General features: G+C 35.3%; 15 protein-coding genes and 2 non-coding genes across 24 annotated transcripts; 6 read left to right on the top strand and 11 right to left on the bottom strand.

Moving 5' to 3' along the window:
• Positions 1–7,322: 7,322 nt before the first annotated feature.
• LOC132161906 (alpha/beta-Hydrolases superfamily protein) lies at positions 7,323–11,429 on the bottom strand. The gene is made up of 2 exons (XM_059572127.2): positions 10,720–11,429; positions 7,323–7,807 (listed from the first exon to the last, which is right to left on the bottom strand). Exons 1-2 carry the CDS (start codon positions 11,406–11,408, stop codon positions 7,492–7,494), a joined length of 1,005 nt encoding a protein of 334 aa, XP_059428110.2. The 5' UTR covers positions 11,409–11,429; the 3' UTR covers positions 7,323–7,491.
• Positions 11,430–19,131: 7,702 nt separating this feature from the next.
• LOC132191826 (FAD-linked oxidases family protein) lies at positions 19,132–29,599 on the bottom strand. Of its 3 annotated transcripts, none has more exons than XM_059606936.2 (18): positions 29,202–29,594; positions 28,972–29,077; positions 28,796–28,896; positions 27,938–27,986; positions 27,518–27,610; positions 26,919–27,033; positions 25,610–25,670; positions 23,915–23,951; positions 23,781–23,842; positions 23,503–23,599; positions 22,526–22,600; positions 22,348–22,456; positions 21,785–21,894; positions 20,607–20,669; positions 20,416–20,495; positions 20,149–20,279; positions 19,826–19,869; positions 19,132–19,455 (listed from the first exon to the last, which is right to left on the bottom strand). In XM_059606936.2, the coding sequence occupies exons 1-18, from the start codon at positions 29,456–29,458 to the stop codon at positions 19,336–19,338; spliced, it is 1,710 nt and encodes a 569-aa protein (XP_059462919.2). In that variant the 5' UTR covers positions 29,459–29,594; the 3' UTR covers positions 19,132–19,335. The 3 variants fall into 3 exon arrangements, with proteins under 3 accessions (XP_059462919.2, XP_059462920.2, XP_059462921.2); XM_059606937.2 differs by having other exon boundaries at positions 28,972–29,074; XM_059606938.2 differs by lacking the exons at positions 19,132–19,455; positions 19,826–19,869 and having other exon boundaries at positions 20,191–20,279; positions 20,378–20,495; positions 29,202–29,599.
• Positions 29,600–32,256: 2,657 nt separating this feature from the next.
• LOC132161755 (protein POLYCHOME) lies at positions 32,257–35,166 on the top strand. The gene is made up of 3 exons (XM_059571939.2): positions 32,257–32,345; positions 32,552–32,954; positions 34,457–35,166. Exons 2-3 carry the CDS (start codon positions 32,565–32,567, stop codon positions 34,835–34,837), a joined length of 771 nt encoding a protein of 256 aa, XP_059427922.2. The 5' UTR covers positions 32,257–32,345; positions 32,552–32,564; the 3' UTR covers positions 34,838–35,166.
• An 87-nt stretch (positions 35,167–35,253) lies between these two features.
• LOC132192142 (SPX (SYG1/Pho81/XPR1) domain-containing protein / zinc finger (C3HC4-type RING finger) protein-like protein) lies at positions 35,254–39,272 on the bottom strand. 2 transcript variants are annotated; one of them, XM_059607385.2, is made up of 6 exons: positions 38,836–39,272; positions 36,693–36,937; positions 36,335–36,583; positions 36,108–36,245; positions 35,657–35,715; positions 35,254–35,580 (listed from the first exon to the last, which is right to left on the bottom strand). In XM_059607385.2, the coding sequence occupies exons 1-6, from the start codon at positions 39,005–39,007 to the stop codon at positions 35,472–35,474; spliced, it is 972 nt and encodes a 323-aa protein (XP_059463368.2). In that variant the 5' UTR covers positions 39,008–39,272; the 3' UTR covers positions 35,254–35,471. The 2 variants fall into 2 exon arrangements, with proteins under 2 accessions (XP_059463368.2, XP_059463369.2); XM_059607386.2 differs by having other exon boundaries at positions 35,254–35,574.
• A 9,652-nt stretch (positions 39,273–48,924) lies between these two features.
• On the top strand, positions 48,925–52,884 carry LOC132191258 (Sterile alpha motif (SAM) domain-containing protein). The gene is made up of 2 exons (XM_059606200.2): positions 48,925–49,189; positions 51,761–52,884. The coding sequence occupies exon 2, from the start codon at positions 51,788–51,790 to the stop codon at positions 52,550–52,552; it is 765 nt and encodes a 254-aa protein (XP_059462183.2). The 5' UTR covers positions 48,925–49,189; positions 51,761–51,787; the 3' UTR covers positions 52,553–52,884.
• Positions 52,885–54,537: 1,653 nt separating this feature from the next.
• ANT1 (aromatic and neutral transporter 1) lies at positions 54,538–57,334 on the top strand. The gene is made up of 3 exons (XM_059606199.2): positions 54,538–54,806; positions 55,153–55,797; positions 56,572–57,334. The coding sequence occupies exons 1-3, from the start codon at positions 54,585–54,587 to the stop codon at positions 56,974–56,976; spliced, it is 1,272 nt and encodes a 423-aa protein (XP_059462182.2). The 5' UTR covers positions 54,538–54,584; the 3' UTR covers positions 56,977–57,334.
• A 4,327-nt stretch (positions 57,335–61,661) lies between these two features.
• Positions 61,662–68,913, top strand: AMP1 (Peptidase M28 family protein). 2 transcript variants are annotated; one of them, XM_059571938.2, is made up of 10 exons: positions 61,662–62,714; positions 63,832–64,074; positions 64,478–64,630; positions 64,763–64,831; positions 66,242–66,329; positions 66,870–66,953; positions 67,063–67,151; positions 68,038–68,151; positions 68,307–68,441; positions 68,569–68,913. In XM_059571938.2, exons 1-10 carry the CDS (start codon positions 61,788–61,790, stop codon positions 68,749–68,751), a joined length of 2,085 nt encoding a protein of 694 aa, XP_059427921.2. In that variant the 5' UTR covers positions 61,662–61,787; the 3' UTR covers positions 68,752–68,913. The 2 variants fall into 2 exon arrangements, with proteins under 2 accessions (XP_059427921.2, XP_059427920.2); XM_059571937.2 differs by having other exon boundaries at positions 68,035–68,151.
• A 507-nt stretch (positions 68,914–69,420) lies between these two features.
• TRNAR-CCU (transfer RNA arginine (anticodon CCU)) lies at positions 69,421–69,493 on the bottom strand. The gene has a single exon. It is a non-coding gene; the product is annotated as a tRNA-Arg (tRNA).
• Positions 69,494–69,606: 113 nt separating this feature from the next.
• On the top strand, positions 69,607–73,215 carry LOC132161867 (uncharacterized). Of its 2 annotated transcripts, none has more exons than XM_059572075.2 (8): positions 69,607–69,727; positions 69,864–70,067; positions 70,202–70,349; positions 70,483–70,553; positions 70,742–70,792; positions 70,880–70,992; positions 72,565–72,670; positions 72,849–73,215. In XM_059572075.2, exons 1-8 carry the CDS (start codon positions 69,616–69,618, stop codon positions 72,941–72,943), a joined length of 900 nt encoding a protein of 299 aa, XP_059428058.1. In that variant the 5' UTR covers positions 69,607–69,615; the 3' UTR covers positions 72,944–73,215. The 2 variants fall into 2 exon arrangements, with proteins under 2 accessions (XP_059428058.1, XP_059428056.1); XM_059572073.2 differs by having other exon boundaries at positions 70,199–70,349.
• An 836-nt stretch (positions 73,216–74,051) lies between these two features.
• LOC132162115 (ubiquitin C-terminal hydrolase 12) lies at positions 74,052–87,659 on the bottom strand. Of its 2 annotated transcripts, none has more exons than XM_059572371.2 (32): positions 87,484–87,659; positions 87,161–87,224; positions 86,793–86,943; positions 86,534–86,691; positions 85,426–85,691; positions 85,116–85,334; positions 84,931–85,039; positions 84,722–84,837; positions 84,099–84,197; positions 83,653–83,762; positions 82,458–82,532; positions 82,152–82,230; positions 81,908–82,054; positions 81,725–81,805; positions 81,491–81,610; positions 81,030–81,152; positions 80,046–80,123; positions 79,793–79,881; positions 79,597–79,705; positions 79,410–79,478; positions 79,225–79,335; positions 76,938–76,993; positions 76,683–76,860; positions 76,487–76,588; positions 76,309–76,380; positions 76,034–76,099; positions 75,686–75,751; positions 75,397–75,483; positions 75,130–75,246; positions 74,902–74,976; positions 74,674–74,760; positions 74,052–74,529 (listed from the first exon to the last, which is right to left on the bottom strand). In XM_059572371.2, exons 1-32 carry the CDS (start codon positions 87,511–87,513, stop codon positions 74,488–74,490), a joined length of 3,351 nt encoding a protein of 1,116 aa, XP_059428354.1. In that variant the 5' UTR covers positions 87,514–87,659; the 3' UTR covers positions 74,052–74,487. The 2 variants fall into 2 exon arrangements, with proteins under 2 accessions (XP_059428354.1, XP_059428355.1); XM_059572372.2 differs by having other exon boundaries at positions 86,793–86,940.
• Positions 87,660–91,593: 3,934 nt separating this feature from the next.
• Positions 91,594–93,798, top strand: LOC132161798 (uncharacterized). Its single transcript, XM_059571992.2, has 4 exons — positions 91,594–91,904; positions 92,744–92,850; positions 92,983–93,101; positions 93,570–93,798. The coding sequence occupies exons 1-4, from the start codon at positions 91,622–91,624 to the stop codon at positions 93,661–93,663; spliced, it is 603 nt and encodes a 200-aa protein (XP_059427975.2). The 5' UTR covers positions 91,594–91,621; the 3' UTR covers positions 93,664–93,798.
• On the bottom strand, positions 92,439–92,512 carry TRNAN-GUU (transfer RNA asparagine (anticodon GUU)). The gene has a single exon. It is a non-coding gene; the product is annotated as a tRNA-Asn (tRNA).
• A 531-nt stretch (positions 93,799–94,329) lies between the features above and the next one.
• RBL15 (RHOMBOID-like protein 15) lies at positions 94,330–102,819 on the bottom strand. Its single transcript, XM_059606444.2, has 13 exons — positions 102,727–102,819; positions 101,332–101,497; positions 100,078–100,381; positions 99,749–99,781; positions 99,568–99,659; positions 99,386–99,459; positions 96,891–96,985; positions 96,745–96,814; positions 95,963–96,144; positions 95,332–95,377; positions 95,184–95,246; positions 94,863–94,937; positions 94,330–94,764 (listed from the first exon to the last, which is right to left on the bottom strand). Exons 1-13 carry the CDS (start codon positions 102,748–102,750, stop codon positions 94,759–94,761), a joined length of 1,230 nt encoding a protein of 409 aa, XP_059462427.2. The 5' UTR covers positions 102,751–102,819; the 3' UTR covers positions 94,330–94,758.
• Positions 102,820–110,994: 8,175 nt separating this feature from the next.
• On the bottom strand, positions 110,995–114,446 carry LOC132191429 (nucleic acid binding / methyltransferase). Of its 2 annotated transcripts, none has more exons than XM_059606443.2 (5): positions 114,376–114,446; positions 112,915–113,379; positions 112,629–112,787; positions 111,608–111,689; positions 110,995–111,474 (listed from the first exon to the last, which is right to left on the bottom strand). In XM_059606443.2, exons 2-5 carry the CDS (start codon positions 113,251–113,253, stop codon positions 111,323–111,325), a joined length of 732 nt encoding a protein of 243 aa, XP_059462426.2. In that variant the 5' UTR covers positions 113,254–113,379; positions 114,376–114,446; the 3' UTR covers positions 110,995–111,322. The 2 variants fall into 2 exon arrangements, with proteins under 2 accessions (XP_059462426.2, XP_059462425.2); XM_059606442.2 differs by having other exon boundaries at positions 112,915–113,284; positions 114,376–114,444.
• Positions 114,447–115,583: 1,137 nt separating this feature from the next.
• LOC132191902 (pentatricopeptide repeat-containing protein At2g20710, mitochondrial) lies at positions 115,584–118,582 on the bottom strand. Its single transcript, XM_059607029.2, has 2 exons — positions 118,204–118,582; positions 115,584–117,400 (listed from the first exon to the last, which is right to left on the bottom strand). The coding sequence occupies exons 1-2, from the start codon at positions 118,519–118,521 to the stop codon at positions 116,108–116,110; spliced, it is 1,611 nt and encodes a 536-aa protein (XP_059463012.1). The 5' UTR covers positions 118,522–118,582; the 3' UTR covers positions 115,584–116,107.
• A 3,696-nt stretch (positions 118,583–122,278) lies between these two features.
• On the bottom strand, positions 122,279–129,452 carry LOC132191809 (UBP1-associated protein 2A). The gene is made up of 2 exons (XM_059606913.2): positions 127,811–129,452; positions 122,279–122,651 (listed from the first exon to the last, which is right to left on the bottom strand). Exon 1 carries the CDS (start codon positions 129,341–129,343, stop codon positions 127,826–127,828), a length of 1,518 nt encoding a protein of 505 aa, XP_059462896.2. The 5' UTR covers positions 129,344–129,452; the 3' UTR covers positions 122,279–122,651; positions 127,811–127,825.
• Positions 129,453–130,698: 1,246 nt separating this feature from the next.
• Positions 130,699–133,180, bottom strand: RPS5A (ribosomal protein 5A). Its single transcript, XM_059607012.2, has 4 exons — positions 133,014–133,180; positions 131,597–131,868; positions 131,090–131,293; positions 130,699–130,943 (listed from the first exon to the last, which is right to left on the bottom strand). Exons 1-4 carry the CDS (start codon positions 133,095–133,097, stop codon positions 130,889–130,891), a joined length of 615 nt encoding a protein of 204 aa, XP_059462995.1. The 5' UTR covers positions 133,098–133,180; the 3' UTR covers positions 130,699–130,888.
• Positions 133,181–133,639: the final 459 nt, after the last annotated feature.

Here is a 133,639-nt window from a genome sequence, read left to right as displayed (position 1 = left end):
TTTGAAGTAGCTCTATCAAGTTTAAAGTGTGCTAAAGCCCTATCTCTTCTCATCTTGACAGTTTACTTCTATTATATCTGATATTACTTTTAATCTCTCTTCCTTTCAATGTTGGAATACTTTGAAAGTTTCTACATGTGCTAATTATCGTGCACACTTGTTAGCTAAATGGGTCGCTAATCATATTGTGTTTTGTAGCATTTCCACATGATTTCTCATTATCTCTTTCATTCGGATCAAGAATAGGAAATATCCGTCCTGTAACCTCGTTTCCCCTTTCAATTAAAACAAAAAACAAAAAAACAACTACCAAAGTGTCTAAAATGCAACTTTTTTTTTTTATTTTTTTTTATTACCCTTTATTCTCTTAAAAACTTAAATAAAAAAAGTTAATAAAATAAAAAACTAACAATTTTTTTTTAAATAAATTTTTTTTTTTTTAGTTTTTTAATTTAATATTTTTTTTTTATTAATAGTGACATGTGTCGCTATTTTATTGGCGTTGACATAACATCTAACATAATTTGTCAAATGTTTTAATGAAATTTGACTCCGGTGATTAAATTATTTTTTTGGCATATTTCAAGGGCTCTGAATTCACATTCATATGACCTGCAATGATTTGTAATTTAGGCTAACTACAAAATTTAATTTTGTATTTATCCCTTTTTTTAATAATTTTTTTTCAAAATTTATTCAAATTAGAGTTGGAAACAAACTAAAAAGCCTTCATAATTCGGTGAAACCATACAATTGTCTCTTATTTATACTAATACACAGGACTACCAATGCAACCCCTAGAAAGAATACTATTTACACGGGACTACTAGAACAACACGTAGAAAGAATACAAGAATACAACCAGTGAAAAATTTGGTCAGAATTTGGCGAACTCACTGGCGATCATGGAGGAGGAATGGAATTGTTGTGTGACGCCCAAGGACAAAGAGTTTCGGATTCCTCCTATAACTGCTACACCAGCAGCACCTCTGAGAATACAGGCGGAGGGGTTAACTAGAGACTCTCAGAGTATGGAAATCTCCCCATTGGCATTGAAAATAGATCCGGAAGAAGAAGAGGATTGCTGCGTGACGCCCAAGGGTAAGGAGTTTCAGATTCCTAAACCCACGACCCCACGGGCGCCCACCATATACCATATGGTCATCTCCCCTTTGGTGCAGAAAACAGAGGAAGAAGAAGAAGATTGCTGCATGACACCCCAAGGTAAGGAGTTTCAGATTCCTAAACCCACTACCCCAGGAGCGCCGAGGATTAATCGGATCATTCAGGAGCTTCAGATTTCTAAACCAACTACCCAGGGGCGATGATGGTAAATCAGTCACTTTACATGGTTCTTGTGCACGGATTAACTTTTGAAGGGAACATCGTGCTAATTTTTATTATTGACCTTAACTTTAAGGAAATTGCTTTATTATTGTTATTATTATTATTATTATTAATTTTTAAACAATGTTTCTTCTCTATTCATATAAATTTCTTCTAAATTTAATCTATACTTTAACTCTTTGAATGTCACCGTTCTAATTAGTTTATGGGACAAATTCCTCATCGCTATCCATGACGATTCTTCTAAAACAAAAACTTCACTTTATAAAAACCGTGAGGCACTCTCACTAAAGTGCATATCCATGTGTATATCAAACAAATTTAAAAAAAAAAAATAATAATAATAATAATAATAATAATTTGAATCTTGCGATTTGTACAAAATTATGAAACCCCTTGAATTCATTGAATTCTGGGGTAATATTTTGTGGGCCGAGGACTTGTTTCAAAACCCGTATTTGGGCCTAATGTAATGTTCTCTGCTGTCTAAATTTTTAGCTAAATTCTGTTAACGGCCCAATATGGTTGACCCAACATACATGGTACTGTTGGGTCTGGTTCAACCCGCCTGGGCTTTAGCTCAGAGTCTCCCTGGTTCAAAAGACCCAACCCAAGTTCGCACAAATATCATTTTTCTCTTCCCAATCTCTTTTCTCTAACCTTGCAGTCCTAATAAACCGTTTGCATGCATAATATATCAATCTAACAGAATTTGTCAAATGTTTTAAAGAAATTTATTTTAAAGGATTAATTTTTTAAAATTTTTATTTTTATTTTTATTTTTTTGCATATCTTAGGGCCTTTAAAATGATTTGTAATTTAGGCTAACTACAGAATCTGATTTTGTATTTATCCTTTATATATATATATATATACCACATGAGCGGTTTTTAATTTAGGCGAACTACAATGACTTATTTTTTATTTATTCCAATTTTTTTTCGGTATTTTCTGTTTTTTTTTTATTAATATTTTATTTTAGTTTTTAAGAGAATAAGGGTAATAAGTTCAAATTAGAGTCAGAAACAAACTACAAAGTCTTAATAATTCTGTGAACCCATACAATTGTCCCTTATTTATACTAATACACAAGACTACTAAAACAACACGTAGAAAGAATTCTATTGTAACTAAACTTAGACTATATATATATATATATATATATATATATATATATATAAAAGATAAAGACTAAATAAAGATAAATAATAAGACTTTGACTTCAAATAGAACTAATAGTTTGGATTTCTCCTAAAAGAAAGATAAATAATAGGACTGGTCCTATGTGGAGCTTTATCGGTAATTTGGATTCAATCAATTGTGTTTGTAATTGAATGGCCAGCAACATGCCGGCCATATCATCATTAATTAAAAATCCTAACACCACTCTAATGCCGTTGGTCACATCTGTTATTTTCCTTAATCTCACGCGCAGGGGCAATCATTCTTTGCCACCTTAAAACAATATTCCTTCTCTATTCGTAGGTTGTTTTAACAAAACAATATTAATGAGAATTTTTTTTTTCTAAATTTGATCTATGCTTTAACTCTTTGAATGCCACCGTTCTAATTAGTTTCGGGGGCAAAATCCTTTTTGTTATCAATGACAATTTTTCTGTATCAATTACCGTTACCACTAAGGCGGTAGTTGAGTTGGTAAAGCAGCAGAAGATAAGGCTCAATTCCCCCCTCCTTTCTTCTTAGTGGTCATTGATTCGAACCCGCTTACGGTAGTAGTCCGCGAACTATATGCTACTAAGAAAGGGCTTTACCAACTTGCACTTTTATGGGGCTGTGGTGATAGACTCGCCTTCACAAGCAGTAGTTATGGTTCAAACCGAACATTCCACAGCGGGTAGAAACCCCAAAAGTCACGCTCAATGAGAAAAATTACACTGGATAATATTTCCAGAAAACTCAAATTTAGCTTCAAAACAATAACAACCAATCAATTACATAGCTCCCCCTCACGTCTAGAAGCAAAATAAAACTTAAGATAACCCTTGTTTGCCTTTTGACGTAATTATGATTTATTATGAATTTAGCTGCAAGATGTGGACAATAGTCCCATTTTCTTTTATGATTTTCAAAGATGATTAGAATAAAGCCCATTCAAAATATAGGCTAGCTTTTTCTTGTTAGCAATTGAATTGAATTATTAATTAGTTTCTGCCGCCACCCAAGCTTCTAGAATTTTGGACATGCTTTCCCACTATGGACCGATTAGGTAAAAATTCTAAAAGTAGTTATTTGACTCTTTTTTTACTCTAAAACGGGCCAATAGGAGGTAAAAAGCCCATTTTAACTTTAAAAGCACTACTTTTCAATGTAATTTCAAATATGCTCTAAATATTTTTGTCAATGGAAATCTTATAACGCTGGTATAATTGAGATGACGTGACAATAAAAATTAACATTTCGATTTGCAAACGTATGACAAGCAATGAAACATGGACATGTTTTGGCCATGATAAGAGAAAAGAGATTGAAGAAACCACGTTTCTATGCATACGTGAGAAGATATATATTTTTTTAGAACAAATCCGAAAAATGATAGCCTCGTGGATCATGATGAATTACAAGTATAATAATATGTTTTTTTAATTTTTTTTTTTTAATTACAAGTCATCTCAACTCAGTGGATAATGGCTTTTGATCATATCATTATTGTTTAATTAAGAGCGAGGGATAAGGATTAGATCATTCAATTTTATACACAAAAATGAAGATAAACAGAAAATCAAGTCAGCCGATTTTGGACCCACCAAATCTCCTTAAAAAGCTGCTCATAAAATGACCTTTATACCTCTAACACTTTTATAAAATTTCCAATTAAACATTTTTCAAAAATATAAAAATTCTGAAACCTCCTGTATAACTGTTCTTGTGAGTTTTAAGAGTTTTGTGGAGAAGGAGAGGTGATTTTTGGAAGTTTTTGGCTTCAAGGAGGTAACCTTGTAAGCCTTACTTTTTCCTTAGTCATTATGCTCTTTACATAGCTTAGTTAATAGTTTTAAGCTTCTAGTTGTGTCTTTAACCTTATTTAAGTTGGTTTAGCATTTCTCATTTATTTTTTGGTGTATTTTTTTTCATAGCTTCCGTTAAGGGTTAATGCCAAAAACTGACGAATGGAGTAGATTGTATCAAATTAAAAGTTCAAGGGGTAAAATTGAGAATTTTTAAAGTTTAGAGAAATCTTTTTTCAAAAAACGTAAAAGTTTAGAAGCCTTCGTAAAGTTTCTCAAAAAAAAAAAAAGAAAAAGAAAGAAAGAAAGAAAGAAAGTTGGATATCTGTATTATGGTAAGCATGAGAGTGATGGTTTTTGGATGAGCATACAAGAACCTGGGTGACATGTCGTCCAGGTGACATGCATGTCCATTGATAGTGGCAGTCCATGTGGGCATGCAGTACTTTTTGCTGTGGAGATTATATCATGAATGAAGCATATCATGATCATATATATATATATATCCTCTCTCACGGTACAATGAGCTCACAATTCACTACAAATTGTAATAATGAGCTCTCATGGCTATCCCCACGCACATCAAGTATATGAAATAATCCAAATTAATTACAATCTGATTATTATGTGTTGACTTGAATCATTATTATTGGAGTGACTTTCCATCTGAATATGTTGCACTGTCCTCTCAATTATCTCCTCAAGGATTGAATGGTCCTCAAGATCTTCTCATCCCTGCTTGATTTAACTTAAGAAGTGTAAATATCTATATACATATAATCTTCATTATCTGGAAGTTGAATTTTGTTTAATTATGAAGATCGAGTGGTAGAGAATGGCATGTTTGGGTGTTTGAAAGAAAGCCTTTAGCTAGCCATCATGAGGTACAAACCTGTTGAATTTTATAACAAAATGATCAACAGATGAAGGTGGAGAAAGCGAAATATAGAAATTATGCCTTTTGGAGATGTTAGTTGATCGTACACCGAGCTGTATGAATCATCAACGCCCGAAAGATATATAAGAAACAATGAAAGGTTAAAGTGACATACCGCTGGTCCAGCGAGGGGTCACTCTGATGCTTAAGTCAATAATGAACTTTGATTGAAAAAAAAAAGTAAGCAAAGAAAGCATGAGTGTTTAGCAAGAATAAAGTGAGCGTATCTCTCAACGATCTATGCCCTTTCTTTCATAGTGTTTCCCACGCATAGTTGTTTGAAGGGGAGGTCCGGGGCTAACACAATTTGATTATGCAGCCCCACTCCCTTAATTAGCTCATGCTTCAATTCCGTCATTCCCTAGTTGTAACAAAATGCTAGCGACCTAAGCGGCAGGGACTGGGATACTATAGAAGCAGCTCCTCTTGATTCCCCATGCACATATTCATTCATATGATAGGCTTGGTTCGACTAATTCAATCAATATAGTATGGCCGACCTTAATACCTTCAAGCTTGGTCGGCCTGATTCAGATGACGTATGGCCGGCTAGTGTGTCTCATTGCAATGAGCCTAGCATACAGTCACATCAAAGGTAAGCCGGTTGAATAACACATAAAGCCTACTTCAAGGGGGGTTTATTATATGGTACACCACTTTTCATTTAAATACTTGGAGCATTCACAATGGACTGCTCAAATAAAAATTAAATTTGAGGCAAAATATTTACTTTATTAAATTTAGAGAGCTACTTTTAAAGAACCAAACATCAAACTCTCTATATATTTCTCTACTTTAGTTAAATATCATTTCTTATTAGTTTTAAACCAATAGGATAGATGAGACTAAAAAATGAAAGGAGTAACTTTACTGAAGACCCCTGAACTTCCACCCGATTTGACAAAGCCCCCCAAACTTCAAAATCTTTCAATTTAGTTCCCTGAACTTTCAATTGTTCTCAATTTGAACCTCTTCGTCAAATTTAGGGTTTAGAAATACCAAAAAAGACCAAAATATCCTTGATTTGTTTTTTTAATAAAAAAAGTTTTGGAATTAAGGGTAAAGTTGGAATTTTATAAAAAAAGTCAGGATTATAAACATCATGTGATGTTTAAAATCTTATGGAGGGGTCCAAATTGATTGCAATTGAAAGTTCAAATGACTAAATTGAGAGATTTTTAAGTTTGAGGGGTTTTGTCAAATTGAATGAAAGTTTATGAGTGTTCAGTGAAATTACTCCAAAATAAAAACAAAAAAGTATATGACTTTTGCTTTTTGGCTCTGGAATGTAGGGAGTGAATTTGACAATAGTTTTTTTTTTTTTTTTTTTTAAATTCAAATATGGGAAAGCGGGTTATAGGGGAATTTGACAATAGTTAAATTTAAAGTAATATAAGAAGTTTGTTAAATAAGTCTTTTCAAGAGTTTTGTTAAATTTTGTTAAATTCACAAGCCATTCACAAAAGGACAGAAATTTCTTCTAAACCAGTTTGAAGGAAATTTCCTTCAATCTACTCTAATAAGTGACAAGTGTCATCTCTTATATGTTTTCTTTAATATTTTAATAGTCATTTATTGTTATTCCACTAATATAGGAATAGCAATAAATCCATTTCTAATTTCTTTTCTTTCTTTTTTTTTTTTTTTTTTTTTGTTCTTTTTTTCTTTTTTGGGTGGAAAACAGTGAGGGGGAAAATCCATTTCTAAATTGCATGTCATCAATCTTGCCTTAAAAGTGAAAGCAATTGATATTATTTATTTAACCTCTCAAAACAAAAATAAGAGGGAAGACACATGCACTTTATAAGTGTAGCTTCATATATATGCTTATATTAATTTTGTGGCACCATGTGATTTAAGCATATATATGCTTATATTAATTTTATAAGTGTAGCTTCATATATATGATTTAAGCCAACACCTTCATCACTGAGCTAGCCTAGCCCTGCAAACATGTGTATATATATAGAAACAAAAATTTTATAATCTCACCAGAATTTCGCCTGCAACAACCAATACTTTCATTTACTTGTTATACATGCAATCACTCTAAACAAAGAAAATGACAAAAAAAAAAAAAACTAGGGTTTATTTCAAACGGAACCGATCGAGGACGCTAATTAATAAAAACGACGCTAATGACTGTTTGTTTTTTTAGTAGTGTTCCCATTCACGAACACTTTTATTTACACCCACAATCTCATCACTAAATACATAATAATACTTATAATTAAGATTAATCTAAATCTCCCAGCTAGAATTTTCGAGCATGAAGTGTTTGATAAGCTGGATGACTTCATCTGCATCTTCTGAGAAGGGATGGTTTGTAAAGAAACCATGTTGCTTTCCCTCAAACTCCACGTACTCAATTTTCTTCCCTACTTCTTTCAACCTCTTCGCATACTCCTCCGCTCTATCTTTCAGCAATTCATTTCCCCCCACGATGACTAGGATCGGGGCTAGACCCACCTTTTCAAGGCTCGAGCTGCCTGGTCCCACCGGGTTCACCAATGGGTGGTCTCTATTTTGCCCTGCTGGCATTGACAGCCTCCAGAACCTGTTAACAACAATAATTTTTATAATAATAATAATAAGAAGAAGAAGATACACATGCATACTAAGCATGATACATCATACACAGCGCATTAGCTGATTTATTACCTACCATATCTAGTAAAGGTAGATTTCATTTGACTAGGCCTTGTACACCTTTTTAATTATTTTACAAGCGTGATTAGAATTGAATCCTCAAACAGTTTTTTATATTATATGATGAGCTCATTAAGGATCTCTTACAATTACATAGAATCCTGCAATTCACATTGAACGATAAGTTTATTACATCGAACAGTTTGAAAAATACTATTTATTATCCCGACAACAACAAAAAATGTCAATATCCAAAGGTTTCTTCTTCACTCTTAAAGAAACGTAAATAGTTTTTGACTACAACATAAAAAACAAGAGCTAAGAAAAATATACTTATATATTCTTCATTAGTAATACGTCACCTTTTTAATAGACAGTGTTTTTCAAGCTGTTGGATACACGACCTGCACCTTGGATTATCTTTCACTACTTTATGGATCATTCAAATTACAAGAGCAAATTAAGATAAAAATATCATACGAACTATTCAAGCCTCCAAGCAAGAGGATCTTTCTACGGTCAAATAGTATTGTGATTTGTGATGGCAGAGAAAAGCAATTGAATGATTCATCAAAATAAAAAAAATAAATAAATAAAAAAAGAAAAGAAAAAAAGAAACCAATAGAATACCGAAAACATAAAGTTTCGGACAACAACACCTCTTCACATATGATTTTTTAGAGATTCGCTGATTTGACATGCTTTGATACCACTGCCAAGTGGGTGTAAAAATAACTTCCACTAGCAACATGCCACGTGCTCCAATTTTCTCTCATACGCTTGACATGTGTTGTTTATTTCGGCCTGTGAAACTATAATTATGGTTTTGAATTTCCTCACGTTCTTAAAGGCATATTTAATCGTTTCTAGATATTATTGCGACAAGACACCTTCAATGTAGCAGATTGATTCTCTTCATTTTGTTTGAAATATACATAATTAATTTCATGATAATTTTTTTACATATTTAATCATGTACTTTTATAAATTTAATCATGTACATAATACCATATTAATTTAAAATTTCGACCAAAAACTAATTCTTCTCTATTTTACTTAAAATAGAAATAAAAATAAAAAAATCTGTCCAACTTGAAATTCTTAAAAAATCTCCTCTTTTTTTTTTTTAGGGAGGCCAGTCACTGATCAAGAAGGTGATTAATTAGACCACCCAACTATCTCCTTGAAGGTGGGGGATCGTTGGCCACTCCCTCGAGGGATGGCCGACCACCTTAAGATCAAGAAGGTGGTTGGACCACCCAACTACCTCCTTGAAGGTGGGGGATCGTCAGCCACTCCCTCAAGGGATGGCCGACCACCTTAAGATTATCCTTTATTATTATTACTAATTATTATTATTTTTGTAGAGGTTGACATGACTCAATTTAAAATGTTGAATTTAGAAAGAATGGTCCAGATCGAGGAATATTATGCAATTTGGTGTAAAGGATATATTAAGGTCAAACATATATACCTTTTCAAACAAAATATAAAATAAAATAAAATAAAAAGAGTTACTTAATTAACCTAGCTAGTTGCCTTATTATATACGTGTCCTCTGCCGACCACCATCTGTGGAAAATTTCGTTACACCTCTACCAATTACTCATATACTCTTATCCTATTCTACGCATTTTTTGGGCAGCCACGATATTTTCAAAAACTTCTCATTAAAAACCATCCCACTTGCGCCACGTGCCTCGTCAATTTCCAAATTCGGATGATTGCTCTCAGAGACCTTAAATCATATCATTTATTTCCTTAACTATATATATATATGTTGTAATAATTTCATTTATATATTTGAAAAAAGAAAAAGTAGTTCTACAATTAATCTACATGATTTACCGAAGCAAGTTAATTAATAGTTCATTAACTAATTAATTTTATAAGGCTAGTGGAAAAAATATGTTTTTTTTTTTGTTTTTTTTTTTATAATAATAATAATAATAATAATAATAAAGAAAGCATAAAAAGAGAGATAGAAGAAAACAAGAAACACCCGACAGTTGTAAAAAGGTGGTCTTAAATTGGAGGTCAATTTCGATGAATAAGAGCAGGAAAGAAGAGAACAAAATCACTAAAATGTCGTGGCTCGTGGATCGTGGATCGTGATTAGTGATACTCAAAGGTATTTCCATGATAGCTATGACGTTCCAACTTGCTTCGCCTTTTAAATGTACGGACCACTCTACATCATTTCATCATATATTCATATTTATATATAAAATATTAATATATATATTTATGTGCGTGTGTGAAAATATTATTGATTCCTTTCAATTCTCACCAAAGAAAAGTGGCCCATCAACCTATAAAGCTTTTTGTGTAAAAGCGGTTAGTCGGTTAGAAATTTCTTTTTCATCTTCTTTTTGTTTTTACTACTTTTTCCTTCAACCAATCAGCTCTATATACTATTGCATTTGACCTATGAAACCTTCATTTCTTTTTTTCTTTTTTTTCTTTCTCTTTCTCTTTCCCTACTCTTGGGAGCAACAGCAATCACAAGTTGCTATTGTTCATCAAACATGTTACTCCTTTCACAGCATATTCGTATCTAGAAGAGTGGTTCCAAGACTAATATATATATATATATATATATATATATATATATGTATATATATATTATGCTTTTACCAAAACTGTACGTTGCAAGAAAATATAATAAAAACATAATTTTTCATCCAAGAATTAAAGCACATTAATTCTCATTGAATAAGGAAGTAGGCCGTTTTACGATTATAATACAACTAAAATGATATGAGAGTGAAAAATAGTTTTTAAGTGTAAAAAAGAAATTAATTGAATTTGTATAATTACCTGTCAAGTATCTCCAAGCTCAAGAATTCCTCACTCGGACCCTCCTCTGACTTGGTCCTGATCTCTCCACCAAAAAACGGCGCCAACAGCACATAACCTCGTACGCGAACCGGATCTACCTCGGTCGAACCGGTACCGAATCGGACAGCCAAATGGTGTGCAATGTTCCCTCCAGACGAGTCCCCGGCTACAAAAACCCTTCCAAAGTCAACCGCGCCACCACTCAGCCATGCATCGCGGCCGCCGCCGCCACTCTCGCTCAAAGCCTGCCTCTGCAGCCACCTCAACGCACTCATAGCGTCATCCATGGCGGCCGGAAGCCGGTGCTCAGGCGCCAGCCGGTAGTCCGGAGAGATGACAACCGCGCCGAGCCCGGACGCCAGCCGAACGCAGCAGTTGTGAGAGTTGGGCCATTGGCAGGAGCCAAAGCAAAAGCCCCCGCCATGTATGTAGACGATGATTGGGAGCTTATAATCACAAGTGCCAGAAATGGATTTTGCTGACGTGGGTTTGTACATGCGCAGACGGAGGTTGAGTTTCTCGTCGAAAACACAGTCTTTGAAGAGGACGGAGTTGTCGTGGACGACAGGGGTGTTGAAGTTGATGTCTTTGAGGCGGAAAACGGTGCCGTCGCTGTACAGCTGGAGGAAACCCATGCAGTCCTCCACAATCTCCGAGAGAGAACCCATTGTTATACGTTAAGTTTTTTGTTGGTTGGGGGTATGGAGGGAATGCCGAATGCGAGCGAGGGATGGATATAAGTAGGGGAAAAGGGAGGTGGGTTACGGTAGAAAAAATGTGGAAAGTTGGGGGTGATTGTGTAAATTCGCTAGGTCATTATTTGACTGTGGTGGCATATGCGTGCATGGCCATTGGTTTATCTTATTATATTGAATATGGACCATAGATGGGAGTGGTGGCTAGGGTAATGTTTGTTTTGGAGGGTTGAAAATGGCTTAGGTGAGGGCTCGATCTTGAGGGTTACAAAAATATTAACCTACCTGTAATTATATACTTCACATGTATAAAACTATAAAATTATTATGAAAAAAAATGTGTGGGTGTGAAGGGTCAACCTAGTTAATTTACACCAAGTTGGGTAATAAAATGGGTATAAAGTGTTTGTATGTCTATGTCATACCATTTAGAATTTGATAGATATTATGAGGTTGTAATTGAGTCGAGCCGAGTCAAGTCGAGTATTGAATGTTTAAGTTTAATCTGTTTAATTTTTTTTTTTTAAACACGAACTGAGCTCTAGTTTATCAACGAGTTATATAATTTGTTCAAGTGCTGATTATTTATTTTTCAAATGAGTTTAAGCTTGTTCACGAGCTACTCAATTAATTTATTCATTCTTTTCTTTTCTTTTTTTTTGAAGGAAAATCATTCTTATCTCATTAATAGAGGAATCAAGAGTATTAAAACTTTTACAATCATAGAACATAACATTCTGAAAGATCATTATAGGTTAGCGGATGTTTGGCGTCTTTGATGTATAATCTTTTAGTTACGAATTTATTCATTCCATATATAAAGTAAATGCTTTTTTATTTTTATTTTTTTGGTAGATTCATATTAATTATTATTATTTGAGTTTTAATTAGATTAATTAACTCGAATCTTAAATAATATAATCTCAAGTTTTTATGTTCATCCTATAGTATGTATATACAGGGCTGGCCCAATGGTTTCTAGGGCCTTAAGCAAAACTTTTAAATAGAGCTTTATTTTTTAAAATATTTAAATATTAATTAAATAATATTTATTTTAATATTATTGTTATTATATTTTTATTTAAAAATCATTATTCTGCCAAAATACTCTATCTAAATCTTTTGAATAAATTAGTCACTTTCTATTATGCTTCTCCCCATTTGATAATTTCCGTATATAATATGTACTAAAAAAATGCTTAGAGTTCTCATCTTTAGAAAAATCTATATTACTATCTTATTAGACCCCTGTTCTACTAATAAATCTCTTAATTTTGCATCAATATTTTTCTATTGGCCTGGGTCATAAATATTTGTAATAATAGAGTTTTTTATTTTTTATTTTTTTCCTATTCAAATTAGGAAAGGGATAGAGTTAGATACTATTCAAATATTTGTACCAATAGACTTAGATATATCAATAATATTTTCATTATCTTCTAATTCTTTTTTATGAATCTCTTGTTCATTTACAAGTTTTTCACCTAAATTATCCTCTATATTTTGTTTATGGCTAATAACAAATTTATTTAGAGCTTCTCTTTGAGATTCAATCAGATTTTCTACTTCTTCTTTTTTTTTTTTTTCTTTTTTTTAGTTTTTCATATCCAGATGCATATTTTTTAGTAGAAATATTTGATTAAAAATATTAAAAAATTAAATAAACACGATTTATATATATATATAATAGAACAATAAAACTGAGTTGTGGTTTTATTGTTCTATTTTTTACTGTACAGCCAAGGAAGCGTGTTGTGGGCCTTGTGAGTTGTGGTCGTTGTGCAACGAAGGCATGCTGAGGGCTTCAATATTATAAAAAAAATAAAAAAATAAAAAAAAAAATTATTTTTTAAAGCATGTTGAGGGCCTTAAGAAAGCATGTTGAGTGCCTTATTATTATAAACAAATAACATATATATTTTTTAAAACATGTTGAGGGCCTTGTGGCCGTTCTGCATAAAGCATGCTAGGACCTCCATATTATAAAAAAATAATAATAATAATGTTATTTTTTTTAAAGCACGTTGAAGGCCTCAAGAAAGTATGTTGAGGGCCTTAATATTATAAACAAGAAATTTTTTTTTTAGGCATGTTGAGGGTTTAAATTTTTATGCAATTTTTTTTTTTCTAAGGCCAATTTGGGGCTTATGAAATAGGGGCTCTAAGCGCCGGCTTAACTCGCCTAGCTGTTGAGCCGGCCCTTTGTATATACATTCATTACACACACATATATACATACATTAAACGTACTCATATACACACAAATATGTACATATATCTATATCAAAACTCATAATTACATTATGAAGAGAATCCATTTTTATCCTTTTAAATACTTAACATGTTCTCCTTACAAAGTTAAAAATAATATTATAAAAATAATAAAAATAAAGTTATACGAGCTTATATATGTGAGTTGAGTTGAGTTTATACAAGATCAACTCATTTAATAAACGAGCCTAAATTTTTGTTCAAACTCTATTCATTTAATAAATGAATTGATATCGAACCAAGCCCAAACTTATTCACAAGCAAGGGCTTTTTCTTTGGAAAGTATGAAAGAGTAGTTCAACTTAAAGAAATGCAAAGTCTTTTTGTTTTTGATAAGTTTTATTATTCACACTAGAAATGGAGAGGTGGTGCTCTCAAAAGAAATTGATCGATGGATCGGAGTTGTTTATGAATAAGAGGCGACCTACTTCTGATTGTCAAGTACTTCAATGGTGGCTATCAAGAAACTAAGTGAATGAAACATTCAACTTAATAATAAGGAATTAACAATAATTGATGAAGAAGTTGCATTCATGTCGACTCAGCAAATTTATTTTCTATTTTTACATTTTTTTTTTTTTAACTACTTCATGCTCCTATTTTAGGAAACTCATTTTCACTGTTCCATTTAAATATTCATTTTCAAAAGATTTTGTTTTTCTTTTTGTCTTTTTAATGAGAGAAGAGAGAATGTTAGAGACTTATAATGCTTTTTAGCAACTCATCAATGTTTCAACATTTTGTTGAGCCGAATGTACTTCATTTTTAATCCCATCTTACTATCTTAGCTGGCTCTGATACCACTTGACGTAGGACAAAAGAAGAACAATAAAAAAAATAGATCAAAATCAACAAAAAATAAACTAAAACCACATTGATTAGAGTCTCGCTGGTCAACAATGAAGTTTTGATAGAGTCTCACCACCAAGAAGAAGTAAGCAATTATGCCTTCAAGAAAACATCTTTTTCATAAACCATAATCTGTTTTTCTAGTGATACAAAAGAACGCTTAAATAGACTTGAGAAATCGTAACCCCAAATTGACTGACTTTTGGGCTAAGCCCATTATTAAAAAAAAAAAAAACTAATTTAATAGACTTTGGGCCAAGTCTATTAAAATAACTCTTTTTTTTTTTTTGACATGTATTACAATAACTCTTAAAATATAGACAAAACACCAATTTAAATACGAATAACCTAATTAATAAGACCCAAATAAAATTAAAAGACTTGGTTATTTTTTGGCTAGCGGGATGAAAATGCTTGCAGTAAGAATACAAAATAGCTTTTTCTAGGAGGCAAACGAACCCTAAGGTTTAACAATAGTTTAAGCTTAATTTAAACGATATGCTAGAGGACAAAGGGTTGGCTGCTATAATATGTATTTTCTTTTTTTCTAATTAATAAAAAAAAAATGTTATAAAGCTTGATTTATAGGTGAGTCACTGCCACGTACTGCTCCTCCACTTTTGACCCATTGCCTCCACGTTCCCCAAACCTTGTAATTTGTAATTGACAGCTTATTTTTTTACTCACTTGTTTCTTTTTCGGTGGGGCCCTCCTGATTGGAAATTATAAATCGGCGGAAGTGACCACATAACCTGCTTAATTATAATTAAGCAAAGAATTAAAATAAATAAACATGGGAGGATACCGTGTGAAGTGTGATGGAAGGCATAGGAATCTCTCCATCTTTCAACCCACGAAGAGGAGATCATTTATTTTACTATTAACCTCTCAATTTATTGTATATTACAGTGTATGTATGTATGTGATGTTATTAGGGTCGGCAACTTTTGACAGAACCGACGAATTTTTTTTTTTTTTTTTTTGAAAAATGATAGAGCCAATTGCTCTAAAATAACAAAATGTAAAATATATGTAGGAGTCTCTTCAATCTAAACTCTATCTATTGAATTTTTCGACGCCTCTTTAGCAAGATTATGCACTGTCTGGTTTGATTCTCTGTTTACATGTCCTATAGGCCAACTCCTCATTGATCGTAGCAGAAGATGAGTATCCTCTACAACATGTCCATATCGGTGCAAATTAGGCTGCTTATCCTTTAGTGCTTTGACCACGTTCAACGAATCACCTTCCACCAGTATATAATGAAATCCCAGATCACGGTAGAGTTCCACCGCTGCTAGAGCAACCATTGCCTCCGCAATAGTTGGCTCACTGACTACATGAACTGTTTTCCCTTGACAGAACCGACGAATTCAATACAAATTCAATACGAAATTAAAAGATTAGGGTTGAGAAGTTTGATCTGTTTAATTAAATCTATCGAATTAGCTAGAGTTGACTTATATAGTTCTATACTCATGGTTCGACACGATCCGAATTCAACACGCGACATAAATAGCAGGCAATTTTTGACATAACTCTCGAACCCAATATAAAATTAAAAGGTTAGGGTTAAAGGGTTTAACTCGTTTAATTAAATGAGTTAGATTATAGTTGACATGTATAGTCTTCTACACGATTCAAATCCGACACGCAAATATGAATTGTCACCCCTAAATATTATGTTATTTAAAAAATTTAAATACAGTGACTATATATATATATATATATATATATATATAATGTGATAATATATATATTCTATAAAATTTAATCTCAAACAATAAAAGATCTTATCAATGTACAATGGAATAGTGGTAATTGGTGCAACGTTGAATCATTGATGGAGTTGATTATTGGGGCAATGCTTTTAGGAGCAGTGGCAGCTGTTAATGAAATAGATTCGAGTCAAGCCAATTATGTTGACCTGAGACAAGCTTGATACCAATTTTTGTTTTTCTTAGGATAATTAGTTATTGCTAATCCCACACTGGCAGGGGTGGGGATTAGATTGAGAATGATAATGATAGCCAGTATAGATAATTGTTACAAGTGAAGCTCACTTCTTATGGGCACAGTTTTTGTTTGGGTTTGTGATTTCAAAACGTGCAACTTATTTAAGTCTTTTGTAAAATTATAATTTGGCTTTTAAAATTATAATTTAGCCTTTTAAAATCTCACATTTTTAAAAACGCACATCTTTACCTGTGATTTGCAGCACAAATTTTTCTACATTTTCAAATCAAATTTTTTTTAAAAACGCACTCTCAGATGATGCATTTTCTGTGATTTGGTATAAGATGGTCTATTTATGGTTCAGATTGGATTTTACATATTACAAAATCCTATTCCATGCAGGAATTAGACCATATTAATTATTTTCAAGATCAGTAATGCTACTCTTTACACACCGGTGTATTTGTTTTTTAAAATTAAATGGCTAACCTGAAAGAGAAATGATTGGTGTTAATAATTTGTTCATATTTATCTCATATTCTCCTACAAATTCAATAGATCAACCATTGAATTTTTTATGTCCATATATCATTGACTAATTATGTGAGGTCCACATAAGTTCACAAATCAAATGGTTAATTTGTAAGATGAGATAAGAAAAATATTGACATCAATCATTTTTCAACTTGAAAAGTTGTTTAAAACTTGTCATATCAGACAATTTGTCTGAATGGGCCGCACAATATTGAGTAATGCGATATACTGCTTATAGCATTACATGTGCTGTTATTTCAATCTTCAAAATCATCAACCAAGCACCAAGGACTAAAAAAGCTACCTAGGATTAAAGTGAATGAACCCAATACAAGGTGATTGCTTGGCTCAAAGCAACATGCCAAAGTTTGTCGAAACATGAAGCAAAAGAACATTGCCCAACTCCTAGCTAGGTTGTACTGGTGTTGGGGGTGGTTATGGTGATGGTTTTCGACCGGCCAAACTCCAACCCAAGAGTGTTTGAAAAGTCTTTCCCATAAAAACAATCCTCTGTGGCCCCAACTCCACATGTGGTGTGTTTTACATATAGTTTGTCTCTTATGATAATGCCCACTATTTACATTAATGGAACCTGCTGCATGCTGCCTAGTATTACATAATCTCTTTATCCACCTTCTTTTAGTCAGGGAAAGAAATGATGCCTTTGAGCATTGGTTCTAAGTGAAGAGAGGGAGCTAGCCATGAAACTAGCTAGGCCAACCCTAACAAAAGTATAAGCATGCATGATGCATGTACGGTTGATTGTCACGGTGGCCCACGTTATCAACATTAACTCAACGGTAGTTCTTTTATTTTTTATAGGCGGCTTCACTCATCTATTAATATTCAATGACTTAATACTATGTACCAAAACATTTTAATGCAGTTTATAAGTCGTTCTTTAAGTGATCCGACCACAAAGTTGTCACCCATTTGATCCTATATACGTACTCAATGTGGTAGCTCGTTCTGATACTCAAATGGATGAACTGTGTAGAAAAAACTACCCAGAATTCATTTGAACAAAAATAGACAAAACATATAATCTTGGCCATTCAGTGTCTAGCATAAATAATTGAAAGCACTGGAAGCGTGGTGGATCCATAATCAATGAACCTACAACTTGTCAATATTAGAAGATAATAGTATTTTCATACTTATCCCCTTAGCACTCTTTGGTTAAATATTGTAATTAAAAGTTGTAAGAAGTTTGTCATACTTAACCTTGTCAGAAGAAGGTGCTTAATAGCTTTTATATATATATATATATATATATATTACACCTGAGCCATATGGGAAATTTAGAGAGTCCGTTTAGGTTTGCAATTTCAAAAAATGAGATTAAAAATAGCGATTTGAAAACATGATTTTTAAAAACGCAATTAAAGTGTTTGGCAAAATTGCAGTTTAACTTTTAAAATCGCAGTTTAGCGTTTAAAATTGTACATTTTTAAAAAAGCACCTTATTATCTACAATTTGTGAAAAAGCATATTCTTTATGTTTTCAAATTCATTATTGTTCGTCAAACAATCTTGAAGATCTCAGCTTTCTTTTTTTAAAAAAAAAAACAAAACAAAACACTTTTTTAAAAGTTTCTTGGGTTCTATGGGGTTCTATATTGTCCCACCCTTGTTTTGTCTTCTTCCACCATTGACTTCAATTCTATTTCCTGCTAATGCATAAGAAATATACGACGAATATCATGGCGGCTACTTTCAATGCATGATTTCCGCTCAATCCACGCCAATTCCGGCTGTAGGCCCAAAATGCCATTGGTGTAAAATATTACAGCCATTACGTGGCAACAGAAGCCGACAACACCGGTCCCGACGGTCCCACCGGCCAGAACTGGGACGAGACTCAGAGTAGGACCTTGCCGGTTCAGGCCGAGCAAAGCATTCCGCTGGCCGGAGCCGGAATGTGACGTGGAGTAGACCTTTTCCATTTTCCATTTTTAGTTCATTGTTAAAACAAAATTCTACATCTCCACCTGCTTATTTTATTAATTAATGCACTGAAAAAAGGCAAGAACTGCACAAAATTTAATATCTCAAGGAATAAAATCAGTAAGCAAAACCAGCAAACAGAAATAAGAGGATTCAAAATGGCAAGAAAACCATTTTATTTCATATTCTCATCTCTACATATCCAGCAGAAAGGAATTATACCTTGAAACTTTTTCCCCCAGAAATACAGAAGGGTAAATCGAGAGGAGGGTGCAAAATTACAAGTACAGAGAGTGAAGTGGCAATTATTTTGTCAATGCCAAACAGATGAGGCCTGATGCTCTTAGAAACAAACATGGGGAGGAATGAGCTTTCCTGGATTCATAATATTGTTGGGATCTAATGCAGCTTTGATTCTTTTCATGGTCCTCAGAGCCTCCATTCCCAGTTCTTTCTCAAGATACTGATAAATGTAAAAGAGAACCCGATCAGAACAGTAACTAAGTTGTCTGTCAGATAACATTGAAATTTGGAGAACATACCAATTGTGCTAGATACAAAAGATATGAATGAGCATGATACCCAAGTTGTTTCCCAATGCATTTGAGAAGTTGCAGATGGGTATTTCTATTAAATGTCGGACATAAATTTCCTCCGAATTGGGTTGAATAAATTTTCTTCAAACCAGTATATAAAACTGTCATGTGTTTCTTGAACATGTGAGAAATACATGTTTTTTTAATAGGAACACATGACAGTTTTATAGACTAGGTTGTTTTAAGGAAATTTTTGTCCTCCAATGTCTTATAAGTCTAGAGATTATATTGAGATACCTTCATTTTCCCTGTACCAACACCATGTTCACCAGTACATGTTCCTGTTTAGTTGTCACAGAAACCAATTGTTAGCACCATAACTTGCTTTCAGATTGCAGTGTTATTTCATGAATAACTTTTCGGATACTGGGAAGGCAGCAGATTAACTGACTCAAGATAATGTCAAACTTCTCATTACCACAAACATGCAGAAATACTAGATGAACTTATGAACAGATAAGCACTATAATATTATCAACCACCATTGATAAAGAGCGCGCAAACTAAATTCATATTACAAGCAACCATGATCATTCATTGTCCAGAAGAAGAGTACATACCGTCCATTGACAATGCAGTATAGACCATAAATTGGTTAAGTCTCTCGGCTTCCAGCCGATGTTCTTCTATGTTAGGATCAAACAGAATACATGTGTGGAAATTTCCATCACCAGCATGAGCAATAACTGTGCTGTTAATAGGAACAATAACAAGAGGCATGGGCATTGTGAGCATCAGTTCATTTGACCATCCATACTGATAAAGGAACATAAAATGCTTCAACCTAACCTTTATGTTAGAAAAATAGTCATTCTGATCAGACATACCAGACAAGTGGCGATGCATTGAGCTCTTGTTTGGACCTTGATATTAATTCTGCAAGGCGCGAGAGAGGAACGCATACATCCTGCAAAAATCAAAGGTCATGGGATTAAAACTAACAAAAAAAGAAAGGATGTTCTTAAGACTACTAGGAAGCAAATGCAATTGTAAATAAAATCCTTTGATGTCAACTGACCGAAATCATTGCCTCACAATTAGGCACCATTGCAAAGCAAGCCCAGAGTGCCTCCTTTCTTATCTTCATGTAAATAAACATGGAATTAGAAATATAGAGAATGGCAATGAGGAATATTTGGATGGAGCCTCTTATAAGAGACCTCATTAAAAAAATAAATAAAAAGGATCTATACTGGGGTAGAAGCAGCTGAAGTTATGTCATAGGTGCTTGGTCCTACATAATTGGAAACTACTGGGGTCACTTCGATATAGATCAGTGCAAACATTCGCGGATGAAAGAATAATAAGGAATAGGGACTGCAAATTAAGTAAAAAACCAATACCTACTTATCCAAGAAGACCATATAGGCCAGTTAGGGTTTTAATCTTACAAGGGTTGGTTAATGGTTATGGAAATCAACCAGATCTCTGGTATGTTTTGGGCTGAGACTTCAGGTGCAATGGTGCAAATGAAGAACCATATTCTGCATATGTATACATACCCTTTGTGCATGTTAATCTATGTGTGCCACATGCACTAACAAGTTCATTTGAATGTAGATCTGTCTATTAAAAGAGTCGCATCTCCATGCATGTATGTCCTTTCAAACATACCAAACAACAGTACCATTCCAAGGGGATAAAGAGTATAACGTCCAGTTACGTATCTTATATATTATGCCTTTACTTGGTAAGTAATTCTAGTTTTCAAGAGTTTCTTCAATTGAGTCCAGTTACACGTGTACAGCTCGTGGATGCCATACAATTATAATTATATACTTATTGCCAAGGTCTTATTCTCTTTTACAAAAAGATCAGGTAGGACTATCATTATTTAATACAGTAAAATGGTTGGGATACAGGGCCCAGCACATGCTGAGTCTAAAATCCGCATAGAGACATACCAAGTAATTAACATCATACATAAAAAATTATAGGACAATAAATTAAACGGACATAGCTGTGCGGTGAGACACAGAGTTCATGTACGGAATTGAAATAAAACAGCCACAAGGTCCATTTGAAGTTAGAAAAAAAAAAAAAAAAAAAAAGCCCAAAGTTATAGTGTCTCCAATTTTGATAAATAATTAGTCACAAAAGTGAGATTTTGAAGTAAAAGGGTTGTTTATACGTTAACATGAAGGAATAGTAATAACAAAAGGGCCAATCATTGAACATCAATTAAGTAACCACTACCTTCCAAAGCTCCTTTTTATCATCAGGATCTTCTGCGAAAACAAAATCTGAGCCATTGTGCTCTGCAACAATCTTCTGAACAATTTGTGTTTGCTCACGTGTATATGCCTCTAAAAGACAGTAATCAAGAAATAAATTAGGAATCACAAAAGGTGAAGAAGAAGACAGCTTAGGAGTAGCTTCCTACAGGAAATGGTGATGTATTTATTCAGAAATATGAAAAAGCAATGAGAATTTTGCTCAGGTAAGGGGAAGAGGGCAGGGGGAGGATGCTTTAAAGTCCGAGCCGTTATGACCATACTATTTGTTCACTTACATGTGATTGTTAACATAAACTAAGTACATCCTATTTAGCATAATTTTTCAAGTTCTAAAGTGAAATAAACATCAGCAATTATTAAATCAGTTGGTTTTTGGTTTTCTGATATTAAGGTAAGTGCAGATGCACTATAGGTAAGTACAGTAGCTTAATGATAAAAGTTTCCTTCAACTTAAACTTACTTTTAGCCAAAATAAATATGAACAGAAAATATCACTTAAGATAAAACGAGGATCCTGTTTACCTGTGCCTATAAATTCAAACATTAAAGTAGGACTTTCAGGCAAATTTTTTCCATTAGCTATATTGATAGCCCTCACTTGAACCTCATCCAATAGCTCTACCCTTGACACCTAACAAGTAAGACAAGAATATCCGTGAAGAAATTGAAATGGCGAACAAAATTTGCAGCTAAATCCCACCTGTATACCAGACAGCATTGTGGCTATAGCAACATCTGCTGCATCCTTAACTGAAGGGAAATTACACATTGCAACCTGCAAAATTGTTAATCAACAAAATACATATAAGCAGAGGATATGAATATGACCCCAACTGACAACTAATATAGATAGCAAGATTAATTAATTAGACAGAATACTTTTATTGTGCAAGAAAGAAAAAAAATGTCACGTAGAAGTGGCTCAAAGAAAGGTTCCAATGTCACTAAAAACAAAGCTTTTCAATATTACATGGAACAAAATATTATAATTTAGACTTGAAATGACAACAATGATTAACCTCAAGCACTTAATACTAAAAACCATATAAAAAAATTATCTCTATTGGGTCACTTGTTTATAGCCATTTAGAACACTTCCATAACAGTGATGCTTGCAACAGCTAGCGAGCCAGCATATGACAACACCACCAGCAAATATATCGATGCCCATCTTGCAATAACAAATCTTAGAAGCATCATAAGCAAGAACCACGATGTTTTACAGAGGGAAAAAGCAAGACATAAACCTCTGTCTTGATGATATGTTAAGAGTATGAATTTGATTACTTATACATTCTATGCAATATGAGGTAGTTCAAAATATCATTAAATGCAATTTCTTGTATTTTTAGTGTATCTTTTTATAATGTTATTTCTCATCTTTCAGCTTATTTGATGGAAATCAGAAACATGAGAGGATGGAAATTAAGCTTACAACACACAAGTCAAGAAGTCTCCACACAAGCCATATCTTTATACACGGAAAGGACCAGAAATGAGTAAAAAGATCATTCAAATGAGAAATAAGATTCAAATATATCTCTCATCATGGCTGCATAACAAAATAATTATATAATTAGATTTAAGATACAATTACCGATAGACAACCACATAACTCAGCAAAGTAGAAATAATTTTGAAAAGAAACTCCTGCAAACAAAGAAAGAATCAAGGTACCACTGAATACTGAGGAATTTTCTGAAGTCGAAGAGTAACTTCTGTTATTACACCCAGCGTTCCTTCACTTCCAATCACCAGGCGAGTCAGGTCATATCTAAGATATACAAATTTTATAAGGTTAACAGCATGCCTTGCTAAGGGTTTGCATTTTTGTCCACCAACTTTCTCATTTGTTTTTTAATATAACTTCTCGAAAAGAAAAAAGAAAAAGAACAAAAAATGCTAAGTGAATATAAAAATATCAAGAATAGGTTAACAAAGACAATAGAACAAACCCTGCAGCACTCTTTCGAGCACGAGATGCTGTCTTAACAATATCTCCATTGGCAAGAACTACCTGAAAGACAAACAACGTAAGTAATACAGCATTTGGAAACTGAATTAGACATCAAAAGGGTTATTAACAAACCTTGAGATTAATGACATTATCACGCATGGTTCCATACCTACATGCTAAAAACAGAATCATTAAATCCAATATTAAATCAGACAACTGAAATTATTTCTAGAACAGAACTTTATGAGTTTTAGACAAAAATTTATGTACAAAGAGAATCATCTTGTCTTCCAAAATAAATTTTAAGAGTAATGCTATCCTACAATGCTGATGTGACAGTCCAAACCAACCTTTGGATTTTTTTTTTTTAACAAGGGTTAATCCAAGAGTTGGTTGGGACTGCCACATCGGCATTGTAAAATAAAAATGTGGTATATAACATTACTCAAATTTTAATACTAAAATCCAAATATACAATGACAAAAGCTAAGACGGGCCAAAAAAAAAGAGTCTAGTTGTGAAATGGTCATGGACATGGTCGCTAATTTCATTGATCCTATAGCTGTTAATTCGTAAGAAGCAACAGAAGCAGATGAAGGTTTACCAGGTGGACAATTATGATGGCCACTCCTGACCGGCTAAAAGACAAAGAACACATTATTCTTTTCAAGAGCCCATAAGCATTTCATGATGCTTTGATCATAGACCACTACATGAAAGTCACCTACACTTTTGGGACTAGAAATCTACCATTGTCAAAACACGAGGACCCATAGAGAGGAAGGGATCCATTATCCAAAATTAGCATTAGCATTGGACAAAGTGCAACAACTCAAGACTTGCATCAAACAGTTATGGAACTGGTTAAAAGCAAGTTAGATGGCAAGCATCCCACGTGATAATCTATTAAGAATAAGTATGCAAATTCTTTACAATCAGCCTTACTCTAGTATTTGCGTATAGATCAATTATATATCAACTCCCCCCAAATCGTATTTTACTCTTACATCTTCACATATTTCAATACTTTCCTCAAAGTACAGCTGTACAGGAAAAGCTTAAGCGTGTCAACCTGCAGCAAAAGAATACTTGCTAGAGCGGCTGAGTCTGCTCTTAGTTGCTTGCATGAACTTCTACCCCTAAATGATAATTCTGTTCATTAAAAAGACCATTCAGTTTTGGATAACATTTGAAAACAGTCTACATAACCTCGAATTTATAGGGTCAGATCTATGAGCTTAACAATGATACTGAATCCTAAACACTTCTAGCAAGAAAAGAAACACAATCGTAAACCTAATGTGTCGTTATTTATATAGCTGAAGGGGATAGAATGAGCACCTCCAATTCGATCTATCATAGACAAATAAATTGGTCAATTGCCGAACGTTTAAATCTCTTCTCTTTTTTTTGCCGGGGAGAAGGGGGGGGGTGTGCATGCCCTTTTTCTTATCACAAAATAAAGGGTGGAGCCTTTCACCCTCTGTTATTAATGTGAATGAAGTAGATTCTCTTTATTCATTAAGCTCTAGTTCAATCCACAAAGATGATATATAAAAGAAAGTCTTCACTAATGTGCAGAGGGAGAGACTAAGGTGCAAAGCCTAGTAGATGTGCTTAAAGGAATATTTGCAGTATTTTAGTACTTAAACCCCCATATTCAATGGGAGTACTAAGATTGAGAAAACTAACACGAGTAATTTAGGACAAAAATGTTACACCATATTAATCAAATCTTTGAGCTTTTACTTCTGGGAAGCAAACTTGCATGTATTAACATTGTCAGTAAAAAATGAAAACTTAAAGCTAATACAGCAGAGGAACTACCTCACAGCTAAAGAACCCGAACAACGTGTAGCACACATACCCCCAATGGTCGCACCAGGCCCTGCTTGTCAAAAAGATTTTAAGAACATGAAAACCCAAATAGCAAAAACGACTTATTAACTACACCAGATGCATATATTGGAAATAAGATATCAGAACATAATTGTGAATTACTCAAACTCTCACCCTAACGTGGCCATAAATGATGTGGAAAAACTAAAAGCAGATTACATTCACAAAATTGGTTGTTTTAGCTCTTGATGCATACAATTTTTACCTTTTAAGCAGAAAGCTAAGCACCTCACTAAATTCATTATCCTAAGTAACATCTCTGTTATAGAAGAGCTTTTGGAGGGTGCCACACTATCAAAGAAGACTTGATCGTGCAGTTAAGTGTCATATTAGTTTACTAGACTATTAATATCTCTTTTTAGTTTGTATTAGGCTAATAGTATCACGGCATGAAATACTACGAATCTGCCACTTGCCTCCTTGGTTCGGCCTTAATTTCAGATTTATAATAACACAATTCTTGTCATACGTCAAATATCTTTGTTATTACTCTACAAAGATTCAAAGATAAGTCCTAACACAGCCAAGGTCCAAGGAATTCAGATATCACTTTGACTTCTATAGAGAAACACAGAGGAGGAAAGATATTAGCACATAAAGATTGCATGAAAATTTTCTATCACTCTCTCAGTCCCAAAATAAGTATCTAATTAACTTCTTAACATGTCCTTCATTCCAAATTAGAGCAGGACACAACTTGCAATGAGAATCTTGTTTACTTTTTTCAAAAGGATGAGGGTAGTTCAGGAAAATGTCAAAGTAAATGTTTTTACTTTTGGAAAGTAGACAGTTATTTTGGGACACCTAAAAAGTAAACAGGAAACTTAAATTGGGATGGAGAGAATACGTACTAAAGATACTATAGCATTTTTTGCCATGTCAAACACAGGTTTCTCTACTTATGCCATAAATCATTTCAGGTAGTAATGCCAATGTAGACCATTTCCATAGGATGTCAAGTGGGACAACACCAAAGTTGTATATAAATTAACGCAAGCCAACTAAATATAATTTCCTAAAAGAATGCTTTATATGGCTTGCAATACATTGCAGCCTCTGACAGCATGTTTGCATTTCACAGCACATATCAAAATGCACAGTTCCAGGGCATATGCATTTGACATTTTCTAACTTTCTCTTGATATGAAACATTTCAAACAGCATCTCAACTATAAGAGAGAAACAAAATTAATACACCCCAGATATTTCCGATTGAAAACAAGGATAATAAACTAACCAGGATCGAGGGGAAAGAATAGACCATGAGGCTCCAGGTATTCATTAAGCTCCATCCATCCAATCCCAGGCTCAACAACCACATCCATGTCCACAATATGTAATGCTTTAACAGTCTATAATTTCAACAAATGATGCAATATAAGCATGACAAACAATAACAACAATACCAAACAAACTTCTTGTTTTGTAACTAGAGAGAATAGATAAAATATGAGAGAATGACGAATTCAGATTCCAGAGACTGATATCAAGGGAAGAGAAAACATGCTCCAGACTTCAGAGACTGACATTCAAAAGCTCATTACGAAGTGCAGTGTTTGCTCTATCTAAGTTTGTCTTCTATAGGTGACACATAAAGAAAGCAAGCACCTGCATGCTTGCAACAAAAGTAGGAAGGACCAAAGAAGATGGTTGCAACTTCTATTTAGCCTGATGTGCCTAATCTTATTTCAAACATAAGAATGCATACGTCTTGCGCAAGCAAATTTGTAAGCCAAAAAATAACAGTTATTTATCTACAGATATAAGAAATGGCAAGAGAGGCTTTAATTTTTAAACCAAATCTAACTCTTAAGATACAAATTGATCAATACATACTTTCATCATCGACATGTCAATACAAACACCTCCATTTGGAGACAAGGTGTGACCCTCAATTGATGTAGCTCCACCATATGGTACAATTGGGACCTGCTTGTGGATTAAAAGCAAACAGACTTCAGTACTTTCTTGGAAAGGCTATATTATTTTTCATGCACTAGTGATAGTGAGCAAATAAAGCAGATCATCAATTGTGTTGATCTTTTTAGTAGTTAGTTTTCAATTCTCACAGTTTGTGAGAAACATTACAGACTTATTATCATTCGATCCACATGGCTGAAACTTTAATGGCCATTGAGGACTATCCAATTCAAAGGATATACAAACATCTCAAAGAAAAAGCCACAGTATTAATAAAAAGAAATGCATAAGGGTAGGGGCATCATTATTGATTCACAGAAGAGCAGAAACTCAGACCTTATGCTTGTCACATGATTTGACTATCTTGGAAACTTCTTCCTCAGACCTGCAAATTATGAATCAGGGAACATTCTGATGAGAAAACTATCAAGTATAACACATAGTTCATAGTGCATTCAAAGACCAGGCAAGTAGAATTTTTAACTATCTCTAAAAAAACCGCTCATGTTTCCTCATGTCTCAAATACATAACATGCAACCACTTGTGACAAATCTTATCACCTTGCTTTATTAAAATATCACACATGGGAAACTCTTAAAACTTAAGTAAACGTTCATAACACACACATACGCAATTAGGTACATGATTAACTTTCATCTGATCCAACCTATAGTTCTTAATCCTTATAATTACCACAAGCATCATCATGATATGGGCTTCACCATCCAACCAATATCCCATTGCTACCATACAAGCGCATCAACCCTGCACTACATGACGGCTACAATTGCTACCTCTCGCTATTACCATAATCATCGCCCAGTCCCCCACCCAAAGAAACCACAAACAAGGAAAAAAAAAAAAAAAACACTAGCACCATTCTTCTTGACGGCATTAAACTTAGCTACCATACAAGCATAATCACAAACCTTGACATTGCCTGCTAGAGCTTCTAAACAAATACACAGACAGATAGATCATATTTTTTAGAACTCTCCAATGTACTGCTAATAACTATAATTGACTTGATAAAATGAAATCGTGATTTTAATTTGTTTGAAATCAACATCCTTGAATTATTAGGAATAAGAAATACACATGAAGATAAGGAACAACGACGCCATCAAAAATCTTATCCTCAAAGATTAGCATTGCAAATGACCATCTAATCTCAAGTTCCATAAAAGTCTCACCTTGGGAAAACAACCACATCAGGGATATTGACTGCTTTGTGAAAGCTGTTTTGTGGTTTTCCATGTACATACCTCTCATCATAATCCATAGTAATGTTATCCTGCACGACTAATAGTATCATTACGGACCCACGTACAATTCAGCAATCAAATATAAAGAAAGAGCGATAGAATACTTGACAGATAGCCTTCAGTTCATCAATAAGCTCTTTTGGGAGCTCCTTGTGCGAGCCTTTTACCACAAACTCGGTGCTACCTTTGCCCCCAAAGCTGACACCTCTACTACCCAAAAGAACAAAAGATAATTAAACCCATTTATCAACCCATGCATGTGTTCTTCCAATCAACCAATATTCTCAACAAGAATCATTTCTTAACTCAAAACCAAAGAAGAAGAAAAACCCACCTAGCGTTGATATCAGAAGCGTCGCAAAATGAAGGGCTCGGTTGGGATTGAAGGGCAAGTGCTCCAGCTGAGACTGCCAGGGCCGCAGGAAGCAGGGACAGAAATGGGTTTCTGAGTATTGAGCTATGGGAGTGGAAGGCATGGGTGGTGGGTACTTTTGAAGTTTGAAGATTGTGGAAACGTGAGCTTCGGAGATTGGAGTAAAAGAAGCCCTTTGAGGAGGAACGTAGACGAGAAAACCAGGACGAGAAAGCCATATTGTTTTTGCCCAAGTTTTTTTTTCTCTCCTGAATAATCAATTATAGTGACCAAACAAGTCCTCTCTTCAGCAACCAGATTATGCATTAAAGAAAATGACTTTTCAAGCAGGCAAAAAAGTGAAAAGCTTCTGCTCCATCTTCTGTTTTTGGGCTGGGGCTATGTGATTGGAACCACCTTAATTTTAGTATTTTTAAAATAAAAAAAAAAAAATCATGGGTGGTGGCAATGACAGTGACAGAACGCTAGGGGCTGTTCATAGTGCTAACTGTGGCCTTTCGTTGATTTGATCGCCAATCAAGTCATCCCACGCTGATTTGGATGGATAATTGCTCCCTCTCGATCGTCTTTTTATCATAAAATCGATTAAAATTCTATTTTAAAAAAATAATAGATTTTTAAATTACATAATTTTAAGTATTAAAACCACTATAAAATGTTACCTATTAAAAATATAATATATTTCAGTTGATAATTAAGTATATTTTTATTACGTTTTTATTTTTTATGTTGTAAAAAAAATTTGACTCCAAAATTGAATCACGAATAGGTGGGCGGTTAGAAATCATCACACATATGCTATATATATATATATATATATATATATATATATATGTCGACATGAGTTACGGGTAAATTTTCTATCTCTAACCTCGGATGGAAAATAAAAAAATAGTTTGTCTTAGAAAACGTCGTTTTGAGATTTAATCCCAAAACTACGTCGTTTTGAAATTTAATCCCAAAACGACATCATTTTGAGATTTAATCTCAAAACGACGTCATTTTGTCTAGAAAAATAGTAGGAAACAAAATCCTAATGTCCAATATAGTTTGAGGGAGTTATGTGTAATTTTTCCAAAAAAAATATATTGCCATTTTTCCTATGGTTATAAGTTATTAATAGTAGTGCCACGTGTACAATATTTAATTAAGTATTTATTAAAGAAGGGTGTCACAATCCCCACGCAACAAATGGGGGTGGCTGGTGGTTGTGCGACCACCCCCTCTCACAACAGACCCTCTTCCTTTTTTTCTCCTTTTTGTTTTAATCATCATTGTTAATGGGGGCATTTTAATGATGTCTCATTTTACACATGTTACAATATTATTAAATATGACTTTGAATCTCGCCATATAATTTAACCAAAGTGTCATGAAACGAGCAATTTGATAATAGGTTGAAGCTTGGATTGATTTTAAACCCTAAGGAAGTGATCTTTAAACTCCAAGAACTAGAACAATATCTTTCCCATGTTTTTAAGGATGCTATTTCCACATTCTTATCTTGACCAAATAAATAATAACATGTACCATCATTGTGAAATGGAGATAATAAGTTTCAAACTTGACACTAAAAGCACAAGTAAAAAGGAAAAATTGAAAGAAAATGATTTTGATTTTTGAAATGGATATATATGGATTTCAAACCTCGTAATAAAACGACAAACAAAAAAAAATGTTAAAAAAAGGACTAAATTCCATCATCACGAAAGAAGATGTTGGACCGAATATGAACCGGTACCCTTAATGAATGAACGCGGTACTTTAGTGGGTTTCGCTTCTAAGCCTCTTTCTCCTATTCAGCTTTGTTAGTGTCATTTCTCATTTCTTTCTACTTCTCCCGTGTTATGTAGAACAAAGAAAACAACATTAAAATAAATAAATAAGCATTTTTTGTGAATTAAACAATATGAGCATGTAGCAAACGGGGAAAGAGCTCAGCATGCTACATGTGATATACCAGTAGAATCATTAATTTAGACAATGCAAGTCTTTGAAAATATGGATGTGAAGATAGGACTTATTGGGTTATAAATAATCAAAGCAAAAGAATTACTTATTGGGTTATAAATAATATGCATTATGCTGTCTTTGGATTTTATGAAAAAAGAAGCCTATATGTAAAAGTGAAGAAGAAGTTTTATGAAAAAAGAAAAAAGAAAAGCATTTTCATAAAAGTGAAGAAGAAGCGTGACACTTTCAAACCGTTCGATGTAAAAAACAACATGAATTTGATCATTTTAAAATCTACTATTTAAAAAAAAAAAATTGTAGAAAATAATGATAAAAAAAAAACCTTTTACTTGTACTTTTCTCCTTTTGAACAAATGGGTTATTTATATAAATCTTTTCGTATCGAGTTATTAGAGGACTCACAATGCAGAGACATAGACATGTACTTTTATCTAAAATAATTAATTGAATTTGTAAAAAGTTTCTACATTGAATTAGCAAAAAAAAAAAGTTACATGTAGCATTATTCAGGAAAGCCATTTTATTTTCTCCTACTATTTCTCTTCCACGTCTCTCTTTTCCCAAAATGTTCACTTACTATTTATCTCTTCACATTTCTTTTTTTCAAAAAGTTGAAAAATAGGATCTTTAGGAAAACTACAATCCTTATAAAAAATAAAAAATAAAATAAAATTTAAATGATATAGATAAAATAAAATAAAAGATAATCTAATGTACATATGATGTCTTTTAAAACTCATTAGTTAAAGTAGATAAAATAAATTTTGATTAGCCATTTTATATAAAAATATTCATAAACGACTGTGAATGCTTTTTTACTGGGTGTGACAAAAAGGTAAAATCCCGTTTAATTCTCATTTGAGGGGTAATGTTGCCATTTTGATTTAGAACGACTTCCTATCCCGCTCTTGGATCAAATTCGATATTTGAAGCAGCCAAAGATGATCGGACACGTGTCCAAAAATTTTCACCCCATCGACTGGTTTTCTATAATACCGCTCATTTATCATTTTGAAAAATTTGCCAATTTCGACACTCTCAATCGAAGAACCTCTAGCTCCTCTTCCTCTTTTTTATACCTTCAAGAAGAAACCCAAACCCCTCAGAAAACCCTAGCATAGAAATCTCAAGGTAAATGCATTGTCTTTCTCAGATCGATTCGTACTGGTAACCACGAGCTTGGGCCGCCGCTTGAATCTCGTTTTCATTTGCTTGCCGGAATCTAATTTTTCGGGAAATCTCATTTTCCTGGGAAATACGCGTTTCTAATTTTCTTTCTTTGCACGTTTTGATCTAATTCATACTTTGTTTGTGTGTTTTTCTTTTTGGTGTTTCAGTTGAAGTGTGACAATGCCGGAGTCCAGGGACAGGCGGTCGAGGCCGGTGGACTATGCGGCCGTGTTCGTTCGCCGGAGAGCGGCTGGTGCCGGATTTATTCTAGAGGACCAGGAAACGGGTCCGAATTTGTTCGACACCCCGGTCAGGCGGGTGACGACTGCTACGACTCCGTCGACACGTGGGCAAACAGCGTTGGGTACCACACGAGGTGGTGGGTTCAGAAGAGGCGGATTCGGAACACCAAGAAGTGTGAGTAGACGGGTTCTGTCCGGGTCTCCGGCCACGGGTCGGGAGAACACTCCAAGTACCTCGCGGGGATCGGTTCGGAACAGGCCCAGGAGCAGTGTGTTACCTTCTTGGTACCCGAGAGTTCCTCTTCAAGAAATCACTTGGGTTATGCGGGTAATTATGCTGCTTTTTCTTCAGCCTTTTGATACTCTGCTATTTGTTTTTGGTTAGATCTTGATTGAATTATTTGGTTAAATCAGATACTTTTGTAGATTTTCATGGGTTAATCGTTGTTTTGCGGTATAAGAATCTTCCTGCTTTTGATAGATGAAGTAGGGATATTAGATGGGTTTTTTATGACGAATCTTGCGTAGTTGAGATGAATAGTAAGGGCATTTAATGTGCCTTCAATTTTTTCTTTTTATGTCTTGGGTGATATAAATTTTGAGGAACAGGTGTAAGTACAGTTACTTTCAGTTCGAAAATTATCACTGTTCTTAAATTGTTACTCTAATTTATTATTTCCAATTTGGTTGTGCTGCTGTTTTGGGCTATGATTCAAGAAAATAATGGTGGAGTTAAGTTTTGTTGAATTTAGTTCTTGAATCAGCAGTTTTGTTAGTTTCTCTGTTCGGTACAAAAACAAATTCTTGTTCTCATATGGATAATTAGGTGACATTGCGTTTCTTATTCTTCTTATCCCTCTCTCTCTCTTTCTCTCTCTCTCTCTCTTGATTTATTTGTTATTGATGCGGTTGTGACAAATCCGATTCCAATGCTTCTGCTCTTGATAATTGAGTGATTCTTTTGAGAGTTTGTATTATGCGTGTATCTGTAACAAAATATTAGTGTGTTAGTGTTCTTTATTAATGAAAATTTGGTATATGGTTAATTATATTTGTGATTTTATATAATCTAGATGGTTATATTTGCTACTGAATGTTTTACTCTTGTGTCTTCTTTGTTACGTTTGAATGTTTAACAATCTATTTTATATAATCTAGATGGTTATATTATGAAACTTCGGGATCAAATTGGGGGATTATTTCTCCATCAAGGTCATTCTTCGCATATATGCTTGAGTTTGTCCTTCAATCATAATTCATGATGAGTTGAATGTTCATGCCAATTGATGTTAATTTATATTTCCCTAAGAAATTAGGTTGGAAATTTTTTTTTGTCAACAGTGTTGATCAAGCTCCCTTCGTGCTCTGATATTCTTTATCATTGTGTTAATAGAATTGGCAATATTTATCTCATCTTTTATCTATGACTTGCCAGTGTATTTATTTAATAATTTTGAATTTTTGGCCAATACTTCACAATACTGCCACTCCTTTTCCCTTTGATCGTGGGTGATATGTATCCTCTAAACCAAATTTGAGAGCCACCCAATACGCTTAATCGTTGTGTTTGATTTGTCTGACCTTCAGATGCTCCACTTAGAGCATCTAAATCAAATGGCTACTACAAAGCCTTTGCTACTGCCTGTAGGCCAAGTATCAAGGAAACTTCACTATTCTCAACTTTTTGAAGAAACAAGATTGGTCTTTTTGTATTTAATCTCAATTGGGATACATTTCCCTTTTGATAATTACATTTTTGCATTTGGTAGTTGTTTGGAGGTGTTTTCTAGGTAACTGATAAACTTGATTCTGGATATACTCTATTCTTAGGCAATTGAAAGGAGAAGAGCTCGGTTGGGAGATGTCGAAGGCCTAGAAATCGAGAGTCCTGTTCCTGAGGGCCAAAGGATTCTTGACCCTTCTGCACTAGTGTCAGGTGCTCAACTCGAGCACGATCTCTCTTTGATCTCTCCAAGGTCAGCTGTCAAGCCTCGAACACCTGCTGTCGGTAAGGTTCCAAAGATCTTGCTTGAAGTAGCTAATCAAAATGCTGGAGGAACAGAGTTTCTCACACCACAGAAGAAACTCTTGAATTCAATTGACATAGTTGAGAAAGAGGTGATGAAGGAATTGCAGAAACTGAAGAGAACCCCTAGTGCAAAGAAGGTGGAGAGAGAGAAAAGAGTTCGTACTTTGATGTCAATTCGTTGATTCTGTTCAACTTCACAGTGATTAGAACCATGACAGATCAGAGCACCCAGAAATCGAAAGACAGAAGGGACGAGATTGATCATCACTTGATGATATTTGGACGGTGAGATTGATCATCATTTGATGATATTCCGGGACTCTTGAAGTAGATGTAGATATATCTCATGTTTTCTCTACTTGAATTCGTTTATAACACATCTAGCCAATTGTCATTCTTTGATAGTCATGTGTGGGGCTAGTAGCTATCGTATGAATCTGATGTACATAATGACAACATCTCACTTTCAATTACACTACTTCAAAAGGCCTTTTGCTAATATACCATTACTTTTCGAGGATTGTAAGGAAGCATTAGGTTCTGTTTAATAGTTTTTATTGCATTCTACTAAAATTATACGAAGAAAACTATTTTCATATAAAAATTTTATTGCATGCAACTCTTAATAATAACAACAAAATTACATTTCCAGCAGCCATTGCACTGTTTTCATCATACCATATATTTTAATAGTTAGTCATTTGGTAATAGTAAGAGACATTCAAGTAATTCTGACCAAAGATACACGAAGGCACCACCAAATCCAATCCAGTTGTTTAATACCATATTTTCAAATTTTATCAGAACTAAACCACATTACAAATACCCAAGGGCATATATAGTCTGTGAATCCCAAAACTCCTTAGTTTGCTTCAACGTCTCAGCACGTTCTGCAATTAACCTCTCCTTCCAATTGTCACTGCACCTGCAAGAAGTTTCAGGGGTCAGTAATGGTGAATTTTCCTGGTTCGAAGAAACGAGGTTTTATAATAACTCTTCACCTTCTTTTCATGAGAAGATGCAATTCTACCATGCGCACTGCTTTTGTATATACTCCAGCCTGTAACAGGAAAGATAAAAAAGTTTGGATCAAGTAAATAACATAAAATTTCATTCTTTCAAAATCTAGATAATGTGCTTATAACAATAACCCCAAGAGGTCAACGGTTAAATAATTTCGGGTTAATAAGAATCTTTGGTTTTGATCAAGAGGGCAAGAGAAATTCAAAAGTTTATTACTGCCAACAGAAACCCTCTCAAAAAGTTTGCTAAAGAAGATAAACTCTGGAAAGATTATAAAATATGGTATTTTATCAAATACATCCCAGTAGAAGGGAACATCATAATACATGTTTTATTGCCGAATATGAACCTCTATTTGTATTTTGTTTCCTAATTAAAACTTTCAAATTTAATACTTTACTGAATTTGTCACAGAAAATGAATACAAACCTCTCTGCAAATTGGGCACTTTGATTCCGGAGTTGCAGCTTTAAGGCCTTGGAAATTCAACACAGAAGCAGCTGAGCAAGCACATGACTTGCAAAAAAGATGACCGCAACTCAAAGCATATGGATTAAAGACACCATCCTGTGAGAGCATTATTAAATACACATAAGAGAACAAATACAAAATGCAAAATTTCTTCCTTAGGAATGCAACTGAAAGTAAGATCTTACCAAGCAAATGGCACAAGTCAGATCATATTCTAGCTTTATAGAATGCGGAAGCATCAATGTCATTACAGGCTGGGTTGCATCAAAATCACAAGAAAACTGACCAGAAAACTCATTAAGCTTTCCATCATTTGATCCATTAAAATTCAAATAGAAAGCACCCAATTCTATAAGCCAAGGTGATTGCAAAAGCTCAATGTGTTCAGCCTGCAACTTCGACTTAAAATTCCTCCCATTTGCAGAGCAATGAACCTAAAATAGAAGATGCAAAACACCAAAAATCACTGCTTGATAATAATTGATATAGAGGAATATTAACCAAATTAGCAAGGATAGTGAGCAGCTATAGTCTTGTGCATACCTTATCATATTTCTTAAGGATTTTTCTGATTGCAATTGCATTCATTGTGACATATTCAACCAACATTTGTCCTTCTAGTACCATGGCTTGTTGATCATTCTTGAAGAAATGACGCAAGTGCAATAAATATCTCTGCATTCCAGTAGCAACATGAAGATGAAGGAGATGCCTAACTCTTGAACTAAAGCAACCAGCTATTTCTGAAGCTTCCTTTGTCAACTCAGAAAAGAACTTTTGATCACACACTGCAGAATGCACAAAGCTTCATAAGAGGGACTACAAACTACTAAATAAGCAAATCATGAGTTTAGAGTATGTTAAAGAAGCAAAATCAATCACTGTACGACAAAAACGGTTGTGTGGCAAACATCGAACTTTAAAATCTTTTAGCAACTAAAACCTAACAAAACACGCATCGATGAAGCCTTATGCTTGAATGCCACCTGAATAGGTACGGAATAATTGTACATCTTCTCAAAAGGGACCAAAAACCATTCCTCTTCCTTTGCCTTTCAGATGCAGAAATTAACAACTCAGATGAAGATGCACATTTACAACCTAACAATGAATACATTAGTCGATTGAAAAAAGAGACAAACAACCTGGATATATACCATAACAATATTAACAAACTTTCAAGTACCTCTAAATGTTCTATTAGAGCATTTCCAGCAGTGTAGTTAAAAATGAGATATTAGCTATATTTAGCTATTTTTACCATTTTTATTTTGCTCTAACAGAATAGTTTCATATTAGCTATTATACCTTAACCGCTACAGTGAATAACTTCATATTGTTATTCACTGTAGCACACTAGATTGTTGAATATAATATTATTTCTACATTATTTTCTCTCTCTTCTCTCTCTCCCTCAACATTTCTCTCTCTTCTCTCTTCTCTCTTCTCTCCCTGCCTCAACGTTTCTCTCTCTTCTCTCTTTTGTTCATGAATTTATGATACAAATTCAAGTCTTTTGAATCACTAAAAACTACCCAAAAAAAAATTGAATAGCAAAGCGAAAGTGAAAGAGAGAGAGAGCTAATTGCAAAGATGGCCAGGGGGTTTGGGTTAAGAGGAAATAGCTAGTCATGGGATGTTTGGGTTTGGGTTGAGAGGGAAGAGGCAGAGCGAGAGTGAGAGAGAGAGAACTAATAACAGAGCTGGCCATGGGGGGTTTGGGTTGAGAGGGAATAGCTGGTCATGGGAGGTTTGGGTTTGGGTTGAGAGGGAAGAGTGAGAGAGAGAGAGAAAAGTGAAAAAATAAATAAATAAATAACGATTAAAAAATAATATTTACAAAAATAGAGAATGAAACAAAGAATCTGTTGGAATTAGTATTAAAAAATGAGTAGATAAAATAAAAAATTGTGCTTTTTGATTAGGTAGAATACCTCTTACTGCTAGAGATACTCTTACATGAGCCATAAAATCTCGAGATTTCAGACCATTAGATTAGATGTGTAGTGTGTGTGCGCCCCCATTAAGAGGGTGAAAAATCAGGAAATATCATCTAGGATACACCTTCAAAATCCTAAGAAGGGTCCCAAACTCCAATAAAGGTATGACACAAAAAAAACCTTGAAATTCTATTGAGGTTTTTTCAGAGCAAATTGCCTAACTTTATCTCAACTCAATTACCTAGCCATAAAATCTCAAGATTGCAGGCCATTAGATAGTTGTTACATGGCTGTGTACCCATTAAGAGGGTGAAATACCATCTAAGATACGCCCTCAAAATCCTAAGAAGGGTCCTAAACTCCAATGAAGCCTGAAGGTATGACATAAAAAAACCATGAAATTCTATTGGGGTTTATTCAGAGCAAATTATTCGACTTAACCACCGGTCCACCGGAGATTTCCCCGCCGCCCGCCGGCACTACGCCGGCGTGACACCGGTGGTCTATTCATTGTTTGCAGGCGTCCCACATTCAGTCTCACCGTCAAAAATCCACATCAACAAAATTGAAAGTTTTTGCTGTCGTTTGCTTTACTAATCAGCACTTTATCATTGTCATTTCCCAACATTTTTCATCAATCAACAACCCCATAAATCGAACAAGGTCAATATCTAGAGGATAAATTATAATCAATATTAATAACTCCCCAAGAAACAAAAAACTTAAAAAAAATAAAATAACCTTACATGAGCAAGATTCACATTGACATTCAGAATTCCAAGAATCACCGACGGCTTTGCAACTCCGACAGTTCTTTAGGACTTTCTTGAGGCGCTTATACTCGACATGGGAACATTTCTCCAAGAACCGCTCCTGGTCTCCGTGCAGGTACTCCGCAAAAGACTCCCCGAATTTCATTTTCTCCTCACAACCTTAAATTCACCTTCCCAACCCCTTTAAAATACCTTTAGCTCACTTTTTTCCGTTTGGTTGATGAGAAAATTTTTGCCTTCCTCAGTTTTCTCAACAGAATTTGCCGTTGCAATTGTGAATATTGCTGCCAATCAAAGAGAGAAACGGTACACGCGGTTTCAGGGCTTTTTTGTAGGCAACTCAGGCAAGATTGTAACTTGCAAGCGCGTAACCAGGGAGTGTATGAAGTTTTGAACCATTTACCATCCGCGATTTCCTCCACAATTTATTTATTTATTTTTTTTTTTTTAAGCTGGGAGGATAAATATGACCGCTCAGAATAAAATATATTAAAATTTAATATATCGTGCCACGTAATTAAATCGTTCAAAATTTTAAAATAAATATGAAATAAAATTATAAATCACTTAAAAAACATGATTTTAACGAATATGACATGGATGTGAAGAGTAATGTTATTATTTATGTTCCTAAATGGTAGTTCAATCGGTTGGAATCACGTCTAATGAAGCCGATGTCATTAGGTCAAATCTCCTTCCTCCTTTTGTGCGGACATATCAAAAAAGTCGTTGATCTCAACTTTACATATTTAATTTCTTATTTGCCTTATCCCTAGTAGTCGTATTTTCTTTTTATTTTTGGTTCCTATAAAATTTTCTAATGATGATAAACTTATGTTGGTCATAATAAAAGAGAAATGATACGGGTACTAGTTTGTCTGATTTTGATGAATAGCACACCATGAGGAACTCTAGCATTTTTCATAATAAAAATGGGAGTCGGCAATGGAAGAGAGAAAAACGTTTTTTTAATTTTTAATTTTTTTAAATTTTATTTTGTGAATTAATAATATGATAAATTTTGGACATTTCATTTAAAATAAAAGCTCCAAATTAATTAGAAAGGTGGGTCGGTGGTGGTGGTGACCATTATTTGCACTCATGATCATCTTGAATCTTAATTGATGCTTCCAAACTAAGTACGACTTTTGTAGAGTAGGTATACAACTTGAATTGTATACTCACTTCCAAACGTCATGTAGCATGCCTGCTTACGTAAGAAAGGAGCAACATGTGTTCTTAAATGGCATGTCGTTTTAGCATATATAAAGACAGCATGTGATTTAACTGTGCCTCATTGGTACAACATGCCATTTTTAATTTTTATTATTGGATGTGTTGCTTGCTAAGAAAAATATCCTAATGCTTACTTGTGCATCAAGACCGGCTTATCTGGTGACCTTGCTTAAAATCGTTGTCACGATTGATTTATCATGTGACACAGAGTAATGTAATAAGGAAGATTATAGTCATTCTTGAGTCATTTAAGTGTGATGTACTTTTTAAAATTATTATTGATTTTAATATAATTATTATTGAATTTTAAATCATATCATTAAACTAATTCGCCTTTTAAGATAGATGAAAACGAAAAAATTGCTCTGCTGTTAACACTCAACCGGATGGATCATCTTCATCCATCGAGAAAAGTCCATTTTCATGCATAGAAAGTTATGATCATGATCGTGATGACGTGTTGCACGTGAGGTCCAAGGTCTTGGTGATCCTCCTAGATAGCTTGCGTAATAATTAAGCTTATTCAACTACTTCACAAACCTATAGTCAAATTGTATTTTCCGTAAGTCTATTCCTTGCGTAGTGGATTGCTACTGGAGGCTATAGTATAAGCTTTTTCTTTTTTTTTTTTTTTAATTGAAGGGAGAGAAAATGACTATAAGGGAGGGTCATTCTCATTATTGATCCGGATGAAAGAGAGAGTGTGGGAACTTAAGGGAATGCTATTGAACATAAGGTGAGTAGCGACTCATTTAGATCTTCAGAAAAGATTTCTCCCGTTCGGGTGGAAATCCGGTGGAGAATAAGAGTATTTAGAATGCAGAAAAACCAGGAGAAAACTAAACGAAGATTTCACCTGAAAAATAGAATAATGAATCTGCATTCTCATGGGACTCTATTTATAGAGTCCCAATATAACTCTTGGTCAAGAGTGGTCAAGAGTTACCACTCTTGACCTGCTACTTCCACAGGAAGTAATTTTACTTTCCTGTAAAATCTACATGATCTGATGTGGTGATGACCACACTAATAATAGTGTGATCATCCTTTATACCATCATCTCCCACTTGATCATACTATTATAATTAGTAATGAAACCTTAGTTGTACATGTTTATTTTTAGTATCACAAAAAACATGTCAACTCCTTATCTGCCATATAATCTAGGCAATTAACATTAATTATCCATAGTTAAGAATACAGTTCATACTCAATACTATAATTAATGATTTTTATTTTTTTTTATTACATAATAACCATATGTAAATTGAATTGAAAATTTTTATTCAATTTCTTATCTCCAAGGTTACCTTATTTGAGATAAATAGTTATACTATCAGTATACTTAAAAAAAAAAAATGCATACCATCATTCATTTAGGCGTCCCTAAATCCTTCTGATCATGCTATTTTTACCATGTAGCCTTTTCATAAATTTTCCTTAATCTCATTTTTGCTACATGCTCTCTAAATTTATCTAGAGTTAACTATTTGGTCATAGGATCAGCTACCATCTCTGTTGAGGGAATAAATTCTACTTTCACTTCACCTCTCTCCACTATATCTTGAATATAGTGATAACTTATGTCAATGTGTTTGCCTTTGGAACTTTGAGTTCCACTTTTTATTAAAGAGATAGCAGACCTATTATCACAAAATACATTGACAGGCCCATCTTGCATTCCAAGATTTAAACTTTTAATGAAACGTTTAATCCAAACAGCATTGCTTACCGCTGTGCTGCATGATATATATTCAGCTTCCATTGTGGATTTTGCAACACAATTTTGTTTCTTACTTAACCAAGAAACAGTTGTTCCCCCAAATAAGAATATATAACCGCTTGTAGATTTTCTGTCATCTACATCTCCTGCAAAATCTGCATCAGTGTATCCTGCAATGCTAAGATCTTCTAATTCAAAACATAAACCCATGTTTTTCGTTCCTTGCATATACCTAAATATTCTTTTAACTGCTTGTCAATGCTCTTTTCCAAGATTGGATTGATATCTACTAACCAATCCTACAACATGACAAATATCAGGTCTTGTGCTTGTCATAGCATACATAAGACTGTCCACAACTTGAGCATAGGGGACAATTTTCATTTCAAGAATTTCTGTTTGGTCTCGAGGACACATTGTTTTGCTCAAATGTTGATCTTTTGAAACAGGTGTATTTAGAGGTTTACATTTATCCATATTAAACCTTCTAAGTACCTTTTCTATATATTTCTCTTGATCTAAGTATAATAATTTCGAGGTCCTATTCCTTGAAATATTTATTCCCAAGACATAAGTTGTTTCACCCATGTCTTTCATTTCAAACTTAGATGCTAAGAAATTCTTTGTATTTTGAATTATTTTCGAGCAATTTCCAGTTAATAATATGTCATCTACATATAGTGATAATATAGTCAACTTATCATTGTCATAATGTATGTAAACACAATGATCTAATGGACTTACCTCGAAACCGATTTCCATGATGGCCTTATGAAATTTTAAGTACCATTGTCTTGAAGATTGCTTTAGCCCGTACAGTGACCTCTTCAATTTATAAACTTTTTTCATGTCCATTCACATTGAATCCTTCAGGTTGAACCCTATAGATGTCTTCTTTTAATTCTCTGTTAAGAAATGTTGTTTTTACATCTAATTGGTGCAATTCTAAATCCATTTTAGCTACTATGGACATGATTATTCTTACTGACGTAAATTTTGCTACGGGCGAATAAGTATCAACAAAGTCCACACCTGGTTGTTGAGTGAATCCTTTGGCTACCAACCTAGCCTTGTATTTATCAAGACTTCCATCTGCTTTGAATTTCTTCTTCAGTACCCATTTACATCCAATAGCTTTTCTTTCCTGTGGCATATTCGTGAGTTCCCAGACGTCATTTTTGTTGATGGAGTCTAGTTCATCATTCATTGCATCTATCCATTTGTCTGCATCATCACCTTTCACAGCTTCTTTGTAATTGGAAGGATCATCTTGAAGATTTATGTCATCTATACTTAGTATATAATGATCTTTAAGTATGACTCGTCTTTGTCTTTTAACTCTCCCACTGTTTTTCATGATTAGGGATATTGAGATCCAATCTCCTTTTACTCCCACTGTCCTGGAGATTTTTAATGTCTTCATGTGCAGATTCTTCATCTTCTGATAGACTGATATCTTTCATAGGAGTGATATGATTTGAATTTTCTTGTGTAGATTGTTCATCTTCTAACAGTTTGATATCTTCTATAGGATTTATTTGATCTGAATTTTCAAGAAAAACAACATCTCTGCTTTCTATTAATCCTTTTTCAGAATGGTAGAATCAATATCCACTACCATTCTCAACATATCCAATGAACTTGCATTCCCATGTTTTATCTTTTAATTTATCCCTTAAAGGTTTTGGGATAAGTACATGGGCTTTGCATCCCCATACTTTTATATTTTCTAGGGGAAAATACAGTTTACCTCCCTGAAGTTTCAGGGGTTTTTCAATTTTAACCCTAAAGTTCAAAAATTGGCAATTTACCCCCCTGAAGTTTCAAAAATTGGTAATTTGAACCCTCCGTTTAATTTTTTTCGTCTAAATAGACGGAAATCTATGAAATTACATCATTACCCTCAGGCTTTTTTAAAAAAATTTCCTCAATTTAACGGAAATTAGTAACGAAAAGTTTAAATTGCTAATTTTTGAAACTTCAGGGGGGTAAATTGCCAATTTTTGAACTTTGGGGTTAAAATTGAAAAACCTCTGAAAATTCAGGGGGGTAAACTGCATTTTCCCCTATTTTATAAGTTGGGTTTCAGACCTGTCCAGATTTCATAAGGGGTTAAAGGTTTAGATTTTGTCTTAACCCTGTTAAGTATATAAGCTGCTATGAATAGGCTTCTCCCCAAAAATGGATAGACAAGTCAGCGAATGCCATCATTGACCTTGTCATTTCCATTAAAGTTCTATTTCTTCTTTCTGCAATACCATTTTGTTGAGGCTTATATGGCATTGTGTACAAATGTTTTATACCATTCTCTTTGCAAAAAGTATCCATAGCTTCATATTCTCCCCCCTATCATTATTCAAGGTTTTGATAGATCTTCCTAATTGTTTTCCTATCTCTAATTTGAATCCTTTGAATTTATCAATAGCTTCAAATTTATTTTTGATAAGGTAGATATATCCATACCTTGAATAATCATCGATGAAGGTAATAAAGTATTACATTCCTCTATGTGTCTTAGTTTTGAATGGTCCACAAATATCTGAGTGAATTACTTCTAATAATTCTGATGATTTTCAGTGTTTAGAAAAAGACTTGTTAGTCATTTTTCCTTTAATACATGATTCGCATATATTAAAATCTCCATAATTAATATGAGGTAGTAATCCACTTTTGCTCCTTCTTATCAATTTATTTATGTTAATATGGCCTAATCTTAAATGCCATAGATAAGAACTACTTTCAGACACTTGTGAATAATGTAAAATGGAAACTTTATTATCAACTTTAATGGAATACATATTGTCAACTCTTGTACCCTTTACAGATGTGTTTCCTTTCCTAATATAGACATTCCCAGATTTAAATTTTATCCCGTATCCCTTGTTATCTAATATAGGAACTGATATTAGATTTCTCCGGATACTAGGAACATACAAAACATCATGTAAGACAATAACTGAACCTTTGATAGATATCTTACACTTTCCTTCTCCTAATACGTCACTATAGGTGTTGTTGCCCATGTAAACTTTGTGCTCTCCAACAGCTTTCTCTTTGAAGTCAACAAAAAATTCCCTCTTGTTTGTGATGTGTCTGGTTGCTGCTGAATCTATCCACCATGAGCTAGAAGTTGATTCTGCCATCAATGCTTTAGTGATTGTCATTGCAATCTCCTTCTGTGGTTTAACACCGTGGAGTTTTGGACAATTCTTTTTAAAGTGTCCAACTTTTCCACATTTGAAACATGCTCCTTTAGCTTTGATTTTACTGTTTGGCTTACTTTTCCATTTTCTTTTGAATTTTAGTGGTTTGATTCTGAATGTAGGAGGAGTTTGAATAGTCTGATTTGAGTTTTGAGCCATCATCAAATTGCTAGATGTTCCTTCTCGCCTTCTTCTCTTCATTCTCTCTTCTTCGAGTACTAGTATCACTGGTAAAGAAATCATGGAGACTTCTTTTCCACTAAGTGTTAAAGAAGTTACCACATGTTCCCATGATAAAGGAAGGCCGTTAAGTATGGTGGTGACCTGCATTTTGTCTGATACAGGATGACCAGCATTTGCAAGCTCTTTTTCCAGTAATTCCATTTGGTTAACAAATTCGCCTACACAGTCATTGTCACTCATACGTGTACGGTTGTATTTGTCTAATAGCAACTGTACATGTGTATCAGATCTTGGGCCGTACTTTGCTTCCAGTGCTTCCATCATTTCTTTAGCAGACTCATGACTTTTGAATAGAGGAATGATATTATCTTTCATGTTGTGGAGAAGCGTTGCTCTCGCCATTAAGTCGGCTTCTATCCATTTTTCATGCTTCTGTTTGGCTTCGCTGTCATTTAGGTCAGCTGGATCGGGCTTCACAGATGTAAGAGTATACTGTGTTTTGTCATGTGTGAGTACATAAGTTATGTGCCGTTTCCACATTCTAAAATTCATTCCATTAATACTCTCCAGTCTAGAGGAATCAATGCTACTTTTAATAGCCATTGTTAGAAAGTAGATTTAACAACACAATAATAATAATAATAATAATATTTATTATTTTTCAGTACAATTTTTACAATTGTCTAAATAACTATACTAATTATTACAAGCTAAATAATTTGTTTGTGATTCTAATTATTATTACAAACTAGTATTGTTTGTAAAGATAAAAATAAGAACAATAAATAATAACAACTTCAGCTTAATAATCTTCAGGATGAGTCAGACACGCCTTATATTTGTTCAGATGTCCCCTATAATATTCAAGAGATGGATTTGGTGGACTGACCCGTTCACCTGTCCTTGGAGGAGTGTAGCGGTGCATGCCAGTAGGCCACGGGTCCCTTGGGTTCTGCTCAATGGTCCTAACAATCCGTAAAGGATGTGAACCCCTTAGGCGCCTATCAGATGAGATCTCCTCTGTAGCCAAATCTGGAACAGTGAATGCAACCTCCTTGTGTTGACTTGGAGCCAACCAGCAAGGTCGGATAAAACTTCGATGGCTTTGATTAGAAGTCTCACCTTTTTCCCAATTATTTCTAGGATTATTATGCTGAAAATTATTAAAATTATTGTAAATAGAACCTGTAGAATTGTAGCCCTTCGAATCAGTTTTCCAATGGTTTTTGAATGGACGAAATTGGGGCCGAAACGAGCCAGAACGATCGAAATTGCCGAAATTCCCCTGAACCGGACGGGTCTACTGAAACTGGGTTGCCTGAACCAGGTCTGATGAACCAGGTCTACTGAAACTGGATTGCCTGAACCGTAGGTTGAAACGCGGGTTAAATCCCAGGTCGGATTTTGGATATGGGCGGACAGGCGGGTTGGACTTCAGTGGGTCGGATTGTGATGGAACGGGTCGAGATTCAGCGGGTTGAGCATCAGTGTTCACGGGTTTCTGGTTTTTCTTGATCTGGGCTTGGGCTTGCAACACGGACTTTTGGGCCGTGTATTTCCACTTTGGGCTGGAGCGAAACGGTTGGCGAACAGGTCGAGTGCAGTCTTTTGGGCGTGCTCCAGAAGACGTGGAGCGGGTCGGTCGACCAAATCCGGTTCTGAAACGGCGACGTTCCTATTTTCTGGAACGGGGTCGTCTTGATAACAGGCGCTGAAAGGCGCCTGTTTGAGGAGACGCGAAACAGCGTCGTTCTGGTTATCCAGAACGGCGTCGTTTGAAAAGAAACTGAAAGGGGTTACCTGAAGGTGCTGGACGACGTTGTTTGATGCAGGGGCTTCCTCAGTTTGTGAAACGGCGTCGTCTGAGGTTGGGGAATTTACAGTTTTCCTCAACCCGTCGTCTTCTTCCTCCAGATATCCTCCCTTTTTCGAATTTTCTTCCTCTGCTTGGTGATTTGAGTTTTTGGCTTTCGGATTTTCTTCTAGGTCTTCTTCTGGATCTTCTTCTTCCCACGAAGCAGGATATGTGAAGAAATCGTCAGATGAAGACACACATGAGTTTTCTTCTTTTTTCTCACAGTTTCCTGAAGCAAAATTCGCAGATGGAGAGGCATTATCAGAAACTTCAGGAGTAATTTTTTGGGGAAAATTTTTCTCAGAATCATGTAAAGGAAGACTGAGAAATTTTTTCCAATATTTTTGTTCTAAAAAATACGTTCTCCTTAAAACACCAATATTACCTGTATAATGTAATCCACCGACTGTGATTATAAGGGGTTTTTCCTCTGGCTTTTGCAATGATTGATGCAAATTGTAGAAAGCCACAGAAGAGGCTAAACCAATGACTTGTCTGTGAATTGTTTGATAAATGTCAGACAAAAGTTGTTGAGGATCTTCAATTGTTTCTTCTGGTTCTTCAATCTTCTCTTGTTCTTCCATATTACTGTGCTCTGATACCACTGTAGGATTCTTAAATATAGGATCTTTGTAAATTCTTCAGAAAAGATTTCTCCCGTTAGGGTGGAAATCCGGTGGAGAATAAGAGTGTTTAGAATGTAGAAAAACCAGAAGAAAACTAAACAAAGATTTCAAGTGAAAAATAGAATAATGAATCTACATTCTCATGGGACTCTATTTATAGAGTCCCAATACAACTCTTGGTCAAGAGTTACCACTCTTGACCTGCTACCTCCACAGGAAGTAATTTTACTTTCCTGTAAAATCTACATGATCTGATGTGGTGATGACCATACTAATAATAGTGTGATCATCCTTTATACCATCAATATGCACAAAAATTGGCGCATTTAAACACTTTCGAAGCATTCCAGCTTCGAAAGGAAGAAAAATCAACATTAATGTTAGAAATTACAGAATCAAAATTCGAAGAGACAAAAAAAAAGAAAAAAAAAAAAAGTTGATTCACTACAAAAATCACCATAAGCGCATCCCCTTCAAGGAAGAAAACATCCATGCCAGTAGATCAAGGCAATCGAATTGCAAGATTGCAAGAAGAGTAGATGTGGCTTCTCCCAAAAAGACATAAGATGAATGAAGCTTCAAGGTGGCTGCAGCAAAAATATCCCCAGAGTCACTAGGCTGCTATTGTGACTGCAAAGTTACTTTTTATGGCAACATCAAAATTTCCCTTGATGCTGCCCGCACGAGGGGAAAGCCATAAGGAGGGGAGAGAGGCATTATGCCCGGGCGAGAGATGGAAGCCCAGAGTAGAATGCAGCTATTGAGGCTGTGTTTGACAATCCGTTTTGGGGCAACAACGTTGGTTGTGCACTGTTCAGTTACTTTGAAATTATCTGCCAAAAGCTGCAGGAATTAAGACAGTGAACAGGAGACTTGCTTTAAATAATGCGCCCATTTCCAGCCTGATTTTGTTGTTTCAAAAATGCCTCTGCAACAAACAGAAATATCACTATGTTTGCTGTTCCAAAAAGCAAGAAGAAGTATCACTATGTTTGGGTAGCCTCATGAATTAATTTGTTCCTTAAAACTTTTTTTTTGTTTTTTTTGGCCCTTACGCGGGATAAGATATGCTAAGAATACAAAAAACTGACATACGGGCGATTCGATTCCTGCCGCCAAAACAACCACAATTCCTATACCAAAAATGAAATACGAGAATAGCTGTACGGAAATAATGTATCCGCGAACTGGAATAGCAATACCCACCAAGATGAGCAACCAAACAGCACTCTTCTTCCATCAAATAACCCAACGCACGACTATCACAAAACAGTGACAGACTTAGCGCCAACGGCTGCTTCCCACGGCTGCACACCGCCACTTCCAGCTTTCGCCGCTGCCGGAGAGAACGCCGTCAGTCATCGACTGCCGTTCCCGCACTCAGCCCAGCGACGCTGCTCCGACGTTGCAGCCCCGCGCAGAGTGTTACCCACCGTGACAGCAATCTCAAACACCCACGCACAGCGGAAATCAACCCAGCCTTTGCAAGACTTCTGCACAGGTAAACCACTCTCGAACGATGGCTTACTGCACCGTAGAAAAACACCTCAGAAAATAACTGCTCTGATAGCAGATGATTGGAACCCAAGGGTTTCTATCGATTAAAAATCATCAAATACAGAAACCGCTTCGAGCGGATCAAACCTTCAATGACCACTTCGCAGGGGTCAGGTCTACTTAAATTGCTTATAGCAATTGCTTGAAATTATTCTCTTTGATGGATGCAAAACAAGCCTAACGTGGGAACAAAATCCAAAGAAACGAAATAAGCAAGCATAGTTAGCAGTCAAGCAAAATAAAGATAAATTAGGAAAGAAATATGGGGATTATTTGAGCATCCTATCAGTGAATGAATCTTTTGATCCCAACCAGCCATTCTCTTGTGTATTGTTGTGTCCAAATGTTAATCAAATAGTGAAGTTTAGGCACATACAAACAGACCCTGATTTTTAAAGAAAAAGATCTGGAAAAGAGTGTGACAAGGTTTAATTTTCTCCCATGTAGTTAGTTCAGCTTTTTAGAATTAGGCTACTCAACTAATTTGATGCAATTTAGAGAATGCGTCTATATGTTTGTAGAGTTAGTGGTTAGTTGAGGGGTTGGTTAGGTTGAAATGGCAACGATTGCATATATCTGTACTTCTTCAAATTTTAGAACCCTTGAAAATTGGCAACATAAAACCTATTGTTGGACTCAGAAATGGCAATTGATTTATTGAATAAAAGGGTTTTACAGGTTAAATATCTCAGAGCGAGATAGAGGAATGTCAAGATGTATAATGGCGCGTTATGGTTTGTGATCTTAATTATTTTTGGAGGCGCAGTCTCTGATGAACAAGTTGGATAGGCAATATTGACAGTTAGACACAAACTATTGTGGCCTCCATTGTTGTATCAACCATGCAGCATATATATGCGATAAGATTTAATTCAAATTAATCCTGAAGAGTCATGCATAGATGACCTTGTATACTGAGAAATGAGCTTGCTCATATGGTTTTAATCTTCGTGAACCTTTGAAGGGAAAAGGGCATGCACTTGTAAATAGGAAGATACATGAGGAGACATATAAGTGTTTGAAAATTATTGATCTTTAGTGGAGCCTTTGTAGCTGTTCTTAGTGCAAAACCTCGCTTATAAAAACTTCATACCAATTCTGTCATTCGTAGGTACTCACTTGTATTTGCCTCTTCTCAGAGTTAAACTTCACCTTATCTGCCTTATGATTAAGCAAGCAGATGGAGTGGACCGCTCAATCTGTTCTGCAAGTGGTCTTGTAAAAGATTTTGTTTCCTTCATGCTCCACACTATTTTGCACACGTGCTAATTGTTTTGTTTTGCTCAAAGTAATTCTTGTTTGGTCCATTTGTTGCTATATCGGAGTTGTATGTATTCTACTTTTAGGTAGTGTCTTTGTTATTGGTATCAATGTGTTAATTTGTTGATCACAAAAAAAAAATCATTATGTTAAATTTGTGTTGGCATAGTTTGAGCAAAGTTTCAGACGTGCTCTGAACGAAATAATCTATGCAACACCTCGAGTTTATTATTGAAACAAAATATAGCGCCTGAACGCCCATGAATAGTTTTATGAAAATTTGAAAACCAATATTTTTCAAGTTTAAAGACTAATTATTCATGTATTGTTATGACTTTGACTAACATTAGGTTATGTGAGGCCCAATCTAACCACCTTAGGTCAACACCCTAAGTTTCTAAAAATCTCTTTCATCTTAGAACACTTTAAGTTAATGCGACATTAGCATGTAACAGTGTATTCAGAGAATGTGTTATGACTCTTCTTTCAAAAACAGCACGACTCTTCATACAGACTTAGACCTATTTTTTGGTTTTATGGAATATTCTAACACAATATGATTTAATAATCTCTTTCTGTAGCAATTTATGATAAAACACTATTAACCACTTACTATAGACATAGATCGAACTAAAGACAGAAGCCATAATAGAAAATGACTCTAGCTCAATACATAGAACTCACTGTAAATAAATAAAAATGGCACAACCTATACTTTTTATTTTGAAAGCTTTTTGTCTCATTGTACTTGTCTACCACAACACTGAAAGTAACCTGTGAATGTATACAGAATAAATTAAAATAAATAACAAGTACTCTCCCCTTTTTGTCACAAATTGAAAAAAAGGTATTGTGATAACAGTAAAAGAGACATCTATAAAAGCAAAACAGGCAGGAAACAAGGAAATGAAATTTAAAGAACGAACATTTTAGCTTGTAAAAAGGCAGTAAATTGGGGATTTTCAGTGTACCAAGCCCTATTCTTTACTTTTCACCAAATTGAATAGTTTCAACAACCCCCCCCCCCCCCCCCCCCCTCCCCTCTCTTGTTCAGTGTACCAAGCTAGGGTTTTAACTAGTGTCAGTATATATGTGTTGTAACCCTATTCTTTACTTTTCACCAAATTGAAAAGTTTCAACAATCCTCCCCCCAAACATACACACACACAAAAATCAAGTCAAGTGATTTCTTAAACTATCACTCACATTCTTCTGATCCAACAAATATATTGAATATTCTGAGTCTATTGCGTAGGGTATATAACTAGCAGATTTTCTACTGATGGTGAAAACAAAGCAAAGACTTGTGGGAATCCCTACAAACAAGAATATCACGCCAAGTGGCCACATGGACCTACTGGGAGATGATAGTTGGGTGATCGTGAAAAAGCAGAGGATCACCATTTTGGTGCCTCCTCTACCTGCTGCCAAAAAGTTGACAACTCAAAACCCGGGACCAGATCAGATACAAGCCACAACCAAAAAAACAGCGACTAACCAAATACAACTCCCAATTGATATATGTTCCAGAATGCCTCCAATTGAGGAACAAGAGAACTCGATGTCATTGGCCCCTAAACAGGGTATTCGATTTGCGGGAAAAGCTCCTGCTCAAGACATGCCAACATTAGCCAAGCCACGAAGGATAGATTTAAGAACAGAAGCAGGAAAGCCGGATCAAGTTGGCACCTCAAAAATTTATGAAAGATTTGGGGTATCTGACGCCTCAAATGTGATCAAGCGGCCTAGACTATTAGACTGCCCCAGTATCATCCTCGACGGGGGAATGTTTCTAAATCAAAGGCTCAGGGCATCAAATCTTGAGAGGAAGCTTCAAAAAGCTGGTGGATTAAGCAGGTGGTTAGCATCACTTGGACTTGGTCAGTTTGTGAGGATTTTTCAAAGGAAGAGTGTTAATAAGTTTCAGCTGGTGAATTTAACAATGAAGAAGCTCAAGGATATGGGTGCAAATGCAGTGGGGCCTAGGAGGAAACTGATACATGCTATAAACTGTGTTTGCCAGCCCCATGGTCTGGAGGCCATCTGAATGTTCCTGGGATCTTTGCAGCATTTGGAAAATTTGGGGGACGGGGGGTGGGGGGGAAGAAAGTCACTGTACAAATGCTACCGCCTAGTGCTGTTAGATATATTATGACAACTAGTTTAGGGGAGAATTAGAAAGCACAGTTTGCTGGTTGTTTCTTTTGTTCTCATCTTTTCTATCCTTTTTTTTATTTTTTATTTTTTACTTTCACAAATTTCAAATCAATTTGTATAAGATGAACTGAGAAGGTTCAGCTGTAGATAGAGCAGAATGGAGGATTGGTGTCGTCTTTTAGCTAACACATTTCACTTGGTATAAATTTTTCTTCATTTTAATTTTTTTTTTTTAAAAAAAATAGATATTTATTTTTTCAAAGCATGTGCATCTTCCAAACGTGTCAAGGAAATGCTTCCTGAAATCAGTCCCTAAAAGATTTTTATGTGCATGTGATATCATCTAATAAAACACAAGATGAGACAATCTCGATCATCATAGAACCATAAAACGAGGCTATGACAATCTCCTCGTTGTGGTGGCTTGATGCTTCCCCCACCTATCGTGAGATCTGCAAATTTTGGCCACGTGTTTTGAGATCCAATTCAAGAGCTTTATATGAATAAATCTTGAGAAGAATCCAAACCATATCAGAACGAGCATTGCTATCAGACACTACAAAATTTATAATATTCTTTTTATAAATTTACTTAACACTTACATAATTTTTGTCACCTAAGATGTCACATCAATTTGTAAAAAATTTGGTAACATGCATTTTATTCCGATTCTAAGTATTTCATATAGAGTAAGTGTGATATTAATTATATAGAGTAATGATAATCATAACACCACAGTCACTCATGCTGGTGTATTTTATAATATTATTTTTTTAATATTAATGTTCAAATTTTTTTTAATAATATAATAATATAATAATACACTAGTGTAAGTGACTATTCACTCACGTTGGTGTTATGATTATCACTACTCAATTATATATATAAAAATTTATGAACATCATCTTATTGCAAGCCAATTATTTAAATGTGAGTTTTACCTTAGACATCTATCATATCTTTAACAGTTTCTGCTAAAAAATATCATTTGTGAAGTCTAAAAAAAAATGTCATTTATGACTAGGGATTAAGTTCCAATACTCTAGATATTATACTGGTGCAATAACCTTACTTGGGGGTAGGCCTGGGTGTCGGTAGGAAAATTTTTGTTTTGCTAAAATGTCGGTAAAGTCGGAAATTTCACCGACTTATTCTACCAAATTTTTCTCCCGACACCGAATGGCGATCAGTAAAGTTGGTCGATAAAGTCGGCATGTGTAAAAATTAAAAATTTTCTACGAAGTCGGTTCGGTTAAAAAAATTTATTTCGCCTACTGAACCGAATTTGTCAAAAAATAAAATAAAATTGTTTAGCCTACCACCCATTGGTTATGCAGTGTCGATAAAAGTCGGTTGGCTATCTGTAAATTTGCCCAGGCCTACTTGGGGGGGTTTATTTTAAATGAACAGCCCAAATTACAATAAAGCATAAGAAAGAAAAAAAGAAAAAAAATCAACTTCCATTCAAAATTATTACCAAACAACCTTTATTTACTATTTCTTCACAAAAAATTCAAAATTTATTTTTATTTTATATCACACCAATAATTTCTTATTACTGTTCAAAAAAAAGAAAAAATTCATAACAAATTTTTTTACCAAACAACCCTATTACACTTACCCCAGTAATTATTAGCTGTCAACAACATAGATTTGAGCCTCTTTACCTACCTTAAATAGAGAGTCAAACATGGAAAATGACAACTTCGAAGTACGTGGCTTGACAGGAACATATATTTTAAACACAACCCCCACTCGGTGGATCCAAATGCCAACAAAAACACATGTTGAATCCTATATTATGATCAAATGATCAATATAAATATATATATTATGATGGGTGGGATGATTCCATTTAAATGACACCTCCTCCTTTGAAGGGCGTCTGATTCTAATCTGTCACGTCGGCTAGTGGTTGAACAATGGAGCAACAACAAAGAAAAGCTGTTTCGGTTCCTTTGCTTGAATCTTCTAGTTCGACGGGAACAGCTTCCTCGGCTCAAACACTAGGAAATATTATAGTTTCCGTTGTTGGGACCGGCGTTTTGGGGCTCCCTTTCGCCTTCAGAGTTGCCGGTTGGCTTGCCGGGTTGCTTGGCGTTTTCATTGCTGCTGTCTCCAGCTACTACTGCATGCTTCTCCTTGTCAGTTCTTTCTTCAACTTTTTCTTTCTTTCTTTTCTCTTACTTCCCATATGCAGATTTGGTCTAGATCGAATTGAGATTTATGCCCTTTTTGTATAGTTTTTTGCTAAGTACTTTTGTACCCATATATAGAATTGTATCTTTGATGAGTTCAGGGAAGGAATTTATTCTCACCCCTCTAAAATTATTTCTTTGAAATTTAGTCTTTGGTTGTTTATTGAACATGTTTATCATGAACAAAATAGAATTGCTTGCCAGTATATGTTGATTTTCCCTTTATTACTTTTTTGCACTTTTGGGAACTTTTCCTCATCCGAAGGTTATATTTACTTTTCTGGGTTTACAGATTCAATGCAGGCAAAAGTTGGCATCAGAAGAAGAATCAGTGGAAGTGAAAACCTATGCCGACTTGGGTTATAAATGCTTGGGAAGAACAGGTGGTTATCTATCAGAATTCCTCATTTTGATTTCCCAATGTGGAGGTTCAGTGGCATATCTAGTGTTCGTTGCACAAAACCTTTCCTCAATATTCAAAGGCCATGGCCTCACCATGGCGTCTTACATATTTTTATTGGTGCCAATTGAAATTGGCTTGTCATGGATAGGCAGTCTATCAGCTCTAGCACCTTTTAGCATCTTTGCCAATATTTGTAATGTGTTAGCAATGGCAATTGTGGTGAAGGGGGATGTACAGCAAGTGGTAGGAAGTGAATTTTCGTTTAGAGATCGGACGGCAATCACATCCTTAGGAGCATTACCATTTGCAGGAGGGATGGCGGTCTTCGGGTTTGAGGGGTTTGGGATGACATTGGCCTTGGAAGCCTCAATGAAGGACAAATGCACATTCCCTAAGCTGCTGGCAAAGGCTTTCACTGGGATAACCCTTGTGTATTTTTTGTTTGGATTTTTTGGTTACATGGCCTACGGCGAACAGACTAAAGATATTATCACTCTTAATCTGCCCCATAATTGGTGGACTATAGCAGTTCAGGTAATGTGTGATCCACTCTCTTGTTCTTTGTAAATATTAAGGGCATGTTTGGGATTGCGTTTGAAGAGTCTAAAAGTGCGTTTAACACTAAAAAATAGCAAGGAAAAAAGTAATCGTTTGGTTAAAAAATTAAAAGCCTTTTTAAGAGTCTAAAAAACCTAAAAATGACCAAAACGTAATTTTGGCAAAAGCTTAAAAATGAAGCTTTTGCCAAAAATCGTTTTTTCACTTAAAAATTGTATTTCTCAAACGCAATCCAAAATATGCTCTAAGTACTCAATTGTGTGCTTTTATATGTCTTGACACATTATATATGTATCATTCTTTTGCCCTTGCTCATGGTACAGAGTGCTCTGTCCTTCTCCGTATCCTGGGTTTCTTGAATGCCAAGCAGTATATTTTGCTATTGTCTCATTATTGTTATTTGATTGCTGTGACGGAGAATCTTGGCATTTGCATATCATTGCTATATGCAGTAGTATATAATGTTGTTATAATTATATAAAACTTATTGGATACATGTGTCGATCATGTGCAAGATAAGAAAACTTGTTATTATACACAAACAAGTTTATTTCTATGCATGTGCTCATCAAACTTTGTTTTATCAAAACTAATTACTTTTCATCTCCTAGCATGATTTTGGGTATGTAATTATTGTCTTTGAATATATATATGGCTGTAATCCCATGTTTGGAAACATGAGACAGTTAAAGAAATGATGAAATGGTGATCTATGGTATTCTTCAATAATTTTGTGATGTCTTTCAACAGATTGGCCTGTGCTTGGGAATAATCTTCACATTCCCAGTCATGGTACATCCAATTAACGAGATTGTGGAAGCAAATTTAGAAAAGGGGAAATGGATTCAGAAGCTCCTCCGCAGAAGTGATTATTCAACAACAAGAATAGGGAAGTTTGCAATGTATATGAGCCGTGCAATTTTGGTGGTCAGCTTGGTGGTCTTGGCCTCGTGCGTGCCAGGGTTCGGTATGTTCGCCTCGCTCGTGGGAAGTACTGTATGTGCACTGATCTCATATGTTTTGCCAGCCTCATTTCACCTAATATTATTTGGTTCTTCTCTGCATTTCTGGCAAAAAGCCTTGGATTTTTGCATCTTGTCATGTGGGCTGCTTTTCGCCGTTTATGGTACTTATAACAGTATAGTAGGAATTTGAAGGGCATTGGACCCAAATCATGCTCCAGTGGAGAGGCCTGCTTATGAGACAGAGACACATGGATAATGTACAAAGGAAACTGTCTTCAAAACAATTTTGTCTTTCTTTTTGATCTGGGTTTGAAGTAGAAATACTGTCAATACATTCTCTTCTCCTTTATTAGTGCTGTTTCTTGAAAAGATAGACTTTAGAGGGATCAGTTTCAATCAATTCCCCCCTTCTGATGTTTTACTCATAAGAGAAGAGAAGCTCCTTTCTTTCCCTTATCATTTTTTTGTAGCCATTCTTTTTGAAATTAGATACGTGTTTTATCATCTGGCTGTTAAGTTGACAATTAAGATAGGGTTTTGGTTATGAAGTCAGGCTGAGAGTGCCAAACCCATCACCTCAATGATGTGAACCAGCTTGTTGAAGTTACACTCCCCTTCAAAGATTTTGGCTGTCATAATCATAATAAGCTTGTTAATGACATAGCTGCCACATTTTAACATTGTTTGTACCACAATTATTATCACCAGCATGCATGTTAGGTCACACCTAAAACATCGAATCAAACGAGCCTAACCCTAATCTTCATTTGTCTTCATATAGGCTAGTTGACCTTACACATTATCCTTGTCTTTTTTTTTTTTTGATAAATGTTCGTGTACATTATGGAATAATGATAGAGATTACATTTTTATCTTACAATTATTTCATAATGTTGGTGTGTTAGTTTCAACCAACTTTTGAATTTATTTATTTATTTTTAAAAATGTTCGATACTATAATTCTATTTAATAATGCTGATGTGACACTCCAAAAAAAGTTGAATGGTTGAATTGGAGTGTCACATCAACATTGTTGGATAATTGTAAGATAAAAATATAATATTTAGCATTACTTTTTTTCTTTTCTTTTTTAAACAAAGTCTGATCCAAGTATTGGTTGGAACTGCTATATCAGCATCGATTGATAAAAATGTAGTTTTTAGCATTACTTTTACTCTTATGATAAATGTATGAGTAACCCTTAAATCAGTTTCAATTAACCCTTAAATCAGTTCTTATTTGGCTGGAACTATCACGCCGGCATTATAAGATTGTTGTAGGATAAAAATATAGTATATAAAGCTAGATGTCAATTACCTCTGATAGGAGGGTTGGCATTATGAGATTGTTGTAGGATAAAAATATAGTATATAAAACTAGATGTCAATTACCTCGGATAGTAGGTTGGACCACCAGTGGCTATAGCATGGGCAGAGGTTGGTAGCAGCCAAGTGGAGAGAATTTAGGCAATCACAGAACAATCTTAAGATATCCAGATGGAGAATTGAGATTGGACATTGAAAATCTCTTGGGACCATGGCTGTCTTCCTAACAGTATCCTCTGTAAAAGCATCTCAAATGATTGCATTATTTGATGGGCAAATGCATCTTTTTTGGAGTGAGAGAGAGACATGGATGCTTGAAAGGCTAATGCCCTCCCCACTCACCCTGGCATGGTACACCCACTGATCCCACTCTTCTGCTTTTGGGCCTTTAGCTTTGGCTTAAGATTACAAAGTGCAAGTGAAAGTGAAAGGGGAAAGGGGACATCTATTCTCATTTTTTTTTCACAAAAAAACAGGGTGAATAAAGATCCAGAAAAAGGCAAAGGTTTTCATGTCTCTTTCAGTCTTTCTTGGACAAAACCTTGACAATTCCTTTTGTGTGGATTTGTGGCCACTAGATGTTTTATTCATAGTATCTGTTAAAGATATGTCCCTCAAAACAAAGATAGTATCATGTGGGGAGGGGCAGCACTTGCTGGTAAAGATGTTAATGCCTTCTTTGTTTTTTTATTTGGATTATCAGTTTCAAATAGTATCATCTATTGAAGCATATTTTATTTGTTTCAATACAACTGTGTTTAGATTCTCTCTGTCTCTTGAGTAAATAGTGCTATCTATTATTAATACCCCTTTTGAAAGTGAATGAATCAGCTTAAAAAATGCTTTTAGTACATAAAAAAAAAGAAAAAAAAAAAAAGGTTCAAAACTGTGTTTTTGGAAAAACTTGAAAATGATTTTTTTTTTTTTTTTAGATAAAAATTCTGATTTGCAAAGCATTTGGGACAAAACGTCTTGTTGAGTTGATGTTACTTTTTTACTTAGATCAATCAAATTTGCTATAGTTTCGGTCCATTTCCTCAAGTCCACTCCTTTGCCAAACATAGCTTATAGAGACCGATACATCGTTTACTAAAGCATGAATGAGGATCAAGCATGATTTTGACAAGGAGCAAGCCTAAATTTTAGGCCCAAATAACTATATTTAACTATTTTAAGGGAAAAATTCAAAATTAAGGGGCCATGAGCCTTGCCGCGTGAGGGATTTGGCGCTGTAGTCTTTTTAACGGTTTATATTTAATTAAACTGGACTTTTAAAAAACAAAACATGTTGTAGTTTTTTTATGACATCTAAGACAATATATGTTTAATCCGTCCATCTAATTATATATATGTTTTTGTGTTCCAAATCTTTTATACGTGGCTATAAAGGTGAATAACTTTTTGAGATGTAACAAATCCATTGTTTTAATATTTTATAATTTAATTTTTTTTTTCTTTTCTCTTCAAAATGCTTAATCCCTAAACTTAATTATAATCAAGTTCAAGAGCATTAAATCCATAACCCTTATTAGTTGGCAGATTGATTTTTTTTTTTTTTTTGACATGTTCACACAAGAGAAGGGAGAAAGAAAATTCGAACTAATGACCTTCGCTTTATTAGACGTAGTTCACAGCTAATTGAGCTACTCATTGAGAGCATAAATATTAAAATATTTTGAATGTCATAATCGAAATTGAATTACGAAATGACGAAAATGACATTCTTAAACCCCAAACGTGACATGAAAAGTTTGCACGTGGAGGATTGTGAGATTTTTGCAGCAGTGGCGCTCCAAATGTTTGTCAGCCACCCTATCCCTCAAATCACATCAAATAAGTATGAAGCCAAAACCGCCTTCATATAAAAAATCATCCTCCTCTCTCCTTAGAACACAAAGGACCCACCACCTTAATATTTTAGCTTCTTTTGACCAAATCCCATGTTGTTTTTGATTCTCTTTTGGCTATAACACTGCTTTGGAACGTGAGTCCATCATGTTACTAACAGTTGATTGTGTGTCAAGATAATAATTAAAAAAGTATCCGTAAAATAAAGTACAGGAGCGATCGAATCGCCTGCCAAAAAATAGCTACGATGTTTATATTTCTTTTTATCTAGTGTCCACTACTTCTTATAGCCGAATACAGCGTGCGCGCTCTTATTAGAGTCTTTCTTGTTTTTGCATTCTTTAGGTCTCATGACTTTTGTAAATGACCTTCTCATATTAAGATCACTACGTTATTGGCTTGCTAAGAGGAGGGGATCGGGTAAGGTGTTTTGTCGCTGTACTCGAGTCAACTGGTCAACATTATATAAAGGAAAAAAGTGATATTTTAAAACATTATGTATATGTCATTGATGAAACGTATACATTTGTAATGTATATATGAAAGTTCAATTTTTTGTACTAATCATGTTGGCACGATATAATGACCGTTAATTGATAAATAAATATGGTAAGGTGTCATTGTACAAATTGGATTAAAAAAATACGGTTAACAAAGCACACGACATATGTTTAGACTATGTGAAAATAGCATATTTTAAAGACAAATGTCAGCTTAATAAATTGAATTAAAAAAAAAAAAAATTATCCAATTCAATTTTAGAAACACTACGTTTTAGCATTTATAGTTATAAAAGGCAGGTGACAAGCTATTATGGCAAATAAATAAGTAGTTAACTTAACATTAATAGTATATAAGAGAATTAACATTTAGTTCATCAAATACTCTTAATTTTAGCTAAGAAATAAGAAATTCACATTTCTCCATTTTAGTTACCAACTTTTTCATAGCACTCATATTATGCTTTTCATTTTAATTATTCACTTTTACTATTTTATTTGGTGATTGAGTACTGTAGTAGTCTCCGCTTGATGATGCGTGATTTACAGTCGATTGAATTACCTATTGAAGACGTAAATAATATTGGAATTATTTTGATTAATTGGATAAGAATGCTAAGTATATAAGTTATGGGGGTAAAGTTAAAAATCTTGTAAAAACTGAATGCGACCCATTCGAGATGTGTTTTGAAGTATATTTTTGTTTTTTATTTGAAAAAGTATTTTGACGTGATATATATATATATATATATAAATTATTTGTAAAAATATATACTGAAAAATAAAAGATGAGAGAGAGAGAGCCGTACTTGTAAATGTATTTGGGTTGAGAACCAAAAATAAAATACAAAAGAACAAAAGCAAAAAAACAAAAAACAATAACTTTTAACGAACATTGGCATCACCGTATCTGTTTATTATATTTGATTTGCGAGACACAGACTGAGACAACGCCGGATGCGATCCACTTCTAAATTTCTAATAAAGGGTTGCAATCAGTATATATTTTTGTATGCGGGAAGTGTGTGGGGCCCCATCCACTCCAAAAGGGTTTTCGGGTCATTTTCGCGTGATTCCCAAAGCCACGTCACAAACACACTACACGCACACAGCATGCCTTCCATTTCTCTGTCTCTTCTTTCATATGTATATATATATATCACGCCAAGTTCACACTCCCCACCATTGTACACTGGAAAAAAAAAAAAACAAATTGAATTGGAAAATACCGGCAACGGGCAACCTGCTCTTAAGCCTTTTTTCTTTTTTTCAGGCATTCAGCTGCGTATAGTACTCTTCCAGACCTAACCTCTGTTGCGTTTCTAGAAATGGCGGAAGCCTTCTCGAAGGCGACAACAATCTTCACGTCGAAACCACCGCCGATGTTGTCCTTTGTACTCCTCCTTGTCCTCTGCATTCTGGGATTCTATACTCTGCATTACCCGCGCCCGGCGGAATCGCTCTCCAATCCGGAGACCGCTCTCCGCTACCGTCAGATCTTCCTCTCATCCGCAACCAATCACACCCTCGCTTCCTACCTGCGGGCGCTCACTCTGCACCCTCACCTCGCCGGGACAAAAGCCTCACTTGACACCGCGAACTACGTGCTATCCAACTTCAAGGAAATGGGACTCGAGACCCGTACGGCGGAGTACACAGCGCTACTGTCCTATCCTGTGCAGTCCTCGCTCTCCGCGCATTTTAGCGACGGCAAGGTCGTTGACCTCCCGTTGGCCGAGCTCACCGAGTCCGCCAACGTGGTGAGGCCCTACCACGCGTACTCGCCGTCCGGGTCAGCGCACGCCAAGGCGGTGTTCGTGAACCACGGCACGGACGAGGACTATTTTGCGCTGCGGAAGTTGGGGGTGAACGTTAGCGGGTGCGTGGTGATAGCGAGAAAGGGCGGTTTGCCGAGAGGGGTTGTGGTCCGAAAGGCCGAGGCGCACGGGGCCTTGGCTGTGCTATTGTACGCTGAGGGGGACAAGTTTAGGAAGGGCTTCGAGAGAGGGACGGTGATGAGTGGAGTGGGGGACCCGCTGAGCCCCGGGTGGGCTGGGGTCGACGGTGGAGAGCGCTTGGACTCGGAGGACAGTGAGGTTTTGAAGAGATTCCCCAGAATTCCGTCTATGCCTTTGTCGGCCGAGGCCGCAGAGACCATCTTGGGCTCGCTCGGAGGCGCTCAGTCTCCGCCTGAGTGGTCGACCGGGGTCGGTGGCGTCGGGCCGGGCCCAACGATGCTGAACTTCACTTACCAGGTTGGTGCTATATGTATATATACGTGCTTGCTTAGTGTGTTTGATGCAAATTGAAGTCAAATTTGTTTTTGGAAAGTGTTGTGTGCTGGAATAGAACAGAGGTTGACTTTGGTGCTTGCGTTCTATTGTTGTTTGTTTTGTTAGAAGAGACTGGTAGGTTGAGTAAAGTTTGGTCAAATTTTGGATGTGGGCTTCGTGGGTATGGATGAATTGTGACGTGGTTTTATTTCGTTGTGGATTTGGTACTTTTGACAGTGGATAGAAAGTTTTCTGTACATGTTTGGGAAAGTAGGCCTTTTTGGTTGTCTTTATTTATTGAGCTAAGGTTTTTGTCAAATGTGAATGGTAGGTGGCTGAGTTGGTTTCAATTGAAAATTTTTGGTAAGTTTTCTGGTTTGGCTTATGATTACCGATTACAGACAAGTTTGAACTCACCCTCCAAAAAAAAATTGTCATACATGAATTATTCATTGAAGGCCATTATAATAAAGTGTTTTCTTATGATCAAAATAATATCTCCTGTGTTGGATATATAACTATTTTTTCTTGGGATAAAATTTGAAAATCCTGCATAATTTTGTTGCATAACTGTCCTTGTCCTTGTACTTATTGTAGTTCTTAAAACACTGTAGCAAGTTTCTTTATTAAGTTTACCAGGACAATTTTTTCGTTGTCAATCAAATAATTACTTATTGAGAAAAGGTTTTCCAAAATATAGATAGGCTGAAACTTCCCTAGCTTGGATTTGTCTTGTGAATACAAAATTGTGCTCATACTCATTGATGGATCTGTGGTGTTGATTCCTGCTTTATCACTGTCTCGCCAATTTGAAGCAACAAAGCCTAAAACCTTTTGAAAGCCATGTTTTGAAATAGTATTTGGTTCCGTTAGACAGAAGTTCGTCCTTAGTTTTGTGCTTATGAGCTTAGCTTTTTTCTGTGTCTTGTGTACTTATGTTCGATTCTTATCCTTGCGTTCACTTTTTTCTCTACAAAAGAGATTTACTTTGTGTACTATATTTTTTTGGCCTATTGCTTTCTCAATTCTTTTCTTTTCCCCTTACCAACTTCCTCAATTTTTTAATCTGTTTTTTTGTTTTTTGTCTCACATTTTATAGGGGGAGAAAAGGGTAGTGACTATTCATAATGTTTTTGCTGTCATAAGGGGGTTGGAAGAGCCTGACCGCTATGTGCTGCTTGGCAATCATAGAGATGCATGGACGTATGGTGCTGTTGACCCTAATAGTGGAACTGCTGCCCTGCTTGACATTGCTCGGCGATATGCTCTTTTAATGCGCTTGCGGTGGAAGCCTCGTAGGACAATATTTCTCTGCAGTTGGGATGCGGAAGAATTTGGGATGGTAGGTAATGTTCCTTTTTTCATTGGTCATTAATGTGTACCCCAGTTGGGGAGAAAAGGAGCATCTATCTCCAAGTTATTTGAATTTTTGTTTTCAAAAGGGATGAACATAATTGTGTCCATGACAAGAGATACTTTAACTGTGTATGATTTATCAAGAATAGGTCACCTGTAGTTCATTACTGTCTGCCCTGAAGAATCCTTATTTAGTCATTAAAAATTATATTCGTCCAGAGTTGTGGTTGTTTTTTTAAGAGTTTTGTCCAACACATTGAAGAGAGTGTCAATTTCCTCCTACATCGTACAGTTTTGGGAAGTCATCAAATAAAAACATGTTTGTCTTATTGACTTTTTTGTTCAGTGGACTTTCTAAATTTAGTTTACCTATTTGTTTGTTATTTCAGATAGGATCCACTGAGTGGGTTGAACAAAACCTCGTGAATCTTGGCTCAAAAGCTGTTGCCTACCTTAATGTAGATTGTGCGGTTCAAGGTCCAGGTTTCTTTGTTGGTGCAACTCCTCAGCTGGACAATCTCATTCTCGAAGTCACAAAGAAGGTGAAGTGTAAAAGATGGAAAAGAAAAAAAAAAAAAAATTCAATCATCACCTTGTTGGATATGACTTGGACTTAACATTCACTATTTGAATAATGTGACTTAACTCTCAACTAATATTCCAACTGATCTCAGGTAAAGGATCCTGATTCAGAGCCTGCAACAGTGTATGAGAAGTGGGTTGCTTCAAATGCAGGCATCAACGTAAGTTTTAGCTAATGTTTAACTTTTCAATATGGCATTTGAAACGTGTCTAGGGTCCCAAGGGGCAATCTTGAGTCATTTTTATCATCATTTTGTCAATGGTTTCTTTGTGCTGTAATGGTTCCCTCCCTGTGTGTGTGTGGTGGATGTAGGGCTTTAAATCTTATGGAATTGAATTGTTTTTATCAAAATAAAAATAGTGGCATATTTTTAGATGTGGTTCAGAAACCCTCTTGACCGATAGAGCTGTAATAAGTTTTGATACTAGACAATGTGGTCTAATGGACTGGGCTGATCTTAGACTTTTGAAACCTCACATTGGTTTAACTAAGATGAAGCCTACTTCTTTGCCTTGCCTTCATTTTCATTTGTCTGAGCTCCTAAGTTGTGTTTCTGGTTTGTTTCTTAGAGATTTTGCCTAGCTCAAGCTTGTTCATGTGTCCATATGAACCTATTCATTAGTGTAATCTTAGATAGGTAGATGTCCATGGTTGTATACTTATGCCCAGATTTCTATGGTTTTATATTTGTGGCTACAAATCATAAAGTACCATAGGCAATAGAAACACTTACATATCTCAAATTATTCTTAGTGGTTCTGAGCTATACATAAGCCCTTCTTCGATGGTATATTTTCTAGAATGCACATAGCAACAGAACTGGCTTATTTCAGTATATTTTCTAGGATTCCATGTACAGATACAACTGACTCATTGAGCATGCCTGATGCTGCTCATACTATGTTTGATCTGTTCCAGGCGTCTGGCTTCAGAACTTCAGCTTGAGTTTGGCATCTTAGGCTTCTAAATAAAGCTTAAATGAGCTTGGTAAATTGCCTAGCTCAGGTGGTTCTCACATTTCTTGTTAGACTACTGCTCCTACAACGTAGACAAGATTGAGTTGATCTGCCCAAGTGTTATCTGTGACTCCCTAGACATGGTAGATGGTCTCCTGGACTAAGTCGTAGTTATTTATGAAGATGCCTCTAGCATAATCTACTTCTTGTGTGCGTATAGCTTGGCTCGAATGACTCCACTAGACGGTTCTACTAGAGTTTGTGTAAGCAACCTCTGAATTTACTAAAAGTTGTTGGAGTTGAACTTTTGATGTAAAGATCTTGAAGAATGACCGAGAAGTGAGCAACTGGGACCAGAGAATATTCTATGCATTTATGGCCTTAAATTTCCCTGCCTCCTCTTTTGTACTATTATATGCTACCAACTTATGGTGCTGTAGTATGTCTTAGAGTAAAAGTGACCAAGGCACCATTGATTGGTTTCTTGAAACTTGTTTCTTGTTTTGGATGCAAAAAATGGAAATTGAATTGGTTCTCTTGTTTCATGCTTTCACTTTTGGTGATGTGAAACTTATGTTGGTCTTTTAACTGTAATTGTCTTGGCTGGACTGTAGATCCAAAGACTTGGTGGAGTAGACTCCGATTTTGCTCCATTCGTTCAACATGCAGGGGTTCCTTCAGTTGATATATACTATGGCAGAGGTAAATCTCATACATGTACATCACATGTTTTTAGGTGAAACAAATTGGACGTTTTACAAAATTTGCATTTCAAATTGTCTAGTTAGTATTGTGTAAGGAGCACTCGTGTATGAAACTGTGAAATTCACATTTCTCTTCTTTTCTTTTTCCTCTTTGACCCTTAAGAAAAGGTCAATTCAATAATTTCCGAAGTGTCCTTGGTTTAATGCTTTCTTATAATTGTTGATCATCCTTGAGAGTTTATGAATGTCAAATCAATTTCTTACTCCTAGTTGTACTAAGCGCTATGATGGAGGTTCTACCTGTGTTCTCTGTGGGAATCAGAACTGCATTTTTATCAACTTCCATAGGCTGTTTAAACAATAACTTCACTAACTTCAGATAATGAATTCTTTCCTTTTCTGTAATTTGGTTATCCATATTGGGTTATAATGTTAAGACAATGCTAGTGATATTCTGAACCTTGTCAATAGTCTTTTTAGCAACTTAATTTGGATGCGCAACAGTTTGGTAGAGTAATGAATCTTCATTCTTATTCAGATTTTCCTGTCTATCACACTGCTTTTGACTCCTATAGCTGGATGACAAATTATGGAGATCCGTTATTTCGGCGGCATGTGGCTGGTAAGCTTTCTTTTTTCCTTAGCTTTATCCTTAAATGTATTTGCACCAACAATGTGTCAATAACATATTGTCTTCCAGATAATGTAATTTCTGTTTTGTGTTGTCTCAGTTGCCGGAATTTGGGGACTTCTAGCCCTTCACCTGGCTGATGATTCAATTATACCATTCAATTACCTCTCTTATGCTGAACAGTTGCAGGTGCTTATATAATCTTCTTTTGTTTATGTTTCAAATTCTTCTCTGTTTGTGCATGTCCGGTGCGTGGTTTGGGAAAATTGCCTAATTAATTTTCTAGTTGGAATTACTTGTCACCAAAAAAAAAAAAACCGACGAGAATCAAAAGATGTGGTTAGGATTAAGGCCATGCTGTTCTGTGTTGTCATTACCAATTTAGTTGAGGTCAAATTGTAAATCTTAATTTTGGGCTCAAATGACTGCAACCTGGCCATTTTATTTTTATCTTAATTTAATCACATAGCTTCAAGGTTAATTGTTCAATTTTGGGTGTCAAACCAACAACACCTCTCAGACAGTTCCCTTCTCTTCAACATAAGAAGCACATACATCCGTACACTTGTATGTAAGTTCAAATAACATCATAATGAGACACACAAGGGAACAATGGGCACATAACCCCAATATATGTATCTGCTGTTTTAAACTTATCAAAAAAAAGGAAATAATATCTGCTGCTTAATTTTGTGTTACTGTAGCATAGCTGGGTATCACATTTAATGCCGAACAATTAACATGACAAGTGTCGAGCTCAGTGAAACATTGGCCAATAGAATATGATAACCATTGAACAAGAGCAATTATAACATTTTTCTATTCTAGTCCTTGCTTTTCATTCAGAAAATTAATAATTCCCTGATCTAAAAGCCTATGAACTTTGAAGGATGGTGTAATAGGCGTTGATGCTGCATCACCATTACTAACAAAGCAACAAAGCGTTTTCAGTTAAAAATAAAACAAAACAAAAAAAATCTTCCTCAGGAGTTAAAATTGTCCAAACCTTTAAATATGTCTTTTTCTTTCTGTACGGACTAAATATTGAAATTGTATTTTTCCCCTTATGCAGCAGGCGTATAAAGATGCCTTGAGCAAAGTGTTGCAAGGGGGTGTATCCCTATATCCTCTAACAACATCAATTCAAGAACTTGCCTCTGCAGCTAAAGAAGCCGAGGCTGAAGCAAAGGTAAAATCAATAACGTTTGTTCGACATTCATATGTTGTGAACATAAATTAATTTCCTATGTAAATCTCCTTACTTTATCATTTGATTTTTTTTATTTTTTCCCTTCTTTTACTCTTGTATTTATTTAAATTAGTATTTCTTGTTTTGAAAAGCAGATACTGAGACAGCAAGAAACTACAGGTGATTCTGTAGTGTTGAAAAAGCGAGCACTGAATGATCGGCTGATGCTTGCTGAAAGGGGGTTCTTGGATGCTGATGGGCTTCAAGGCAGGCAGTGGTTTAAGCATCTTGTAAGTGCTTTCCTTTTCCTTGATTCCTTGAAGCTAATTGTAACTGATAACTGTGTAGATCAGATTTTGCATTTTGTAATTGCCCGGACAACTCATTCTGATTATTATTATTTTTTCTCTTGGGTAGATTTATGGGCCTCCCAGTGACTATGAAAGCAAGCTGGTTTTCTTCCCTGGAGTAGCAGATGCAATTTCTAGATCCTCAAGAATGAGTAGAAAAGAAGGGCAAGCGGCAATTCAGCATGAGATCTGGAGGGCTGCCAGAGCAATTGAAAGAGCTGCTAGAGCCCTTAAAGGGGAGCTCACCTGAACAATTTATAGGAAAACTGAACACATAGGGAAGAGAGGGAAAAGCGATATGCCTTTTCACTTGTATATATGAGTAGTAATCTCTCCTTTCCTGTGTTGTTATGTGCTTAGTTTTTGTAAGTTGCAAATTAAGATCTGTGAAATAGACGGTTGCTTTTACTCATGTATATATGAGCACTACTTCTTGTATCTGAGCCCCCAGTAGTCAATCATTAAAAGTTGGTGGGAGACTTGTGAATTAAGTAAAAAAAAAAAAAAACAAAAAAAGTCTTTTTTATGGTTACCCGAGCGAGCCCATTCATCCAAAAAAGAAGAAATTAAAAAAAAAAAAAAAAAAAAAAAAAGTGATCATTCAATTAAACCAACAAAATTAGAAAAAAAAAACCAAAACACCAAAAAACCAAAAAATAAATCTTTTTTACATTTAGAGCCTCTTTGGGATTGCGTTTGAGAAATAGAGCTTTTTGACAAAAGTTTCATTTTTAAGCTTTTGTCAAAAGTGTGTTTTAACCATTTTTAAAATTTTTGGACCCTCAAAAAGGTTTTTAATTTTTATAACAAACAAATATTTTTTTAAAAAAACGAATTTTTTGAGATTTAAAAGCACGTTTAAACTTCTCAAACGCAATCTCCGGGAAAAAAATTGAAAGAAAGGAGTACAATTTTAAACCGCGTCAGGTAGGGGTCGAACCTACGACTTTCTGCTTAGGAAACAGACGCTCTATCCACTGAGCTACAGACGCTTTCTTGTTGTTAGTTGTAATTATTGTAAATATAAATCGATTTACACCATGTCTATAGCATTGGCATAGCATTTAAGCGCGGATTCATTTCAAACTGAAAGTTAGATAGAAAGCGAGAGGAAATGGAAGAGGAGATCAGGAGGTTGAGGAAATCGTTGGGGGCATTCTGCAACCACTTGGAGTCGAATTGCGACGCTCTCAAGCAATCCCTCGATCGCCGTCCCATTCCTCTCGGTACTCCATTTCTTCCGTTCTTCCCTTTCAACCGTCTACACGAATTCACCAAACAATCCTCTATTTTCGTCTCAATTTCAAACGTAATCAATCTTCTTTTTGTTTTTTGTTTTTTTTTTTTTTTTTTGGGTGACAGATTCGGTGTCATCGAGCTTCATAAAATGCCTGAACCGGCGTGTATCGAGCGCCAGCGCCGATCTCAACGTGCTCGATTCGATGACGTGCGGGACCGTCTCATTCGAGGAGCTTTTAGGCCACTGCAACGAGGTTTACAAGAAGAACCAGAGCGATCTTGTCCTGCTCCAGGACCGCCTCCAGAGCTTTGGATACCACATTCCCGGTAATTCACGCTCCTTTCCTGTTTTCTCTTTGGTTACTGAGAAAGAAATATGTCAAAATTGGAATTTTATTTAAAGCATTGTGAGCGCTGATATTGCTATTTCTGTGTTTTCGTTCATTTTTATGCCTTAGAAGTTGAGATTGGTGAAGAAGAAGAAGAGTTTCACTGTTCATCAACACCGAATGGTTTGGAATTGAAGGATGGATTCGATCCACCATCTTCTTATTGTGGATTAGACTCTTTGACCGGTTCTATTATGAAGAGTTTGGAAGAAGATTCTTTGTATCCTTATGCCAAACTGGCCCAAACATCTCTCTTTATATATATATATAGTCCCAGCATGTTCGAGGCTTAATGGAATAGATTCTTTTTTTTTTTTTTTTTTTTTTCATTTGTGTTTCTTAATGTTGTTCAGATTAGATGAATGTCTGAGTTTGAAAAAGCTTGGGCTTTCAGACGCTTGCCTTGCCACTTTGGCATCTGAAGGTTGGTGAATAACATTTGCAATTGGATATACTTGTTGATTCGAGAACCCTTTAAACACAGAGCTTTTAATTGCATAAATTGCAGTTTTGTTTGGCCACTTTTGCAGTTTAATTTTAGGGACTAGCTGCTGCTTTTCCAACCATTCCGCCTACTAATGCAATGCCCTCTTCTCTCTGTCTCTGGTGCAGCTACTGGCCAGGCTGATAACATAGCTGAACACAGAAACCACTTAGTTTTTGGTAATTGAGGTTTCCATCATCAACAATTGAAAGGCATGCGAGGTCGGAAACACAAAAATATGATTTTATTTTATTTTTGAAATGCAGGGGAAGTAGAGGAAATGTTAAAGTCAGTTGAAACTCCCAAGCCTTTGATAAAGGTATCAATTGATGATTATGAGAGTCTTCCTTCCTACATGAAAGGCCTAGCACAGTGGGAGGTATAAGTTTCTCCTTGTGCATCTCTTCTGATTTGACTTGTGCTTGTAAGTGATGCATATTCGGTTAAATTAGTTGTGTGGTGATTGACGGATAATATGACATCATTTTAAGAGAGAAGTGCCTTTCTAACAGTTGGCAATGCATGCATTACTTAATAAGAGAATGAAGAACCTTAAGCGTTGTTTGATTTATATGGACACATTTCACTTTCCCTCAACATTTTTATATTGGTTTGTTTTGTTTTTGCTAAAGAAAGTTCTTGAGTAGCCAAAAGAAAACTTGGGATGGTCTTTGATTCATCCTTCCTCTAATTATCATTGTGATGAAAATTAAAATTCAGTGCAAATTGCTAAAGCAGTTGCACAGCCTGATGAAGCATGGCTTCATTGTTTTTTTTTTGCCAAAACTTCAAGCTGCTTTCTCATATATACTGCCTGACTGTTCAGCCGGCATCACTAGCTAATTGTTTGGGAAATTTGCAGCAAACATGCATAGTTATTAGATCTTACTAGGCATTGACCTAAACAATGATTTGGTTAACTAATTCAACCGTTGTTTCAATTGTCAAACTGCTGGTTTAAGCATAATAAATACTATTCAACAGCATGAGGATATGAAAATAATAATAATGCAATTGAATCACTCCTTTGTTTCACTTGATTTATCTTCTAATGAAATTTAGCTCTGAGGGCTCAAAATTTCAACAAGATGGGAATTTCATGATAAAAGAGCATATATAGAAAGCAAAAAGGAAAAGTGACCGACCATCTTAAAGCAGTCTAGAAGGTTGCACTCACCAGTGCTCTTGCTGGTGAGGAGTTTGAATTAGAACACCAGCATAGTGGCTGGCTAGTTAATTTGTTTGTTGAGACGAGTAGCAAATGTTGCTACACCCATATCTCTTGCTGGTTTGACCAACTGGGTTTTCATCCAGATTTCATAGCCGATTCAATTGGTTGATCCTTTAAAGATGACAGACCAAAAAACTATCCAGTTCTTGGTTTAGCCGGCCAGACCATGGAAAAGTGATCTAGAAGGAGAGATTTAATTTAGAGGACATTGTTTATTGCATAGAGTGAAGAATTTAGATATTTGCTGTTCCGTTGGCTTACCTGGATGACTAGCTACTTTCTTATGTTTAGATTTTTGTTGTTGTTGTTGTTGTTGTTGTTGTAACAGCTACTTCCTTTAGTTGAGTAGGTCTGCCATCTTGCTTTCTTACCTTTAGTTAACATGCAACTGAATGACCATTGTGCTTAAATTGGACTTTAGTGGCATAAATTTGAGAGCTACTCTGTTCATGGATTTTCTGACGGGTTTATGTTTTCTAACTGCTTCCATTTTTTTGTTTTTTTTTTCTAATTTAACTGCTTTCATCTGATCTGAGATAATCACTTCCAGTGAAAAACCTTAGCCGGGAATAAGTGCATTGAGCACAATAGTAATAATTCTATTTCAAAGGCTGATCCTTTCTCCCCATAATTATCTGCTGTTGGTTTTGGTAGCCAATCTGTTTAGAACTTATATAACCTTATTTTATCATTAGTGTTTTGATGAAGTTGACCTTCCAGGATCTGCTTGATGCTGTTGAGAAGATCAATTCAAGCCTGAGCAAGAAAGAGGAAACAAAGGGAAGTAACTACTTCCACCAAGATGAAATTTCATCATTCGGGTTGGGTATGTCCATTCTATCCCTTTCTTTCTGTTATATAGATCCCTCTGATTTACTAAGAAAAATTGCACTGCTCCATGGTGGGGTTTGAGAAAAAATGCTCCTTGTGGATGATTCTATGTAGAACTAAAAACTTTATGAAAAGATTAACGACACAAGTTGTCACCTCTGCACTTGTTTCAGGTCCTAAAGCAAGATCTTATTTGCTGCTACTTGTACGCATGAATCGGTTGGTTGTTGAGACGATTGATGGATTGTTATCCTACCGAGTTTTATAGACGAAATACATTCCATTACACAAAATGTACGCACACCATCTGATTGCGCTACTAATTTGGCCATTAGGTGCATTACATGTACGCTAGAGCATGTACATTCAGTTTGTAACTTGAAAGATCAAGAATTGCTGCAAAATGCAAAGATCAAAACGCTACTCTCTCTCTTCTATCTCCTCCCCTTTTTGATGTTTATCACAAATCAGAATTGCAACTTTTCTAACTAGAAAGATCAAGAATAGCTAATTTTCTAATTTTTGCAGAAACCCTTAGACCACCACGATGTATGTGTCCATTTTAAATGAGGAACGACTGCATTGCATTTAACAGTAACGCTCAAAAATGTTTACTCATTGAATTGTCCCAAGTACTACCAGTAAAGGTTCCGAGCTTTATCAGTTCAATTTTCGCTTTTATCGGTAGGATCGGATATGAAATCACTGCTAGTAGAACACGTCCCCTTCCTCACAAAGTGTGGGTTTCATTAAAATTTGGGCCATCGACTCGAGGTAGCAAAACCAACTTTGAGCGGCCCACAACCTGATTGGGAATTATTTATTTTAACCACTTACTGGATACTGGACGAATCCCCGAAAAGAAAAAACAAAAAACAAAAACAAAACTTCGAAAATAAAAGGCATTCAACACAAATTCGAACGACCAGACTTGTGGACTTAACCAACGATTTCACAAACCCAGCCCCAACCCAACCAGAAATGGCGAAAAAAATAAAACCCGAAGAGCGAAGAGATGTGACAAAGGAAAAGACTGAATGTCAAACGAGCTACAGCTTTTCATAAATAAAACCAAAAAAAGGTGAAAGCAACGTAATTGTCTTAAAGCATGTTCCAAAAATAAAATTCTCAAGTCAAAAACCAATGTTTGGTCATTTTTCAGCTTTTTAAACCCTTAAAAACACTTTCAATTTTTTTTTACCAAACAAATACTTTTTCTTCAAATGGACTTTTTTAAGTGTTAAACGCACTTTTAAGCCCCTCAAATGCACACCTAAATAGGCTCTTAGAATTATCCAAACCATTTTACAAACTCATCCCCATCAAAAAATGGCAAAACACCTGAGCAGAAAAAGGGGAGGGAGGAAGAAGGCATAGGAAAAAGAATTGAGTGTCATACGAAACAAACTATACCCGATATACATCCCCTCAGTCAAAATCTTGTTTATGTACTGTTAAATTAATTACACTGGCTGTAAATATGGGAAGCCGCCAACCTCTCAAAAGGAGGCGACTTCATTAAGAAAGAGAGAAGAGGGCAGAGCACAAGCAGTGTGCGTCAACAATATAAATACACTAAAACCAAGGAGAAAAAACCTCTCCCCCTTCCTCCCCACCCCCGCCCACATTAGAGAAAAAGAATAATACAGATTGTCAAAAGATGGAAAATAAACTCAATGTGAGCTTCACTTATATATGCTTCAACTGTAATGCTTCTTCTCGTCCTTTCCATTTCCACCCACCAATTGTTGGGCATTGGAAGATGTCTGTATATCCAACCAATGTCCTGGTGGGAGGATCCTCGGCTCTAACCTAGTTGTATATTTTAACTGGCTTCTCAAATGTGTGACGGTTCTGCAAAATTTTTAGGCAAATTAATGGTGAGATACAGAAATCTCCAAGTTGGCATTAGCCATTAGCACAAGCCTCTGTAAAAGATGCAATATGAACAATTCCTACTGATGTGGCAACAAAGGACTTGGCGTTGACGAACTTTACCTGATTTACTGCATAAGCTCTCTTCGGGGTATTATCAGAGTGTTCCAATCCAAGGTACTGCTCCCAAGCGCCATAAACATCTCTTCTCTGAGGAAAACAAGTCAAAACATTCACTTACTAAGAAAAAAAACAAAAACAAAATATTCAATTTAGATACCAAAACGCCCCCAATAAAAAGAATGGCACTGCTGATCATCCCCTCCTTTTTAGAACCTAACATTTACGCACCTGAAAACGGCTGGATACAACATCAGAGTCCTGCAGGTACTCTGGACGACCCATTGACAAAAAGGCAAACTTCCACTGAACCAAAAGGATTAAAAACAAAATTATAATAGTAAAGAAGAACCAGTTCTCAGCTGGATAAGTAACCACGGTAGAGAAATAAAGCAATACCAAATTTTAACGATACCATACAAATAATTACTAGCTTCCAAAGCAACAAAAAGTCAGTACCTTTGCAAACTCCTCATCTGGAACCTGCAATTTCTTTTGGATTCGCACTCTAACTTCCGCTAAAGTCTCTCCTTCATGTATGACCAAGAAAAAGGGTTCCCCAAAATTTTGTACTTGCTGGAAAAAAATAATAATAATAATATTAATAATAATAAAAACAAACTTGAAAATTTTCCAAGCAATTAATACCCATCTTTGACTTAAATGACAAAAAAGCTTGAAACAATGTAAAACATATTCCTGGGAACAATTATTTAACTGCAATACCATTTGGTTTTGTGCAGTCTCTTTGGTGAAGTGATAAACATGAATCAAACGATCATGGGTACCAAGGGTTTTCTCCTCTTCTGGGATCTGAGACTCAAAAAGTAAGGAAGATCAGCTTCAACTATATAACACCGACAACTACATATCCATAGTATTAAGAATTAAAACCCTAACTGCTCAACAAGAAAAGCTGAAATCCTGTTCATCGAAATTCGAGGAAAGAGGCAAAAAATGATTAATTAATTAATTATTTAATGAGTAAAAAAACAAAGAAATATTTAGCACTTGCCTCCTCTGCACGCAATGTCCAGTATTGGTCATTTATATTCTCGATCTTCTCATTGTGTGGAAAGATCTGCAAGGAGCAAATGGAAGCATAATGGGGACATAAAACTATACTACATATAACTGAGGCTAACAGCATTCTAGGATGTTCAAATTCATACTTTTTGAGGGGGAATAAATTTCAGATATAGGCATATATATACACATTGCAAACACACAAAGAACATCACAATAAATCAACTGGACAAAAGCAGGCCAGGTAAAATGGGATCATTGCTGGCAAAAATTTGATGGAGAAACATCAGCGATATGCATATCTATAAAATTTCAAAAATGAATTAATAGTGATTACCTTATAGATCTTGTGATAGAAAACTTCAAGTAGTCTAAGTTCTGCATTTGGATGAGACAACTCTACCTGTTTTGAGCCAAGACACAGAAATTTAATCATATTGCAACTATATAGTATCAACTCATAGGAACAAGAAGAAATTCACTGCAACACATAATTTGAAGGTCAAAATCAGCCACTTATGAACAATAATAATTTCTAAAATAAAAACAAAAAAAATATAAATAATAGAAGAAACACATGGCATGAGTTCATTAGGAATGGCAAAAGCTTACCTTTGTTTTTAACACATTAATCACATCTCCAACAGTGCTTTGTTTAGGCAATCTAATATTGTGAATTACTACCTGAAAACAATTTAAACAAGATTACAAGGGAGGTCAAAAGTACAAGTATTATCCATTAATAAGAAAAGAACATGGAAAAGGTGATAGTTATAGATTTCAGACGCACTTCATCCTTTGTAGTATGATGAAAAGCAACTTTCAGATTTTTAAGACCTTGCAATTCTGGCAGTGGGATGTCCAGAACTTCATAGTACAATATATCAGAAGTCTGCTAAAAAAGAAGAAGAATAAATTACACCCACAAATATATTATGCAAATGAGAGAAAGAACAGTGCAATAGCTAAATCCATGTGACACATGCCTGATTGTAATGGACTAGCATATCTGACAAATGCTCTACGCCTCGATATTTGATAGGTTGGGGCTTAGGTTGCTGAGAATAGCAGTTGTGAGATGTAAGTCTGATTTTAGATGGATCATCCAAACCAATTCGCCGTGCCACTCTCTCCACAACCTCATCATAACTGTGTACCTTCGACCTAGAAAATAAAAAAGAAATGAGTAATGAATATCAAATAAAGCAAATGATAATAAACCAAATCACATGAATACTTACAACTCTAAACAAAAGTCATCCTCCTTCGGTCTCTCCAAAGATCGAAAATGAACAACCTATAAAGCATCATATCATAAGGGGTAAATTTGAAGTGTGGGCGCAAGAACATGATATTTCAGGATTCTGATATTTACTTTTAACGAGAGCCACTATAAATTCTAAGTGACAAAGGAGGCAAAACCATGCCTTCAATATCGTACCAGTTATTTCAATATATGACTAAAGCATATTATTGGTCTGAGATATATGAATAACAGAGGACTACATTCTGCAGTGATGACAGATTAGTGGACACTAGAACTTTTTTTTCAATTTTTTTTTTTTTTTGGAACTATTTGGTGATGACTAAGATTGTATTGAGATCCTTGCATGCTGAAATGGAGGTTTGGCATCAAAACTGTTTTAAAGTTTTAAGTGCTATCCTGCTTTACCTTATGTGGAAAAATTACCATGAACAGAATTATCAGACTTTTAATGGTTTTGAATCACTCCGACTCACTCATAATATGGTCCAGTCTATTTTGAGCAATCATCCTATAACCGGATTAGTGCTTTAGGCAGGTTCTTCCTTTCCAGATTTTCTTGTTCTTTTGACCTTTACATTATAACTTCTAGGAGGAAGTTTCTATACACCCCCCCTGTGAACAACCTATCTTCCTTCAGTAAAGTTATTAACTATCAAAACAAAACTTATAACACAACCACTACTCTTTCTTCGATTTGGCTACTCCATGAATGACTTAGGATCCTTAAAAATAATGGACATATCCATAAGATAAAAATTCAGTTCATTCAAACAAACATGCGCTAATACGAATCAGTCAGCTTCAAGCAACAATGACCATGGCAGGTAAGCTCCAATGCAACTAGTCAATTCAAAGGACAAAATACCTGACATTATTTAAATCATTGATGTAATTTAGGTATCATTAAAAAAATTTCTTCTTCCTTTTTTTTTTTTTCTTTTTTTGTCAAGAAGACAGCAGAAATGACACATATAGACACTCCAACTAAAATTGAGGATAGTAAATCTCTACAAATCAACACGGAGGCATCACTACAGCATGCTAACCTTGCAATTTGATATAGTTTAGGTTTTAGGTAATCCTTTACTATGCATTTGGATATATATTATCCTACCTTAGTTACCTTTTTGTATTGCTTTATCTCATCCCTATGGCATAGGGGTCGTACAGATGAATTAGGCACCAACCCATAATTTATCTTGCTCACAGACCTCATATTTTGATGAAATATTTTAGTTTGAAAGTATTGGGCAACAAAATAGAGAATTTTAAGGATCAGGGGTAAGAGTGGATTGTTTGTTCTTATGCCAAATTGATGTAGAACAGATTTAGAAAACCACTTGCAATCACTTACATGAAGGGCTTTAGGGTTTGAGTTGTGGTTTTAATGCTTAAGATTCTAGAAAAAGGGGTAAAGGGTTCAAAGATTGTTATGTTTAGAACCGCTTAGGATTTTGATGATTCAGAATTGAAAATTTGTGGAAGTTGTGTTCATTGGAAGTTTTGGCAACAGCAAAACTAGGGTTTTGGTGGATTTCTAAGTGCAATTTGAAAGGCTAATTTTGGGAAAATAAGTTGGATCATATGGTTTTAATAGGATATGGGATAGGGTTTAAATTGGTAGGTTATGGGCTTGTGTAAGAGTTAAGAATTGAATCTGTCCAGGGGCTGTGATCAATGCATTTGAACAGTAATAGAAAAGCAAAGATTGAAGAAAAAAAGGGAAAGAGAGATAGAGAGAGAAAGAGAGATAGAAGAATAATACAGGGGTACATATGCCTTCAACAACCAAAATACTCAATTTCATTTAATCAAAATAGGAAGATTACAAAGGTATTTGTAGCCACTGACACTTCCTTGTTCAACTAGGACTAGGACCCAAGAAAATACTCCATGACTACATGGAAACCAAGAAAACTTCGACTAGCGTAAAAAATAAAATAAATATTTCTGTGCATGATTTAATGCAAACTTCAATACTACCCCAGCACGTAAAAACAACTATAACTCTTAAACTAATGGCTCAAATTAACAAATATACACGTGACCCTAAGACAGTTGCAAAATGACCTTCAAAACCATGTACGTCTTCCTTCAGTCGGACGTCGCATGCAAGCTCCACAAATGAAAAGCTCTAAGTTGCTAAAACTGAAACAACTTGACCCTTCTTCCATGGCTGCATCACAATATCCTAGAAACTACAGAAAGCTAAAACTTTACAAATATTGGTGATCAAGTTTTAAATTTTTTGGCAGAATGACCTGGCGATTGTGCACATATTCCAAAAATGATGGAACAGCTGAATATCGGCATTCTTCTTCACTTTCAAGTGGAGGAGATTTCTGGAAGCAGATGATGTCCCCGTCTTCAATCTAAAAACAAAGCAATAAAACATAAAATCACTACTCCAGATGCTATTTTAAAGTACGTTGAGCACATGATGTACCTGACTTAATCTAAATGAGGTCCTCTTATCAAGGTGCTCGCACATGACACACGGCTCAAACTTTATTTCCTGGACCACAAAGACGAAATGCATTGACTAAAAATTTTGCTTTGAACAAAGTGACTGGCCATAGAGCACAGAGTAAGGACAAAACAAGCTGACGATAAAAAATTGTTGACACACAAACCTCATAAAGTTCTATCTCCTCATCAGGGGAAAAACCAGCCATTTTCTTAAGTTTTTCTAGTATTTCTAGTGGTTTACCAGAACTCTTTACAAAAAGCCTACCAACATATCTGCAACACACAAGCAATTATGATGTTACCAAGCATAAAAGAATAGACAAACAAAGACACCATGGTAAGAAAGAGATCACTAAGTACCGTAGTTCTCCTTTCTCAGGGTTATACAGCTTGAAGAAAAGAAGAATATCTTCTTTAGCTTTGGCAGGTGGAGTAATAGGACGTAGATCCTGCATATCGCATTTGAATCAGTAGAAGTGTAGGAACAGAATTATTAACTAATAACAACTATCATTTGCAATATTTAGTCCTACCATCGTAAATTTAAAGACTCTTCAAATACACAGGACAAACAATGACAGAGTAAAGTGCCAGTATCAGAAAGACAAATTACCAGTCCAAGCTCTACTTCCAAAAACAACTTTAATTCTGCATTATGTGTCTTATTTGATACCTCCCTCAACTGTCCAACCTACAACCAGCAAACGATTATCATTAGCTTGCTTAATAATTTACACAGTTATGCAGGCACTTATGGTCACCATTAAGCATATTATATGACACACAACAAGATCCCAGTGCAACCCTTGACCAGAATAGAAAGAGACAAATGGATTAGTAAGATATGTTACTTAAAGGGGAAAAATCCAGTAAGGAAGCAACTACAATAATACCAAATCTCCCAACGAAATTGAGTGCAAACTTCATCGAGGAAATGTAGACAACGTCCAGTACAATAACCAAGCAGGAAAAAGAAAGGGTTCGACATAGTAGGTCCCCAGAGGTTTAACATATATAACTAGTAGTATCATATGCATGAGCATGTGTGTACCATTACCTATAAATAACATGTGTTTAAAATAAATCAACAAAAAGTAAAATCAGAAATACTCAGATGAAAAACAAGTTACCAATCCAAAAAAGGAAATGTTTTTTCTAGTTTCCAAAAATATTAAACAAAAGTTTTAAGCGACTCAAAAAACATACAGACAGAAAAAGGATAAACTCAACAAAAGAAAAAAACCAGGTATGGAGCAAAAACAATTGTAACACAAAATTAACATAATTACTGCACACAGAAAAATTTCCTCCATAAACCACAGTATAGATACACAATCCCTTTTAAAACATCCAAAAAAAAAAAAATCAGTTGTCAAACAAATTGTCTTGCATAGTTGAGATGGTTTTACAAAATTTTGCCTCTCCATTGTTTATCTACGTCAAACACACAAATATAGGACAAACGCCCTATCTCAAATTTCATGAGGGGAAAATACGATAATTACACAGAAGAATAGCAAGCTATATTCAATGCCTGTGCCTTTATAACTATAAGAAAAGAAAATATTGCATGAGAAGCAAACTAAGACATAATTACAGATTGTGCTTCCTCCTGAGGGGTCAATGGTCGATTGGGACGATATGTATGGTTTTGCCGCTTTGCCCAAATCCAAAATCGCTGAAATTGCACTGGTATGCCAAGCACTTTGGCAACCTCCTCCTGTGAACCACCTCAGATTTAGACTAATGCAAAAACAAAAAATAAGTTTCATAATTAAAAAAAAAAAAAAAAAAAAAAAAAAAAAAAAAAAACTGAACAGGGAAAACATGCAGAATCCAATCAATTTAAAATTACCAATTCCCCCTCCCCTATAGAAGGAAACTAGTCAAAGAATTAGCACATAAACAAGCTCAAAGAACATTTCCAAAATAGCAATGCATTCGGAGAACAAAAACTACTTCCAGAACCAACATGCTTGCTAAAAGATCAACAGCACAATTACTGTGAACAATATATGTCAGCTTTTTTCCAAATCAGATTTAAAACATCAACAGTACCTTGAAAAGATTAAAGGGTGTCTGTTTCTGAATACGGAAACTATGAACTTTTTCATGATCCACAAGGTCAAAATATATATCCTTTCCAATCTGTTCTGCAAGGTCCTCATCTCGTGCAACCTAGATCCATTACTCAATTCTATCAGTCGAGAGTTTCATAGATGAGACACGTTTGCTGGTCATTGCTAAACAATTCAACATGAAAATGAGAACAGACAGGTAAGAATCCATAACCTTTATTATTGTATACAAATGAGCCTGTGCTTTATATCTTCTCTTGTCCTCCTTCTCTTCTTGTTCTTTCTTCAACCTTATCTGGAATAACACTTGGTATGTCAGTCAAGATCCACACATGCATACAATTGGAATCTCACAAAGCTGGTAGCAGTATATCGACAAGTAAAACCAATCACTTACCCTTAGGTGTTCAGCTATATCCTTCTCATCAACATTACAAATTATTTTGTCCTTGTCACTTTCACGTATATACACAAGCATATAAGCATTTGAGTATTTTGTGAATTTAAAGGGAGTATTATTGAAGCCAGGATTGGTTGGTGGCAACTATTTGACATAGAAGGAAACAACGTCAGATCACAATGCAGATGACAATTAGAACAGAAAACAAATTGAGCAATATTACTTATATATATTAAAGTACCTCTTCCTCACCACCGTACTGCTCTTCTAATGCCCTCTTTACATCCTCTTTTGTCACCCGCTCATCATCAAATTTGAACCTATAACATTAAAATTGGCCAGCGCAATTTTTTTTTTTTTAGAAAAAAAAGGCATGAAAATCACATACCAAACAAATAAACATGCACCAGCATGTCACGTGCAAATTATGTAGGCAAAAACTGAAAATTAAAAATAAATACATAAATCTTGAATACTTAAGCACGCATGGTAATCCATTATATTACAATTGAAATGGACAAAGGGAGATTCCACAAAGCATGCATACCACTGATCTGAGAGGGTTGGCCTTATAAAAGCATAGTAATGTCCACCATGCACCCCACCACTGTGGACCAAGACACTGCAAGAGAAGAATTGACCGCATGAAGATGCAAGCAAATCAAAAAAATAATATAATGGTATCACCAGACAGCATCATAGATATATCCATAGACACTAAACTACCAGATGCAAGAGCAGGTATAAGAAATAGCTTCTCATTAATCACCAAGTATGGGGAAAAAAAGATTGACTACTGACACTCTAGGTTATAGAAATAGCGTTTAACCAAATGAAATGGTAGAAGACAAATTGTATAGGTAATACCAAATAGTTGGAATAAAAAAAGCAACAGAAAGGAGGTTAAAGACCATTAAAAGATTAAGGCAGCATCACAACTCGCCGAAATAAACAATCCAACTTGTCAAACACCGTTAAAAGAAATTGGCACTCCTTTTAACCAAAAGGAGGTTTGGAACCTTGTGTCATAATAAAAATATGTATTGTAACAGTATGGCATAGCAGGGCCTAGTACAATAGAAACCAATTAATGCACCAGTGAGAGTGATTTTGATCCAAGCTGATGGAGTGAAAAGAGTTCAAGGCCTGCTTAAAATAACATGGGTAGAATGACTCCTTTAGTAACACTTTTTAGGACAACATTTTGCTTTTTTGCCAAAAAAAAAAAAAAAAAAAAAAGGCATTAACAAACAACTCAAAACACAGATGACTCATAAACTACTTTCACCTTTATGTCACATCACAAGTAAAAAAAGCACCCCTTAAAAAGTATTAACAAACGAACCCAATATTATTCTAGATGGGATATAATAACGGAAAAGAATAGATATGACAGATCCCCCAATAGGTTGATGAGAAGCAATAGACCTGGCCCAATTTAATTGGGGTTAAGAGTTAGTTGAGTTAAGTTGAAATGGTTAACATTTGTGATGAACAACATCTGAATTAAAATTCATTAACCTCATTGACACATTAGACATAATGATGATAAAATAAAAACAAAGAGACCGAAGCCACATAAAAAATAAAAAAAAAATAGCAAGCCTATCCGAACTACAAGAAGTCAACACTGAGCAGGCAGGCCCAAAAACATTCATCTGGCAGACACTGCTCTTAAAAAAAATCAAAATTCTAGAAAACAGTAAAAAAATCTGTCAAACAAAAGTAAGAATGACTGAAACCTATGAAGCGTATAAAGGTTGCGAACACTCCTATCTGCATCAGGTGAAAGATACTTCCCATTCTCCCTATCAAGGTCAAGTTGAAGAGGAAATTCATAGCGGTCGTTTATCTGCAAAATCAAAAGCATCTATTAAATAAAAAGCATGAATAACCATGCACAAAAAGTTCGCTTTCAATGAAAGACTTGTAATTTAACAATCTGAAAGTCGTTGCAGCATACATAGACAAGTTTAATCCAAGAGGTAAAGAAAGCACACGGTAACTGCTGATTATCTAAATCAAAAACTAATCTATAATACTGACATTAATAGAGTTATCTTAATGCAAACCCACCTTAAACATTTATATTATATAGTGACGTGTTGATAGCTACAATATACAAAGAGATGCACAGGAGTGCAAGCATAAACCAAGAAGTAGCATTAAATCAGTTTCCGAAACTGACCTTTACCATAGTGTCCCTCATGAAATCATACTCAAACCGCTTTAGCTGAAGTTGAAGAACTGGGGGAAAGTCAATAAACAAGACACCCTTCTTAGCATCCTGAAAGAAACATCAATCAGCATATCAATTGAAAACAATATTTAAAATTTTCTTACTTAACAGGAAATTTTTTTATCTAAAACAATGCTTGAGCAACTATTCCGCAGGAATGATGGTGACTAAGCATCGCAACAAATGAGGAAGTGCAGAATGATATGGACAAACATGCCTGTACTTCATGCGTCATTAAATCCGAATCTCTATCATTATATTACTATTGGATATAATTATAACGTTTTTCTCTGAGCTTCTAAAAATAGTTTCTCAACACCAGAAATTCAATCACTTCTGGGAAAAAATTAGCCAAGATATGTTTTGGGTAAAAAGAACCATCTTAATACGAAAACAGGAATCTGTTTGGAATCCTAACAATTACTTTGAATAAAATGAAATAAATCCCTATCAGTTTGTTTCGCACCAGCAGAATGTAGGTACCCTAACTTAAAAGCCCCAAATATGAATGGTTTTCGTTGGCCGGGTTAGCCACACATTTGGTTCCCATCAAATAACGAACAGTAACTGACCTGCAAACCGTGTTCTTCAGCATGGTATTTGTTTTCGCCCTCAAGACGTTCAACTTCCACATACTTGTCAAAAGAAGCATAAACATCCCGACAGCCTTTGACATCAAGCTGGAGATCTGTCAAGTAAGATACATACTTTGGTATCATGCACTAAAATTAAAAATGATTCTCAACCTCCAACAATTCAAACTTGCACCAAGAGTAAATACCATAAAATGATTCCTTTCTTGTAGATTTGTAGTCCACATTGATGCATTCAATGTAATTCATGTGGTGTCCTTCAAATAATTGCTGTATTGTCCCCTCCACAACAGTCCCCTGGAGCAACACGATAACAATTAAAACACAAACAAATATAAATGTACCCAAGCCAAATTTGTTAAACATCCTATACCTTCATTTTGTCTTCAAGCTTTTCACACAGGACTCTATTGAGTTCTTGCACATCATGTTGCATGAAAGAGTCATATGTATCCCATCCAAAAGACTTGGTCAATTCTTTAGTTGCCACACTGCTGTCATTATATTGAAGCTTATAAAATAAACTCTGTAACGCCAAAGGAATGCTTCCTGAGGGCATGTCATTTTCAGTTGTTGGCATGTGGTACACTGCCTGATATCAATAGACCGGAGAGGTCGTTCCATCAATATAAAATCTTGACAAAATTAATGGAGACATTAGGGAAACATGAAACACATCTGACCTTTCTGAAGTAAGGAATATGGTACAGAGTCTGAAGAAGAGAGTTCATGTAACATGTTGCTCCTTGGTTTTTAAGTCCAACATAACCAGTCTCCTTTTTTGAGTCATATGACCAGTAATCAAGAATCTTACGGACAGCAACCTCAGCTTCAACAACACATTTGTCATTGACAAGGTACCCTCTAGTAGGGTCATAAAGATCACTAAGAGGCATGAATGATGTGAAACCCCAGTCACTCTCTCTCGCATTGAACTGGTGTTGCGTGTCTGAAAAAACCAAATATGAAGTGTTAAAGTTATGTCCTAGTCTTTAAAAAAAATCTTTAATATTTGATCACCAGATAATAGCATTAATTTTGAAGGAAGTGTTTTATTGTTTACACTAACTCACTTGAACTTGGAAAAGGCAAGGGTGCATAGAAAAAGAAAACAACTAAAAAAGAGAACTGTTTTCGTACAAGCAAATCCAAATATATTGACAAGAAAAAAAAAATTTCCATAATTTCTTTGTTTTCCTCCTATGTCCCAATTGCAAATGGAGTATACTTCCACCCAAAGGCAAGCTAAAATTATTTGATGTCCAAACAAATTTGAATTATAAAAGTTGTAGAAACAAGACATATTTAGAGCAATGTAATTTATTAGTTTCTTATATGTTCCTATACTCTCAATCATGTGTGGCTCCTCTAACAAGGGCCATCCACGTGAGCACAGGTATATAGCTTTCCAATGCATAAATGGTCCACATGGATATTTTGGTGTTTCTATATTATCAGATAATGGGAGGGCTTGAATCGAATATGGTTACATTTGATGCCATATTAATGTTTTTACTACTTACTCTTAAAGCTAAGCGGAAAGAAAACAATATAATATATTTAATTGTGTGTTGCAAAAAGATCATATCAATATTATGAAATACTTGCAATATTACAGCAGAAGAAATTGTGCACTGATCACAAAGTGTGAGATTGCAAAGAAAAAGCATCCACAAGATAGTGCAAGAATATGAGTTCCATCCAACCAAAAAAAAAAGTTGCCTCAAATAACAAAACGACAAACATGCAAACTTCAATGTGGAAGGACAATAAGAACAGTGAAAAACATACCCTTTCTTATTGAGTACTTGTTGTGAACCTGATTAACCACAGCCAAGCTGAATTGAGCGTATCTACTCCACCCATATGGCAATGTGGCAGCATCCCCAACATCCAAATACATTGACAAGTGGTCCACATTGTTGCCTTTTGGAAAAATAAGTATCCTCCTGAACAAACCAACCAAGGCAGGTCCAAAACCGATCACAACACATATTAAAGTACGTTGTGCACGTATGCATAAGTTTAAAAGGGGGTAACATTCAAATACCATTTATAACCACCGACGATGAAAACCTCTGAGTAGTGCTTCTTGGTATTTAACCTAGTGAAATTCTCAATTGTCCACGTGAATTTCATAGATGGTGGATCTTCCACTTGCTGATTCTCCACCGTACTTGCAGGCTCCACTTGCGCCACTACTAACAAAACAAGCACAAAAATTCGAAGCGAAAAGAAAAGAAAAAAAAAAATCAAAACCCTAACGTCATAACCGATCAAGTTACAAACTCTACCGCACCGTACCAACGAAACTCATACACGAAAATAAAATACAAATTATTTATCAATTAAACACATAAAAATAAACACAAATATATGAATTGAGGGAATAAATTGCTGTGAATGTGAGAAATAAACCTTCCATAGGCTGAGGACCCTCGACTAAATCCGAATGCGGCACGAGCATCTCCTCCTCTTCTTGCTGCAAACACATAAATTCGAATCAGAGCTCTGATCATGCAAAACCTAACCCTACTGTGCTGAATCAAAACCCTAGGAACCAGACTCTAAGCGCAGTGAATATCCGAAATTTGAGCCACTCAAAGCCTCTGAACAAAAACCGAAACCCTAGGCTATCAAATTGTGCTGAAAACAGTGACACCGAACCACAACGACAAATAGGCATGTATGAGTCTTGGTGTGTATAGAGAGAGAGAGAGAGAGAGAGAGTTGGTGTGTACATCTAACGGCGGAGGAGTCATCATGGTCATTGGTAGAGAGAGACTGACCGTCTGATCGACGAATCTGAGAACCAAAGACTGAGAAAGAAAGAGAGAGGGAGAGGAAGAGCCAAGCGGGCTTGGCAAGGAGGGAATTGCCGAGAGAAGGGGCTGATAGAAAAGGGGGGTGAGTTTGGCCTCGGGAGGGTACTTTTTAAGTTTTCGTGAAAAGATGAGGTTATTTTAGGAATGAAGTGATGGCGGCACTAGAGTTTGTGTCGGATACTTTGATGGTTAAGAACCACTGAGAGGACGACACCGAGTTGAATTGGGTTTAGTTATCGTACAGTTACATGACGTGGCAGCCTCCAGCGAGTCACGTGCTTTTTCCGCTGATGACTATTATATGTAATTCGTTTCCTAGTTAAACATCTCAGGCTTGATTGAGTTGCGTTCAAATACTATTTCTTATCTGCTAACAAAATCAAAAAAACAAAACAAAAAAATACTATTTTTCTTCTCACGTGGCAAATTAAAATAAAAAAATCTTTTTATGTGAAAATTAATTAACCTAATTAATAGGGTCATTTAAAAAGTATACAAGTTCACATTTTTCTTCAAGTTTTATCTATTAGGCGCGCTTGGCTGCACGATTTTATAGAATAAACGCGAGTGTTTAAAACAAAATTACAAAAAAAAACCTCGTTTAGAAATGCGTTTGAAAAAATAGTGGTTTCAAAATGTAAAAGATTTTATATTTTTGTGCATCCAGCAATAGATTCGCGATTTTACTAAACCTTTTTTTTTTAACGTTGTTTTGAAATTATTATTTTTTCAAATCTCACGTTAAAAAACTGTTATTTTTTTAAATCTCACGTTTTGAAATTGTTAAACCAAACAAACACTTAACCAAATATCCCAAAGCTTTCCCCTTTTTTTTCTCTCTCCCGCTTTAAATGGAAAAAAAAAATACCCCAATGCTTCAAAACTGATGACTCTATTAGGGAAAAAAATTACCAACTTTTAGACGATTTTTCAAGTTGATGAGATCAATTGAACGGGCTCAATTGGATATCAAATTCAATGAGTTGCCTGCGTTTATGGATTACGCTCAAGAAATTGTTGAATTTACTTGCCATATAAAAGGAATAGCGTTAAAATAAAGCTTTTGCCAACAAAAAATAGCTTTTTTAACTTCAAAACTCAATTTTTCAAACAAAATCACAAACATGCTCTAAAGTACTTACAATATATTTCATGGTATCAAAGCCAAAAGTATTGAGATCAAACATTGATTCTGTCGAATCATTCCCAATTTTTAAATTAAGTATTTCTCGTACAAAATTTTGCTTTTTTATTCTTTTTATTTATCATTTGTCTATCATATTATTAAAATCTTTCGTGAGTCTTTATAAACTTTTGATAAAGCTTTTTCATGAACAATCATAAACATTTTGCTAAATGGAATATCATGCCCTAAAATACTGCAATCTGCATTAAACTGGGCTCATACAACTAGCGGTGTCGACCCGGTCCCAGTTATTGGCCAAAACCGGAATTGAGGTACCCCGGTTATTCATTTTGGGATACCTAATAAACAGGTGGTTCAGGTTGGTACACAGTTATTCGGACCAGGTAACTGACTTTTTTTTAAAAAAAAAAAAAAAAAATTGTAATTTAAGCTTATTTTAGGTATTGGGCCTAAAATTTGAGCTTAATTTAACCATTTTGGTTCATTTTTTAAAAAAATTATTAGCATTTTTGTTCCAATAAACTATTACCTTTTTTGGTTGGTAGTTTTTTAGGAACCAGGTAAAGCCCAAAAATCTTTAAAAAAAAAAAAAATCAATGTTTTTGCCTTTATGGGCCTAAAAAATAAAAATCCAATTTTTTAAAATAGCATAAAAATCATTTTAAAAGCTTACCTACGTAAAACAAACCAACAACAAAAAGAGGCGGAAGTGCGTGAAGTGCTAAACCTAAAGTAAAAAGTAAAAATAGAAGCCTTTTTTTTTTTTTTTTAGTGTATATATATATATCCGGTTACCCAGTTATAACCGAGTGCCAAAAACCGAAACTAGAACCAGGGTACCCGGTTATCAGTTTTTTCCAACCAGAACCGGTTCCCCAGTTTTCCGGTTCTCGTCCCAATTTCCTAGTATTTTTTGACACCCTTACATATGACATTGGAATCATGATACAACTTAATTTCTATGCTGAAAAATGATATTACAAGACATAATGCTTAAGATAATATTTTATCTATTTCATAGGAAGTCTAATTTACGAAAATCATGCAATAAAAATATAAAAACTTTTGAGAGGAGTTTACTTATATAAATCATATAATAAAACTTTAACTATTTTTATAGGGAAATGCTGTGTACTCTCTTGGTGTTCGTCTAGTATCATCTTAGTCTTAGATAGATATTATTTTATAAAAATGCAAAAAAGAAAGTAGCACTTATTTTTCTCACTTCATTTTAAAAAAATAATATTTATATAGGACTAGAAAGATACCATAAAAACTCTAAGAAAGCACATAACATTTTCCTTTTTTATAAGAGTGTTCTTAGCTTGTGTGATTACATTTTATATATTTTGCACTTCAACTCTAGCGTTTTCCCTCTATATATAACTCGTCTGCAGGGACCATTTTCTTGTGTACACTTTCAAATCCTAGTCATAATATGAAATTTCTTAATCATTTGGGAATGTTTTATTAAGGTTTTCAAACCTGACATCTATCTATTAACTAAAGTCGCAGCTAGACATTTAAATGTCAAATCACTAATTATCTTAAAAGTATAAGTTGATAGAAATAGGTAAATTTAATTATTTAATTAATATTTTAACATTCTCCTTCACGTGTAGGCTTAAAATCTCTTTTAATAAGTCAGGTCCAACAAGTTAGCTATGATACAATGTTAAATAACTACTTATTCAAAAAAATTAAGCTGATAGGAATATATAAACTTAATTATTTAATCAATACTTTAACATTAAAATTATAGTTTAAATTTTTTTAAAAAACACCTATTTACCTACTATTTGAAAACGCGAATTTTTTATGTTTTCAACTCGCATTTTTTAAAACATGCAATTTCAAAGATAAATTTTATGCAATTTGATTTAAAATTACTTTCTTTCTTTTTTTTTTTTTTTTTTTTTTTTTTATCTATGTATAGATAAAAAAATGAATACTAGTTTTAAAATAGAGCTTTTAAGTCAAAAAAAGCTTTTGGGCAAAAGTTTTATTTTTAAGCTTTTGCCAAAAGTGTCTTTTTGCCATTTTTAGGCTTTTTGGACCCTTAAAAGCGCTTTTAATTTTTTTTTGATCAAATGAGTACTTTTTTCTTCAAACGGACTTTTTGAGTGTTAAAAGCATTTTAGGCTCTTCAAATGTAATCTCAAACAGGCTTTATGAATTCTTAAAAGCGTTTTTTAATTTTTTTTACCAAACGGGTACTTTTTTATTCAAACAGACTTTTTGAGTATTAAACAGACTTTTAAGTCCTTTAAACGCATACCCAAACAAGCCCTTAAACTTGAATCCCTAAACACCACTTTATCAGTTTATTATATAGAGCTATGTAAAGTTTGAATTCTATATAACCTTTACAAGAGTATTGATAAGTGAGACTAGAGTCCTAACTAGAATACAATGTTATCTCTTAGAATATGAGATAAATTAACAACGAGACAAATATATTATCTCCTTCCTCATCTTGATTCCTCTTGTGACTTATCTTGAAAGTGGTCTTTATCTCTAACAGTCGGCCACCCCAAATTGGCCGAGAATTATTAGTTGCAAATAGGTACAAAGTAAAACTAGAAATGGTTTTGTATTTTGCCCTCAAAAGAAATTTAGAGAAGAAACTTTTTGTGACTGCACATGAAGAGCACGAGCCACGGCAGAAGGAGTTCAAGACGATCTGCATGATGCACTTGGAAATATCTACGTGCATGGACGGCACGTGGCGCCATTTGAACTTCAGTTTAGCTGAATACCACAGGCTACAGCCAAGTTTCTCTGTGACCTTCCACGCATGCAGCCTCTCCCTGCTGCCACGTCTACAGCCCAAAAATATTCCAACGCAAACCTGCGTGTATATATATATATATATGTGTGTGAGAAGAAGAGGGAGTGAAGCGATCGATGGAGACGCAAAGTGGTGCGGTTGCGGGTGCAGCAGCGACGACGGCGGAGCAGGCATTGATGGAAAAGAGCGAGGAGAAGAATAAGAAGAAGATGAAAGTGATGGTGGCGATCGACGAGAGCGATGGGAGCTTCTACGCGCTGAAGTGGGCGCTTGATCACCTCTTTGGGTCTATGGGTATTGCGCCGGAGACGAACCCGGAAGAGGTGGGCACGGTCGTGATGGTTCATGTTCAGCAGCCCTTCCAGCAATACGTCTTCCCGGCTGGGCCCGGGGGAGCCGGTTCGTATTCCAGGAAAAAGAAAACTCCTATTTTATATTCACTTCTACGTTGTCAAATTAGTTTTTTGTTTTGTTTTTTTTTTTTTAAATTTCACTTTAAACTCGTCTCGTAGCCTCCAAATTTTAAAACCTCTCAATATCTTAATTTGAATTTCTGAACCTTCAAATTCGGTGACCTCTGTCATCGGAAATTTGGAATTAAGAGTAAATTAAAATCTCACTTTCAACCTTTAAAATCTAACAAAAGGGTTATTGATTGTAATTGAAAGTTTTAAATCATTTTTATTTCATTTCATTGTGAAATACATAAACATAAAACAGTAACTTTTTAGCCAAGAAAAAAAGTAGAATAAGAGAAGAATAGTTTGAAAAAGCAAATTAAACTTTAATTAAAGCAAGTTAACTTTAATTAACTTTAAAAAGGAAATTAAACTTGAAAAAAGTAGAATAAGCAGTGAGCAGATTAACTTTAGTTTAGTTAAAGCAAGTTAAAAAGAGAGAGGTTTTGGAAATTATAAAAGAAAAAAGAACAGACGCTAGAGGAAGGGGTCGAACCTCCGACCTTGTGGTTAACAGCCACACGCTCTAGCCAACTGAGCTACTCCAGCTCCATGATACCTTTTGTTATATAATTTATATAACGTTAATAAATAGTTAACTTTTGCAGATTCGATACTTCCAAACCTGCCATAGAAAAGAAAATAAAAAAGTTTATTAAAACTTCCAGTTGCCATATTTATGGAGTAATCCAATGCAAGCCAGAAATATAATCCCAATTATTGCATAGTTTTGATGACATCTAGAGCTTCATATATCAATTGTGGATTTTGGTTATACAGCTTTTTATGCAACATCTACGGTAGTCGAGTCTGTGAGGAAAGCCCAGGAAGAAAATGCTGCAGCAATACTCTCACGTGCATTACAGATGTCCAAAGATCATAAGATGGTAAGCCTACAACTTCTCAAGTTATGAAGCAGCCTCCTTTATATTTCTTCTTGTTCAAATAATTCCTTTTTCAATTAATGGACTATTAGTGCTTTCAGATTGCTGATGCTTTTGGACAATGAACTTGTGCAGGTGAAAGCTGAGACCCTAATTCTTAATGGGGAGCCGAAAGACATGATTTGCCAGGCTGCAGAGCAAATGAAGGTTGATCTCCTGGTAGTGGGTAGCCGTGGCCTTGGCACCCTCAAAAGGTGACCTTTAAACTTCCATCTCCACCACATTTTTATGAAAGAATGCAACCACTTCTAGTTAGTCATGATTACTTGAATTGTCTAACCAGGCATTGCTCTATGTAATAAAATAAGATTAAAATAAATAAATTTGAAACATAAAAATTTGGATAATATGGCCAATTTTCTTAGGATACGCTCATAAACTTAATGGCAGGCCCTTGTTTTACGGAAAATGATCATCTCCATTTCAAAATCTCTCAATTTCCTCTATTTAGTTTATTTTGAAGGATATTGCATTTAATATACTACCATCATTAAAAATTTTGGACTACCCTTCAAAATGCACTAAATGGAAGAAATTGAGAGATTTTGAAATAAAGAGGATCCGTTTCCTAGTTTTACACACTAGGGCATGAGTTTGACTCCCATGACTGAATCAGCGTTTTTAATTAGATTTTTTTTGATGAATTCAATGGTGGTTTGCAGGGCATTCTTGGGAAGTGTAAGCGACTACTGTGCACATCATGCAAAATGCCCCATCCTGATCGTGAAGCCACCGAAGTTGGAGTCTACCAAGTAGTTATTTATGATATTTCTAGCTATGTGCTGAAAATGTCTATTATATTTTCTTGTATAACTATTGTGCATAAAAACTATCTGTAAAAATTGGTGTATAATATAGTCCAATAATGTCAAGTTTCGTCATTTGAGGAAAGTGAGCTCTTGATAGCCTCTGCTATGATGCATTTGGTAAACACTCTTCACTGTCAAATTTCTTTTGGTAAAATTTGAAGTTAATTGCACTTTTGCTATTAGAAGTTCAATTGGTTTCTTCACTGTCGCAAGGACTCATCCTTTTTTTTTTAATAAGTAGATCAATTTCTTTAAAAAGGGGTGGAACAAAAAGAAATCTAAAAAAAAAAGACCATTGAATAGTTTTTGACACGACACTCACAAGCTCAATACGAATCCAATACGAAATTAAATAGTTAAGGTTAAAAAATCTGACCTATTTAGTTAAATGAGTCTTATACCAATGCTTCAATACGACCCGATATATGACATAATGACTGACAATTTTTGACATAAACCAAAAATTCAACACGAACCCAATGCAAAATTAGAAAATTAGTGTTGATAGGTTTAATTAAATAGATTAAAGTTAACTTATGTAATCTTATTATACACATGCGACTGAATTCAACACACAATCATGAATTGTCACCCTACTATTGAACACTTAATATAAAGAGATTTGAACATTTCAGTCTATTTTATAAGTCTTCAAACTTCAAATGCAGGAGAGGTCTATGGTCAGAATTATACAGGAGAGGTCTAACGGTCAGAAGGTGGATTAGAGTAAGAGATACACTGTAAAATTGAATATGAATGTTCCAGTTAGGCATAACATGTTTACAATTTTTTTTTTTTGTTTGTTTTGTTCTTTTTCTTTTTTAGATTTAAATTTGTTTCATTCTTTCCTTTTTCTATTCTTCGGTTTAGCAAGAGTTGGTGTATTTCGGTCTTTCCCCCATCGGTCTCATCGTCCTGTCTAAATGGCTATTTGAAAATATAGAGGAAGCACGACATAAAACATGACAGAAGCAACCAACTAGGCGAACAGAACTCAGCTCATGGTCGGTCTCAATGAGAACTCGAAGCTTATTTTGCAATTTTATCCCTGCAGATAAAACACGATAATCCCGAAAATTAGAGCAGGCAAGAACAATCTCTATGAGCTCTGGATGGTCAAACTATCATCTACAAAAGCAAACAAACCTGTTGACTCATGAGAATTTCCACAGCCACATTCAGATCCCCGTCAGCAGCTGCTAGTGCAACTTCTACCTGTGTCTGAAAGAGTCCCCACAACATTTGAATTTAGAGAGCCAAGCATCTAAAACTTTCACATAATCATGCTATAAGAAGCAACAGGTTACAGAAGTTATTATAGAATTTTAGCCATGTTTTTGTAATTCACTAAAGAAAACGTGGAACAAAATTTGTAGGTTACTAAAAACCCCTGCTGCAAAATTATCAAAGACATGCATATAGTGGAATGGATAATTAGTGAGAGCAAGTAGGGAGATGCAACCTTACCTTTTCAAAACCCATTGCTACAAGTTTTTGGATTTCTTCATCAGAAGCCACTGAGCCCTGCGTCTAATTACCAAGTAACAAAGAGAGATTCAGACAGATAATCCAGAAGGGAAAATGTAAGATTCAACTATTAAATTAATGATGAAACCTGATGGATTACAGGAACTCCAGCTGCTGCATTACCTGCTTGCCGCCTAAAATTATAAAAAACAAAGAATAAATGAACATTGATAGGCCACAAAAATGCAAAGAAAGCATATTGCTAGCTGCTCAGTGTTGGTTCAGTGCACCTAATATGCTAAAAATACAAGTTTTAAGTAACAGATGAAGTCAACACCTCATTTGACAGAACATGGCTCATTGGCAGAAATTTTGACTCAATTAAAGACCCTCTTGTATTATTTGGCAAGATGGATAAAACTCAATTGTAACGAGAAAACATTATTTGGCTATCGCTATTACAAATGTCACTGGACACATCATTGCCTATATACATTAAGTTTTATGCAGTAGTTCATCTTGAAAATAGAGTGTAGGACCTCAGCCCATATAAATTGAGTTTTATTGTCCAAAACTCTTTTTCCCCCTTCTTTTGGGGTGCTCAGAGGGGGAGGGGGGGTAAACCTCTTTATTTCAATAGGTTTCATAGTCGGGAAAGAAACATAATCAAACAACAATTTCACACAACTAAGTACAAAATTATTTCAGACAAATAATCAGGATAATCTACATAGAGACAACTAGACTATTAAGCGCACACACAAGTCTTTTTCTAATACCTTCCATCAGATAACTGTTGTCCTGGACCAGTTGCTGCTACGTCTGATGAACGATCTGGGCTGCTATTATCCAAGAGTCTAGCCTGTAGGTTTGAATCTGAATTACCACCAGAAACCATTTGACTTCGGCCGCCTCCAGGCGTCCTTCCCCTCCCTGGGAATCTTGGATCATCTTGTGTTGACTGCATGTGATTAAACAGATCATAATAAATCTATAGACAAACACTACTTTTCTGAGACAGATGAGGCTAGAGGATTCAAAGATGAAAGGGACAGCAGTAACCAAAAGGAAAAGAGAATAAGTGCTGTTGACTTAAACTAAAAGGACAAAATTTTGACCATTCTTTTCTCCAGCTTGAATTCATTAACATTCAACCATTTCCCTGAGTTCACTCAGGTTTAACTGCCACTCCATCTTCTCCTCTTCTATCTTCTAATGCCACAAGTTGATGTGGATCATAACCTCAGAATTCTCTCTAAAAATATTCTGAACTCTAAAACCAGTAATTAGTGAATCATTCTTATGAAACAGAAGGAAATTGCTCTATTGTTACAACAAAGTATATTCCCAAAAGCCGCACCAGGGAAAAGATCAGAGCAAGAGTTAGATCCCTTTAAAAATAAAGCCTGCAATTGATTTTCTAAAGCTGAGACTTGAAAAAGATACAAAATTAGGGCACTAAAAAAAGTGAATTATTGAACTTACATCATGCCAAAAACAAGTAACGAATAAAACGTATGGAGCAAATTAAAAGATCCTGAAATGGTGAATCACACAATACCTGAGCAGATGAGTCTCTTTGTGGCATCCAGGAGGACAAGTTTCTCCAAATATTTCCAGATAATAATCCACTGCTTAAGAAATAATATCAAATTATGTTTCTAGTGGGAAGATCAATAATCAATTACTGTGAAAAGCATAAGATACCTAGAAGTTGTATTTTGGCTCGAATATGTAGGGATGTAGCCCGCAGAATTCCCGCCAGTGCACAAAATAAATTTAGGTCGCCTGACGCAAGATGACTGAAAATCATATTAAGAAAGATCATATTCATTATGGTCCATCCATATTATAAATGCATGGTTAGAACAATAGGGTTGCCCATTATATGCAGCTACCTCCCTATATAGCATGCCATCTTTCTGCAGTTACCATTTTGACAAGGAACAAGAAAATGATACTAAAAAATAAGAGAATATTGAATAGAAGTTATTAAGTTTCCTGATTATCTATGACTTGTAAGTTAACAGAACTGAGAGAATACCCAAAAGTTGAAAGTGGAGACTTCTAAATAAGTAGAAAGCAGGCTATTAATCAGGGGGAAGCCTGAACAACATTATGCAAATTAAACTTAATATTACTAGTTGCACATGCTTTACCGTAACAGCCTGTCAAAAATGATTTCCCTATTTAGAGCCACATGTATCAGATAATTCTCAATACTAGTCTCTTAGACAATAAAATTAAGCATTTGTATGCAACATGTTAACAGAGTTACAAATGATGTGGTAAGATCAGAATGTATTCTTTTGAGGTAGTACAAAGACAAGGTTTTTTTACAAATACAACCTGTAGCCCAAGTCCATTAACAAGGTTTTTTTAAGTCGCCACTTATATATATATATATCAAAAAGGTTTTCTAAAGCCGCCGGTGAAGAGCACGAAATTTGTGCATGATCATTATTAGGACCATCATACTTGGTAGATTATATACTAATAATGAAGGGAAAATTTGATAACGCAGCAGATAAGGTCATAATAGTATAAACAAAAATAGGTTTCCCAGCTCTTGTTTCATCTCTGGCCAATCGTGATAGGTGCTAAGTCATTTGAATGTCAAAAATTCAAACGCAGCAGATAAGGTCATAATAGTATAAACAAAAATAGGTTTCCCAGCTCTAGTTTCATCTCTGGCCAATCGTGATAGGTGCTAAGTCATTTGAATGTCAAAAATTCAAACTCAACAGAAAACCAGAAAAATAGGAAAATATATGGTATATGCCGGAAACTAAGCCATTATTCTGGCATGATGTGTGGTGTGGAGATATGGCTCTTAAGACAGCTTTCCCTGGTCTTTTCAGTATTGCATGTGCGAAGGATGCTTCTGTTGCGACCCTTTTGGAGGTGAGGGGTGGCTATAATCAGTGGAATGTTAGTTTTTCTATAGGGGCTCATGATTGGGAGGTGGATGTTTTTGCCTCTTTTTTCCAGCTGCTGCATTCGGCTCGAGTGAGACAAGAGTGTGAAGATAGGTTGTGGTGGATCTCCTCCAAAAGAGGCCAGTTCAAGGTCAGACTTCTTTATGCGTCCTTGACTGGTTCTGAAAGGAGGCGCTTCCCTTGGAAGAGTGTGTGGCGTACACATGCCCCGCCGAGGGCTAGTTTTTTTGTGTGGTCGGCAGCTCTGGGCAAAATTCTGACCCTAGATAATCTAAGGAAGCGGCAGGTGATTGTGATAAAGAGGTGTTGGTTGTGTAAGAGGGATGAGGAGATGGTGGACCACCTTCTTCTTCACTGTGAGGTGGCCTATGCTTTGTGGAGTGCTTTTTTTGGGCTGTTTGGGTTGTCTTGGGTGATGCCGAGACGAGTTTCTGATTTGCTCGCCTGTTGGTGGACTTCGGGAAGGAGGGGGAGTGCTGCGGTTCAGAAGATGGTGCCTACTTGTTTCTTTTGGTGCCTTTGGAGGGAGAGAAATAATAGGCGCTTTGAGGATGTAGAAGGATCTTTGGAAGATTTATTATCTTATTGTTTCCACAATTTGTATCTTTGGACTGTGGCGTATGTCTTCCCGGTGTCAATTAGCTATGATGATTTCCTTGTTCGCTTTTCTCTATCTAGTTAGGTGATCCTATTGTAGACTCCCGGTGTACTTTAGGGCGCCTTTACGCTTTCAATAAAATTGGCTATTACTTACCAAAAAAATATATATATAGAAGCATCAGAAGCAGCAGCAGCGCATAGGTGCATAGGTGCTAGTCATCAAAAGATCTACTCTAGCAGGAGTTTTTTTGATAAAATAAAAAATAAAAAACTCCTGCTAGAGTAGATATTTGTAGTCAAATACAATTATTATTTGCTTTATTATAGGCTTACTACTCTAGCAGGAGTTAGGGAATGGACTCCTAGCTCTGTCCTTGTAAATTGTAATCCTCAAAAGCATCAGCGCTAGCTGTCAAAAGATCTTAGATTATCGGATTCTGAAATCTACAACGCTCTCAGATTAGTAATGAGCCAGGACAAATTGCATAGAAATAAGTGCCTCTTGACAACAAGAAGTATAAATGATGTAGGACCCTCCCTCCCAGTTCCATGTCCATTCCCAGCTGCTAAACTTCACTTATACTACTTTCAAGGAAGAAAGCATAAATTACTTTCCCCATAGTGTTTCTGTAACAAAAAAGCCAGTTTCATAAAGATACTTACAAGCCAAGATGAGGCCTCAATGGCAGAATAGAAGGATGTTCCAGGCATCAAGAAGTTGAATAAGCCATTAGTATCTGAAATCAGAATCTCCACTGAGTTCCTTATGTAATATGGCAGAACAGGAAGGAGAAGGACAAGAAAATGGGACGGAGAGAGATGTATCAAACACAGAGGAAACTCACATGCAAATCCAGACAAAATGCCACATAGGTGTCCTAGGAATGAGACATTTGTCATAAGAAGCTGGAACACTACCAACAAGATCCATGCATACCTGGAAAATATATTCAAATAATCATGTCCCATTTCCAATAAATTACATGAGGAAATGAAGAAGATAATAGACATCAGATAAGCATTTACCATTTAGCAGGCACATTAAAGAGTCCAAAGATGCTGTAAAACGACAACAAAAGGTTGTAAATCAAAGAGTTCGTACATGGATGGAATTACAAAAACCATGTAATGACTACCAGATGATAATTATATTGAGAAAATAGGATTCACTCATGCACATACAACAGCATGAACGCAAAAGTACCCATGCATTTCAATGTGCTCCTAATGCATTTGGAATTTTAGTTCTCACAGATCCATTACATATAGAATCTCAAAAATGATGTAAAAAATCGAAGATTAACAATGATCCTGTCATATAACATATTGCTAAACTAAGCATCAGAATGACCTACCTCCTGGATTGGACTCCACTCAAACTTGTTTCAATCACAATCATAGAAAATAAGATCCCCGAGAAGCCTATTGCACACTCATTCATGAGATCCTGATAATGGTTGAAAGGACTATGTGCCACCACTAGTGCAATGAGAAGATGAAAAATAGCATTGGTTGTAGCCAATAGAATTATCATGTACAACAAGCGGACAGATCCCGTGATTCTCTCCAATTCAGAACCCAAAGGAACTAACGCCAACATGTTGAACAGAACATGAAGCAGTGAACCATGAAAAAGGACGGAGGTAAAAATCCTGTAAGCTGTAAGAAACAAAAAGAGTATGGTTAACAGCCCTAAAACTGATATAACTCCTTTTCTGAAGACAGTGGATAAACTAAAAGATAAATGAAAGCACAAAATTTATATAGATAAATACATAAAAATAAGAAAGAAAGAACATATGTGTAGTTTCTTCTTCCTTTACAACTAACATCTAATTTCCTACCAAAAAAACAAAATATATATATATATATATATATATATATATATATATATATATATAATCAACGTCTAATCGGAACTAAGCTCTAAATAAAACAAATAATTCCTAAAGATCAAAAGGGCCAGCCAAGTGATGTGAGATTTAACGCTTTGAACTGGGCTGTTACAGCCCAAAGATCATAATGCAGCCTAAACTTAGTAAACTCTAGACAGGCCAAACTAGGGCTTGCATAAACATTAAACTGGACTGTTCTTGGGCTCAACATTTATGTGCCCAACATAAATTCAGGAAGACCATATTGGCTGCCATTAGCTAAAGGACAAGTGAGAATGACCAGAGGTCATGATTTTATAAAATAAGAAACAGTTTTCTGTGGCGAATATTTTGATATATAAAATATTTTTTGAGATTACTTTTAATCTCACACAGGCATGAGGAGATCTAGTACATGTAAAAGGACCTCTGCACCAAAAAAATATATATCACTTAACCTTGCAAAGATACAAAATGCTAAAAATTTTGCCTCATTCCTTAAAAAATTACTACAGATATATAAATAAAATATGTTCTGATCCCATTATATGCACCAGTCCGCAGCCATCCCATCATACCATCAAGCTCACCCAACATAATAGCTGGATGAAGATTTTCTTAGGCTGAGCCTTAAAGTGCATGCTGGATTTATACCTAAGGTAATTTAAGGGGAATTTAAAAGTAAACGTTGCACAATTATTTCAAGAGAGGCATATCCAATCATCAAGGATGTACCTTGGAACCGTGATAGAACTGCAGAGGGCAAGAAGCATACTTCAAAAAAGGAGTCATATCCAACCAATAGACAGACCAAGTAAATAATCCCACAAATGACCACCACGGCAGAAGTAAGGAATGGAATGCCATCCCACAATTGCCCCAACCTAGTAGGCAATCCTGACTGTACAACACAACAAAAAACCATTGTAAGTTTAATAACTCAAGATTTAAATAAAAGTAATATTCTGATTGGTATTCAAAAATGATATTTATTATTGTTTTAAAGTATACTTGCCTAATACCCACTTCTAAATTTCAAACAACACCTACTTTAAATCTCAGTGATCCAGAAGTAGTTATAAAAACGGTGATGTCTTCTTTTCTATAATAAGCAATTTCATTGAAAAAGCAGGTACTATATCCGACGCCAGAAGTACACATGCCTGATCTCTATTTATTATACATTCATGAGAGTTTTCCTTTAGCTACATATCAAGCTACTTAGCACATTATATACTTAAACCTACTTCCATTGCAAAGACACCGTTAAAGGGAGTATAAAAAATTCGTTATTACACACTTCCACGAGTAATTCTAAAAGTCCCTTTTATGTCACTCTTGTGTCTCTCCAAAAATGATGAGGCTCTTAAAAATACTATTCGATCAAAATCCGATAATGATCAATCACAAGCTCAATGGTGATTTTAAGAGCCACATCATTCTTGGAGGGACTTGTACCATTATTCAACTTCCACACAAGCAAAATCAAACATTACCAAACAACATTTTTATGCACTTCCATGTCCAAGCTGCTCAAAACCCAGCTAAATATAGTCCGATACCTACACCACTGTATCATTGGAGAAAGGCCTACTCACCCTACGCTTAAAAAAAGAGTATTGAAGAAACTTCATTACCCGAAGCAACAACCTAACATAAATACTCCTAACTATAATTTAAAATGTTAACTAACAACCTAAAAAAAAGAAAGTAAAATAGGGTTTCCAAATCGAATCCACAATTCGTTCTAGATTCAGAAATTCCAAACCTGACTCAACAAACAGACTCAAACCGAGAGAGAGATAATCCCTCTTTAAGATTACAAAGTAAAGAACCAAGCAAAAACTCATTCTTAACAATTCCTACTTCTTTTGTTTCCAAACATGAGAAAGTCGGCCCAACTAAGTCCAACTTAGCAGTTTACTCAGTTTAAGTACAGATTTTTTCGATTTGCTCTACCAAAAATATTCAGAAGCATATTCACAATCTCGATTAATTTCCCACATTTTCTCAGCAACCAAACGGAACATAAATTAAAGTTAGGGTTCTCTAGGCATCCAGAACAATGTGTCGCCAAAATTACGAACCAAAAAGCAGAAACCGAAAAGGAAGGTTTGGATCGGAGCTTACCTCTGTCACAATGTTGGGTCTCATTTTTCTGCGAAATTTTTGCCTGGGACTAATCTACGATGGATTCGCAGTATTGCCTTGAGTACTCAGCCAATCAGCATATGCTCTCGAATTCTCGAGAGTCCAAAACTGAAACCGGGTTCGGGGTAAAAGTTCGGGTGGGTAAAACTCGAATTGATTGATTTGTGCCCACGAATACGATATGGATCTATTGGGCTCGTGGGCTGTCACAGAAAGCGACAGAACTAAAAGTGAGGGGGGTTCGGATCTTGATTCATTACTGATTTGGTGGTTATTTGGTATAATAATGTATACCTTATATGTTAAAAATATGCTAAAAATAAATAAATAAATAAAGTGCAATATTAGCACTGCTAATGTAATTTTTTTTTGGTTAGAAAAATCTATATTCTTTTGATTAAATATGCATCCAAACCATATCAATTTTATACCTTTGAAACGTTTATTTACAGATATTTTTGTTGATGATAAAATTAAGAGAACTGATATTTGTTCCTATTCTATCATTTTTTAATCCAACTTTTTTAAAAATTAGTCATTGGGTAGGTAGGATCCACATCTTCACTCATGTGAATTCTATAGCTGTCATGGTTGATTTTTAGAAAAGTTTGATAGGAGAAAGACAAAGATAACATTTAGACATGGGGTGAATAGGCAGTTACGGACCTACGGTTAGCAGTTATTGGCTAAAACAGCTATCCGTAACCATCTAGGTTAGTAAAATCCGTTAACCGCCTAGATAAGGTTATTAACCGCTAACCACTTTTTAAAAGAAAAAAATTCAAAAAAAAAAAAAAAAAGACGTTGTTTATATGGCAATACATTAATACCCTACTATATTCGACATCGTTTATATATATATATATATATATATATATATATATATATATAGCCGAAACTCTCTCAGAAGTGCTTGAAACCGATATATAAATATAACTAAGCATTTGTTATTTTGGGATCACGTGCAAATAGGTAAAAAAACTGAGTGGAAGACTAGCATACTGCACAAAATGAGCAAGGGGTGGTAAAAACGGTAGAAAAACGTTACTTATGTTTAACTATATGTTTTTACTAATTACTTTAATATTTTGTAGGTACTAGAAGTATCAACTGCTACTTTGTCAAAATACTTTATAGTACGAAGATTTCTTGATGAAAAAAGCTTAATCACAAAGGACGTATAACCTCTAGGTAAATAGCTTGACCACACAACTACTCTTCCTTATCCTAATTATCTTTCAACCATGCTTTAATCTTTACTTGAAAAATAACTATATTTATTGGCAATAAATATAGTACAAGACTTGATAGACTATCACACCAAACCTCAATTACCATAGACCGGCATTGGCATCCTACGTCCAAAAAACCTGAAGCTAGTTTGAGTTGATTAGGAATCCTTGTTCGAGAGGGAGGTGTCTTACCAATTGGAATAGAATTAATCTGGAAGTAAAGAAGATACAAAAACATTTTGGCTATGGAAGCATGGGGAGTCATGAAAGGACTAAAGATTTCGTTAGCTGGAAGGTATAAAGATGCAACCATTCAAATCGATCCAAAGATGCAACCATTCAAATGGATTAAAGTTATGTTATTGACTTGATTCAGAATAAGAAAAATTTCAAGGCCATAAATCCTAATATTGTGGTGGATTCAAAGAACATAGAGTATATATTTTAGTCAAAGGCAATATTGCAAAAGACAATTTGCGATTTGAGAAGTATAGACTGAGAAACAAATATGGGTGCAGATTTTCTCGCGAAGTATGCGAGAAATCTGAAGTAGACTGGTATGTCGTATCTAGGTCGGTATGATTATTTAGGAGATGTATATATATAAAATTGCACTCCACTTGTGCTTACTCAGATAATTGCCTACTGAGATCTTGAGATATAATAATAATAATAATAATAAAATGCAAAGTTAGATTTAGTTAAATGGTACACAAAAAAATAATAAAATTAAAGTTGTTTCACCCCAAATATCTTATAATGTGAAGGATTGTATATGCTAAAATATCCGTTTGCAACACCGCATAACAATAAAAATTAAGAATATCCAATGAAATTTGAGGTGACCATCTTAAATTTGAGTTAAAAAAAATAAATAAATAAATAAAATTAATAGATATCATTACCCAAACATTAAACAATTAGACATCATTATTGAACAAGTGTTGTATCAAATTGACACCGGCACCAGCTCCAACTTCAGTACAATTGGTATGTCAAAACAATGAGCTTGTATTTTTATTATTATTCTTCTTAAATTCAAATTTAGTTTCTCAATAAATTAAAGTGTTATACAATTATACGCTTTTTTTTTTTTTTTTGAAATATGATGTTAACAATATATTTTATGTATTCTATTACATTATTGGATAATATTTTTTAGTTAAAATAATATTATATATTTTAGTGAGCCATAATATAACATATTTGAGATATTACACAATTCAAAAGATTAAGCCCATGAGTTTGAGCCATGTATTAATCATTCACACTTCTTTAATTTGCAGGCGCTGCCCAATAAAAAATTAGTCTTTAATTTGTAGGTGGTGCCCAATGAAGAATTAGTTTATCGGTGAGGACAAGGAGGTACCTACCCCACTTAGAAGTCAATGGGTATGTCAAAATATTGTGTTACCAGTACCTGTTAATCGTACTTTTATGTTTGATGGATCTAGAAAGACACAAACCTAGGCATCACACGTATTCTTTTTAATCATCACACTTACTCTAATTTTTTTGTTCGCCCTCATTGTTTCATTGTAGAAATTTGCAAACAATTTGAAAGCTTTATAACTACTTTTTCATCTCACTGATGAAGAATTGATCAAGTATTTGATAAAGAAAAAGGCTAGAACATCAAAACATGGTAGATTGATCAATGAAGTTGATAACATATATGAGTACAGTGCCACTAATTTGGGAGGTATACATACATATATTATTATTTTTGAATTATTTGTTTTAGTAGAATGTGAGATTGATTTTTTTTTTTTTAAATAAAATAAAAAATAAATTTAGGTATATATGTGTGATTTCCATAGGGATGAGAAATTGTACATTTTTACCAAAACAAATAACAGGGAAACATTTAGACCAGCAAGCAATGGTGCTTGGGTACGTACTTGCAACAACCCTTTCGCGTTGTAGGATGTTACACAATATTTCCGTGGATGAAAGAGGGTGAAAAAAACTTGAAAATGAAGGAGGTGAAGGTGATAGAGGACGTCACAGATTTGATTTCTCATTGCGTCATTTACGATTCCAATCTCCAATCCATCCAATTGAGTATGTGTATTTATGTTTTTATTCTTTACTATTTATAATGTTTCTAACATGTAACCTATCATTGATAATCAAAAATTTCGAACTTAGAAATGAAGAAGAGAATTAGGAAGAATATGAAATTGGAACTACTCGGATGAGAAATATAATACTACCTACTCTGCCTAGTGAGATCTCACTATCTTGAGATTTAATAATAACTAGCTTAGAGCCTGCGCTATGCGCGGGATTATTCATTATAATTTGATTTTAAAGTTTAAAACACATCTCCATTATATTTTTTTATTATAGGTCAAAAAAGTTGTGTGAAAAAATCTATCATGCCTATTTTAATTAAAAAAAATTAAAGGTTATTCAATAGTATATTGTTGAACATAGTGACACAATTACACATAAGTTTGCATTAATATATAAATCACATAAATATATACTATCAAAAGAACCATATATAATTTTAGTTTTAATCCATATAAATTAAAACATATTAAAAAATTCTCATGTGTAATTTCAAACCAGCTGGAATGAGTTAAAACATAAGACTCATAAATCATAAGACCCATAAAACATATTAAAATATTTATTCTCCTATGAGTAGTTTTATGTCTTTCATCAAAGAAAAAGATAAAAAATCGTAGAAGGAATATTGGAACACAAAAAAACATAATGAACACAAAGTCAATTAAATTTACAAAAGAACAATAAGAAATTTGAGTGAAAAATAATATATAAATTAGAACATAAAATAAGGAAAGAGTAATCCTAAACCCTATAACAATATATTGAGAATGATAGCAAAACTGAGAGTAACCTTAAACTCAATAGGTTTTTGTGTAATACCTATTATATTTCAATACAAATAAAACTCATAAAATTCTGGACATTTAAAAAAATGGGAAATCATATATAAAATCCTTAGGTCAACGCGCTTTTATTAAAAACTCCTTAAGTATTTTTTTTTGGAAATTTAGTCCCTGAGTAACTCGAAACTAGTAGAAAACTTCCTACCGTCAATTTTTGTTAACGGCCGTTAGTCCACTCCAAACTCCTCGTTTTATCTGATTAAAATATTCATTTTTTATTAATTTTTTTTTTTAAAAAAATTGAAAGGCTGGCCAGGGGTGGCGGTGAAACTCCCCCCCCCCCCTCTCAAACCCTATAGGGGGTGGCCACACTTGTGGCCACCCCTAGGTGGTTTGGGGTGGCCCGCAGGCCACCCCATTGGGGGTTTGGGGTGGCTGCGAGCCACCCCATGGGTGGAAAGGGGTGGCCGCGAGCCACCCCAAGCCACCCAAGGGGTGGCTCGAGCCACCCCATGGGTGGCCGCAAGCCACCCTAGGGGTGGGCAAACCACCCCTGGGGTGGCACCGCCACTCCTAGCCACCCTTCAATTTTTTATTTTTTTATTTTAAATTAAATTAATAAAAATGAATATTTTAATTAGATAAAACGGAGAGTTTTGAGTGGACTAACGGTAGTTAACAAAAATTGACGGTAGGAAGTTTCTAGTAGTTTCGAGTTACTCAGGGAGTTTTTAATAAAAGCGCGTTGACTTAAGGATTTTATATATGATTTCCCTTAAAAAATAATATAAAGTAAAGTAACAAATTCTTATTCTTATTATTATTTAATTACTTTTATTTTATGGATACAAAAATAACAAAAATTTTCACTCAATATTAATACAATCAAATAAATCATTTCAATCTTCCCTTAATCTAAAAAATAAAATTAAAACAAACTAAATTCGTTCCCATATGTGTAATTTAAAATGAAAAGCATAAAAGAAAAAAAGAAAAAGAAAAAGCTGAACAAAAAATTTCACGAAACAAAATGGAAACATATTCATCTCTACCTAATCTCTAGTTTAAAACGGTGTTTGGTACAAAATTTTTTTTCAATAAACAAACTAAAGATAATCAATTCACAATCGCTAAAAATTTATACATAAAAGTACAAAGATACATTCATCTCGAATATCTCATACCTTAAATCATAGTATGGAGTCACATATATTTCTATAATTCGGAGTCACATATATTTCCATGAAACTGATCAAATAAACTTTGTGCAACCATCAACTTCTATAAGAAAGAGTTTTGAAATGTTGTTGCCGTAGAAGGAGAAAAGTGAGTTTATTTATATTATATAAATAAAACTCATAATTCTGAACATTCATTTATTCAAAAAAGCAAATGAAAAAACTATAAAACATTCAAATGAAGAATATCTTAATACCCACACACAAAAAAAAAAAAAAAAAATCTCAAGAAACAAACTAAAGATCATCAATTCACAATTGCTAAAAATTTATACATAAAAGTACAAAGATACATTCATCTCGAATATCTCAAACCTTAAATCATAGTTCGAAGTCGCATATATTTCCATGAAACTAATCAAATAAACTTTGTGCAACCGTCAACTTCTATAGGAAAGTGTTTTGAAACGTTGTTGCCGTAGAAGGAGAGGGTGAGTTTAAAGTGAGAGAGACCGACGTGATTTAGAGTGAGAGAGATAAATGTAAGTTAATAAAATGAAAGGTCAAAAGAAATTAATTAAGGAAAAAAAAAAAAAAAAAACCTGAACGAAAAATTTCACAAAACAAAACAAAAACATATTCATCTCTACCTAATCTCTAATTTAAAACGGTGTTTGGTACCCAAAAAAAAAAAAAAAAAAAAAATTCTCAAGAAACAAACTAAAGATCATCAATTCACAATTGCTAAAAATTTATATAAAAAAGTACAAAGATACATTCATCTCTAATATCACATACCTCAAATCGTAGTTCGGAGTCACATATATTTCCATAAAACTGGTCAAATAAACTTTCTGCAACCGTTAACTTCTATAAGAAAGAGTTTTGAAATGTTGTTGCCGTAGAAGAAGAGGGTGAATTTAGAGTGAGAGAGACCGACGTGATTTAGGGTGAGAGAGATAAACATGAGTTAATAAAAAGAATGGTCAAAAGGAATTAATTAAGAAAAAATCATACACTTAATTCATTAAAAAAAATAGAAAATATTTGCACGGTTCAATTATTAAAAATTATGAGTAAAAAAAATTTTAATTTTTTTTTTTTAAAAAAAAAACATGGGCACATGAGTTAATAAAAAGAAAAATCAAAAGGAATTAATTAAGGAAAAATCGTACACTTAATTCATTAAAAAAAAATAGAAAAAGGAAAAACCCTTTCAATATTTGCACGGTTCAATTATTAAAAATTATGAGTAAAAAAATTTAAAATTTAAACAAAATATTGTTGGTGTGAAATAAAAAAGGTTAATTTCATTTATATTATTTGTTTCCTTATTTGATTCGGATATTAATAATACTTAATTTATTGAATAATTTATGTATGGAAAATTCTTAAAATATAATCAACACAATTAATTATATTCTAATTAATGACCGGAGGTAAAAATAAAAAAGGGTTCAGATATTAAAAACATGGACACGTGTCACAATTCTAAGCATTCTCAAATATTAAAAAATATGGACACGTGTCTCTATTCTAAGCACTTTCTACGTCAAAACTCGGCATATATATATATATATATATATATATATATATATATATATATATATCTGAAACATCTTAAAAAGTGCCTTAAAATTGCGACATGTGACGTGAACCCATATTTTCTAGTGGGTGAACTGGTCCTTTAATATATATTAATACGTTTACTTAAAAACCCATATATAGAATTAAGAGTTATATTTATTAATTCTTTACTTAAAAAATCATAAATAGAATCCCATATATAGAAAAAAAAACCAATATATAGAATTTAAAAAAATGAAAAACCGTAAAAAGTCGTAGTATGTAGTATATACATACATAGAAAAAACCATATAAATAATCGGAAACCTTTAATATATTAATATGTTTAGTAAAAACCCATACACTTATACGTATTAATACATTACCTAAAAAGCGATAAATAGAATCCTATATATATATAGTGAATCACCTTGCTTTATTTATTTATTTTTTATTTTGTGATTTTATGGAGGTTGAATTTGATATTGATTCAATTTAGGGTTTCTATCCCACCAATAATATCAAATATTATTGCTAATTTTATATTTATGCTTTGGTTAACGATATTTAAGTTTTCCTCTTTTAAAACACCGAAACGAGAATTAAGCATTGAACTTGAGGTGTAAGGCTTTATTTAATTGCATTAAATGTACAGATTTTTTTTTATTTTTTTTTAAACCTGTAATGAAAAATACAATAATAATACTTTTAAATTTTAAAATTAAATTATAATGAAAAATTCCGCGGATTATGGGCCAGTTGGAATAATTTACAAGTCCAACTTAGAAATCAAATTTTGGCACAAAGGGATTGGGCATTGAAAAAAGCACCAAAAGAGATTTCAAATCTGCTCCATTAATTTAGGACATTCATCAAGCGTCTTGTAGCCTGACATTCCATTTCAAGCAAAAGAGCTCCTGATTATACTTCTGGAAGTGGCACTCCGGTTGGCAGGCAAGATTCTCCAATCACCCAATCAATAAATCTGCAGTCAAAAGTTCAGCTGTCTCAAATTTTAACCACAGAGACATTCACTACCGAATGGAATAGGTGCTTTAAACTGTAGTTGTTTTACGGTCTACATCTAATTTTACTTTTTCTCTCTCATAAAAGAAAAAAAAAATGCAATTAAATTTGAAAATACCTTTTTTTTTTTTTTAACAGCATCTAATCCAAATCTCATTCACTAATGGATTGTCAGAATTTGGAACTCATAAATGGCTAACAAGATAGGGAAAAATAATATGCCAGAAGTACCAATAACAGAAAAGAGCAAAAGCCCGGCAACCACAAAATCATGAAGACGTTTCAATTTGAAAAGCCAATGGCCATCCATAAGTTATCAGAGAAATAATAAGATAGAAGGAAGCAGAAGAAAAGAAGAAATAAGCATATCTGTTGACATACAAGGAAGATCTCAAGCACCTCCTTTTCATCTATTTGATTGGTCAAAACTTAAACCAAATACCACAAGATAAATGGCAAATTCAAGTAGCCTCCATAGAATATTTCCACGGGGAGAAAATATAACGAAACACACACCATAGTTATGAACATATCATGAAATGTCAAACTTAATAATACAGCTCTTTCCTCAGGACATATTAAGGATGTGTGTGTGTACAGGGGTGGATCAACACACGCTTGGGAGGAGTAGCTCATATATATACATGCATATATAATTTTGTCAAAATGAACATAGATTACAAATTTAGGGTCATGTAGAAAGACAATGCACCTAATCCTCTTGCTCCCAGCCTCCTAATCTATTTCCTGGGTCATAATTTGTGAACAGACGAAACTCATTTCCAAGTTTGCTAGAGTGCCGAGGCCGAAAACCACATGGACGCAAGCCCATAAGCTCAGCAGCTGTGTCTTTCTGCACCTCACCTGCAAGTCATCAGTGCTACAAACTATTAAATTTACCCTAGAACATAATCAATGCCCTGAGATGATGATAAAGATTGTTCTACATTTATTTTCTATTTCACGAATCTCATTCGTGAAACAGTAGAATGTCTACCTGTAAGTAGAAGCAAGTAAGATTCTTGCGGCCGTGAAAGAAAAGAAATTGCTTCACTGACTTTCTCCAAGCACTCCTTACTCTGTCATTATTAATGTCATTTCAATCAGCTCATCAATTTGTTCATCACAGTAAAAAATCATAACTTTCACAACTAAATAATATGAAAAGCTATATTGCCACATATGGTGCCCCATTTATGCATATCTACCAAGGAGATGTGACAAAAAGGTTGAACCCACATAAGAACTTTTATTCCTTTGCATGGTATGTGACTCAACCACCAGGCAAGATCTTATTAGGCATAATATTTTCTACAAGCTATTTTTAAACCTTGAAATTCCTCTATACAGAACACTCAACAGATGTCCATAACATAAATCAGCGAACTTCCAGTTATACCAATCTTATGAATCATATGGGAAGGATTACACATTGACTTGATTTTACGGAGTTGATGTTTCAAAATGGTTGGAAGAAAACTAAGCAAAACAGATTCTCTAGACTTTTTCTATACAACTTCACCGATAAAAGGATACAAAACAGTTTAAAAAGACATTCTCAGAAAATAATTGAAAAGATCATACAATAATGTCCCTCATAGTGAGTGCAAGTGCATTTGGTCCCATAATTTCGGATGCTAAACGGGTGTTTTTGAACAAAATCATGAAAAGTGCCCTGTCTGAGAGTCCATTTGAAAAATCCCATTTTCATTAACTCCGTTTCAAAATTACTATTTTTTCAAACCGTACTTTTTGAATCCGCTAAACCAAAGGGACACAAAAGCATAGAGTTTTTGTTCGAAAGACAATAAATAAATAGAAGATATAATGAGAGGAAAAATACTGAAATAGTAAAGTGAAAGAAGAACTTGCTTTGAATTACTTCCAGGTAAAGGATGGATACTTGATAGGAATCCACAAAGGAAGAACAAGTCCAAAGAGGCAGAAGGGCTAGTTATTAACTATTCCAAACTCTTTTTTTTTTTGGTAAATTCCAAACCATACGCATATAAGCTTACCAGATAAGGAGGATCTGCAACTACAATGCGGTAAGCATGCTTCAGTTCCGATGGCAACTCTTCTGGTCGGTTGTAATCATAAAAAGTGAATTCACTTCCGTGTCGCTCAAAACGTTTGTCATACTCAAGAAGTTGCACATCGATATTATGATTAAGTTTCTGAAATCAGATAAAGGGGGAAAATGTAAGCCAACATTCCTATATCACTGTGCAATCTCAATAGATTGTTAAGGATATTCAACACTTTTAGCACTTTTCAAAGATATTAAGCACTAAAATCGAATACCTTGAGATAGGCGTAGAGGGTGGGGCAAGCGATGCAAGCGACGCGGGAATTGGAGAGCTGGCAGAGAGTGAGGACCTCTTGAGCCACAGTCTCGGCAGTCTCCCGGTTGTACCAGAACTGGCTCAGCCTCCAGTCCTCGGTCACCAAAGCCACCTCCTCCTCCTGCTCCTCTCCATTCTCTACGTTGTCAGGGTCAGGTTCAACACCCAGAGACTGGTTCTGCTGGGCTAGGAACTCCTTGAGGGCTGACAAGGTTTTGGAGCTCAGCATCGGAGGGTCGTCGTCGTCCGAGGAGACGACGTCCTTTTGAGGGTTGGGATGGTCTCGGAGCTCCTCCATTTTCCTGTGCTCTTGCGGCAGTGCAGCTAAGCTGAGGGGGAATGGGACAAGAGTGATTTCACACGAAGTTTGTAGTAACACAACCAAACGTCGTCGTTTTGCTCCCTAAATTCTATAAAGCCAATCCTACATTTATCAAATACATTTATTATTGCTTTCAAGTATACTTGCCTAATACCCACTTCTAAATTTCAAACAACACCTACTTTAAATCTCAGTGATCCAGAAGTGGTTATAAAAACGGTGATGTCTTTCTTTTCTATAATAAGCAATTTCATTGAGAAAACAGGTGCTATATCCGACCCCAGAAGTACACATGCCTGATCTCTATTTATTCTACATTCATGAGAGTTTTCCTTAAGCTACATATCAAGCTACTTTAGCACATTATATACTTAAACCTACTTCCATTGCAGAGACACAGTTAAAGGGAGTGTAAAAAATCGTCATTACACACTTCCACACAAGCAAAATCAAACATTACCAAACAACATTTTTATGCACTTCCATGTCCAAGCTGCTCAGAACCCAGCTAAATATAGTCTGATAAGTGATACCTACACGACTGTATCATTGGAGAAAGGCCTACTCACCCTATGCTTAAAAAAAATTGTATCGAAGAACCTTTATTACCCGAAGCAACAACCTAACATAAATACTCCTAACTATAATTTAAAATGTTAACTAACAACCTAAAAAAACAAGAAAGTAAAATAGGGTTTCCAAATCGAATACACAATTCGTTCTAGATTCAGAAATTCCAAACCTGACTCAAGAAACAGACACAAATCGAGAGAGAGAGAGAGAGAGAGAGAATCCCTCCTCTTTAAGATTACAAAGTAAAGAACCAACCAAAAACTGTTTCTTAACAATTCCTACTTCTTTGTTTCCAAACATGAGAAAGTCAGCCCAACTAAGTCCAACTTAGCAGTTTACTCAGTTTAAGTATAGATTTGTTTGATTTACTCTACCAAAAATATTCAGAAGCAAATTCACAATCTCGATTAATTTCCCACATTTTCTCAGCAACCAAACGGAACTTAAATTAAAGTTAGGGTTCCCTAGGCATCAAGAACAATGTGTCATTAGGAACCGAAAAGGAAGGTTTGGATCGGAGCTTACCTCTGTCACAATGTTGGGTCTGCGAAATTTTTGCCTGGAACTATGATGGATTGCATAGTATTCCCTTGACCTTGAGCACTCAGCCAATCAGCGTATGCTCTCGAATTCTCGAAGGTCCAAAACTGAAACCGGGCTCGGGCTAAACGTTCGGGTGGGTAAAACGCGAACTTATTGATTTGTGCCCACGATATGGATCTATTGGGCTCGTGTGCTGTCACAGACAGCTACAGAACTAATAGTGAGGTCACTGAGGTGAGGGGTTCGGATCTTGCTTCACTGCGGATTTGGTGGTTATTTGGAATAAAATTATGTTGTATAATGTATAGCTTATATGTTAATAAAAAAATAAAGTGCAATATATTAGCACTGGTAAATTGGTAATGCATTTTTTTTTTTTTTTGTGTGTGTTATATGAATCTATATTCTTTCTCGACTAAATATGCATCCAAACCATATCAATTTTATACTTTTGAAACGTTTATTTACAGGTTTTTTGTTGATGTTAAAATTAAAAGATCTTTTCCGGTCATTTTCACATCTATTTAAAAAAAAATCAATAATTGGATATGTAGGACCTACACCTTTACTCGTGTGAATCCTATAAATTTAATGGTTGATTTTTTTAAAAGTTCGATAAAAAAAGGACTTAAGAAGAACGTTTAAAGAGAAAAATAAAATGCATAAGATATTCCTTAAAATAATTCAACAACGGTTCGACAAGCCGAGCTCATAGTCTTCTTTTGATGCTTGTTGCACTTATCCTGTTTAGAATGAGACAAGAGTGATTTTGCACAAGGTTTGTAGTAAAACAACCAAGCGTCGTCGTTTTGCTCCCTAAATTCTATAAAGCCATTTTTACATTTATCAAATACTTGTAGTGGCGACCACTAAGGTTCCTAAGGCGATAATTTCGCCTCATACATATTTCCTTGGTAACGACTTCGACAAAAGACATTACCCTGAAGGTTCTTACGACGATAGAGTAGTTTGTTAAGGCGAAGTTTCTAAAAAGCATTTACTCATATCTTCGAACAAGAAAGATTTTGTGCTCAAGTTGAATGTTTGATCATCTATCTTCATGATGCGACAATGAGAACTTATATTCAGATTGACACTTACAAAATGGTTTAAGATAAACAAGATTATAAGTAAAGAGAAATTGAAATTTGAACAATAAAAGATTAATTTCTAGGCTCCAAAGAGTCGAGAGAACTCAAATTTAAAATTTCATATGTTAGAAAAGAAAATGTTGCCTTCCATAGCTCAAAAGAGACTATTTATAATATCTTTTTACTAATCCTAGAATCCTAGTCATTGATTTCTACTAGGGGTATCACAACTTTTACTATAACTCCCTTACAAACTGGCGTAACAATTCTCGTAATACTTACCACGCTAGCCACTCAAATGTGGACAGTCACATGGTACTTACTACGTTTACAAACTGGAGTGGTAGTCCATTTCCATGTGACATTTACCACACTAGCCACATGGAGTCCACGTGACATTCATTTCCTTAAAATGTGAATTGTTACGTAAATTTGAAAAGGTTTGTATTAAAGCTTTAATACCCTATTTTTTTAAACATAATGATATAAAGCATAACATAACAATAAAAACTGGTCCTGAGATAGCGAATGGACTGAGGGACCTTCATTGCTTTGGCTTAGATTCTCCTGCATCACTTTGCCTACATGTTTCCAAAACTAGAACGCATCTGCATCCAAAAGTTTCAGTAGTTTTCTGAGTTTGCATCGGACTTGTTGCTGCTACTTGGTTTATAATTGCCACTGTCCTCCTTGAGCTCAGAAAATCCAATTGTTTCCCCATTTCCAATTGAAGCATCCCCTCCCATCTCATCATTGAGAGCAGACAAGCTTGATTCACTACCTTTAATATAATTCATCAGTCTCTCATAAATATCTACAGAGACAATGTTCTTATCCCTGAGTAATCTAATGAGTTCCTCTGCCGCCTCCACATCTCCTTTGGTTTTCAAGTACTCCAGACAGGCAGCAAAACTTTCTTTGCTTGGCTTCCACCAAGGCCCACAGACCAAAATTGCTTTCTTCATCGCTTCGACTCCCTTTTCAGTTTGATTTATCTGCAGGTACCCTGTTGCCAAAAAATAGTACATCCTTGCATTAGGCTTCCCTCCTTTCACCATTACGCGGTTTAAAAGGGTTTCAGCCTTCTCCATAAGACCTTTTCTGCTAAAAGCACTCATCAAGTAGGTTGGAACCCGAATATCATAGCTTAACTCTCTGGATTCCCACTCATCAAATATCTTCTCAGCACTATCAATGTCATCAAACTTCAACGCTGAGGATATGACACTCATATAGCCCGTACTGTATATCTTCTTCTCCTTCTTCTTGTATAACTCCCAGAGTCTGAACACTTCATCTTTCTTCCCTATTGCTGCGTATTGTGTGAGAAGGAAATTAAATGCAGTACATCTTCTTTTGGAAATTACCAATCCCTCTGATTTCTTGAGCATTTCCAAAGCCTTTTCCACAAACCCAGTTTTTGTGTACGCATTTGCGGCAACAGCATAACTGGTCCAATCTAAACAAGCACTGGGATTGGATTCCATCCTTCTTAGAATCTTGTCAATTCCCTCCACATCAGAAGCAGCTGCATATGCACTGAGCCTGATGCCAAATGTAAATCTGTCAAAATTGAAGCCCTTTTCTTCCATTTCATGCAACAGAGTGTCAAGCTTCTCATGATTTCCAGTCTTATGATAGAGATTAAGCAAAACATTGTAAGCCACTACGGTCTTATCCAATCCCAAATCTCTCATCTTCTGCATAACAGCCTCTGCTTTCTCCACATTTTTTACATGGGCATAGCAGTTGAGAAGAGCACTATAAACCTCAAGAACTTTTAATTTTACTGGAATATTATTGAAAAAATTCTCAGCTTGTTCTATCCCATGAACTTTTGCAATCAAGTCTAGTCGGATGGCAACCTCACGGACCGAAAGGTCAAAGTACCTTTTGTCAGTCATCCACATAGATACCTGGGCATAAAAATAAAATGACAATCAGGACTTTTTTTATATATGGACTTTTTTTAAAATATATATATATATAAAAAATAAGATGACCATTTTCACAATACTGCATAGTTACTTTTCGGATCCTTCATGTTATGAGCTCTCTTCTCTCTAGTCCTTATCATTCATTTCAAAAGTATAAACATATAAGAAATGGCAAATTTTAATATTCTAAGAAAAATGCTAAACAAACTCCCTCTTTTATACTCTCAAGTGCTTACTCCCTAACGTGGTAGTCGCCACGTTAGCTTTCCATTACAAAGTTTTTTAATCACGTATGCTTACTCTCTTTCTGCAATTGTCATGTTAGAAAGTGAAGCACTTGAGAGTGTAAAAGCGCTCATATTCTAACACTCTCATTCACGGATCAAGTTTCAAAATCAAAACAACTGTTCTAATACCACATTAAATCACTACTTATCCTAAACGATTTAAACAACAAAGAGATGATGATTTTAATATTTTGTTCATGCTAACCAGGGAATCGTGGAATTTCTGTTACTTGTACATCAGTGCCAGGGGTAACTAAAAGGCAATGCTGGTTCACTAATCACAATGTGCCTACTTAGAAATGTGGGCATTCCATAACCACACAGAGTTGTTGATGCAAGTAATCATGATCAATTCTCAAACAACCTTAGAGAAATAAATCAAAGCATTTCTGACTAACAAACGAAGTCTATGTATCAATCCGTACACAACGCAGTAAAGGGTAATCATTTCGACCAATTTGATTGATTTTTATTAACATATGAAATTAGGGATACCTCAAGGGCGTGAACATATCGTTTGTAATATCTGAGCTCCTTGATAATGGCGATGAGGGGTTCTCTGCTGACGGTTTGGCCTTCTGCGATCCACTGGTCGAGTATCGGCACAATCGTGACCCTGGGATTTCCTACGGGCGAAATCCGACGGTAGAGATCGGTCAGCGAGGGATTCAAGGGTTTTCTCCTTAGCGTTGGCGCGGTTGAGGTCGAGTAGAGCGAAACGTTTGGTCGGTTTCGGAGACCCAAACGAGTGCCCAAATCCAGCACTGTGGTGATTCGAGGAAGCTTCACGTAGGAGAACAGCAATGAAAGCATCTCAGTGTGTTGTGTGTGTCAGTGTGTGAGAGAGACAGAGAGGGGGTTTCTGTTTTTTGTAATAGAGAGAGAAGGGTTTAAGGCAGAGGCAAGAAGACATTTTAATTTTAATTTTTTTTTTTAACAAGTTATTCATTTATAAGCCTATAACAATTAAATTGAACAAAATGCTTCTACAATGTTAAAGATACAATTTAAAATCTTTAAAACCCAAATATTATCTCTCGGGCTATTAGCATATTATAATTTATAAAATAATATCTATAAAATGTCACAGTTTTAATCAGATCTACAGCACATTGCCATTTCATTGATTTTATGGCTTTTTTATCTCCACTACTAGCACATATTTTTTATAGTGTATACTACCCCAAAATAATAAAAGATGTAGATCCAGTTAAAAAAAAAAAAAAAAAAAAGACGAGAAAAAAAAGGAAGAAACGTGAAATGGGATGATAGTGTGTTAAACTTTTAAACTAAAAAAAAGATTCAAATTAAAAGGGATGGTTGAATCTGTGTTCAAAATTTAAAATTTGAAATTGGTGTCGGTTGACTGTTCAACCGACACCAATTTTAGTGTTTGTTTTTGCTCAACTGACACTAAATTAAAAATGGTGTCGGTTAAACAGTAAACCGACACCTTTATTAGTGTCGGTTTACAGTTCAACCAATACAATTTTTAATTTAGTGTCGGTTGAATAGTAAACCGACACTATTATTAGTGTCAGTTTACTATTCAACCGACACCATTTTTAATTTGGTGTCGGTTGAACAAAAACCGACATGTTATAGTGTTGGTTTCTTAAACCGACACAATCCAAACCGTCACTAAAACCAATTTTTTTTTGTAATGTGTGCTATACATTTTTTCTCTTTTTTTAAAAGAAAAAAAAAATTCTTACCTTTTAAAATTATTATTGAATTTGTGGAGTTTATATGGATCCCATGCATAAACTCATAGATCCAATAATGATTTTGAAAATGAGAGGACGAAATGAATCATTTTCCAAATAATAAATACATAAGAGTAATTATGAATTGGACATAAATTTCCTCTAAACCAGTATGAAAAAATATTTTCCAACCCATTTAAAATTGTGACATGTACAACATTTTTTAACTTTTTGCTACAATTTCTTTTTATCTCATTTGGATAATAACAAATTCAAAACAGATAAAATTCACTAGCTTATCTCTTCTCAAAGTCTGAAGCCCTCATTCCCCAAACCTATTTTCTTCCCAACCACTTGGCTTCCTAAACGGAAGGTGTATCTTCTAGCGTTTTAGAAAAGAAAGGGAATGTAATCTTGCATTAGGAGACAAAAACAAATGCTTGAAGCTTCGATGGTTAAGAAAAGACGAAATGTGTTTTCTTAAATCCCTCTTTTTGAGTGGATATATCTAATGAGCAACAAATTGCTGGGGTAATATGAGTTTTTTGGTCGGTTAATACATTTGCCTTCTAACATATTTTAGATAATCAATATTAATTAATCACTACTAAATGCTTATTCTTTTGTTTTCTAATGGAGTTTTTGCATACCTTCTCTCTAGAAAATGTTTTCCACCTCCTTGTAAGGTTTCTCCATCTCCTCCGTGAGGGTTTTTCACTTCCTCGTGAGTCGTGAGAGTCTCTGGGGAGGAGAAATAGATCTTTGTCCTCTCCTCCTCCCCTCTTTCTTATTTTCTTCCTTCGTTTTCTATCAAGTTCTTGTTCTTCGCTGTTTTTTTAGTCTTTCTCGACCAGACCAAAAGCTCTAACTGTTTCCATTTCCTTCGCTCAACCTCTGTCACTCCGTCACTGCCAAACATGCTCATTGTCACGCCGCTCGTCCACTTCCCAGAAAAGTTGGTGATTTTAGATCGAGTTTTTTAAAAACTAGATCTACTCTATTCCACTAGCTTCTTTTGCCCACACACCTATCCACTGTGCTCACCATCATCCCAGCTCCTTGTCACCAACCTCCTCACACCATTCCATCAACAACGCGCCGACGCGTGGATTCCACGTGCCATCCAGTGAATTCGGTCTTCCGTGCCCGGATTGTTGTTGCTTCTTGCTGGTTGTTTTGCTGTGTTTTGTTTATTTCTTTTGTTTTTCTACTATTATTTGTATTTCTGTTATTTTTTGTTGTGTGTTATTGTCTCCTTGTACTGTATTGATTAGATCCAGGTGCAAAAACTTTTGTAACCGGATTTGTGTTAACACCTCTCCCTTCTACAATCCCTAATTCAGACTTTGATAGTACATCTTTGGCTTCATCCTCCTTCCGTTAGATGTTGCTAGTTTCAAGCCCCCAAGTTGGGGCTCATATATGTTCTCCTTAATTTGTACCCCTTTTGATTTTGTAACCATTTTGTGTGACCCCTTAAAAGGACCCAGCCACTCATTTAACCCATTTCCTACCCTTTGTAATTATTTCTACATAATTTTAGTTTGTAGAAAACTAAGGAGCCCCCCATTTTTGTTTTTAGGATCGCCCATTCTTTCTTTCGGATCAAGAATGGAAAGGGTCCTTCCCAACCCTTTTCCTTATTCAATTAAAATATATATATATATATATGAAGAAGAAGAAGTTAGTTATATGGTTTGAGGCGTGTATTTTTAAATCTTTCTTATTATTATTATTAAGAAAAAAAAAATCTCAATGGTCCAATAAATGTCAAGTGCCTTAAAAAAGACCGTCCCACATTCAGATAAAATTTCATAAAGAAATAATATTTCAAATTTCAAGGGTTGTTTCAAATCATATAGCCGTTGGACCATCCACGTTCAAAATCTCCAAAACACTTTCCCAGATTGCACCAAGAAATAAGAAACCGTTCTCTCGCGTATATAAATTCACTCTATATTTATGAATCCTCCAACGCTCTTTCATTCTCTGCTTCTCCAAAGCTCTAAGATCAGAAAATCAGAAACAAACCTCGACTGTCTCTTTCTCTCTCTCTCTCTCTCTCTTCAAGAACAATACCTCCAAAGACAGAACATTTCTGAAAATGTAAGATGTTGGAAATATATAACAAAATATAGAAAACATAAAACATATTGCTGGCATAACTGTGTCTCAAGTCTCCCACTTACCTGTCCCTTCTCAGAGGGTATATGGCGTATTCTATGTGATAAGAGCAACCTGCAACAAATTCTAGTCCCCAAACTCTTCCCTTATATCCAAAATCCAAACACCATAATGTTCAATCCGGTGCATGAAATGACAACACCATAATCCAAAGCCAATATCATGCCAGAAGAGAACTTAATTCAATGGCTTTAATGGGGTCTTTGCAAACTACAAAAGTACTTATAACTCAATGATAAAAAGAAGTACCAAACACAGAAGAATAACATATAACCTAACCCATTGAAAATACACAACAGTAGCACAAACATCAAACTCCGATGGCCAAAAAGTAGAGAGCATAAACAAGAGTTAACATAGAAAATACATAAACAAGTCAATGCAGCTATATCATCAATGCTTTCAAAAAAGCAAACCCAACAAAGACAAACAATATAAAACTTGATTGGCTATATAGGATAATTACCATCATAATAATACATAACACTTTTCTTTTATGTTCAATATGTAAAGATTGAAAGTTATATATAGAATAAATCTGTTAAAAGGCCTCCATGGGATAAAAATAACATAAACAAAAATTTTAACATCTAATAAATTATAATTGATAACATAACATCGCATCAACAATTTAGCAAGGCCCATAATTACAAGTTCCAAAACAAAAGGAGAAGAAAGTATAATCAGAAGAATCTTAATCCTTCACTAGATATCAATATTGTACATTTAAAACAATAGTATGACTAAATCACAACTCTCTGCTAATGTCTATTCCCCACCATCATTGTCTGATTAACATAAAGAAGCATTGAATCTTCAACATCAAAGTAGTCAAAAGATCTATGCATTATAGCATATACAACAACAGACAACAATATTAGTGCATTACATCATCACAGAAAGACAGCACCACACAAATCACAGCAGCTTCAGGGAGTTCTATTGGCATTGATCCTATTTGCACCAATATCAACTGTAGTTGATGAACATTCAGAATCTTGAGACATGGCAAAGATAGTTGTAGAGAGATAACTCCATGGTTGGCAAAGAGCACTATAAATCATTCACAAATAAACAAAAATTAAGTAATGGACAAAATCATCACAACATGAGATTATCTCAAGTTCTTCACTATTAGCATCTTAGAGATCCTGCAAGAGGATAATAAATAGTACAATTTGCTTGAAAAACAAAATGTGAAAAGAGAAGAGTAAAAATATTCTTATAATATGTCATATTGACAAATGCAATGGGCAAAAGGCAAATAGCAAGTAGTATTTTGAGCACAGCCCATTTTTAGAAAGAGAAAATGACTTAATTGGACTCCTCTTAAAGGAAACAGCAAACTTATTTTAGCACTAGTACTAAATGAAAAAATTGCAGCCAAAAACAGAATCATGATGATAGAAAGCATAATTTCCCACCGTCCTCTCTCACCCTAATATTTAACCACATATCCATCATCTCTCATATGTTAATCATAACTAAGTTTGACAAGAATTTCAAATGAAAATAAGCTATAATAAAATATGTGATCAAGTGATGGCACAGCCCTCCAGCATCCTTAAGTCTGACCATGGTGCAAATGCAGAAGCACAGTTGCCAAAGGTATAAGTCATGCTTCTCATGGAAAGCAAATCAACATTACAATGAATTTATTAAAACATTTGTATAGCTAATTGGATTCAAATATTTTATTGAAACACATTAATGTTACAAAATGATCATCTTCTTCCACTTGACAAACTATTAATTCAAACCATCATGGCAAATAATGACTTATACCACTTATCAAAAAATAATGAGTTGCCAAGGGTATAAGTCATGCTTCTCACATAAAGGAACTCAACAATACAATGAATTTATTAAAACATTTGTATAGCTAATTGGTTAGAATATTTTATTGAAACACATTACCCTTACAAAACGATCATCATCTTCCACTTGACAATTCAAACCATCATGGCAAATAATGACAATATAAAGAAAGGAAGGCTATTCCTTGGTTTGTGCTCCATTCTCAAGTTTCACGTTACAATTCACTAATGTTCTTCAAATTAGTTTCCCTCATACTAAGGTCACATTTTGCCCCACACTTACAATTCACCAATGTTCTTAAAACAATCAAGTTTCAGTGGCGGAGCATCTGGAGGTGCTGGGAGGCACCAACCAGTGGAATGTGAGCTTTTCTAGAGAAGCGCATGATTGGGAGGTGGAGGTGTTGGCTTCTTTTTTCCAGGTGTTACATGCTGCTCAAGTGAGGCGAGGGTGTGAAGATAGGTTGTGGTGGAATTCTTCCAAAAGAGGCCGATTCAAGGTCAAGCTCCTGTACGCCGCCTTGGCGAGTCCTGTTGGGGGAGGATTTCCGTGGAAGAGTGTGTGGCGTACCCAAGCTCCTCTGAGGGCGAGTTTTTTTGTGTGGTCGGCGGCTTTGGGAAAAATTTTGACCCTGGACAATCTTAGAAAGCGACGGGTGATAGTGACAAATAGGTGTTGTATGTGCAAGAAGTCCGAGGAGACGGTGGATCATCTTCTCCTTCATTGCGAGGTAGCTTATACTTTGTGGAGCACCTTTTTCGGTCGGTTTGGGTTGTCTTGGGTGATGCCGAAGAGGGTTTCGGATTTACTCGCTTGTTGGTGGTCCTCGGGGAGGAGGGAGAGTGCCGCGGTGTGGAAAATGGTGCCTACGTGCTTTTTTTGGTGTCTATGGAGGGAAAAGAATAATAGGTGCTTTGAGGATATGGAGGGGACTTGGGAAGACATTTTAGCCTCTTGCTTTCAAACTTTGTATCGTTGGACCGTTGCGCATGTCTCTCCTGTTTCGATTAGTTATGATGATTTTCTTCTTCGTTTTTCTCCTTCTAGTTAGGTGATCCTATTGTATACTCCCAGTGTACCTTGGGGCGCATTTACGCTTTTTAATAAAACTTCTTATTACTTATCAAAAAAAAATGTTACAAATCGAGTTAATTTCCCCCGTAGGAGATTACTTGCATTAAAGCAATAGTTCTAAAATTGTATCATATGTGACTTCTTTGGAAATTTCACCCCATGTTCAGATGAAGTTAAAATATTAGTGATGATGTTTACATATTTAGGAGATCGTAGACAAAAAAAAAAGTTCACCCAATCAATTATCTTCATTCAAAGAAACAAAAATCAAGGAACAGAGAAAATTGGAGAGAGCGAGTGGAAGGGAGAGAACCGAAGAGAGTGAGAGAAAAAATTGAAAAGAGAGGGATTCATACCTTGAAGCAAGCCCACACATTTTTCTTCTCTTGCTAGCTCTTATTCTCAGTTTTCCACAACCTCACGAGCCTCTCTTTTTTTTGTCCCAATTTTTTCTCCCCCTCACGTTCTACTCTTTGTTTTTGAAATGCGAAAAGGGGGTGAATGAAAAAGAAATCCCAAAACAACGCTACTTCACTAGAGAGAGAAAAGGCAAGAAATTTAAGGACTGGCGGGTCCTGGAGCATTGGCAGAGGAACGGGGGTTATTGTTCGGTGGAGGAACCGGGGCGGTGGCATTCGGCTGAGGAGAGGGCAATGGTGTTCCATTCTCTTGAATGGGTAATGGAGATTTTGTTGATGAGTCGATTTGTTGAAGAAAATGGCTAAAGATCTAGTGTTTTCGTCTTTCTCAGTTTTGGTGTTATACATTGACGTGTCAATCTCTTTGTGTTAGGCCCCTGTAGAAGTTATTCTCGTCCACTTAATCAACGACTTATTTAAAAGTATCCCACTCAAACTCAAAGACCAACTTGAGAAGATAGCTCCTCAACATATGATGTTCTGAGATAAGGATATGCAACAGATGAAGTCTAAAGATAAGGAGATGCAATAGATGACGTCTATTTCAATCGATAGGGATGAGTTTGACTATATTTGTCTTAGGATTTTTCAATTTTCAATTTTGATCATGAACATGTACAAATACACTTGAATTTTTTTCTATAAATGAAATTCAGACAGTAGTTGTTTTGGCATCGATAACCAAAACACTTTTTTAAAGTTTTGCTGAAAAGAGATAGGGGAATTATTGGATGAAACCAAAGGTAGGGAATTTCAGATTCTGGTGATCTCTTGTTTACCACTCGTGTCGAAGATAAAACCAGCTAGTATGAAGAAGTGGGTCCCAGAGAATAAGCAGTTCATTGAACTACTCAAAGCTCATGAGGCCCTGTTTGGTGAATCAATTGCAATGAACCAAGGGAAAAGAGATTTTGCGAAAGATGAATGAAAGAACACAAAATGGCATAAACAAGACCAACACTCATAAGGCGTTGGATTGTTTTCACCGCATGGACTATTCCTACCAAGGCTGACACCCTCCAGCCCAACTAACTGCAATGGTTGACCACATCAATGTAACTTAAGGTGATGATACATGGTATGCTAACAGTGGTGCCAACCAACTTACCACAGCAAACCTAGAGCAACTCTCCCTTCAGCAACCTTACACAGGAATAATGATGTTGCTGTGGGTAACGGGACAAGTTTGAGCATACAAAACACTGGTTCACTTACTATCACTTCACCTCATTCTAACCTTCATCTAAAACGTGTTTTACATTATCCTCAAGCTCTTGCTAATTTGTTATCTATCAATCAGTTGGCATTCAAGATTGAGTCATCCATCTCATCCTATTGTGTGTCATTTGCTCAATAACCATTCTCTTCCTATTATTGGGTCACTACATAAAGAGGAAGTATGTGAGCCATGCCAACTTGGCAAGAGCAAGCAACTTCCGTTTCATGCATCTCCTAGAGTGTCTTTTAATCCTCTTAAGCTTATCCACACTGATGTGTGCTCTTGTTTTACAAGTCATTAAGTGGGTCTCGATATTATGTTGTGTTCATTGATGATTTCTCTCATTTTTCATCGTTATATCCTCTACAAAATAAATCTGATGTTTATGTTTGCTTTGTCAAATTTAAAACTTTAGTTGAAAATCAATTTTCTTGTCGAATTAAAAACCTCCAATCTGATAGAGGAGAATTAGTTTAAAACTTTTTTGAAAACAAATGGGATCGATCCTATGGAATAATTATTTCATTCCAGGGGCCTATTTTGTGAACCAAACATGCCATTCATCTTCAAGCTTATTGTGATTCAGTCTAGGCGAGAATCCAGATGACAAACACTCATCAACAGGCTATGGAATTTTTCTGGGATCTTGCTTTATATTGTGGTGTGGTAAGAAGAGGCCTATCACCGCTCATTCTAGCATGAGGGCTAAATACCGAGCCATGTCTTTGGCTACTGCAGAACTATATTGGCTTCAAATGCTTCTCCACAATTTACAACTTCCTCTTCAAGCTCCTCCTACACTATGGTGCGACAATATTGGAGCTTTAGCCATGGCTTCTAATCCTATCTTTCATGCTAGAACTAAACACATTGAAGTTGATTTCTACTCTCTTCGTGAGATAGAATGTACAACACAGTCCACTTATTCAACAACTCATTAAAAGTATCCCACTCAAACTCAAACACCAACTCTTGAAGATAGCTCCTCACAGGTGATGTTCTGAAATAAGGATATGCAGACGATGAAATCTGTTTCAATCAATAGGATGGGTTTGATTATATGTGTGAAGGTAGCATTTTTCAATTTTTGATTTTGATGATGAACATGTACACATACACTTCAATTGTTTCCATAAATGAAATCCACACAGTAGCTGTTTTGGTTATCGGAACCAAAAGACTTTTTAAAGTTTTACAGAAGAGAGATATGAGAATTTATGGATGGCACCAAAAGTAGGGAATTTCAGAGCCAAAGATAGGGAATTTCAGATTCTGGTAATCTCTTTGTTTACCACAAGATAAATCCGGCTAGTATGGAGAAGCAGGTGCCATAGAAGAAGTGGTTAACCGAATTACTCAAAGCTCATGAGGCCCAGTCTGGTGAATCAATTGCCATGAATAAGGGAAAGGGGATTTCGTGAAGGATAAAACTGAAAGAACATAAAATAGCATAAACAAAACGTTGAATACCACACAATAGCACAACCTAATCGAATATATTGCAATCACGTTAGCCCATTGAGACTAAATTAAACAAAATCACTGCATAAAAATATTAGCCTTTTGCATTAGTTAATACGATCTCAAGGTTAAAATCAACTAGAATATTACCGAACAAAAAAATTTATAGAGGTAAGAAAAACGAAAAGCGGCACCAAGGAAAGAGTGCAAATCTATTTTACCTGCCCGAGGAACACCTACTGCCCCGTATAAGGATTAACGCCACCATATTGCACGACACCATGCTGGCCTCTCCCGGAACCACCTTGAGTCTGCGGGTTGGGGTACCCAACCTGCATTCCTCCTTGATTCCCATACCCTCCAATCAGTCCCGGGCTTATATTCGACTGGTTCGAATACGCACCCTGTGTCCCATGCCCCGCTGCGGGCACACCTGGGTTCGCGGCCGCAGCCGATGCCAGCGTCCCCAACAGATTAGTCAGGCCCAACCCGGCACCCTGACTTGCAAACAACGCCGCTATTGCCTGCCCAAGCGCAGGATTCAACGCCTGAGCCGCCGCAGCCCCCTGATTTAACCCAATCCCCGCTCCGGTGGGGGGAGCCATCAAGTGACCCGGTGCAGCCGCTGCGGCTCCACCAACAAGAGCGGGGTTCTCATTCCTCTGGAATTGGGCGTTGTGAGGGTTCTGGTGAGGCTGATACTGAAGCTGATGATGCTGATACTGAAGCTGATTAGGGTGAGACTTTTTCGGCTTCGGACCATCAATAGCCTTCTGGCAGTGCAATGTATGTCCCTCGAAATTCTTGTGCGGCTCTTCCAGAGCCCTCTTGGCGCTTTCAACCGTCTTGTACGTGAACAAACAAAACCCCTTGGGCTTCCCGGTCATCTTATCGAGCCCCAATGGCCCTTCCTCAATTTCTCCGTACTTGGAGAAGAACATAAGCAGCTTCTGAGGATCCAACTCAGCCCCAACATTGCTCACGTATATCTTCCTCTGCGCATATTCCGAAAGGTGCGGCGTGGAGGCCGCCGCGGTGGCATTTGGCTGTGCGACCGGAAACATTGAGGCCAGCTGGCACGCAGTCATCCGGTTGCCGATCTTCTTCTGGGGCTGCTTGAGGGCCTTCCGGGCCCCGCCGCGGGTCTTGAAGAGGATGAAACCGTAGCCCTTGGATTTGCCAGAGACCTTGTCGCACACGGCCTTGCAATCCTCGATCTCGCCGTACTGCTTGAACGCGTTGGAGAGTGTCTCCGTGTTCGTGTCCCACCCGAGTCCGTGGACGAAGATCTTTCGGTGTGCCGGGTCCTCGTCCGCAACCTTTTGGATCCGATCCGCCACGTCCGGATGCTTACGCACTGCTTCGCAGAGAAGGTTTATAATCTGCTCCTTGCTGAACGGTTCAAGAACCTTCTGTATGGGTTCATCGTCATCATCCTCACTGTCTCGATCTGCGGCTGACGTGGAGGTGTTCGCCGTCTGATTATCGGCATTCTTGGGTTTATAGAGATCTTCGTCTTCTTCGTCTTCATCCTCTTCTTCGTCTTCCCCTTCTTCTTCTTCCTCTTCTTCTTCTTCTTCTTCTTCTTCTTCTTCGTATTCGTATTCGTACTCGTATTCGTATTCGTCGTCTTGGTCTACCTCAACTTTGATGTGGGTACGATCCTCTTCTTTCTGCTTTCGTTGCTGCTGTTGCTTCTTCGGGGGTTCGGTTGCCAGGGCGGATTTGGAGTCGAGCTTTCGCTTCCTCGCCATTGCTGGGGCTGATAGAGTGACAACTGAGCCTCAGAGAGAAAGAGGTATTGTTTGGGACTAGGGTTTGGGTTTCAGGGTCCGGTGTCTGTCCCGACCCTGAAAAAATAAATTAGAGTTTTTTTTTAAAAAAAAACGGTTCTTATTTTGAATTTATATCTAAATAGTTAGAAATTATTTTATTTTTTGAAAAAATCATATTTAGTCCTTAAGTTTTCATCTGATTTGAATATAGTTATTGGGTTTTCAATTTTCAGAATAATTCTTAGGTTTCGGCCAAGTTTGAAATAAGTCACTCTTATCACTTTTTCGTCAAAATTAATCGTTTGTCAATTTTGCACTTTGCACTTTAGGTTTTCAAATTTTGTATTTCTCTAAATTCTACTGTTAGATCAATTGTTTTTGTGAGCCTTTTGTTTTGTTTTGTTTTCTTTCTATGAATGACTTAACACTTATTGACGTGGAATTGCATTCATGACAAAGTGATAAAGAGATCTATTTTAAACTTAGACAAAACTAAGGTTTGTGTTCTCAAAATTTAGAATTCGTAGCTAAATTCAAATTAGATGAAAACTTAAGAGCTAAATATGATTTTTTTTTCCTAAATTTTTTACGCCACCTTAACTAGTTTTTTTGTTTTTTTTTCCTTTTTGGTACTGAGCTTTGTTTTGGAGAACTGCTGCACACAAAAGTAGTTTTTTTACTTCTTTATTCTAATTTTATTCCACATTTTTAAAATGTAACATTTTCAAGCCGACAGTAATTATGAAAAAATTCATAAGTGATTGGACAACCAAATCTTATTTTGACAATGAGTCCCTAATAAACTCTCACTCAACTATGGTTTAAGGATACAATGGAGCATCACAAGTTCACTACTGTTCGCCCAGAGGCTTGCTGCCGGTCGGAATCGCCGCTATGGCGCTATGCACATACTCTCACGCGCTTTATTTAGGGTTTCAAAACAAAATAAAAATCTAGCAGTCACTTTTTACTTCATTAGTTAGGGCAAGATCCTCTTTATTTTTCTGGTTTCTTATTTATATTATAAAACAAGATTCTCAAACATTATCAACCAAAAATATTTAGAGCATGGAAAGAGGCAATATAATCGCCGCAATTTAGGATATTGCTTCAACATGGCCCAAGCCATGGTTAGCCAAATTCTCAAAACATTTACCACAAGCACCAAGTATACACCCACAACATAAAGACGCAAAAGAACAGGACATCTCCTTCGGAACAAGGTCGTCAATCACATTGACACCAGTCCATAAAAGACCATGAAAAATAATGCAAGGCCACGTCCAAGGGTTCGCTAAACTGAAGAGAAATTTGCTCACAGAATATTGAAAGAGTAAAAAAAATCTCGCTTAGAAGCTTTCTCCATATTCAAAAATATAGATATAAACTCCAAACAAAAAAAAGTACATTCCCATCACTCAAAAAAACCACCAACTAATAACATGTTCACGAGCAACAGTCTAGAGAAAATTGAACTACAAAGAAAGAAGCAAACAAAACATTGGGTCTTCCAATTCTGATCCCTCAACGGTTTGCCTTAGCAACTCTCTCAATCTCATCCTTCTTCTTGATGGCATAGCTGGACAAGCAAAGGACATATTCAGTAAGTAAATAACACAAAAAGGTCAAACATGAATAATCAGCAAGAGTATGAAAAGAGATGCATAATAGAGAAACAGTCCTAAATAACTAATCCCAAGTAGCAGGAGAACTAGCCCTGTTTACCTGTTGGAGGAACCCTTAGCAGCATTAATAAGTTCATCTGCCAAGCATTCTGCAATTGTCTTAATGTTTCGGAATGCAGATTCGCGAGCACCAGTTGTAAGGAGATAGATGGCCTGATTCACCCGACGCAATGGGGAAATATCAACAGCCTGACGCCTAACAACTCCAGCAGAGCCAATACGGGTTGCATCTTCCCGAGGTCCACTGCAGTAGAACAGATATTCAAAAGAATATGTTATGAGAAAATTAAATTTAGAACTTTTGAAGCACTAAATAGTCACCAGCAATGACCCTACCCAATTCCCTCAAAAGCCACAAACATATTAAACGGCAACCCCCCCTTACATATTATGAACTCCCCACGCCACTTTAATTACTAATATTTTCCATTTGTAAGTGCACAAATGAAGTTAGCAACTATAGCAGATTTAGCCAGACATAGCCAGACGTAGATGAACCACCTGATTTTACTTTCAACAGGGAACAAATTACACTCCATCAGCATACCTGTTGACCACGGCATCAACAATAACTTGGATGGGATTCAGATCGGTCAGCAAATGAATAATTTCCATTGCATGTTTAACAATCCTCACGGCCATGAGTTTCTTTCCGTTGTTCCTACCGTGCATCATTAGTGAGTTTGTAAGCCTCTCCACTATTGGACACTGAGCCTTGCGGAATCGCTTGACTGAGTATCTCCCAGCAGTGTGAGGAACATAGGTAGCGTGCTTGGCTGGTACCACTCCGACGTAATCAGCCAGTGAAATGTCACTGACCTATAACAAAAAATAAATTAATAAATAAATGCACCACAATGGTAGTTGTGATGATAACTTCTATAAACAAATCCAAGCAATGAGTAATGCACAATAAACTAAGACTTAAGGGATGGCAATACAAATATTAGTTCATATCTTGGTGATCAGATGATAAAACATATGGTCTTAAAATAAAGGAATACAATACGCCTACAGGTGCAAAGTATTCAAGCGGACTTGGCTGCCAAAAAGGCAAGTAAAAACATGAAACTGTCATAAACAATTTGTTAAAATAAATACAAGCATCAACAAGATAAACATTCTAGACAACAACCACCAAAATAACAAAAGATTAGTCAGAATACATAAACATGACCTTTTAAGCACATAGCAAGTGGTGATGCCAGACGGAAAAGAAAGGAACTAACAAATTCGGCATAGAGAATGATCAGTTTCCATCTAAATTAAATATGGGTCATCAGTCGTTTACAGAGAAAAAAATTTACTGCAAACACGCAGATATCACAATGATAATCCAGAAAATATAGAAGCAACAAGACCATCTCCAAGCATGAAAATATAAGATAAAGTAGAGCAACAAGGATAAATGAAACCCCCTTCCAATTAAATGCCGAGATCCTAGTTTAATAATCTCCATTGGAAGAAGTAAAATTACACTACATAGATTCTCAACTTTTACTGGAAAAAGCTAGAGAAAATCCACGGTAAATCCAACAAGCAAACACCCAGTATCCTATACAATAGGAACGCTATAATGAATACATATCAAACAGTGTCGAGCACAAGGTGTATTAACATTTACAATCTTAGAAAAGAGAGCAGAAAGTCGATCTTCAGAAACATATTCTTGCATTCCCGCTAAACCCAGGGCAATAAACCACCAATGCTCGACAGAAAACACCGAGCCGTGGAAAATTCTTATAGATTCATAATTAACCCCCTAAAAAAATAATTCATATCTTAAACCAATGATATATTGCACCTGTGCTTCAATAACAATGAAGCTCGAACCAAAAATTGCACTCTACCAAGTAATCAACAACGAGATTATGTAAACCAAAAGACAGCGAAAAACGAATCGAACGGATTCAAACAAAAACATTACATAAAATAACCTAGTTGCACTAAAAATAAAAGGATACCTGCACGTCGTCGAAGCTCCATCGGTTGAAGAGCTTGACATCGTGGTGGGGCTGGGTTGGTTCCGGTGTAATCACATCCGCCATGGCTACGCTCCGAGAGAGAGAGAGTGACAGCGGCTAACCTCTCTATCCTCGCGGAGACAATGAGAAATGAGAGAACCCTAAGTGTTGGAATTTATATGGGACCGGTAGGGTTTGCTATTATTCTGGTGCGGAAAGGACCAGCTTACGGCAAGGATGGATTTGGCCTTCTTTTTTTCTTTTTTTTTTTAATTATTATTATTATTATTTTTTTATCATGTTCAATTTGGTGAAATTAATTATACGAATAAACTTTTCGGGAGAAATGCATTTTATTACTTCAAATTTAATTTTAAATTTTCAAAATTACTTAGAAAAAAAAATTGAAAATTGAAAATTTTAAATTTATCACTTCCAAGTAAAAAATGAAAATATAACATTTCTCATATATAATGGACAAAGTTTTCCTCCAAATTGAGTTGAAGGAATTTCCTCCAACATAGTTTATAAAAATGACATGTGCCCTTTGAACATATGAGATGCACATGTTTTTTTTAATAGCAGTGACAAAATTGAAATAAATTTTATTAAAAACTTATGTGCAT

The sequence above is a fragment of the Corylus avellana genome, chromosome 10, assembly GCF_965113065.1.
Source record: "Corylus avellana chromosome 10, dhCorAvel1.hap1.2, whole genome shotgun sequence".
In the NCBI taxonomy this organism is placed as follows: domain Eukaryota; kingdom Viridiplantae; phylum Streptophyta; class Magnoliopsida; order Fagales; family Betulaceae; genus Corylus; species Corylus avellana.
Note: the sequence above shows the minus strand (reverse complement) of the source record. Positions and strands in the feature narration are given on the sequence as shown.

Excerpts from the sequence above, each read along its gene's own strand:
- LOC132161906 (XM_059572127.2), bottom strand. The coding sequence starts at position 11,408 with ATGGGTTCTCTCTCGGAGATTGTGGAGGACTGCATGGGTTTCCTCCAG. Across the intron at positions 7,808-10,719 it reads AGCTTGGAGATACTTGACAG|GTTCTGGAGGCTGTCAATGC; the intron begins GTAATTATACAA and ends TGTTGTTAACAG.
- LOC132191826 (XM_059606936.2), bottom strand. The coding sequence starts at position 29,458 with ATGGCTTTCTCGTCCTGGTTTTCTCGTCTACGTTCCTCCTCAAAGGGC. Across the intron at positions 20,280-20,415 it reads AATGCATCGCCACTTGTCTG|CACAGTTATTGCTCATGCTG; the intron begins GTATGTCTGATC and ends TCCTATTAACAG. Across the intron at positions 19,456-19,825 it reads TTGGTACAGGGAAAATGAAG|TATCTTGAGAAAGAACTGGG; the intron begins GTATCTCAATAT and ends TACATTTATCAG.
- LOC132161755 (XM_059571939.2), top strand. The coding sequence starts at position 32,565 with ATGCCGGAGTCCAGGGACAGGCGGTCGAGGCCGGTGGACTATGCGGCC. Across the intron at positions 32,955-34,456 it reads AAATCACTTGGGTTATGCGG|GCAATTGAAAGGAGAAGAGC; the intron begins GTAATTATGCTG and ends CTCTATTCTTAG.
- LOC132192142 (XM_059607385.2), bottom strand. The coding sequence starts at position 39,007 with ATGAAATTCGGGGAGTCTTTTGCGGAGTACCTGCACGGAGACCAGGAG. Across the intron at positions 36,246-36,334 it reads TGACTTGTGCCATTTGCTTG|GATGGTGTCTTTAATCCATA; the intron begins GTAAGATCTTAC and ends ATGCTCTCACAG. Across the intron at positions 35,581-35,656 it reads CATCTTCTCATGAAAAGAAG|GTGCAGTGACAATTGGAAGG; the intron begins GTGAAGAGTTAT and ends AACTTCTTGCAG.
- LOC132191258 (XM_059606200.2), top strand. The coding sequence starts at position 51,788 with ATGGTGAAAACAAAGCAAAGACTTGTGGGAATCCCTACAAACAAGAAT.
- ANT1 (XM_059606199.2), top strand. The coding sequence starts at position 54,585 with ATGGAGCAACAACAAAGAAAAGCTGTTTCGGTTCCTTTGCTTGAATCT. Across the intron at positions 54,807-55,152 it reads ACTACTGCATGCTTCTCCTT|ATTCAATGCAGGCAAAAGTT; the intron begins GTCAGTTCTTTC and ends CTGGGTTTACAG. Across the intron at positions 55,798-56,571 it reads GGTGGACTATAGCAGTTCAG|ATTGGCCTGTGCTTGGGAAT; the intron begins GTAATGTGTGAT and ends GTCTTTCAACAG.
- AMP1 (XM_059571937.2), top strand. The coding sequence starts at position 61,788 with ATGGCGGAAGCCTTCTCGAAGGCGACAACAATCTTCACGTCGAAACCA. Across the intron at positions 64,832-66,241 it reads CTTCAAATGCAGGCATCAAC|ATCCAAAGACTTGGTGGAGT; the intron begins GTAAGTTTTAGC and ends GCTGGACTGTAG. Across the intron at positions 68,152-68,306 it reads AAGCCGAGGCTGAAGCAAAG|ATACTGAGACAGCAAGAAAC; the intron begins GTAAAATCAATA and ends TTTGAAAAGCAG.
- LOC132161867 (XM_059572073.2), top strand. The coding sequence starts at position 69,616 with ATGGAAGAGGAGATCAGGAGGTTGAGGAAATCGTTGGGGGCATTCTGC. Across the intron at positions 70,993-72,564 it reads AAGGCCTAGCACAGTGGGAG|GATCTGCTTGATGCTGTTGA; the intron begins GTATAAGTTTCT and ends TTGACCTTCCAG. Across the intron at positions 72,671-72,848 it reads AATTTCATCATTCGGGTTGG|GTCCTAAAGCAAGATCTTAT; the intron begins GTATGTCCATTC and ends CACTTGTTTCAG.
- LOC132162115 (XM_059572371.2), bottom strand. The coding sequence starts at position 87,513 with ATGACCATGATGACTCCTCCGCCGTTAGAT. Across the intron at positions 75,752-76,033 it reads TCTATCACAAGATCTATAAG|ATCTTTCCACACAATGAGAA; the intron begins GTAATCACTATT and ends TGCTCCTTGCAG. Across the intron at positions 74,977-75,129 it reads CAGATGAGGAGTTTGCAAAG|TGGAAGTTTGCCTTTTTGTC; the intron begins GTACTGACTTTT and ends CTTTTGGTTCAG.
- LOC132161798 (XM_059571992.2), top strand. The coding sequence starts at position 91,622 with ATGGAGACGCAAAGTGGTGCGGTTGCGGGTGCAGCAGCGACGACGGCG. Across the intron at positions 91,905-92,743 it reads GGCTGGGCCCGGGGGAGCCG|CTTTTTATGCAACATCTACG; the intron begins GTTCGTATTCCA and ends TTGGTTATACAG. Across the intron at positions 93,102-93,569 it reads GGCCTTGGCACCCTCAAAAG|GGCATTCTTGGGAAGTGTAA; the intron begins GTGACCTTTAAA and ends GGTGGTTTGCAG.
- RBL15 (XM_059606444.2), bottom strand. The coding sequence starts at position 102,750 with ATGAGACCCAACATTGTGACAGAG. Across the intron at positions 99,660-99,748 it reads TTTAATGTGCCTGCTAAATG|GTATGCATGGATCTTGTTGG; the intron begins GTAAATGCTTAT and ends TATATTTTCCAG. Across the intron at positions 96,986-99,385 it reads TTGAGGCCTCATCTTGGCTT|TCATCTTGCGTCAGGCGACC; the intron begins GTAAGTATCTTT and ends TATGATTTTCAG.
- LOC132191429 (XM_059606443.2), bottom strand. The coding sequence starts at position 113,253 with ATGGAGGAGCTCCGAGACCATCCCAACCCTCAAAAGGACGTCGTCTCC. Across the intron at positions 111,690-112,628 it reads TTGCAGATCCTCCTTATCTG|AGTAAGGAGTGCTTGGAGAA; the intron begins GTAAGCTTATAT and ends TAATAATGACAG. Across the intron at positions 111,475-111,607 it reads TTACTTGCTTCTACTTACAG|GTGAGGTGCAGAAAGACACA; the intron begins GTAGACATTCTA and ends GATGACTTGCAG.
- LOC132191902 (XM_059607029.2), bottom strand. The coding sequence starts at position 118,521 with ATGCTTTCATTGCTGTTCTCCTACGTGAAGCTTCCTCGAATCACCACA. Across the intron at positions 117,401-118,203 it reads GATATGTTCACGCCCTTGAG|GTATCTATGTGGATGACTGA; the intron begins GTATCCCTAATT and ends TTTTATGCCCAG.
- LOC132191809 (XM_059606913.2), bottom strand. The coding sequence starts at position 129,343 with ATGGCGAGGAAGCGAAAGCTCGACTCCAAATCCGCCCTGGCAACCGAA.
- RPS5A (XM_059607012.2), bottom strand. The coding sequence starts at position 133,097 with ATGGCGGATGTGATTACACCGGAACCAACCCAGCCCCACCACGATGTC. Across the intron at positions 131,869-133,013 it reads GGAGCTTCGACGACGTGCAG|GTCAGTGACATTTCACTGGC; the intron begins GTATCCTTTTAT and ends TTTTTGTTATAG. Across the intron at positions 131,294-131,596 it reads GTTGATGCCGTGGTCAACAG|TGGACCTCGGGAAGATGCAA; the intron begins GTATGCTGATGG and ends GTTCTACTGCAG.